We start from the raw sequence: 144,179 nt of genomic DNA, 5'->3' as shown, positions 1-144,179 counted from the left end.
CACTACACAGTAACCATCACACCCCGACATACCTCCCACTGCACAGTAACCGTCACATCCCGACATACCACCCACTGTACAGTAACCATCACGGCTCGACATCCCTCCCATTGTACAGTTACCATCACGGCCCGACATCCCTCCCACACTACAGTAACCATCACTGCCCGACATCCCTCCCACTGTACAGTAACCATCACGGCTCGACATCCCTCCCACTGTACAGTAACCATCACGGCCCGACAAGCGTCCCACTGTACAGTAACCATCAAGGCCCAACATCCCTCCCACTGTACAGTAACCATCACGGCGCGACATACCACCCACTGTACAGTAACCATCACGGCCCGACATACCTCCCACTGTACAGTAATCATCACGGCCCGACATACCACCCACTGTACAGTAACCATCACAGCCAGACATACCTCTCACTGTACAGTAACCATCACACCCCGACATACCTCCCACTGTACAGTAACCATCACAGCCAGACATACCTCTCACTGTACTGTAACCATCACACCCCGACATACCTCCCACTGTACAGTAACCATCACAGCCAGACATACCTCTCACTGTACAGTAACCATCACACCCCGACATACCTCCCACTGGAAAGTAACCATCACGGCTCGACATCCCTCCCACTGTACAGTAACCGTCGCAGCCCGACATACCTCCCACTGTTCAGTAACCATCACGGCTCGACATCCCTCCCACTGTACAGTAACCGTCACAGCCCGACATACCTCCCACTGTATAGTAACCATCACGGCTCGACATCCCTCCCACTGTACAGTAACCATCACACCCCGACATACCTCCCACTGTACAGTAACCATCACGGCCCGACATACCTCCCACTGTACAGTAAACATCACGGCCCGACATCCCTCTCACTGTACAGTAACCATCACGGCCCGACATACCTCCCACTGTACAGTAACCATCACAGCCAGACATACCTCTCACTGTACAGTAACCATCACACCCCGACATACCTCCCACTGTACTGTAACCACCACACCCCGACATACCTCCCACTGTACAGTAACCATCACACCCCGACATACCTCCCACTGTACAGTAACCATCACGGCCCGACATACCTCCCACTGTACAGTAAACATCACGGCCCGACATCCCTCTCACTGTACAGTAACCATCACGGCCCGACATACCTCCCACTGTACAGTAACCATCACACCCCGACATACCTCCCACTGTACAGTAAACATCACGGCCCGACATCCCTCTCACTGTACAGTAACCATCACACCCCGACATCCCTCTCACTGTACAGTAACCATCAAGGCCCGACATACCTCCCACTGTACAGTAACCATCACACCCCGACATACCTCCCACTGTACAGTAACCATCACACCCCGACATACCTCCCACTGTACAGTATCCATCACACCCCGACATACCTCCCACTGTACAGTAACCATCACACCCCGACATACCTCCCACTGTACAGTAACCATCACACCCCGACATACCTCCCACTGTACAGTAACCATCACACCCCGACATACCTCCCACTGTACAGTAACCATCACACCCCGACATACCCCCCACTGTACAGTAACCACCACACCCCGACATACCTCCCACTGTACAGTAACCATCAGGGCCCGACATACCTCCCACTGTACAGTAACCATCAGGGCCCGACATACCTCTCACTGTACAGTAACCATCACGGCCCGACATACCTCCCACTGTACAGTAACCATCACACCCCGACATACCTCCCACTGTACAGTAACCATCACACCCCGACATACCTCCCACTGTACAGTAACCATCAGGGCCCGACACACCTCCCACTGTACAGTAACCATCACACCCCGACATACCTCCCACTGTACAGTAACCATCAGGGCCCGACATACCTCCCACTGTACAGTAACCATCACACCCCGACATACCTCCCACTGTACAGTAACCATCACACCCCGACATACCTCCCACTGTACAGTAACCATCAGGGCCCGACATACCTCCCACTGTACAGTAACCATCAGGGCCCGACATACCTCTCACTGTACAGTAACCATCACGGCCCGACATACCTCCCACTGTACAGTAACCATCATGGCCCGATATACCTCCCACTGGACAGTAACCATCACGGCCCGACATCCCTCCCACTGTACAGTAACCATCACGGCCCGACATACCTCCCAGTGTACAGTAACCATCACGGCCCGACATACCTCCCACTGTACAGAAACCATCACACCCCGACATACCTCCCACTGCACAGTAACCATCACGGCCCGACATACCTCCCACTGTACAGTAACCATCACACCCTGACATACCTCCCACTGCACAGTAACCATCACGGCCCGACATACCTCCCACTGTACAGGAACCATCAGGGCCCGAAATACCTCCCACTGCACAGTAACCATCACACCCCGACATACCTCCCACTGTACAGTAACCATCACGGCCCGACATTCCTCCCACTGTACAGTAACCATCACGGCCCGACATTCCTCCCACTGTACAGTAACCATCACACCCCGACATTCCTCCCACTGTACAGTAACCATCACACCCCGATATACCTCCCACTGTACAGTAACCATCACGGCCCGACATACTTCCCACTGCACAGTAACCATCACACCCCCACATACCTCCCACTGTACAGTAACAACCACACCCCGACATACCTCCCACTGTACAGTAACCATCACACCCCGACATACCTCCCACTGTACAGTAACCACCACACCCCGACATACCTCCCACTGTACAGTAACCATCACACCCCGACATGCCTCCCACTGTACAGTAACCACCACACCCCGACATACCTCCCACTGTACAGTAACCATCACACCCCGACATACCTCCCACTGTACAGTAACCATCACGGCCTGACATACCTCCCACTGTACAGTAACCACCACACCCCGACATACCTCCCACTGTACAGTAACCATCACACCCCGACATACCTCCCACTGTACAGTAACCATCACGGCCCGACATCCCTCCCACTGTACAGTAACCGTCACAGCCCAACATACCTCCCACTATACAGTAACCATCACACCCCGACATACCTCCCACTGTACAGTAACCATCACACCCCGACATACCTCCCACTGTACAGTAACCATCACGGCCCGACATACCTCCCACTGTACAGTAACCATCACGGCCCGACATACCTCCCACTGCACAGTAACCATCACGGCCCGACATACCTCCCACTGTACAGTAACCATCACACCCCGACATACCTCCCACTGTACAGTAACCATCACGGCCCGACATACCCCCCACTGTACAGTAACCGCCACACCCCGACATACCTCCCACTGTACAGTAACCATCACGGCCCGACATACCTCCCACTGTACAGTAACCATCACGGCCCGACATACCCCCCACTGTACAGTAACCACCACACCCCGACATACCTCCCACTGTACAGTAACCACCACACCCCGACATACCTCCCACTGTACAGTAACCATCACACCCCGACATACCACCCACTGTACAGTAACCATCACAGCCAGACATACCTCTCACTGTACAGTAACCATCACACCCCGACATACCTCCCACTGTACAGTAACCATCACAGCCAGACATACCTCTCACTGTACTGTAACCATCACACCCCGACATACCTCCCACTGTACAGTAACCATCACAGCCAGACATACCTCTCACTGTACAGTAACCATCACACCCCGACATACCTCCCACTGTTCAGTAACCATCACGGCTCGACATCCCTCCCACTGTTCAGTAACCGTCACAGCCCGACATACCTCCCACTGTACAGTAAACATCACACCCCGACATACCTCTCACTGTACAGTAACCATCACGCCCCGACATCCCTCCCACTGTACACTAACCATCACGGCCCGACATCCCTCTCACTGTACAGTAACCATCACACCTCGACATCCCTCCCACTGTACAGTAACAATCACAGCCCGACATACCTCCCACTATACAGTAACCATCACACCCCGACATACCTCCCACTGTACAGTAACCATCACGGCTCGACATCCCTCCCACTGTACAGTAACCGTCACACCCCGACATACCTCCCACTGTACAGTAACCATCACGGCTCGACATCCCTCCCACTGTACAGTAACCGTCACAGCCCGACATCCCTCCCACTGTACAGTAACCATCACGGCCCGACATCCCTCTCACTGTACAGTAACCATCACGGCTCGACATCCCTCCCACTGTACAGTAACCATCACGGCCCGACATACCTCCCACTGCACAGTAACCATCACACCCCCACATACCTCCCACTGTACAGTAACCATCACACCCCGACATACCTCCCACTGTACAGTAACCATCACACCCCGACATACCTCCCACTGTACAGTAACCACCACACCCCGACATACCTCCCACTGTACAGTAACCATCACACCCCGACATACCTCCCACTGTACAGTAACCATCACGGCCTGACATACCTCCCACTGTACAGTAACCACCACACCCCGACATACCTCCCACTGTACAGTAACCATCACACCCCGACATACCTCCCACTGTACAGTAACCATCACGGCCCGACATCCCTCCCACTGTACAGTAACCGTCACAGCCCAACATACCTCCCACTATACAGGAACCATCACGGCTCGACATCCCTCCCACTGTACAGTAACCGTCACACCCCGACATACCTCCCACTGTACAGTAGCCATCACGGCTCGACATCCCTCCCACTGTACAGTAACCGTCACAGCCCGACATCCCTCCCACTGTACAGTAACCATCACGGCCCGACATACCTCCCACTGTACAGTAACCATCACACCCCGACATACCTCCCACTGTACAGTAACCATCACGGCCCGACATACCCCCCACTGTACAGTAACCACCACACCCCGACATACCTCCCACTGTACAGTAACCACCACACCCCGACATACCTCCCACTGTACAGTAACCATCACACCCCGACATACCACCCACTGTACAGTAACCATCACAGCCAGACATACCTCTCACTGTACAGTAACCATCACACCCCGACATACCTCCCACTGTACAGTAACCATCACAGCCAGACATACCTCCCACTGTTCAGTAACCATCACGGCCCGACATACCTCCCACTGTTCAGTAACCATCACGGCTCGACATCCCTCCCACTGTACACTAACCATCACAGCCCGACATACCTCCCACTGTACAGTAACCATCACGGCTCGACATCCCTCCCACTGTATAGTAACCATCACGTCTCGACATACCTCCCACTGTACAGTAACCATCACGGCTCGACATCCCTCCCACTGTACAGTAACCGTCACAGCCCGACATGAGTCCCATGTACAGTAATCCTCACAGCCCGACAATACTCCCACGGTACAGTAACCATCACGGCCCGACATTCCTCACGCTCTACGGGAGCCTTCCCGAGCGGCATGGTGGCTCAGTGTTTCACTGCAACTTCACAGCGCCAATGTCCTGGGTTCGATTTTGGCCTTATGTGACTAACTGTGAGGAGTTTGCTCATTCACCCCGTGTCTGCATGGGTTTCCTCCTGCAGGCCAGGTGAATTGGCCACACTAAATTTTTAAGGGTTTTGCCAGAGGTGTTATGTCTTGCAGACTATCTTGCAGACTATACACATCTATTACCTCTTCCATATGTCACTCCTGATTGTCTGTGTAATGTCTTTCAGACAATACACATCTATCACTACTTCCAGATGTCACTCTTGATTGTCTGTGTAGTGTCTTGCAGACCATACACATCTATTACATCTTTGAGATGTCACTCCTGATTATCTGTGTAATGTCTTGCAGACTAAACACATCTATTACCTCTTACAGATGTCACTCCTGATTATCTGTGTTATGTCTTGCAGACTATACACATCTTTTACCTCTTCCAGATGTCACTCCTGATTGTCTGTGTAATGTCTTTCAGACTATACACATCTATCACTACTTCCAGATGTCACTCCTGATTGTCTGTGTAGTGTCTTGCAGACCATACACATCTATTACCTCTTCAAGATGTCACCTTTGATTATCTGTGTAATGTCTTGCAGACTATGCACACCTATTACCTATTCCAGATGTGACTCCTGATTGTCTGTGTAATGTCTTGCAAACTATACACATTTTTACCTCTTCCAGATGTCACTCCTGTTTATCTGTATAATGTCTTGCATACTATACACATCTATTACCTCTTCAAAATGTCAGTCCTGATTATGTGTGTAATGTCTTGATGACAATACACATCTATTACCTCTTCTAGATTTCACTCCTGATTGTCTGTGTAATGTCTTGCATGCTATACACATCTATTACCTCTTCCTGATGTCACTCCTGATTAACTGTGTACTGTCTTGCAAACTATACACATCTATTACCTCTTCCAGATGTCACTCCTGATTGTCTGTGTAATATCTTGCAGACTATACACATCTATTACCTCTTCCAGATGTCACTCCAGATTATCTGTGTAATGTCTTGCAGACGATACACATCTATTACATCTTCCAGATGTCACTCCTGATGGTCTGTGTAATGTCTTGCAGACTATACACATCTATTACTTCTTCCAGATGTCACTCCTGATTATCTGTGTTATGTCTTGCAGACTATACACATCTATTACCTCTTCCAGTTGTCACTCCTGATTATCTGTTTAATATCTTGCAGACTATACACATCTATTACCTCTTCCAGATGTCACTCCTGATTGTCTGTGTAATGTCTTTTAGACTATACACATCTATCACTACTTCCATATGTCACTCCTGATTGTCTGTGCAGTGTCTTGCAGACCATACACATCTATTACCTCTTCGAGATGTCACTCCTGATTATCTGTGTAATGTCTTTCAGACGATACACACCTATTGCCTATTCCAGATGTCACTCCTGATTGTCTGTGTAATGTCTTGCAGACTATACACATGTATTACCTCTTCCAGATGTCACTCCTGATTATCTGTGTAATATCTTGCAGACTGTACACATCTATTACATCTTCCAGATGTCACTCCTGATTGTCTGTGTAATGTCTTGAGACTATACACATCTATCACTACTTCCAGATGTCACTCCTGATTGTCTGTGCAGTGTCTTGCAGACCATACACATCTATTACCTCTTCGAGATGTCACTCCTGATTATCTGTGTAATGTCTTTCAGACTATACACACCTATTGCCTATTCCAGATGTCACTCCTGATTGTCTGTGTAATGTCTTGCAGACTATACACATCTATTACCTCTTCCAGATGTCACTCCTGATTATCTGTGTAATATCTTGCAGACTGTACACATCTATTACCTCTTCGAGATGTCACTCCTGATTATCTGTGTAATGTCTTTCAGACTATACACACCTATTGCCTATTCCAGATGTCACTCCTGATTGTCTGTGTAATGTCTTGCAGACTATACATATCTATTACCTCTTCCAGATGTCACTCCTGATTATCTGTGTAATGTCTTTCAGACTATACACACCTATTGCCTATTCCAGATGTCACTCCTGATTGTCTGTGTAATGTCTTGCAGACTATACATATCTATTACCTCTTCCAGATGTCACTCCTGATTATCCGTGTAATGTCTTGCAGACCAGACACATCTATTACCTCTTCCAGATGTCACTCCTGATTATCTGTGTAATGTCTTGCAGATTTTACACGTCTATTACCTCTTCCAGATGTCACTCCTGATGGTCTGTGTAATGTCTTGCAGACTATACACATCTATTACTTCTTCCAGATGTCACTCCTGATTATCTGTGTTATGTCTTGCAGACTATACACATCTATTACCTCTTCCAGTTGTCACTCCTGATTATCTGTTTAATATCTTGCAGACTATACACATCTATTACCTCTTCCAGATGTCACTCCTGATTGTCTGTGTAATGTCTTTCAGACTATACACATGTATCACTACTTCCATATGTCACTCCTGATTGTCTGTGCAGTGTCTTGCAGTCCATACACATCTATTACCTCTTCGAGATGTCACTCCTGATTATCTGTGTAATGTCTTTCAGACTATACACACCTATTGCCTATTCCAGATGTCACTCCTGATTGTCTGTGTAATGTCTTGCAGACTATACACATGTATTGCCTATTCCAGATGTCACTCCTGATTATCTGTGTAATATCTTGCAGACTGTACACATCTATTACCTCTTCCAGATGTCACTCCTGATTGTCTGTGTAATGTCTTTCAGACTATACACATGTATCACTACTTCCATATGTCACTCCTGATTGTCTGTGCAGTGTCTTGCAGACCATACACATCTATTACCTCTTCGAGATGTCACTCCTGATTATCTGTGTAATGTCTTTCAGACTATACACACCGATTGCCTCTTCCAGATGTCACTCCTGATTATCTGTGTAATATCTTGCAGACTGTACACATCTATTACCTCTTCGAGATGTCACTCCTGATTATCTGTGTAATGTCTTGCAGACTACACACATCTATTACCTCTTCCAGATGTCACTCCTGATTATCCGTGTAATGTCTTGCAGACTATACACATCTATTACCTCTTCCAGATGTCACTCCTGATTATCTGTGTAATGTCTTGCAGATTTTACACGTCTATTACCTCTTCCAGATGTCACTCCTGATTATCTGTGTAATGTCTTGCAGACGATACACATCTATTACCTCTTCCAGATGTCACTCCTGTTTGTCTGACTAATGTCTTGCAGACTATACTCATCTATTACCTCTTCCAGATGTCACTCCTGATTATCTGTATAATATCTTACAGACTATACACATCTATTACCTCTTCCAGGTGTCACTCCTGATTATCTGTGTAATATCTTGCAGACTATACACATATATTACCTCTTCCAGATTTCACTCCTGATTGTCTGTGTAATGTCTTGCAGACTATACACATCTATTGCCTCTTCCAGATGTCACTCCTGATTGTCTGTGTAATGTCTTACAGACTATACACATCTATTACCTTTTCCAGATGTCACTCCTGATTATCTGTGTAATATCTTGCAGACTATACACATCTATTACCTCTTCCAGATGTCACTCCCGATTGTCTGTGAAATGTCTTGCAGTGTATACACGTCTATTACCTCTTCCAGATGTCACTCCTGATTATCTGTGTAATGTCTTAGAACATAGAAGAATACAGCGCAGTACAGGCCCTTTGGCCCTCGATGTTGCGCCGATCCAAGCCCACCTAACCTATACTAACCCACTATCCTCCATATACCTATCCAATGCCCGCTTAAATGCCCATAAAGAGGGAGAGTCCACCACTGTTACTGGCAGGGCATTCCATGAACTTACGACTCGCTGAGTGAAGAACCTACCCCTAACTTCAGTCCTATATCTACCCCCCCTTAATTTAAAGCTATGCCCTCTTGTAATACCCGACTCCATACGCGGGAAAAGGTTCACACTGTCAACCCTATCTAACCCCCTAATCATCTTGTACACCTCAATCAAGTCACCCCTAAACCGTCTTTTCTCTAATGAAAACAGCCCCAAGTGTCTCAGTCTTTCCTCATACGATCTTCCTTCCATACCAGGCAACATCCTGGTAAACCTCCTCTGCACCCGTTCCAGTGCCTCCACGTCCTTCCTATAGTATGGCGACCAAAACTGCACACAATATTCCAGATGCGGCCGCACCAGAGTCTTATATAACTGCATCATGACCTCAGGACTCCGGAACTCAATTCCTCTACCAATAAAAGCCAGTACGCCATATGCCTTCCTCACCGCACTATTTACCTGGGTGGCAACTTTCAGAGATCTGTGTACATGGACACCAAGATCCCTCTGCTCATCCACACTACCAAGTATCCGACCATTAGCCCAGTACCCCATCTTTTTGTTTTTCTTCCCAAAGTGAATCACCTCACACTTAGCTACATTGAATTCCATTTGCCACCTTTCTGCCCAGCTCTGCAGCTTCTCTATATCCTGCTGTAACCTGCCACATCCTTCCTCACTGTCTACAACTCCTCCGACTTTCGTATCATCCGCAAACTTGCTCACCCAACCTTCTAACCCCTCTTCCAGGTCATTTATAAAAATGACAAACAGCAATGGTCCCAAAACAGATCCTTGCGGAACACCGCTAGTGACGGCACTCCATGAAGAAACTTTGCCATCAACTACTACCCTCTGTCTTCTTCCATCCAGCCAATTCCTAATCCAAACCTCCAACTCACCCTCAATGCCATATCTCCGTATTTTCTGCATTAGCCTACCATGGGGAACCTTATCAAACGCCTTACTAAAATCCATATATACCACATCTACCGCTTTCCCCTCATCAACCTCCTTCGTCACCTTTTCAAAGAATTCAATAAGGTTTGTGAGGCACGACCTGCCCTTCACAAAACCATGCTGACTATCCTTGATCACATTATTCCTATCCAGATGTGCATAAATCCTATCCCTTACAATTCTCTCTAAGACTTTGCCCACAACAGAAGTGAGACTCACCGGCCTATAGTTACTAGGGTTATCCCTACTCCCCTTTTTGAACAAGGGAACCACATTTGCTATCCTCCAGTCTTCTGGCACTACTCCTGTAGACAAAGAGGACATAAAAATCAAGGCCAATGGCTCTGCAATCTCCTCCCTTGCTTCCCAGAGAATCCTAGGATAAATGCCATCAGGCCCAGGGGACTTATCTATTTTCACCTTTTCCAGGATTTCCAACACCTCTTCTCTACATACCTCAAAGCCATCCATTCTACTTATTTGTGACTCAGTATTCGCATCGACGACAATGCCCTGTTCCTGAGTAAATACTGAAGAAAAGTATTCATTCAGTGTCTCCCCAATCTCTTCCGCCTCCACACGCAACTTCCCACTACTATCCTTGACTGGACCTATTCCTACCCTAGTCATTCTTTTATTCCTAACATACCTATAGAAAGCCTTAGGGTTTTCCCTAATCCTACCGACTAAGGACCTTTCATGTCCCCTCCTTGCTGCTCTTAGCTCTCTCTTCAGGTCCTTCCTGGCTACCCTATAACTCTCAATCGCCCCAATTGAATCTTCACGTCTCATCTTGAGATAGGCCGCCCTCTTCCATTTAACAAGGGATTCCAATTCCTTATTAAACCACGGCTCCCTCGCACGACCCTTTCCTCCCTGCCTGACAGGTACATAATTATCAAGGACACTCAATAGTTGCTCCTTGAACAAGCTCCACATATCATTTACACTCTTGCCTTGGAGTCTACTTTTCCAAGCCACACATCCTAAGTCATGCCTCACCGCATCATAATTTCCCTGACCCCAGCTATAACTCTTGCCCTGTAGTACACACTTATCCCTCTCCATCACGAGAGTAAAAATCACCGAATTATGGTCACTATCCCCAAAGTGCTCACCTACCTCTAATTCTAACACCTGGCCTGGTTCGTTACCCAGAACCAAATCCAGTATGGCCTCACCTCTTGTTGGCCTGTCTACATATTGTGTCAGGAAACTCTCCTGCACACATTGAACAAACACTGACCCATCTAACGAACTTGAGCTATAGCTTTCCCAATCAATATCAGGAAAGTTAAAGTCCCCCATAACAACCACCCTATTACTATCACTCATCTCCTGAATCACCTTCCCTATCCTTTCTTCAATGATTCTAGGACTATTAGGAGGCCTGTAAAAGACTCCTAACAGGGTGACCTCACCTTTCCTATTCCTAACCTCAGCCCAAACTACCTCAGATGGCAAGTCCTCATCCATCGTCCTTTCCACCACTGTAATACTATCTTTGACAAGCAATGCCACACCTCCCCCTCTTTTACCCCCACCTCTGACCCTACTAAAACATTTAAATCCTGGAACCTGCAACAGCCAATCCTGTCCCTGTTCTAGCCATGTCTCCGTAATAGCCACAACATCGAAGTCCCAGGTACCAACCCACGCTGCAAGTTCACCTACCTTATTTTGTATACTTCTTGCATTGAAGTATACACACTTCAAGCCACTTTCCTGTTTACAGGCACCCTCCTTGGAAATTGATGCCATGTTCCTAACCTCCCTACACTCCAGGCCCTGCACCCTGAAGCTACAATCTGGGTTCCCATGCCCCTGCAGAGTTAGTTTAAACCCCCCCCAAGAGCACTAGCAAACCTCCCCCCAAGGATACTGGTGCCCCTCAGGTTCAGGTGTAGACCATCCTGTTTATAGAGGTCCCACCGTCCCCAGAAAGAACCCCAGTTATCCAAAAACCGGAATCCCTCCCTCCTGCACCATCCCTGTAGCCACGCATTTCAGTGTTCTCTTTCCCTATTCCTCGAATCTCTATCACGTGGCACGGGTAACAAACCAGAGACAACAACTCTGTTCGTTCTAACTCTGAGCTTCCAACCTAGCTCCCTGAAAGCCTGTCTAACATCCTCGGCACTCCTCCTACCTATGTCGTTGGTGCCAATATGGACCACGACTTCGGGCTGCTCCCCCTCCCCCTCCAGGACCCGGAAAACACGATCAGAGACATCACGTACCCTTGCACCTGGGAGGCAACATACCAAACGTGAGTCTCTCTCGTTCCCACAAAACCGCCTATCTGTGCCCCGAACTATCGAGTCCCCAATTACTACTGCTCTGCTCTTCTTCACCCTCCCTTCTGAGTAACGGGGACAGGTTCAGTGCCAGAGACCTTGTCTTGCAGACTATACACATCTATTACCTCTTCCAAATGTCACTCCTGATTATCTGTGTAATGTCTTGCAGACAATACACATCTATTATCTCTTTCAGATATCACCCCTGATTATCTGTGTAATATCTTGCAGACTATACACACCTATTACCTCTTCGAGATGTCACTCCTGATTATCTGTATAATATCTTACAGACTATACACATCTATTACCTCTTCCAGGTGTCACTCCTGATTATCTGTGTAATATCTTGCAGACTATACACATCTATTACCTCATCCAGATGTCACTCCTGATGGTCTGTGTAATGTCTTGCAGACTACACACATCTATTACCTCATCCAGATGTCAATGCTGATTGTCTGTGTAATGTCTTGCAGACTATGCATATCCATGACTTCTTCCAGATGTCACTCCTGATTATCAATGTAATGTCTTGCAGACTATAGACAGTTATCACTACTTCCAGATGTCACTCCTGATTATCTGTTTAATGTCTTGCAGACTATACACATCTATTACCTCTTCCAGATGACACTCCTGATTGTCTGTGTAATGTCTTACAGACTATACACATCTATTACCTCTTCCAGATGTCACTCCTGATTGTCTGTGTAATGTCTTGCAGACTGTGCACATCTATTACCTCTTCCAGATGTCACTCCTGATTGTCTGTGAAATGTCTTGCAGACTATACACATCTATTACCTCTTCCAGATGTCACTCCTGATTGTCTGTGTAATGTCTTACAGACTATACACATGTATTACCTCTTCCAGATGTCACTCCTGATTGTCTGTGTAATGTCTTGCAGACTATACACATCTATTACGTCTTCCAGATGTCACTCCTGATTGTCTGTGTAATGTCTTGCAGACTATACACATGTATTACCTCTTCCAGATGTCACTCCTGATTATCTGTGTAATATCTTGCAGACTGTACACATCTATTACATCTTCCAGATGTCACTCCTGATTGTCTGTGTAATGTCTTGAGACTATACACATCTGTCACTACTTCCATATGTCACTCCAGATTGTCTGTGCAGTGTCTTGCAGACTATACACATCTATTACCTCTTCGAGATGTCACTCCTGATTATCTGTGTAATGTCTTTCAGACTATACACACCGATTGCCTCTTCCAGATGTCACTCCTGATTATCTGTGTAATATCTTGCAGACTGTACACATCTATTACCTCTTCGAGATGTCACTCCTGATTATCTGTGTAATGTCTTGCAGACTACACACATCTATTACCTCTTCCAGATGTCACTCCTGATTATCCGTGTAATGTCTTGCAGACTATACACATCTATTACCTCTTCCAGATGTCACTCCTGATTATCTGTGTAATGTCTTGCAGATTTTACACGTCTATTACCTCTTCCAGATGTCACTCCTGATTATCTGTGTAATGTCTTGCAGACGATACACATCTATTACCTCTTCCAGATGTCACTCCTGTTTGTCTGACTAATGTCTTGCAGACTATACTCATCTATTACCTCTTCCAGATGTCACTCCTGATTATCTGTATAATATCTTACAGACTATACACATCTATTACCTCTTCCAGGTGTCACTCCTGATTATCTGTGTAATATCTTGCAGACTATACACATATATTACCTCTTCCAGATTTCACTCCTGATTGTCTGTGTAATGTCTTGCAGACTATACACATCTATTGCCTCTTCCAGATGTCACTCCTGATTGTCTGTGTAATGTCTTACAGACTATACACATCTATTACCTTTTCCAGATGTCACTCCTGATTATCTGTGTAATATCTTGCAGACTATACACATCTATTACCTCTTCCAGATGTCACTCCCGATTGTCTGTGAAATGTCTTGCAGTGTATACACGTCTATTACCTCTTCCAGATGTCACTCCTGATTATCTGTGTAATGTCTTAGAACATAGAAGAATACAGCGCAGTACAGGCCCTTTGGCCCTCGATGTTGCGCCGATCCAAGCCCACCTAACCTATACTAACCCACTATCCTCCATATACCTATCCAATGCCCGCTTAAATGCCCATAAAGAGGGAGAGTCCACCACTGCTACTGGCAGGGCATTCCATGAACTTACGACTCGCTGAGTGAAGAACCTACCCCTAACTTCAGTCCTATATCTACCCCCCCTTAATTTAAAGCTATGCCCTCTTGTAATACCCGACTCCATACGCGGGAAAAGGTTCACACTGTCAACCCTATCTAACCCCCTAATCATCTTGTACACCTCAATCAAGTCACCCCTAAACCGTCTTTTCTCTAATGAAAACAGCCCCAAGTGTCTCAGTCTTTCCTCATACGATCTTCCTTCCATACCAGGCAACATCCTGGTAAACCTCCTCTGCACCCGTTCCAGTGCCTCCACGTCCTTCCTATAGTATGGCGACCAAAACTGCACACAATATTCCAGATGCGGCCGCACCAGAGTCTTATATAACTGCATCATGACCTCAGGACTCCGGAACTCAATTCCTCTACCAATAAAAGCCAGTACGCCATATGCCTTCCTCACCGCACTATTTACCTGGGTGGCAACTTTCAGAGATCTGTGTACATGGACACCAAGATCCCTCTGCTCATCCACACTACCAAGTATCCGACCATTAGCCCAGTACCCCATCTTTTTGTTTTTCTTCCCAAAGTGAATCACCTCACACTTAGCTACATTGAATTCCATTTGCCACCTTTCTGCCCAGCTCTGCAGCTTCTCTATATCCTGCTGTAACCTGCCACATCCTTCCTCACTGTCTACAACTCCTCCGACTTTCGTATCATCCGCAAACTTGCTCACCCAACCTTCTAACCCCTCTTCCAGGTCATTTATAAAAATGACAAACAGCAATGGTCCCAAAACAGATCCTTGCGGAACACCGCTAGTGACGGCACTCCATGAAGAAACTTTGCCATCAACTACTACCCTCTGTCTTCTTCCATCCAGCCAATTCCTAATCCAAACCTCCAACTCACCCTCAATGCCATATCTCCGTATTTTCTGCATTAGCCTACCATGGGGAACCTTATCAAACGCCTTACTAAAATCCATATATACCACATCTACCGCTTTCCCCTCATCAACCTCCTTCGTCACCTTTTCAAAGAATTCAATAAGGTTTGTGAGGCACGACCTGCCCTTCACAAAACCATGCTGACTATCCTTGATCACATTATTCCTATCCAGATGTGCATAAATCCTATCCCTTACAATTCTCTCTAAGACTTTGCCCACAACAGAAGTGAGACTCACCGGCCTATAGTTACTAGGGTTATCCCTACTCCCCTTTTTGAACAAGGGAACCACATTTGCTATCCTCCAGTCTTCTGGCACTACTCCTGTAGACAAAGAGGACATAAAAATCAAGGCCAATGGCTCTGCAATCTCCTCCCTTGCTTCCCAGAGAATCCTAGGATAAATGCCATCAGGCCCAGGGGACTTATCTATTTTCACCTTTTCCAGGATTTCCAACACCTCTTCTCTACATACCTCAAAGCCATCCATTCTACTTATTTGTGACTCAGTATTCGCATCGACGACAATGCCCTGTTCCTGAGTAAATACTGAAGAAAAGTATTCATTCAGTGTCTCCCCAATCTCTTCCGCCTCCACACGCAACTTCCCACTACTATCCTTGACTGGACCTATTCCTACCCTAGTCATTCTTTTATTCCTAACATACCTATAGAAAGCCTTAGGGTTTTCCCTAATCCTACCGACTAAGGACCTTTCATGTCCCCTCCTTGCTGCTCTTAGCTCTCTCTTCAGGTCCTTCCTGGCTACCCTATAACTCTCAATCGCCCCAATTGAATCTTCACGTCTCATCTTGAGATAGGCCGCCCTCTTCCATTTAACAAGGGATTCCAATTCCTTATTAAACCACGGCTCCCTCGCACGACCCTTTCCTCCCTGCCTGACAGGTACATAATTATCAAGGACACTCAATAGTTGCTCCTTGAACAAGCTCCACATATCATTTACACTCTTGCCTTGGAGTCTACTTTTCCAAGCCACACATCCTAAGTCATGCCTCACCGCATCATAATTTCCCTGACCCCAGCTATAACTCTTGCCCTGTAGTACACACTTATCCCTCTCCATCACGAGAGTAAAAATCACCGAATTATGGTCACTATCCCCAAAGTGCTCACCTACCTCTAATTCTAACACCTGGCCTGGTTCGTTACCCAGAACCAAATCCAGTATGGCCTCACCTCTTGTTGGCCTGTCTACATATTGTGTCAGGAAACTCTCCTGCACACATTGAACAAACACTGACCCATCTAACGAACTTGAGCTATAGCTTTCCCAATCAATATCAGGAAAGTTAAAGTCCCCCATAACAACCACCCTATTACTGTCACTCATCTCCTGAATCACCTTCCCTATCCTTTCTTCAATGATTCTAGGACTATTAGGAGGCCTGTAAAAGACTCCTAACAGGGTGACCTCACCTTTCCTATTCCTAACCTCAGCCCAAACTACCTCAGATGGCAAGTCCTCATCCATCGTCCTTTCCACCACTGTAATACTATCTTTGACAAGCAATGCCACACCTCCCCCTCTTTTACCCCCACCTCTGACCCTACTAAAACATTTAAATCCTGGAACCTGCAACAGCCAATCCTGTCCCTGTTCTAGCCATGTCTCCGTAATAGCCACAACATCGAAGTCCCAGGTACCAACCCACGCTGCAAGTTCACCTACCTTATTTTGTATACTTCTTGCATTGAAGTATACACACTTCAAGCCACTTTCCTGTTTACAGGCACCCTCCTTGGAAATTGATGCCATGTTCCTAACCTCCCTACACTCCAGGCCCTGCACCCTGAAGCTACAATCTGGGTTCCCATGCCCCTGCAGAGTTAGTTTAAACCCCCCCCAAGAGCACTAGCAAACCTCCCCCCAAGGATACTGGTGCCCCTCAGGTTCAGGTGTAGACCATCCTGTTTATAGAGGTCCCACCGTCCCCAGAAAGAACCCCAGTTATCCAAAAACCGGAATCCCTCCCTCCTGCACCATCCCTGTAGCCACGCATTTCAGTGTTCTCTTTCCCTATTCCTCGAATCTCTATCACGTGGCACGGGTAACAAACCAGAGACAACAACTCTGTTCGTTCTAACTCTGAGCTTCCAACCTAGCTCCCTGAAAGCCTGTCTAACATCCTCGGCACTCCTCCTACCTATGTCGTTGGTGCCAATATGGACCACGACTTCGGGCTGCTCCCCCTCCCCCTCCAGGACCCGGAAAACACGATCAGAGACATCACGTACCCTTGCACCTGGGAGGCAACATACCAAACGTGAGTCTCTCTCGTTCCCACAAAACCGCCTATCTGTGCCCCGAACTATCGAGTCCCCAATTACTACTGCTCTACTCTTCTTCACCCTCCCTTCTGAGTAACGGGGACAGGTTCAGTGCCAGAGACCTTGTCTTGCAGACTATACACATCTATTACCTCTTCCAAATGTCACTCCTGATTATCTGTGTAATGTCTTGCAGACAATACACATCTATTATCTCTTTCAGATATCACCCCTGATTATCTGTGTAATATCTTGCAGACTATACACACCTATTACCTCTTCGAGATGTCACTCCTGATTATCTGTATAATATCTTACAGACTATACACATCTATTACCTCTTCCAGGTGTCACTCCTGATTATCTGTGTAATATCTTGCAGACTATACACATCTATTACCTCATCCAGATGTCACTCCTGATGGTCTGTGTAATGTCTTGCAGACTACACACATCTATTACCTCATCCAGATGTCAATGCTGATTGTCTGTGTAATGTCTTGCAGACTATGCATATCCATGACTTCTTCCAGATGTCACTCCTGATTATCAATGTAATGTCTTGCAGACTATAGACAGTTATCACTACTTCCAGATGTCACTCCTGATTATCTGTTTAATGTCTTGCAGACTATACACATCTATTACCTCTTCCAGATGACACTCCTGATTGTCTGTGTAATGTCTTACAGACTATACACATCTATTACCTCTTCCAGATGTCACTCCTGATTGTCTGTGTAATGTCTTGCAGACTGTGCACATCTATTACCTCTTCCAGATGTCACTCCTGATTGTCTGTGAAATGTCTTGCAGACTATACACATCTATTACCTCTTCCAGATGTCACTCCTGATTGTCTGTGTAATGTCTTACAGACTATACACATGTATTACCTCTTCCAGATGTCACTCCTGATTGTCTGTGTAATGTCTTGCAGACGATACACATCTATTACGTCTTCCAGATGTCACTCCTGATTGTCTGTGTAATGTCTTGCAGACGATACACATCTATTACGTCTTCCAGATGTCACTCCTGATTATCTGTGTAATGTCTTGCAGACGATACACATCTATTACGTCTTCCAGATGTCACTCCTGATTATCTGTGTAATGTCTTGCAGACTATACACATCTATTACCTCTTCCAGATGTCACTCCTGACTGTCTGTGTAATGTCTTACAGACTATACACATCTATTACCTCTTCCAGATGTCACTCCTGATTGTCTGTGTAATGTCTTGCAGACTGTGCACATCTATTACCTCTTCCAGATGTCACTCCTGATTGTCTGTGAAATGTCTTGCAGACTATACACATCTATTACCACTTCCAGATGTCACTCCTGATTGTCTGTGTAATGTCTTACAGACTATACACATGTATTACCTCTTCCAGATGTCACTCCTGATTGTCTGTGTAATGTCTTGCAGGCTGTGCACATCTATTACCTCTTCCAGATGTCACTCCTGATTATCTGTGTAATGTCTTGCAGACGATACACATCTATTACGTCTTCCAGATGTCACTCCTGATTATCTGTGTAATGTCTTGCAGACTATACACATCTATTACCTCTTCCAGATGTCACTCCTGATTATCTGTGTTATGTCTTGCAGACTATACACATCTATTACCTCTTCCAGATGTCACTCCTGATTATCTGTTTAATATCTTGCAGACTATACACATCTATTACCTCTTCCAGATGTCACTCCTGATTGTCTGTGTAATGTATTTCAGACTGTACACATCTATCACTACTTCCAGATGTCACTCCTGATTGTCTGTGCAGTGTCTTGCAGACCATACACATCTATTACCTCTTCGAGATGTCACTCCTGATTATCTGTGTAATGTCTTTCAGACTATACACACCTATTGCCTATTCCAGATGTCACTCCTGATTGTCTGTGTAATGTCTTGCAGACTATACACACCTATTACCTCTTCCAGATGTCACTCCTGATTATCTGTGTAATATCTTGCAGACTGTACACATCTATTACATCTTCCAGATGACACTCCTGATTGTCTGTGTAATGTCTTGCAGACTATACTCATCTATTACCACTTCCAGATGTCACTCCTGATTATCTGTATAATATCTTACAGACTATACACATCTATTACCTCTTCCAGATGTCACTCCTGATTATCTGTGTAATATCTTGCAGACTATACACATCTATTACCTCATCCAGATGTCACTCCTGATGGTCTGTGTAATGTCTTGCAGACGACACACACCTATTACCTCATCCAGATGTCAATCCTGATTGTCTGTGTAATGTCTTGCAGACTATGCACATCTATTACTTCTTCCAGATGTCACTCCTGATTATCAATGTAATGTCTTGCAGACTATAGACATCTATCACTACTTCCAGATGTCACTCCTGATTATCTGTGTAATGTCTTGCAGACTATACACATCTATTACCTCTTCCAGATGTCACTCATGATTGTCTGTGTAATGTCATGCAGACTATACACATCTATCACCTTTTCCAGATGTCACTCCTGATTATCTGTGTAATGTCTTGCAGACTATACACATCTATTACCTCTTCCAGATGTCACTCATGATTGTCTGTGTAATGTCATGCAGACTATACACATCTATTACCTTTTCCAGATGTCACTCATGATTATCTGTGTAATATCTTGCAGACTATACACATCTATTACCTCTTCCAGATGTCACTCCTGATTGTCTGTGTAATGTCTTATAGACTATACACATGTATTACCTCTTCCAGATTTCACTCCTGATTGTCTGTGAAATGTCTTGCAGACTATACTCATTTATTACCTCTTCCAGATTTCACTCCTGATTGTCTGTGTAATGTCTTGCAGACTATACACATCTATTACCTCTATCAGATTTCACTCCTGATCGTCTGTCTACTGTCTTGCAGACTATACACATTTATGACATCTTTCAGGTGTCACTCCTCATTGTCTGTGTAATTTCTTGCAGATTATACACATCTATTACCTCTTCCAGATGTCACTCCTGATTGTCTGTGTAATGTCTTGCAGACTATACACATCTATTACCTTTTTTTAGATTAGATTACTTACAGTGTGGAAACAGGCCCTTCGGCCCAACAAGTCCACACCGACCCACCGAAGCGCAACCCACCCATACCCCTACATTTACCCCTTTAACCTAACACTACGGGCAATTTAGCATGGCCAATTCACCTGACCCGCACATCTTTGTGACTGTGGGAGGAAACCGGAGCACGCGGAGGAAACCCACACAGACACGGGGAGAATGTGCAAACTCCACACAGTCAGTCGCCTGAGTCGGGAATTGAACCCGGGTCTCTGGCGCTGTGAGGCAGCAGTGCTAACCACTGTGCCACCGTGCCGCCCACTATTACATCTATTACCTCTTCCAGATGTCACTCTTGATTACCTCTGTACTGTCTTGCAGACTATACATATCTATTACCTCTTCCAGATGTCACTCCTGATGGACCGTGTAATGTCTTGCAGACTATACACATCTATTACCTCTTCCAGATGTCAGTCCTGATTATCTGTATAATATCTTGCAGACTATGCACATCTATTACCCCTTCCAGATGTCACTCCTGATTGTCTGTGTAATATCTTGCAGACTATACACATCTATTACCTCTTCCAGATGTCACTCCTGATTGTCTGTGTAATGTCTTGCAGACTATACACATCCATTACCTCTTCCAGATGTCACTCCTGATTGCCTGTGTAATATCTTGCAGACTATACACGTCTATTGCCTCTTCCTGATGTCACGCCTGATTGTCTGTGTAATGTCTTGCAGATTACTCATGTCTATTACCTCTTCCAGATGTCACTCCTGATTGTCTGTGTAATGTCTTGCAGAAGATACACATCTATTACCTCTTCCAGATGTCACTCCTGATTACCTCTGTACTGTCTTGCAGACTATACACATCTATTACCTCTTCCAGATGTCACTCCTGAATGTCTGTGTAATGTCTTGCAGACTGCACACATCTATTACCTCTTCCAGATGTCACTCCTGATTATTTATGTCATGTCTTACAGACTATACACATCTATTACCTCTTCCAGATGTCACTCCTGATTATCTGTGTAATATCTTGCAGTCGAGACACTTCTATTACTTCTTCGAGATGTCACTCCTGATTATCTGTGTAATGCCTTCCAGACTCTACACATCTATTACCTCTTCCAGATATCACTCCTCATTGTCTGTGTAATGTCTTGCAGACTATACACCTCGATTACCTATTCCAGATGTCACTCCTGATTATCTGTGTAATATCTTGCAGTCTATACACATCTATTACCCTTTCCAGATGTCAGTCCTGATTATCTGTGTAATGTCTTGCAGACTATACATATCTAGTACCTCTTCCAGATGTCACTCCTGATTGTCTGTGTAATATCTTGCAGTCTACAAACATCTATTACCTCTTCCAGATGTCACTCCTGATTATCTGTGTAATGTCTTGCAGACTATACACATCTATTACCTCTTCCAGATGTCACTCCTGATTATCTGTTTAATGTCATGCAGACTATACACATCTATTACCTTTTCCAGATGACACTCCTGTTTGTCTGTGTAATGACTTGCAGACTATGCACATCTATTACCTCTTCCAGTTGTCACTCCTGATTAACTGTGTAATGTCTTGCAGACTATACACATCTATTACCTCTTCCAGATGTCACTCCTGATTATCTGTGTAATGTCTTGCAGACTATACACATCTATTACCTCTTCCAGATGTCACTCCTGATTATCTGTTTAATGTCATGCAGACTATACACATCTATTACCTTTTCCAGATGACACTCCTGTTTGTCTGTGTAATGACTTGCAGACTATGCACATCTATTACCTCTTCCAGTTGTCACTCCTGATTAACTGTGTAATGTCTTGCAGACTATACACATCTATTACCTCTTCCAGATGGCACTCCTGATTATCTGTGTAATGTCATGCAGACAATACACATCTATTACGTCTTCCTGATGACACACCTGTTTGTCTGTGTAATGTCTTGCAGACTATACATATCTATTACCTCTTCCAGAGGTCACTCCTGATTAACTGTGTAATGGCTTGCAGACTATACACATCTGTTACCTCTTCCAGATGTCACTCCTGATTATCTGTGTAATATCTTGCAGACTATACACATCTAATACGTCTTCCAGATGTCACTCCTGATTGTCTGTGTAATGTCTTGCAGACGATACACATCTATTACTTCTTCCAGATGTCACTCCTGATTGTCTGTGTAATGTCTTGCAGACTATACACATCTAATACTACTTCCAGATGTCACTCCAGATTGTCTGTGTAATGTCTTGTAGACTATGCACATCCAATACCTCTTCCAGATGTCACCCCTGATTCACTGTGTAATGTCTTGCAGACTATACACATGTATTACCTCTTCCAGATGTCACTCCTGATTATCTGTGTAATATCTTGCAGACAATACACATCTATTACGTCTTCCAGATGACACACCTGTTTGTCTGTGTAATGTCTTGCAGACTATGCACATCTATTACCTCTTCCAGATGTCACTCCTGATTATCTGTGTAATGTCTTGCTGACGATACTCATCTATTACCTCTTCCAGATGTCACTCCTGATTGTCTGTGTAATGTCTTGCAGACTATATACATCTATAACATCTTCCAGATATCACACCTGTTTGTCTGTGTAATGTCTTGCAGTCTATACACATCTATAACCTCTTCCAGATGTCACTCCTGATTGTCTGTGTAATATCTTGCAGTCTATACACATCTATTACCTCTTCCAGATGTCACTCCTGATTACCTGCGTAATATCTTGCGGACTATACACATCTATTACCTCTTCCAGATGTCACTCCTGATTATCTGCGTAATATCTTGCAGTCTATAAACATCTATTACCTCTTCCAGATGCCACTCCTGATTATCTATGTAATGTCTTGCGGACTATACACATCTATTACCTCTTCCAGATGTCACTCCTGATTGTCTGTGTAATGTCTTGCAGACGATACTCATCTATAACCTCTTCCATATGTCACTCCTGATTGTCTGTGTAATATCTTGCAGTCTATACACATCTATTACCTCTTCCAGATGTCACTCCTGATTATCTGCGTAACATCTTGCAGTCTATACACATCTTTTACCTCTTCCAGATGTCACTCCTGATTGTCTGTGTAATGTCTTGCCGACTATACACATCTATTACCTCTTCTTGATGTCACTCCTGATTGTCTGTGTAATGTCTTCCAGACTATACACATATATTACCACTTCCAGATGTCACTCCTGATTGTCTGTGTAATGTCTTGCAGACGAAATACATCTAATACCTCTTCCAGATGTGACTCCTGATTGACTGTGTAATGTCTTGCAGACTATACACACCTTTTACCTCTTCCAGATGGCACTCCTGCTTATCTGTGCAATATCTTGCAGACTATACTCATCTATTACCTCTTCCAGATGTGACTCCTGATTGTCTGTGTAATGTCTTGCAGACTATACACATCTATTACCTCTTCCAGATGTCACTCCTGATTATCTATTTAATATCTTGCAGTCTATACACATCTGTTACCTCTTCGAGATGTCACTCCTTATTATCTGTGTAATGCCTTGAAGACTATACACATCAATTACCTCTTCCAGGTATCACTCCTGACTGTCTGTGTAATGTCTTGCAGACTATACACATCTATTACTACTTCCAGATGTCACTCCTGATTGTCTGTGTAATGTCTTGCAGAGTATACACACCAAAACATCTTCCAGATATCACACCTGTTTCTCTGTGGAATGTCTTGCAGACGATACACCTCGATAACCTCTTCCAGATGTCACTCCTGACTGTCTGTGTAATGTCTTGCAGACTATACACATCTATAACCTCTTCCATACATCAGTCCAGTTTGTCTGTGTTATGTCTTGCAGACTATACACGTCTATTACCCTTTCCAGATGTCACTCCTGATTATCTGTGTAATGTCTTGCAGACGATACTCATCTATTACCTCTTCCAGATGTCACTCCTGATATCTGTTTAATATCTTGCAGACTATACACATCTATAACCTCTTCCATACATCAGTCCAGTTTGTCTGTGTAATGTCTTGCAGACTATACACGTCTATTACCTCTTCCAGATGTCACTCCTGATTGTCTGTGTCATGTCTTGCAGACTATACACATCTATTACCTCTCCCAGATTTCACTCCTGATAGTCTATGTAATGTCTTGCCGACTATACACATCTCTTACCTCTTCCAGATATCACTCCTGATTGTCTGTGTAATGTCTTGCAGACTATACACATTTATTACCACTTCCAGATGTCACTCCTGATTGTCTGTGTAATCTCTTGCAGACTGTACAGATCTAATACCTCTTCCAGATGTGACTCCTGATTGACTGTGTAATGTCTTGCAGACTATACACATCTATTACCTCTTCCAGATGGCACTCCTGCTTTTCTGTGAAATATCTTGCAGACTATACTCATCTATTACCTCTTCCAGATGGCACTCCTGATTATCTGTGTAATGTCTTGCAGACTATATACATCTATAACATCTTCCAGATATCACACCTGTTTGTCTGTGGAATGTCTTGCAGTCTATACACATCTATTACCTCTTCGAGATGTCACTCCTGATTATCTGTGTAATGTCTTGCAGACTATACACATCTATTACCTCTTCAAAATGTCAGTCCTGATTGTCTATGTAATGTCTTGCGGACTATACACATCTATAACCTCTTCCAGATGTCACTCGTGATTATCTGTAATATCTTGCAGTCCATACACATCTATTACCTCTTCCAGATGTCACTCCTGATTATCTGTGTACTGTCTTGCAGACTATACACTTCTGTTACCTCTTCCAGATGTCACTCCTGATTGTCAGTGTAATGTCTTGCAGACTATACACATCTATTACCACTTCCAGATGTCACTCCTGATTGTCTGTGTAATGTCTTGCAGACTATACACATCTAATACCTCTACCAGATGTGACTCCTGATTGACTGTGTAATGTCTTGCAGACTATACACACCTGTTACCTCTTCCAGATGGCACTCCTGCTTATCTGTGCAATATCTTGCAGACTATACTCATCTATTACCTCTTCCAGATGGCACTCCTGATTGTCTGTGTAATGTCTTGCAGACTATACACATCTATTACCCTTTCCAGATGTCACTCCTGATTATCTATTTAATATCTTGCAGTCTATACACATCTATTACCTCTTCGAGATGTCACTCCTGATTATCTGTGTAATGCCTTGCAGACGATACACATCTATTACCTCTTCCAGATATCACTCTTGATGGTCTGTGTAATGTCTTGCAGACAATACACATCTATTACTACTTCCAGATGTCACTCCTGATTGTCTGTGTAATGTCTTGCAGAGTACACACATCTATAACATCTTCCAGATATCACACCTGTTTCTCTGTGGAATGTCTTGCAGACGATACACCTCAATAACCTCTTCCAGATGTCACTCCTGAATGTCTGTGTAATATCTTGCAGTCTATACACATCTATTACCCTTTCCAGATGTCACTCCTGATTATCTGTGTAATGTCTTGCAGACGATACTCATCTATTACCTCTTCCAGATGTCACTCCTGATATCTGTTTAATATCTTGCAGACTATACACATCTATAACCTCTTCCATATATCAGTCCAGTTTGTCTGTGTAATGTCTTGCTGAATATACACGTCTATTACCTCTTCCAGATGCCACTCCTGATTATCTGTGTAATGTCTTGCAGACTATACACATCTATTACCTCATCCAGATGTCACTCCTGATTGTCTGTGTAATGTCATGCAGACTATACACATCTATTACCTTTTCCAGATGTCACTCATGATTATCTGTGTAATATCTTGGAGACTACACACATCTATTACATCCTCCAGATTTCACTCCTGATTGTCTGTGTTATGTCTTGCAGACTATACACATCTATTACCTTTTCCAGATGTCACTCGTGATTATCTGTAATATCTTGCAGTCCATACACATCTATTACCTCTTCCAGATGTCACTCCTGATTATCTGTGTACTGTCTTGCAGACTATACACTTCTGTTACCTCTTCCAGATGTCACTCCTGATTGTCAGTGTAATGTCTTGCAGACTATACACATCTATTACCACTTCCAGATGTCACTCCTGATTGTCTGTGTAATGTCTTGCAGACTATACACATCTAATACCTCTACCAGATGTGACTCCTGATTGACTGTGTAATGTCTTGCAGACTATACACACCTGTTACCTCTTCCAGATGGCACTCCTGCTTATCTGTGCAATATCTTGCAGACTATACTCATCTATTACCTCTTCCAGATGGCACTCCTGATTGTCTGTGTAATGTCTTGCAGACTATACACATCTATTACCCTTTCCAGATGTCACTCCTGATTATCTATTTAATATCTTGCAGTCTATACACATCTATTACCTCTTCGAGATGTCACTCCTGATTATCTGTGTAATGCCTTGCAGACGATACACATCTATTACCTCTTCCAGATATCACTCTTGATGGTCTGTGTAATGTCTTGCAGACAATACACATCTATTACTACTTCCAGATGTCACTCCTGATTGTCTGTGTAATGTCTTGCAGAGTACACACATCTATAACATCTTCCAGATATCACACCTGTTTCTCTGTGGAATGTCTTGCAGACGATACACCTCAATAACCTCTTCCAGATGTCACTCCTGAATGTCTGTGTAATATCTTGCAGTCTATACACATCTATTACCCTTTCCAGATGTCACTCCTGATTATCTGTGTAATGTCTTGCAGATGATACTCATCTATTACCTCTTCCAGATGTCACTCCTGATATCTGTTTAATATCTTGCAGACTATACACATCTATAACCTCTTCCATATATCTGTCCAGTTTGTCTGTGTAATGTCTTGCTGAATATACACGTCTATTACCTCTTCCAGATGTCACTCCTGATTATCTGTGTAATGTCTTGCAGACTATACACATCTATTACCTCTTCCAGATGTCACTCCTGATTGTCTGTGTAATGTCATGCAGACTATACACATCTATTACCTTTTCCAGATGTCACTCATGATTATCTGTGTAATATCTTGGAGACTACACACATCTATTACATCCTCCAGATTTCACTCCTGATTGTCTGTGTTATGTCTTGCAGACTATACACATCTATTACCTTTTCCAGATGTCACTCGTGATTATCTGTAATATCTTGCAGTCTATACACATCTACTACCTCTTCCAGATGTCACTCCTGATTGTCTGTGTAATGTCTTGCAGACGATACACATCTATTACCTCTTCTAGATGTCACTCCTGATTGTCAGTGTAATGTCTTGCAGACTATACACATATATTACCACTTCCAGATGTCACTCCTGATTGTCTGTGTAATGTCTTGCAGACTATACTCATCTATTACCTCTCCCAGATGGCACTCCTGATTGTCTGTGTAATGTTTTGCAGACTATACACATGTATTACCTCTTCCAGATGTCACTCCTGATTATCTATTAAATATCTTGCAGTCTATACACATCTATTACCTCTTCGAGATGTCACTCCTGATTATCTGTGTAATGCCTTGCAGACTATACACATCTATTACCTCTTCCAGATATCACGACTGATTGTCTGTGTAATGTCTTGCAGACTATACACATCTATTACTACTTCCAGATGTCACTCCTGATTGTCTGTGTAATGTCTTGCAGATTATACACACCAAAACATCTTCCAGATATCACACCTGTTTCTCTGTGGAAGTCTTGCAGACGATACACCTCGATAACCTCTTCCAGATGTCACTCCTGATTGTCTGTGTAATATCTTGCAGTCTATACACATCTATTACCCTTTCCAGATGTCACTCCTGATTATCTGTGTAATATCTTGCAGTCTATACACATCTATTACCCTTTCCAGATGTCACTCCTGATTATCTGTGTAATGTCTTGCAGACGATACTCATCTATTACCTCTTCCAGATATCACGACTGATTGTCTGTGTAATGTCTTGCAGACTATACACATCTATTACTACTTCCAGATGTCACTCCTGATTGTCTGTGTAATGTCTTGCAGATTATACACACCAAAACATCTTCCAGATATCACACCTGTTTCTCTGTGGAATGTCTTGCAGACGATACACCTCGATAACCTCTTCCAGATGTCACTCCTGATTGTCTGTGTAATATCTTGCAGTCTATACACATCTATTACCCTTTCCAGATGTCACTCCTGATTATCTGTGTAATATCTTGCAGTCTCTGCACATCTATTACCCTTTCCAGATGTCACTCCTGATTATCTGTGTAATATCTTGCAGACGATACTCATCTATTACCTCTTCCAGATGTCACTCCTGATATCTGTTTAATATCTTGCAGACGATACACATCTAAAACCTCTTCCATATATCAGTCCAGTTTGTCTGTGTAATGTCTTGCAGACTATACACGTCTATTACCCTTTCCAGATGTCACTCCTGATGATCTGTGTAATGTCTTGCAGACGATACTCATCTATTGCCTCTTCCAGATGTCACTCCTGATATCTGTTTAATATCTTGCAGACTATACACATCTATAACCTCTTCCGTATATCAGTCCAGTTTTTCTGTGTAATGTCTTGCAGACTATACACGTCTATTACCTCTTCCAGATGTTACTCCTGATTGTCTGTGTAATATCTTGCAGTCTATACACATCTATTACCCTTTCCAGATGTCACTCCTGATTATCTGTGTAATATCTTGCAGTCTCTGCACATCTATTACCCTTTCCAGATGTCACTCCTGATTATCTGTGTAATGTCTTGCAGACGATACTCATCTATTGCCTCTTCCAGATGTCACTCCTGATATCTGTTTAATATCTTGCAGACTATACACATCTATAACCTCTTCCGTATATCAGTCCAGTTTTTCTGTGTAATGTCTTGCAGACTATACACGTCTATTACCTCTTCCAGATGTCACTCCTGATTGTCTGTGTAATATCTTGCAGTCTATACACATCTATTACCCTTTCCAGATGTCACTCCTGATTATCTGTGTAATATCTTGCAGTCTCTGCACATCTATTACCCTTTCCAGATGTCACTCCTGATTATCTGTGTAATGTCTTGCAGACGATACTCATCTATTGCCTCTTCCAGATGTCACTCCTGATATCTGTTTAATATCTTGCAGACTATACACATTTATTACCACTTCCAGATGTCACTCCTGATTGTCTGTGTAATCTCTTGCAGACTGTACAGATCTAATACCTCTTCCAGATGTGACTCCTGATTGACTGTGTAATGTCTTGCAGACTATACACATCTGTTACCTCTTCCAGATATCACTCCTGATTGTCTGTGTAATCTCTTGCAGACTGTACAGATCTAATACCTCTTCCAGATGTGACTCCTGATTGACTGTGTAATGTCTTGCAGACTATACACATCTGTTACCTCTTCCAGATGGCACTCCTGCTTATCTGTGCAATATCTTGCAGACTATACTCATCTATTACGTCTTCCAGATGGCACTCCTGATTGTCTGTGTAATGTCTTGCAGACTATACACATCTATTACCTCTTCCAGATGTCACTCCTGATTATCTATTTAATATCTTGCAGTCTATACACATCTATTACCTCTTCGAGATGTCACTCCTGATTATCTGTGTAATGCCTTGCAGACTATACACATCTATTACCTCTTCCAGATGTCACTCCTGATTGTCTGTGTAATGTCTTGCAGACTATACACATCTACTACTACTTCCAGATGTCACTCCTGATTGTCTGTGTAATGTCTTGCAGAGTATACACATCTATAACATCTTCCAGATATCACACCTGTTTCTCTGTGGAATGTCTTGCAGACGATACACCTCGATAACCTCTTCCAGATGTCACTCCTGATTGTCTGTGTAATATCTTGCAGTCTATACACATCTATTACCCTTTCCAGATGTCACTCCTGATTATCTGAGTAATATCTTGCAGTCTATACACATCAATTACCCTTTCCAGATGTCACTCCAGATTATCTGTGTAATGTCTTGCAGACGATACTCATCTATTACCTCTTCCAGATGTGACTCCTGATATCTGTTTAATATCTTGCAGACTATACACATCTATAACCTCTTCCATATATCAGTCCAGTTTGTCTGTGTCATGTCTTGCAGACTATACACATCTATTACCACTTCCAGATGTCACTCCTGATTGTCTGTGTAATGTCTTGCAGACTATACAGATCTAATACCTCTTCCAGATGTGACTCCTGATTGACTGTCTAATGTCTTGCAGACTATACACATCTGTTACCTCTTCCAGATGTCACTCTTGATTGTCTGTGTAATGTCATGCAGACTATACACATCTATTACCTTTTCCAGGTGTCACTCATGATTATCTGTGTAATATCTTGGAGACTATACACATCTATTACCTCCTCCAGATTTCACTCCTGATTGTCTGTGTTATGTCTTGCAGACTATACACATCTATTACCTCTTCCAGATGTCACTCCTGATTGTCTGTGTAATGTCTTGCAGACTATACACATCTGTTACGTCTTCCAGATGGCACTCCTGCTTTTCTGTGAAATATCTTGCAGACTATACACATCTATTACCTCTTCCAGATGTCACTCCTGATTGTCTGTGTAATATCTTGCAGACTATACACATCTATTACCTCTTCCAGATGTCACTCGTGATTATCTGTAATATCTTGCAGTCTATACACATCTATTACCTCTTCCAGATGTCACTCCTGATTATCTGTGTAATGTCTTGCAGACTATACACATCTATTACCTCTTCCAGATGTCACTCCTGATTGTCAGTGTAATGTCTTGCAGACGATACACATCTATTACTTCTTCCAGATGTCACTCCTGATTGTCTGTGTAATGTCTTGCAGACTATACATATCTATTACCTCTTCCAGATGTGAATCCTGATTGACTGTGTAATGTCTTGCAGACTATACACACCTGTTACCTCTTCCAGATGGCACTCCTGCTTATCTGTGCAATATCTTGCAGACTATACTCATCTATTACCTCTTCCAGATGGCACTCCTGATTGTCTGTGTAATGTCTTGCAGACTATACACATCGATTACCTCTTCCAGATGTCACTCCTGATTATCTATTTAATATCGTGCAGTCTATACACATGTATTACCTCTTCGAGATGTCACTCCTGATTATCTGTGTAATGCCTTGCATACTATACACATCTATTACCTCTTCCAGATATCACGACTGATTGTCTGTGTAATGTCTTGCAGACTATACACATCTATTACTACTTCCAGATGTCACTCCTGATTGTCTGTGTAATGTCTTGCAGATTACACACATCTATAACATCTTCCAGATATCGCACCTGTTTCTCTGTGGAATGTCTTGCAGACGATACACCTCGATAACCTCTTCCAGATGTCACTCCTGATTGTCTGTGTAATATCTTGCAGTCTATACACATCTCTGACCCTTTCCAGATGTCACTCCTGATTATCTGTGTAATATCTTGCAGTCTAAACACATCTATTACCTCTTCGAGATGTCACTCCTGATTATCTGTGTAATGTCTTGCAGACTATACACATTTATTACCTCTTCCAGATGTCACTCCTGATTGTCTGTGTAATGTCTTGCGGACTATACACATCTATTACCTCTTCCAGATGTCACTCCTGATTATCTGTGTAATATCTTGCAGTCTATACACATCTATTACCTCTTCCAGATGTCACTCCTGATTATCTGTGTAATGTCATGCAGACTATACACCTCTATTACCTCTTCCAGATGTCACTCCTGATTATCTGTGTCATGTCATGCAGACTATACACATCTATTACCTCTTCCAGATGACACTGTTTGTCTGTGTAATGTCTTGCAGACTATGCACATGTATTACCTCTTCCAGATGTCACTCCTGATTAACTGTGTAATGTCTTGCAGACTATACACATCTATTACCTCTTCCAGATGTCACTCCTGATTATCTGTGTAATATCTTTCAGACTATACACATCTAATACGTCTTCCAGATGTCACTCCTGATTGTCTGTGTAATGTCTTGCAGATGATACACATCTATTACTTCTTCCAGATGTCACTCCTGATTGTCTGTGTAATGTCTTGCAGACGATACACATCTATTACGTCTTCCAGATGTCACTCCTGATTGTCTGTGTAATGTCTTGCAGACGATACTCATCTATTACCTCTTCCAGATGTCTCTCCTGATATCTGTTTAATATCTTGCAGACTATACACATCTATAACCTCTTCCATATATCAGTCCAGTTTGTCTGTGTCATGTCTTGCAGTCTATACACATCTATTACCTCTACCAGATGTCACTCCTGATTATCTGCGTAATTTCTTGCAGTCTATACACATCTATTACCTTTTCCAGGTGTCACTCATGATTATCTGTGTAATATCTTGGAGACTATACACATCTATTACCTCCTCCAGATTTCACTCCTGATTGTCTGTGTTATGTCTTGCAGACTATACACATCTATTACCTCTTCCAGATGTCACTCCTGATTGTCTGTGTAATGTCTTGCAGACTATACACATCTATTACCACTTCCAGATGTCACTCCTGATTGTCTGTGTAAAGTCTTGCAGACTATACAGATCTAATACCTCTTCCAGATGTGACTCCTGATTGACTGTCTAATGTCTTGCAGACTATACACATCTGTTACCTCTTCCAGATGGCACTGCTGCTTTTCTGTGAAATATCTTGCAGACTATACACATCTATTACCTCTTCCAGATGTCACTCCTGATTGTCTGTGTAATATCTTGCAGACTATATACATCTATTACCTCTTCCAGATGTCACTCCTGATTATGTGTAATAACCTGCAGTCTATACACATCTATTACCTCTTCCAGATGTCACTCCTGATTATCTGTGTAATGTCTTGCCGACTATACACATCTATTACCTCTTCCAGACGTCACTCCTGATTGTCAGTGTAATGTCTTGCAGACGATACACATCTATTACTTCTTCTAGATGTCACTCCTGATTGTCTGTGTAATGTCTTGCAGACTATACACATCTATTACCTCTTCCAGATGTGAATCCTGATTGACTGTGTAATGTCTTGCAGACTATACACACCTGTTACCTCTTCCAGGTGGCACTCCTGCTTATCTGTGCAATATCTTGCAGACTATACTCATCTATTACCTCTTCCAGATGGCACTCCTGATTGTCTGTGTAATGTCTTGCAGACTATACACATCTATTACCTCTTCCAGATGTCACTCCTGATTATCTATTTAATATAGTGCAGTCTATACACATGTATTACCTCTTCGAGATGTCACTCCTGATTATCTGTGTAATGCCTTGCAGACTATACACATCTATTACCTCTTCCAGATATCACGACTGATTGTCTGTGTAATGTCTTGCAGACTATACACATCTATTACTACTTCCAGATGTCACTCCTGATTGTCTGTGTAATGTCTTGCAGAGTATACACATCTATAACATCTTCCAGATATCACACCTGTTTCTCTGTGGAATGTCTTGCAGACGATACACCTCGATAACCTCTTCCAGATGTCACTCCTGATTGTCTGTGTAATATCTTGCAGTCTATACACATCTATTACCCTTTCCAGATGTCACTCCTGATTATCTGTGTAATATCTTGCAGTCTATACACATCTATTACCCTTTCCAGATGTCACTCCAGATTATCTGTGTAATGTCTTGCAGTCTATACACATCTATTACCCTTTCCAGATGTCACTCCTGATTATCTGTGTAATGTCTTGCAGACGATACTCATCTATTACCTCTTCCAGATGGCACTCCTGATATCTGTTTAATATCTTGCAGACTATACACATCTATAACCTCTTCCATATATCAGTCCAGTTTGTCTGTGTAATGTCTTGCAGACGATACACATCTATTACTTCTTCCAGATGTCACTCCTGATTGTCTGTGTAATGTCTTGCAGACTATACACATCTAATACTACTTCCAGATGTCACTCCAGATTGTCTGTGTAATGACTTGTAGACTATACAGATCTAATACCTCTTCCAGCTGTCACTCCTGATTATCTGTGTAATGTCTTGCAGACGATACTCATCTATTTCCTCTTCCAGATGTCACTCCTGATTGTCTGTGTAATGCCTTGCAGACTATACACACCTGTTACCTCTTCCAGATGGCACTCCTGCTTATCTGTGCAATATCTTGCAGAATATACACATCTATTACCTCTTCCAGATGTCACTACTGATTGTCTGTGTAATGTCTTGCAGTCTATACACATCTATTACCTCTTCGAGATGTCACTCCTGATTATCTGTGTAATGTTTTGCAGACTATACACATCTATTACCTCTTCCAGATGTCACTCCTGATTGTATGTGTAATGTTTAGCAGACTATTCACATCTCATACTACTTCCAGATGTCACTCCTGATTGTCTGTGTAATGTCTTGCAGACTACACACATCTATTACCTCTAACAGATGTCACTCCTGATTGTCTGTGTAATGTCTTGCAGACTATACACATCTATTACCACTTCCTGATGTCACTCCTGATTATCTATTTAATATCTTGCAGTCTATATACATCTATTACCTCTTCGAGATGTCACTCCTGATTATCTGTGTAATGTCTTGCAGACTATACACATCTATTACCTCTTCGAGATGTCACTTCTGATTATCTGTGTAATGCCTTGCAGACTATACACATCTATTACCTCTTCCAGATATCACTCCTGACTGTCTGTGTAATGTCTTGCAGACTATACACATCTACTACCACTTCCAGATGTCACTCCTGATTATCTATTTAATATCTTGCAGTCTATACACATCTATTACCTCTTCGAGATGTCACTCCTGATTATCTGTGTAATGTCTTGCAAACTATACACATCTATTACCTCTTCGAGATGTCACTCCTGATTATCTGTCTAATGCCTTGCAGACTATACACATCTATTACCTCTTCCAGATGTCACTCCTGATTATCTGTGTAATATCTTGCAGTCTATACACATCTATTACCTCTTCCAGATGTCACTCCTGATTATCTGTGTAATGTCATGCAGACTATACACCTCTATTACCTCTTCCAGATGTCACTCCTGATTATCTGTGTCATGTCATGCAGACTATACACATCTATTACCTCTTCCAGATGACACTGTTTGTCAGTGTAATGTCTTGCAGACTATGCACATGTATTACCTCTTCCAGATGTCACTCCTGATTAACTGTGTAATGTCTTGCAGACTATACACATCTATTACCTCTTCCAGATGTCACTCCTGATTATCTGTGTAATATCTTTCAGACAATACACATCTAATACGTCTTCCAGATGTCACTCCTGATTGTCTGTGTAATGTCTTGCAGATGATACACATCTATTACTTCTTCCAGATGTCACTCCTGATTGTCTGTGTAATGTCTTGCAGAGTATACACATCTCATACTACTTCCAAATGTCACTCCAGATTGTCTGTGTAATGTCTTGCAGACGATACTCATCTATTACCTCTTCCAGATGTCTCTCCTGATATCTGTTTAATATCTTGCAGACTATACACATCTATAACCTCTTCCATATATCAGTCCAGTTTGTCTGTGTCATGTCTTGCAGACTATACACGTCTATTACGTCTTCCAGATGTCACTCCTGATTATCTGTGTTATGTCTTGCAGACTATACACATCTATTACCTCTTCCAGATGTCACTCTTGATTGCCTGTGTAATGTCATGCAGACTATACACAACTATTACCTTTTCCAGGTGTCACTCATGATTATCTGTGTAATATCTTGGAGACTATACACATCTATTACCTCCTCCAGATTTCACTCCTGATTGTCTGTGTTATGTCTTGCAGACTATACACATCTATTACCTCTTCCAGATGTCACTCCTGATTGTCTGTGTAATGTCTTGCAGACTATACACATCTATTACCACTTCCAGATGTCACTCCTGATTGTCTGTGTAAAGTCTTGCAGAGTATACAGATCTAATACCTCTTCCAGATGTGACTCCTGATTGACTGTCTAATGTCTTGTAGACTATACACATCTGTTACCTCTTCCAGATGGCACTGCTGCTTTTCTGTGAAATATCTTGCAGACTATACACATCTATTACCTCTTCCAGATGTCACTCCTGATTGTCTGTGTAATAACTTGCAGTCTATACACATCTATTACCTCTTCCAGATGTCACTCCTGATTATCTGTGTAATGTCTTGCCTACTATACACATCTATTACCTCTTCCAGATGTCACTCCTGATTGTCAGTGTAATGTCTTGCAGACGATACACATCTATTACTTCTTCTAGATGTCACTCCTGATTGTCTGTGTAATGTCTTGCAGACTATACACATCTATTACCTCTTCCAGATGTGAATCCTGATTGACTGTGTAATGTCTTGCAGACTATACACACCTGTTACCTCTTCCAGATGGCACTCCTGCTTATCTGTGCAATATCTTGCAGACTATACTCATCTATTACCACTTCCAGATGGCACTCCTGATTGTCTGTGTAATGTCTTGCAGACTATACACATCTATTACCTCTTCCAGATGTCACTCCTGATTATCTATTTAATATAGTGCAGTCTATACACATGTATTACCTCTTCGAGATGTCACTCCTGATTATCTGTGTAATGCCTTGCAGACTATACACATCTATTACCTCTTCCAGATATCACGACTGATTGTCTGTGTAATGTCTTGCAGACTATACACATCTATTACTACTTCCAGATGTCACTCCTGATTGTCTGTGTAATGTCTTGCAGAGTATACACATCTATAACATCTTCCAGATATCACATCTGTTTCTCTGTGGAATGTCTTGCAGACGATACACCTCGATAACCTCTTCCAGATGTCACTCCTGATTGTCTGTGTAATATCTTGCAGTCTATACACATCTATTACCCTTTCCAGATGTCACTCCTGATTATCTGTGTAATATCTTGCAGTCTATACACATCTATTACCCTTTCCAGATGTCACTCCAGATTATCTGTGTAATGTCTTGCAGTCTATGCACATCTATTACCCTTTCCAGATGTCACTCCTGATTATCTGTGTAATGTCTTGCAGACGATACTCATCTATTACCTCTTCCAGATGTCACTCCTGATATCTGTTTAATATCTTGCAGACTATACACATCTATAACCTCTTCCATATATCAGTCCAGTTTGTCTGTGTAATGTCTTGCAGACTATACACGTCTATTACCTCTTCCAGATGTCACTCCTGATTATCTGTGTAATATCTTGCAGACTATGCACATCTAATACGTCTTCCAGATGTACCTCCTGATTGTCTGTGTAATGTCTTGCAGACGATACACATCTATTACTTCTTCCAGATGTCACTCCTGATTGTCTGTGTAATGTCTTGCAGACTATACACATCTAATACTACTTCCAGATGTCACTCCAGATTGTCTGTGTAATGACTTGTAGACTATACAGATCTAATACCTCTTCCAGCTGTCACTCCTGATTATCTGTGTAATGTCTTGCAGACGATACTCATCTATTTCCTCTTCCAGATGTCACTCCTGATTATCTGTGTAATGCCTTGCAGACTATACACACCTGTTACCTCTTCCAGATGGCACTCCTGCTTATCTGTGCAATATCTTGCAGAATATACACATCTATTACCTCTTCCAGATGTCACTACTGATTGTCTGTGTAATGTCTTGCAGTCTTTTCACATCTATTACCTCTTCGAGATGTCACTCCTGATTATCTGTGTAATGTTTTGCAGACGATACACATCTATTACCTCTTCCAGATGTCACTCCTGATTGTATGTGTAATGTTTAGCAGACTATTCACATCTCATACTACTTCCAGATGTCACTCCTGATTGTCTGTGTAATGTCTTGCAGACTACACACATCTATTACCTCTAACAGATGTCACTCCTGATTGTCTGTGTAATGTCTTGCAGACTATACACATCTATTACCACTTCCTGATGTCACTCCTGATTATCTATTTAATATCTTGCAGTCTATATACATCTATTACCTCTTCGAGATGTCACTCCTGATTATCTGTGTAATGTCTTGCAGACTATACACATCTATTACCTCTTCGAGATGTCACTTCTGATTATCTGTGTAATGCCTTGCAGACTATACACATCTATTACCTCTTCCAGATATCACTCCTGACTGTCTGTGTAATGTCTTGCAGACTATACACATCTACTACCACTTCCAGATGTCACTCCTGATTATCTATTTAATATCTTGCAGTCTATACACATCTATTACCTCTTCGAGATGTCACTCCTGATTATCTGTGTAATGTCTTGCAAACTATACACATCTATTACCTCTTCGAGATGTCACTCCTGATTATCTGTGTAATGCCTTGCAGACTATACACATCTATTACTACTTCCAGATGTCACTCCTGATTATCTGTGTAATATCTTGCAGTCTATACACATCTATTACCTCTTCCAGATGTCACTCCTGATTATCTGTGTAATGTCATGCAGACTATACACCTCTATTACCTCTTCCAGATGTCACTCCTGATTATCTGTGTCATGTCATGCAGACTATACACATCTATTACCTCTTCCAGATGACACTGTTTGTCTGTGTAATGTCTTGCAGACTATGCACATGTATTACCTCTTCCAGATGTCACTCCTGATTAACTGTGTAATGTCTTGCAGACTATACACATCTATTACCTCTTCCAGATGTCACTCCTGATTATCTGTGTAATATCTTTCAGACTATACACATCTAATACGTCTTCCAGATGTCACTCCTGATTGTCTGTGTAATGTCTTGCAGATGATACACATCTATTACTTCTTCCAGATGTCATTCCTGATTGTCTGTGTAATGTCTTGCAGAGTATACACATCTCATACTACTTCCAAATGTCACTCCAGATTGTCTGTGTAATGTCTTCCAGACGATACTCATCTATTTCCTCTTCCAGATGTCTCTCCTGATATCTGTTTAATATCTTGCAGACTATACACATCTATAACCTCTTCCATATATCAGTCCAGTTTGTCTGTGTCATGTCTTGCAGACTATACACGTCTATTACGTCTTCCAGATGTCACTCCTGATTATCTGTGTTATGTCTTGCAGACGAGACACATCTATTACCTCTTCCAGATGTCACTCTTGATTGCCTGTGTAATGTCATGCAGACTATACACATCTATTACCTTTTCCAGGTGTCACTCATGATTATCTGTGTAATATCTTGGAGACTATACACATCTATTACCTCCTCCAGATTTCACTCCTGATTGTCTGTGTTATGTCTTGCAGACTATACACAGCTATTACCTCTTCCAGATGTCACTCCTGATTGTCTGTGTAATGTCTTGCAGACTATACACATCTATTACCACTTCCAGATGTCACTCCTGATTGTCTGTGTAAAGTCTTGGAGACTATACAGATCTAATACCTCTTCCAGATGTGACTCCTGATTGACTGTCTAATGTCTTGCAGACTATACACATCTGTTACCTCTTCCAGATGGCACTGCTGCTTTTCTGTGAAATATCTTGAAGACTATACACATCTATTACCTCTTCCAGATGTCACTCCTGATTGTCTGTGTAATATCTCGCAGACTATATACATCTATTACCTCTTCCAGATGTCACTCGTGATTATGTGTAATAACTTGCAGTCTATACACATCTATTACCTCTTCCAGATGTCACTCCTGATTATCTGTGTAATGTCTTGCCGACTATACACATCTATTACCTCTTCCAGATGTCACTCCTGATTGTCAGTGTAATGTCTTGCAGACGATACACATCTATTACTTCTTCTAGATGTCACTCCTGATTATCTGTGTAATGTCTTGCAGACTATACACATCTATTACCTCTTCCAGATGTGAATCCTGATTGACTGTGTAATGTCTTGCAGACTATACACACCTGTTACCTCTTCCAGATGGCACTCCTGCTTATCTGTGCAATATCTTGCAGACGATACTCATCTATTACCTCTTCCAGATGGCACTCCTGATTGTCTGTGTAATGTCTTGCAGACTATACACATCTATTACCTCTTCCAGATGTCACTCCTGATTATCTATTTAATAACGTGCAGTCTATACACATGTATTACCTCTTCGAGATGTCACTCCTGATTATCTGTGTAATGCCTTGCAGACTATACACATCTATTACCTCTTCCAGATATCACGACTGATTGTCTGTGTAATGTCTTGCAGACTATACACATCTATTACTACTTCCAGATGTCACTCCTGATTGTCTGTGTAATGTCTTGCAGAGTATACACATCTATAACATCTTCCAGATATCACACCTGTTTCTCTGTGGAATGTCTTGCAGACGATACACCTCGATAACCTCTTCCAGATGTCACTCCTGATTGTCTGTGTAATATCTTGCAGTCTATACACATCTATTACCCTTTCCAGATGTCACTCCTGATTATCTGTGTAATATCTTGCAGTCTATACACATCTATTACCCTTTCCAGATGTCACTCCAGATTATCTGTGTAATGTCTTGCAGTCTATACACATCTATTACCCTTTCCAGATGTCACTCCTGATTATCTGTGTAATGTCTTGCAGACGATACTCATCTATTACCTCTTCCAGATGTCACTCCTGATATCTGTTTAATATCTTGCAGACTATACACATCTATAACCTCTTCCATATATCAGTCCAGTTTGTCTGTGTAATGTCTTGCAGACTATACACGTCTATTACCTCTTCCAGATGTCACTCCTGATTATCTGTGCAATATCTTGCAGACTATGCACATCTAATACGTCTTCCAGATGTACCTCCTGATTGTCTGTGTAATGTCTTGCAGACGATACACATCTCTTACTTCTTCCAGCTGTCACTCCTGATTATCTGTGTAATGTCTTGCAGACTATACACACCTGTTACCTGTTCCAGATGGCACTCCTGCTTATCTGTGCAATATCTTGCAGAATATACACATCTATTACCTCTTCCAGATGTCACTACTGATTGTCTGTGTAATGTCTTGCAGTCTATACACATCTATTACGTCTTCGAGATGTCACTCCTGATTATCTGTGTAATGTTTTGCAGACTATACACATCTATTACCTCTTCCAGATGTCACTCCTGATTGTATGTGTAATGTTTAGCAGACTATTCACATCTCATACTACTTCCAGATGTCACTCCTGATTGTCTGTGTAATGTCTTGCAGACTACACACATCTATTACCTCTAACAGATGTCACTCCTGATTGTCTGTGTAATGTCTTGCAGACTATACACATCTATTACCACTTCCTGATGTCACTCCTGATTATCTATTTAATATCTTGCAGTCTATATACATCTATTACCTCTTCGAGATGTCACTCCTGATTATCTGTGTAATGTCTTGCAGACTATACACATCTATGACCTCTTCGAGATGTCACTTCTGATTATCTGTGTAATGCCTTGCAGACTATACACATCTATTACCTCTTCGAGATGTCACTTCTGATTATCTGTGTAATGCCTTGCAGACTATACACATCTATTACCTCTTCCAGATATCACTCCTGATTATCTATTTAATATCTTGCAGTCTATACACATCTATTACCTCTTCGAGATGTCACTCCTGATTATCTGTGTAATGCCTTGCAGACTATACACATCTATTACCTCTTCCAGATATCACTCCTGACTGTCTGTGTAATGTCTTGCAGACTACACACATCTATTACTACTTCCAGATGTCACTCCTGATTGTCTGTGTAATGTCTTGCAGATTATACACATCTATAACATCTTCCAGATATCGCACCTGTTTCTCTGTGGAATGTCTTGCAGACGATACACCTCGATAACCTCTTCCAGATGTCACTCCTGATTGTCTGTGTAATATCTTGCAGTCTATACACATCTATTACCCTTTCCAGATGTCACTCCTGATTATCTGTGTAATATCTTGCAGTCTAAACACATCTATTACCTCTTCGAGATGTCACTCCTGATTATCTGTGTAATGTCTTGCAGACTATACACATTTATTACCTCTTCCAGATGTCACTCCTGATTGTCTGTGTAATGTCTTGCGGACTATACACATCTATTACCTCTTCCAGATGTCACTCCTGATTATCTGTGTAATATCTTGCAGTCTATACACATCTATTACCTCTTCCAGATGTCACTCCTGATTATCTGTGTCATGTCATGCAGACTATACACATCTATTACCTCTTCCAGATGACACTGTTTGTCTGTGTAATGTCTTGCAGACAATGCACATGTATTACCTCTTCCAGATGTCACTCCTGATTAACTGTGTAATGTCTTGCAGACTATACACATCTATTACCTCTTCCAGATGTCACTCCTGATTATCTGTGTAATATCTTTCAGACTATACACATCTAATACGTCTTCCAGATGTCACTCCTGATTATCTGTGTAATATCTTGCAGTCTAAACACATCTATTACCTCTTCGAGATGTCACTCCTGATTATCTGCGTAATGTCTTGCAGACTATACACATTTATTACCTCTTCCAGATGTCACTCCTGATTGACTGTGTAATGTCTTGCAGACTATACACACCTGTTACCTCTTCCAGATGGCACTCCTGCTTATCTGTGCAATATCTTGCAGACGATACTCATCTATTACCTCTTCCAGATGGCACTCCTGATTGTCTGTGTAATGTCTTGCAGACTATACACATCTATTACCTCTTCCAGATGTCACTCGTGATTATCTATTTAATAACGTGCAGTCTATACACATGTATTACCTCTTCGAGATGTCACTCCTGATTATCTGTGTAATGCCTTGCAGACTATACACATCTATTACTACTTCCAGATGTCACTCCTGATTGTCTGTGTAATGTCTTGCAGAGTATACACATCTATAACATCTTCCAGATATCACACCTGTTTCTCTGTGGAATGTCTTGCAGACGATACACCTCGATAACCTCTTCCAGATGTCACTCCTGATTGTCTGTGTAATATCTTGCAGTCTATACACATCTATTACCCTTTCCAGATGTCACTCCTGATTATCTGTGTAATATCTTGCAGTCTATACACATCTATTACCCTTTCCAGATGTCACTCCAGATTATCTGTGTAATGTCTTGCAGTCTATACACATCTATTACCCTTTCCAGATGTCACTCCTGATTATCTGTGTAATGTCTTGCAGACGATACTCATCTATTACCTCTTCCAGATGTCACTCCTGATATCTGTTTAATATCTTGCAGACTATACACATCTATAACCTCTTCCATATATCAGTCCAGTTTGTCTGTGTAATGTCTTGCAGACTATACACGTCTATTACCTCTTCCAGATGTCACTCCTGATTATCTGTGTAATATCTTGCAGACTATGCACATCTAATACGTCTTCCAGATGTACCTCCTGATTGTCTGTGTAATGTCTTGCAGACGATACACATCTCTTACTTCTTCCAGATGTCACTCCAGATTGTCTGTGTAATGCCTTGCAGACTATACACACCTGTTACCTGTTCCAGATGGCACTCCTGCTTATCTGTGCAATATCTTGCAGAATATACACATCTATTACCTCTTCCAGATGTCACTACTGATTGTCTGTGTAATGTCTTGCAGACTATACACATCTATTACCTCTTCCAGATGTCACTCCTGATTGTATGTGTAATGTTTAGCAGACTATTCACATCTCATACTACTTCCAGATGTCACTCCTGATTGTCTGTGTAATGTCTTGCAGACTACACACATCTATTACCTCTAACAGATGTCACTCCTGATTGTCTGTGTAATGTCTTGCAGACTATACACATCTATTACCACTTCCTGATGTCACTCCTGATTATCTATTTAATATCTTGCAGTCTATATACATCTATTACCTCTTCGAGATGTCACTCCTGATTATCTGTGTAATGTCTTGCAGACTATACACATCTATTACCTCTTCGAGATGTCACTTCTGATTATCTGTGTAATGCCTTGCAGACTATACACATCTATTACCTCTTCGAGATGTCACTTCTGATTATCTGTGTAATGCCTTGCAGACTATACACATCTATTACCTCTTCCAGATATCACTCCTGATTATCTATTTAATATCTTGCAGTCTATACACATCTATTACCTCTTCCAGATATCACGACTGATTGTCTGTGTAATGTCTTGCAGACTATACACATCTATTACTACTTCCAGATGTCACTCCTGATTGTCTGTGTAATGTCTTGCAGATTATACACATCTATAACATCTTCCAGATATCGCACCTGTTTCTCTGTGGAATGTCTTGCAGACGATACACCTCGATAACCTCTTCCAGATGTCACTCCTGATTGTCTGTGTAATATCTTGCAGTCTATACACATCTATTACCCTTTCCAGATGTCACTCCTGATTATCTGTGTAATATCTTGCAGTCTAAACACATCTATTACCTCTTCGAGATGTCACTCCTGATTATCTGTGTAATGTCTTGCAGACTATAAACATTTATTACCTCTTCCAGATGTCACTCCTGATTGTCTGTGTAATGTCTTGCGGACTATACACATCTATTACCTCTTCCAGATGTCACTCCTGATTATCTGTGTAATATCTTGCAGTCTATACACATCTATTACCTCTTCCAGATGTCACTCCTGATTATCTGTGTCATGTCATGCAGACTATACACATCTATTACCTCTTCCAGATGACACTGTTTGTCTGTGTAATGTCTTGCAGACAATGCACATGTATTACCTCTTCCAGATGTCACTCCTGATTAACTGTGTAATGTCTTGCAGACTATACACATCTATTACCTCTTCCAGATGTCACTCCTGATTATCTGTGTAATATCTTTCAGACTATACACATCTAATACGTCTTCCAGATGTCACTCCTGATTGTCTGTGTAATGTCCTGCAGATGATACACATCTATTACTTCTTCCAGATGTCACTCCTGATTGTCTGTGTAATGTCTTGCAGAGTATACACATCTCATACTACTTCCAAATGTCACTCCAGATTGTCTGTGTAATGTCTTGCAGACAATACTCCTTATTACCTCTTCCAGATGTCTCTCCTGATATCTGTTTCATATCTTGCAGACTATACACATCTATAACCTCTTCCATATATCAGTCCAGTTTGTCTGTGTCATGTCTTGCAGACTATACACGTCTATTACGTCTTCCAGATGTCACTCCTGATTATCTGTGTTATGTCTTGCAGACTATACACATCTATTACCTCTTCCAGATGTCACTCTTGATTGTCTGTGTAATGTCATGCAGACTATACACATCTATTACCTTTTCCAGGTGTCACTCATGATTATCTGTGTAATATCTTGGAGACTATACACATCTATTACCTCCTCCAGATTTCACTCCTGATTGTCTGTGTAATGTCTTGCAGACTATACACATCTATTACCACTTCCAGATGTCACTCCTGATTGTCTGTGTAAAGTCTTGCAGACTATACAGATCTAATACCTCTTCCAGATGTCACTCCTGATTATCTGTGTAATATCTTGCAGACTATACACATCTATTACCTCTTCCAGATGTCACTCGTGATTATCTGTAATATCTTGCAGTCTATACACATCTATTACCTCTTCCAGATGTCACTCCTGATTATCTGTGTAATGTCTTGCCGACTATACACATCTATTACCTCTTCCAGATGTCACTCCTGATTGTCAGTGTAATGTCTTGCAGACGATACACATCTATTACTTCTTCTAGATGTCACTCCTGATTGTCTGTGTAATGTCTTGCAGACTATACACATCTATTACCTCTTCCAGATGTGAATCCTGATTGACTGTGTAATGTCTTGCAGACTATACACACCTGTTACCTCTTCCAGATGGCACTCCTGCTTATCTGTGCAATATCTTGCAGACTATACTCATCTATTACCTCTTCCAGATGGCACTCCTGATTGTCTGTGTAATGTCTTGCAGACTATACACATCTATTACCTCTTCCAGATGTCACTCCTGATTATCTATTTAATATCGTGCAGTCTATACACATGTATTACCTCTTCGAGATGTCACTGCTGATTATCTGTGTAATGCCTTGCATACTATACACATCTATTACTTCTTCCAGATATCACGACTGATTGTCTGTGTAATGTCTTGCAGACTATACACATCTATTACTACTTCCAGATGTCACTCCTGATTGTCTGTGTAATGTCTTGCAGATTATACACATCTATAACATCTTCCAGATATCGCACCTGTTTCTCTGTGGAATGTCTTGCAGACGATACACCTCGATAACCTCTTCCTGCTGTCACTCCTGATTATCTGTGTAATGTCTTGCAGACTATACACATCTGTTACCTCTTCCAGATCGCACTCCTGCTTTTCTGTGAAATATCTTGCAGACTACACACATTTATTACCTCTTCGTGATGTCACTCCTGATTATCTGTGTAATGCCTTGCAGACTATACACATCTATTACTTCTTCCAGATATCACTCCTGACTGTCTGTGTAATGTCTTGCAGACTATACACATCTATTACTACTTCCAGATGTCACTCCTGATTGTCTGTGTAATGTCTTGCAGAGTATACACATCTATAACATCTTCCAGATATCACACCTGTTTCTCTGTGGAATGTCTTGCAGACGATACACCTCGATAACCTCTTCCAGATGTCACTCCTGATTGTCTGTGTAATATCTTGCAGTCTATACACATCTATTACCCTTTCCAGATGTCACTCCTGATCATCTGTGTAATACCTTGCAGTCTATACACATCCATTACCCTTTCCAGATGTCACTCCAGATTATCTGTGTAATGTCTTGCAGACGATACTCATCTATTACCTCTTCCAGATGTCACTCCTGATATCTGTTTAATATCTTGCAGACTATACAGATCTATAACCTCTTCCAGATGTCACTCCTGATTGTCTGTGTAATATCTTGCAGACTATACACGTCTATTACCTCTTCCAGATGTCACTCCTGATTATCTGTGTAATATCTTGCAGACGATGCACATCTAATACGTCTTCCAGATGTATCTCCTGATTGTCTGTGTAATGTCTTGCAGACGATACACATCTATTACTTCTTCCAGATGTCACTCCTGATTGTCTGTGTAATGTCTTGCAGACTATGCACATCTAATACTACTTCCAGATGTCACTCCAGATTGTCTGTGTAATGTCTTGTAGACTATACAGATCTAATACCTCTTCCAGCTGTCACTCCTGATTATCTGTGTAATGTCTTGCAGACGATACTCATCTATTACCTCTTCCAGATGTCACTCCTGATTATCTGTGTAATGCCTTGCAGACTATACACACCTGTTACCTCTTCCAGTTGGCACTCCTGCTTATCTGTGCAATATCTTGCAGAATATACACATCTATTACCGCTTCCAGATGTCACTACTGATTGTCTGTGTAATGTCTTGCAGTCTATACACATCTATTACCTCTTCGAGATGTCACTCCTGATTATCTGTGTAATGTCTTGCAGACTATACACATCTATTACCTCTTCCAAATGTATCTCCTGATTGTCTGTGTCATGTCTTGCAGACTATACACATCTAATCCTACTTCCAGCTGTCACTCCTGATTATCTGTGTAAGGTCTTGCACACTATACACATTTTTACCTCTTCCAGATGTCACTCCTGATTATCTGTGTAATGCCTTGCAGACTTAACACGCCTGTTACCTCTTCCAGCTGTCACACCTGATTATCTGTGTAATGTCTTGCAGACTATACACATCTATTACCTCTTCCAGATGTCACTCCTGATTATCTGTGCAATGCCTTGCAGACTATACACACCTGTTACCTCTTCCAGATGGCACTCCTGCTTATATGTGCAATATCTTGCAGAATATACACATCTATTACCTCTTCCAGATGTCACTACTGATTGTCTATGTAATGTCTTGCAGTCTATACACATCTATTACCTCTTCGAGATGTCACTCCTGATTATCTGTGTAATGTCTTGCAGACTATACACATCTATTACCTCTTCCAGATGTATCTCCTGATTGTCTGTGTAATGACTTGCAGACTATACACATCTATTACTACTTCCAGATGTCACTCCTGGTTATCTGTGTAACATCTTGCAGACTATACACATCTATTTACTCTTCCAGATGTCACTCCTGATTGTCTGGGTAATATCTTGCAGACTATACACGTCTATTACCTCTTCCTGATGTCACTCCTGATTGTCTGTGTAATGTCTTGCAGACTATACACATCTATTACACCTCGCAGATTTCACTCCTGATTGTCTATGTTCTGTCTTGCAGACTATACACATCTATTACCTCTTCCAGATATCACTCCTGATTATCTGTGTAATATCTTGGAGACTATACACATATATTACCTCTTCCAGATTTCACTCCTGATTGTCTGTGTAATGTCTTGAGGACTATACACATCTATTACCCCTCGCAGATTTCACTCCTCATTGTCTATATAATGTCTTGCAGACTATACACATTTATTACCTCTTCCATTTGTCACTCCTGATTGTCTGTGTAAGGTCTTGCAGACTATACACATCCTTTACCACTTCCCGATGTCACTCCTGATTTTCTGTGTAATGTCTTGCAGACTATACACATCTATTACCTCTCCCAGATTTCACCACTGATTGTCTGTGTAGTCTTTCAGACTATACATATCTTTTACCTCTTCCAGATGTCACTCCTGATTGTCGGTGCAATGTCTTGCAAACGGTACACATCTGTTAGCTCTTCCAGATGTCACTCCTGATTATCTGTGCAATACCTTGGAGACTATACAATCTATTACCTCTTCCAGATGTCACTCATGATTGTCTGTGTAATGTCATGCAGACTATACACATCTATTACCTTTTCCAGATGTCACTCATGATTATCTGTGTAATATCTTGGAGACTATACACATCTATTACCTCCTCCAGATTTCACTCCTGATTGTCTATGTTATGTCTTGCAGACTATACACATCTATTACCTCTCCCAGATTTCACTCCTGATTGTCTATGTAATGTCTTGCCGACTATACACATCTATTACCTCTTCCAGATTTCACTCCTGATTGTCTGCGTAATGTCTTGCCGACTATACACATCTATTACCTCTTCCAGATGTCTCTCCTGATTGTCTGTGTAATGTCTTGCAGACTATACAGATCTAATACCTCTTCCAGATGTGACTCCTAATTGACTGTCTAATGTCTTGCAGACTATACACATCTGTTCCCTCTTCCAGATCGCACTCCTGCTTTTCTGTGAAATATCTTGCAGACTATACACATTTATTACCTCTTCGAGATGTCACTCCTGATTATCTGTGTAATGCCTTGCAGACTATACACATCTATTACCTCTTCCAGATATCACTCCTGACTGTCTGTGTAATGTCTTGCAGACTATACACATCTATTACTACTTCCAGATGTCACTCCTGATTGTCTGTGTAATGTCTTGCAGAGTATACACATCTATAACATCTTCCAGATATCACACCTGTTTCTCTGTGGAATGTCTTGCAGACGATACACCTCGATAACCTCTTCCAGATGTCACTCCTGATTGTCTGTGTAATATCTTGCAGTCTATACACATCTATTACCCTTTCCAGATGTCACTCCTGATTATCTGTGTAATACCTTGCAGTCTATACACATCCATTACCCTTTCCAGATGTCACTCCAGATTATCTGTGTAATGTCTTGCAGACGATACTCATCTATTACCTCTTCCAGATGTCACTCCTGATATCTGTTTAATATCTTGCAGACTATACAGATCTATAACCTCTTCCAAATGTCACTCCTGATTGTCTGTGTAATATCTTGCAGACTATACACGTCTATTACCTCTTCCAGATGTCACTCCTGATTGTCTGTGTAATATCTTGCAGTCTATACACATCTATTACCCTTTCCAGATGTCACTCCTGATTATCTGTGTAATATCTTGCAGTCTAAACACATCTATTACCTCTTCGAGATGTCACTCCTGATTATCTGTGTAATGTCTTGCAGACTATACACATTTATTACCTCTTCCAGATGTCACTCCTGATTGTCTGTGTAATGTCTTGCGGACTATACACATCTATTACCTCTTCCAGATGTCACTCCTGATTATCTGTGTAATATCTTGCAGTCTATACACATCTATTACCTCTTCCAGATGTCACTCCTGATTATCTGTGTCATGTCATGCAGACTATACACATCTATTACCTCTTCCAGATGACACTGTTTGTCTGTGTAATGTCTTGCAGACAATGCACATGTATTACCTCTTCCAGATGTCACTCCTGATTATCTGTGTCATGTCATGCAGACTATACACATCTATTACCTCTTCCAGATGACACTGTTTGTCTGTGTAATGTCTTGCAGACAATGCACATGTATTACCTCTTCCAGATGTCACTCCTGATTATCTGTGTAATGCCTTGCAGACTTAACACGCCTGTTACCTCTTCCAGCTGTCACACCTGATTATCTGTGTAATGTCTTGCAGACTATACACATCTATTACCTCTTCCAGATGTCACTCCTGATTATCTGTGCAATGCCTTGCAGACTATACACACCTGTTACCTCTTCCAGATGGCACTCCTGCTTATATGTGCAATATCTTGCAGAATATACACATCTATTACCTCTTCCAGATGTCACTACTGATTGTCTATGTAATGTCTTGCAGTCTATACACATCTATTACCTCTTCGAGATGTCACTCCTGATTATCTGTGTAATGTCTTGCAGACTATACACATCTATTACCTCTTCCAGATGTATCTCCTGATTGTCTGTGTAATGACTTGCAGACTATACACATCTATTACTACTTCCAGATGTCACTCCTGGTTATCTGTGTAACATCTTGCAGACTATACACATCTATTTACTCTTCCAGATGTCACTCCTGATTGTCTGGGTAATATCTTGCAGACTATACACGTCTATTACCTCTTCCTGATGTCACTCCTGATTGTCTGTGTAATGTCTTGCAGACTATACACATCTATTACACCTCGCAGATTTCACTCCTGATTGTCTATGTTCTGTCTTGCAGACTATACACATCTATTACCTCTTCCAGATATCACTCCTGATTATCTGTGTAATATCTTGGAGACTATACACATATATTACCTCTTCCAGATTTCACTCCTGATTGTCTGTGTAATGTCTTGAGGACTATACACATCTATTACCCCTCGCAGATTTCACTCCTCATTGTCTATATAATGTCTTGCAGACTATACACATTTATTACCTCTTCCATTTGTCACTCCTGATTGTCTGTGTAAGGTCTTGCAGACTATACACATCCTTTACCACTTCCCGATGTCACTCCTGATTTTCTGTGTAATGTCTTGCAGACTATACACATCTATTACCTCTCCCAGATTTCACCACTGATTGTCTGTGTAGTCTTTCAGACTATACATATCTTTTACCTCTTCCAGATGTCACTCCTGATTGTCGGTGCAATGTCTTGCAAACGGTACACATCTGTTAGCTCTTCCAGATGTCACTCCTGATTATCTGTGCAATACCTTGGAGACTATACAATCTATTACCTCTTCCAGATGTCACTCATGATTGTCTGTGTAATGTCATGCAGACTATACACATCTATTACCTTTTCCAGATGTCACTCATGATTATCTGTGTAATATCTTGGAGACTATACACATCTATTACCTCCTCCAGATTTCACTCCTGATTGTCTATGTTATGTCTTGCAGACTATACACATCTATTACCTCTCCCAGATTTCACTCCTGATTGTCTATGTAATGTCTTGCCGACTATACACATCTATTACCTCTTCCAGATTTCACTCCTGATTGTCTGCGTAATGTCTTGCCGACTATACACATCTATTACCTCTTCCAGATGTCTCTCCTGATTGTCTGTGTAATGTCTTGCAGACTATACAGATCTAATACCTCTTCCAGATGTGACTCCTAATTGACTGTCTAATGTCTTGCAGACTATACACATCTGTTCCCTCTTCCAGATCGCACTCCTGCTTTTCTGTGAAATATCTTGCAGACTATACACATTTATTACCTCTTCGAGATGTCACTCCTGATTATCTGTGTAATGCCTTGCAGACTATACACATCTATTACCTCTTCCAGATATCACTCCTGACTGTCTGTGTAATGTCTTGCAGACTATACACATCTATTACTACTTCCAGATGTCACTCCTGATTGTCTGTGTAATGTCTTGCAGAGTATACACATCTATAACATCTTCCAGATATCACACCTGTTTCTCTGTGGAATGTCTTGCAGACGATACACCTCGATAACCTCTTCCAGATGTCACTCCTGATTGTCTGTGTAATATCTTGCAGTCTATACACATCTATTACCCTTTCCAGATGTCACTCCTGATTATCTGTGTAATACCTTGCAGTCTATACACATCCATTACCCTTTCCAGATGTCACTCCAGATTATCTGTGTAATGTCTTGCAGACGATACTCATCTATTACCTCTTCCAGATGTCACTCCTGATATCTGTTTAATATCTTGCAGACTATACAGATCTATAACCTCTTCCAAATGTCACTCCTGATTGTCTGTGTAATATCTTGCAGACTATACACGTCTATTACCTCTTCCAGATGTCACTCCTGATTGTCTGTGTAATATCTTGCAGTCTATACACATCTATTACCCTTTCCAGATGTCACTCCTGATTATCTGTGTAATATCTTGCAGTCTAAACACATCTATTACCTCTTCGAGATGTCACTCCTGATTATCTGTGTAATGTCTTGCAGACTATACACATTTATTACCTCTTCCAGATGTCACTCCTGATTGTCTGTGTAATGTCTTGCGGACTATACACATCTATTACCTCTTCCAGATGTCACTCCTGATTATCTGTGTAATATCTTGCAGTCTATACACATCTATTACCTCTTCCAGATGTCACTCCTGATTATCTGTGTCATGTCATGCAGACTATACACATCTATTACCTCTTCCAGATGACACTGTTTGTCTGTGTAATGTCTTGCAGACAATGCACATGTATTACCTCTTCCAGATGTCACTCCTGATTAACTGTGTAATGTCTTGCAGACTTTACACATCTATTACCTCTTCCAGATGTCACTCCTGATTATCTGTGTAATATCTTTCAGACTATACACATCTAATACGTCTTCCAGATGTCACTCCTGATTGTCTGTGTAATGTCCTGCAGATGATACACATCTATTACTTCTTCCAGATGTCACTCCTGATTGTCTGTGTAATGTCTTGCAGAGTATACACATCTCATACTACTTCCAAATGTCACTCCAGATTGTCTGTGTAATGTCTTGCAGACAATACTCATCTATTACCTCTTCCAGATGTCTCTCCTGATATCTGTTTCATATCTTGCAGACTATACACATCTATAACCTCTTCCATATATCAGTCCAGTTTGTCTGTGTCATGTCTTGCAGTCTATACACGTCTATTACGTCTTCCAGATGTCACTCCTGATTATCTGTGTTATGTCTTGCAGACTATACACATCTATTACCTCTTCCAGATGTCACTCTTGATTGTCTGTGTAATGTCATGCAGACTATACACATCTATTACCTTTTCCAGGTGTCACTCATGATTATCTGTGTAATATCTTGGAGACTATACACATCTATTACCTCCTCCAGATTTCACTCCTGATTGTCTGTGTTATGTCTTGCAGACTATACACATCTATTACCTCTTCCAGATGTCACTCCTGATTGTCTGTGTAATGTCTTGCAGACTATACACATCTATTACCACTTCCAGATGTCACTCCTGATTGTCTGTGTAAAGTCTTGCAGACTATACAGATCTAATACCTCTTCCAGATGTCACTCCTGATTATCTGTGTAATATCTTGCAGACTATACACATCTATTACCTCTTCCAGATGTCACTCGTGATTATCTGTAATATCTTGCAGTCTATACACATCTATTACCTCTTCCAGATGTCACTCCTGATTATCTGTGTAATGTCTTGCCGACTATACACATCTATTACCTCTTCCAGATGTCACTCCTGATTGTCAGTGTAATGTCTTGCAGACGATACACATCTATTACTTCTTCTAGATGTCACTCCTGATTGACTGTGTAATGTCTTGCAGACTATACACATCTATTACCTCTTCCAGATGTGAATCCTGATTGACTGTGTAATGTCTTGCAGACTATACACACCTGTTACCTCTTCCAGATGGCACTCCTGCTTATCTGTGCAATATCTTGCAGACTGTACTCATCTATTACCTCTTCCAGATGGCACTCCTGATTGTCTGTGTAATGTCTTGCAGACTATACACATCTATTACCTCTTCCAGATGTCACTCCTGATTATCTATTTAATATCGTGCAGTCTATACACATGTATTACCTCTTCGAGATGTCACTGCTGATTATCTGTGTAATGCCTTGCATACTATACACATCTATTACTTCTTCCAGATATCACGACTGATTGTCTGTGTAATGTCTTGCAGACTATACACATCTATTACTACTTCCAGATGTCACTCCTGATTGTCTGTGTAATGTCTTGCAGATTATACACATCTATAACATCTTCCAGATATCGCACCTGTTTCTCTGTGGAATGTCTTGCAGACGATACACCTCGATAACCTCTTCCTGCTGTCACTCCTGATTATCTGTGTAATGTCTTGCAGACTATACACATCTGTTACCTCTTCCAGATCGCACTCCTGCTTTTCTGTGAAATATCTTGCAGACTACACACATTTATTACCTCTTCGTGATGTCACTCCTGATTATCTGTGTAATGCCTTGCAGACTATACACATCTATTACTTCTTCCAGATATCACTCCTGACTGTCTGTGTAATGTCTTGCAGACTATACACATCTATTACTACTTCCAGATGTCACTCCTGATTGTCTGTGTAATGTCTTGCAGAGTATACACATCTATAACATCTTCCAGATATCACACCTGTTTCTCTGTGGAATGTCTTGCAGACGATACACCTCGATAACCTCTTCCAGATGTCACTCCTGATTGTCTGTGTAATATCTTGCAGTCTATACACATCTATTACCCTTTCCAGATGTCACTCCTGATCATCTGTGTAATACCTTGCAGTCTATACACATCCATTACCCTTTCCAGATGTCACTCCAGATTATCTGTGTAATGTCTTGCAGACGATACTCATCTATTACCTCTTCCAGATGTCACTCCTGATATCTGTTTAATATCTTGCAGACTATACAGATCTATAACCTCTTCCAGATGTCACTCCTGATTGTCTGTGTAATATCTTGCAGACTATACACGTCTATTACCTCTTCCAGATGTCACTCCTGATTATCTGTGTAATATCTTGCAGACGATGCACATCTAATACGTCTTCCAGATGTATCTCCTGATTGTCTGTGTAATGTCTTGCAGACGATACACATCTATTACTTCTTCCAGATGTCACTCCTGATTGTCTGTGTAATGTCTTGCAGACTATGCACATCTAATACTACTTCCAGATGTCACTCCAGATTGTCTGTGTAATGTCTTGTAGACTATACAGATCTAATACCTCTTCCAGCTGTCACTCCTGATTATCTGTGTAATGTCTTGCAGACGATACTCATCTATTACCTCTTCCAGATGTCACTCCTGATTATCTGTGTAATGCCTTGCAGACTATACACACCTGTTACCTCTTCCAGTTGGCACTCCTGCTTATCTGTGCAATATCTTGCAGAATATACACATCTATTACCGCTTCCAGATGTCACTACTGATTGTCTGTGTAATGTCTTGCAGTCTATACACATCTATTACCTCTTCGAGATGTCACTCCTGATTATCTGTGTAATGTCTTGCAGACTATACACATCTATTACCTCTTCCAGATGTATCTCCTGATTGTCTGTGTCATGTCTTGCAGACTATACACATCTAATACTACTTCCAGCTGTCACTCCTGATTATCTGTGTAAGGTCTTGCACACTATCCACATTTTTACCTCTTCCAGATGTCACTCCTGATTATCTGTGTAATGCCTTGCAGACTTAACACGCCTGTTACCTCTTCCAGCTGTCACACCTGATTTTCTGTGTAATGTCTTGCAGACTATACACATCTATTACCTCTTCCAGATGTCACTCCTGATTATCTGTGTAATGCCTTGCAGACTATACACACCTGTTACCTCTTCCAGATGGCACTCCTGCTTATATGTGCAATATCTTGCAGAATATACACATCTATTACCTCTTCCAGATGTCACTACTGATTGTCTATGTAATGTCTTGCAGTCTATACACATCTATTACCTCTTCGAGATGTCACTCCTGATTATCTGTGTAATGTCTTGCAGACTATACACATCTATTACCTCTTCCAGATGTATCTCCTGATTGTCTGTGTAATGACTTGCAGACTATACACATCTATTACTACTTCCAGATGTCACTCCTGGTTATCTGTGTAACATCTTGCAGACTATACACATCTATTTACTCTTCCAGATGTCACTCCTGATTGTCTGGGTAATATCTTGCAGACTATACACGTCTATTACCTCTTCCTGATGTCACTCCTGATTGTCTGTGTAATGTCTTGCAGACTATACACATCTATTACACCTCGCAGATTTCACTCCTGATTGTCTATGTTCTGTCTTGCAGACTATACACATCTATTACCTCTTCCAGATATCACTCCTGATTATCTGTGTAATATCTTGGAGACTATACACATATATTACCTCTTCCAGATTTCACTCCTGATTGTCTGTGTAATGTCTTGAGGACTATACACATCTATTACCCCTCGCAGATTTCACTCCTCATTGTCTATATAATGTCTGGCAGACTATACACATTTATTACCTCTTCCATTTGTCACTCCTGATTGTCTGTGTAAGGTCTTGCAGACTATACACATCCTTTACCACTTCCCGATGTCACTCCTGATTTTCTGTGTAATGTCTTGCAGACTATACACATCTATTACCTCTCCCAGATTTCACCACTGATTGTCTGTGTAGTCTTTCAGACTATACATATCTTTTACCTCTTCCAGATGTCACTCCTGATTGTCGGTGCAATGTCTTGCAGACTATACACATCTATTACTACTTCCAGATGGCACTCCTGATTGTCTGTGTAATGTCTTGCAAACGGTACACATCTGTTAGCTCTTCCAGATGTCACTCCTGATTATCTGTGCAATACCTTGGAGACTATACAATCTATTACCTCTTCCAGATGTCACTCATGATTGTCTGTGTAATGTCATGCAGACTATACACATCTATTACCTTTTCCAGATGTCACTCATGATTATCTGTGTAATATCTTGGAGACTATACACATCTATTACCTCCTCCAGATTTCACTCCTGATTGTCTATGTTATGTCTTGCAGACTATACACATCTATTACCTCTCCCAGATTTCACTCCTGATTGTCTATGTAATGTCTTGCCGACTATACACATCTATTACCTCTTCCAGATTTCACTCCTGATTGTCTGTGTAATGTCTTGCCGACTATACACATCTATTACCTCTTCCAGATGTCTCTCCTGATTGTCTGTGTAATGTCTTGCAGACTATACAGATCTAATACCTCTTCCAGATATGACTCCTAAGTGACTGTCTAATGTCTTGCAGACTATACACATCTGTTCCCTCTTCCAGATCGCACTCCTGCTTTTCTGTGAAATATCTTGCAGACTATACACATTTATTACCTCTTCGAGATGTCACTCCTGATTATCTGTGTAATGCCTTGCAGACTATACACATCTATTACCTCTTCCAGATATCACTCCTGACTGTCTGTGTAATGTCTTGCAGACTATACACATCTATTACTACTTCCAGATGTCACTCCTGATTGTCTGTGTAATGTCTTGCAGAGTATACACATCTATAACATCTTCCAGATATCACACCTGTTTCTCTGTGTAATGTCTTGCAGACGATACACCTCGATAACCTCTTCCAGATGTCACTCCTGATTGTCTGTGTAATATCTTGCAGTCTATACACATCTATTACCCTTTCCAGATGTCACTCCTGATAATCTGTGTAATATCTTGCAGTCTATACACATCTATTACCCTTTCCAGATGTCACTCCAGATTATCTGTGTAATGTCTTGCAGACGATACTCATCTATTACCTCTTCCAGATGTCACTCCTGATATCTGTTTAATATCTTGCAGACTATACACATCTATAACCTCTTCCATATATCCGTCCAGTTTGTCTGTGTAATGTCTTGCAGACTATACACGTCTATTACCTCTTCCAGATGTCACTCATGATTCTCTTTGTAATGTCATGCAGACTATACACATCTATTACCTTTTCCAGATGTCACTCATGATTATCTGTGTAATATCTTGGAGACTATACACTTCTATTACACCCTCCAGATTTCACTCCTGATTGTCTGTGTAATGTCTTGCAGACTATACACATCTATTACCACTTCCAGATGTCACTCCTGATTGTCTGTGTAATGTCTTGCAGACTATACAGATCTAATACCTCTTCCAGATGTCACTCCTGATTGACTGTCTAATGTCTTGCAGACTATACACATCTGTTACCTCTTCCAGATGGCACTCCTGCTTTTCTGTGAAATATCTTGCAGACTATACTCATCTATCACCTCTTCCAGATGGCACTCCTGATTGTGTAATGTCTTGCAGACTATATACATCTATAACATCTTCCAGATATCACACCTGTTTGTCTGTGGAATGTCTTGCAGACGATACACCTCTATAACCTCTTCCAGATGTCTCTCCTGATTGTCTGTGTAATATCTTGCAGTCTATACACATCTATTACCTCTTCCAGATGTCATTCCTGATTATCTGTGTAATATCTTGCAGTCTATACTCATCTATTACCACTTCCAGATGTCACTCCTGATTGTCAGTGTAATGTCTTGCAGTCTATACACATCTATTACCACTTCCAGATGTCACTCCTGATTGTCTGTGTAATGTCTTGCAGACTATACACATCTAATACCTCTTCCAGATGGCACTCCTGATTGTCTGTGTAATGTCTTGCAGACTATACACATCTATTACATCATCCAGATGCCACTCCTGATTATCTATTTAATATCTTGCAGTCTATACACATGTATTACCTCTTCGAGATGTCACTCCTGATTATCTGTGTAATGCCTTGCAGACTATACACATCTATTACCTCTTCCAGATATCACTACTGATTGTCTGTGTAATGTCTGCAGACTGTACACATCTATTACTACTTCCAGATGTCACTCCTGATTGTCTGTGTAATGTCTTGCAGAGTATACACATCTATAACATCTTCCAGATATCACACCTGTTTCTCTGTGGAATGTCTTGCAGACGATACATCTCGATAAACTCTTCCAGATGTCACACCTGATTGTCTGTGTAATATCTTGCAGTCTATACACATCTATTACCCTTTCCAGAAGTCACTCCTGATTATCTGTGTAATATTTTGCAGTCTATACACATCTATTACCTCTTCGAGATGTCACTCCTGATTATCTGTGTAATGTCTTGCAGACTATACACATCTATTACCTCTTCCAGATGTCACTCCTGATTGTGTAATGTCTTGCGGACTATACACATCTATTACCTCTTCCAGATGTCACTCCTGATTATCTGTGAAAGATCTTGCAGTCTATACACATCTATTACCTCTTCCAGATGTCACTCCTGATTCTCTGTGTAATGTCATGCAGACTATACACCTCTATTACCTCTTCCAGATGTCACTCCTGATTATCTGTGTAATGTCATGCAGACAATACACATCTATTACCTCTTCCAGATGACACTCCTGTTTGTCTGTGTAATGTCTTGCAGACTATGCACATCTATTACCTCTTCCAGATGTCACTCCTGATTATCTGTGTAATGTCTTGCAGACTATACACATCTATTACCTCTTCCAGATGTCACTCCTGATTATCTGTGTAATATCTTTCAGACTATACACATCTAATACGTCTTCCAGATGTCACTCCTGATTGTCTGTGTAATGTCTTGCAGATGATACACATCTATTACGTCTTCCAGATGTCACTCCTGATTGTCTGGGTAATGTCTTGCAGACTATAGACATCTAATACTACTTCCAGATGTCACTCCAGATTGTCTGTGTAATGTCTTGTCGACTATACAGATCTAATACCTCTTCCAGCTGTCACTCCTGATTAGCTGTGTCATGTCTTGCAGACGATACTCATCTATTACCTCTTCCAGATGTCACTCCTGATATCTGTTTAATATCTTGAAGACTATACACATCTATAACCTCTTCCATATATCAGTCCAGTTTGTCTGTGTAATGTCTTGCAGACTATACATGTCTATTAACTCTTCCAGATGTCATTCCTGATTATCTGTGTAATGTCATGCAGACTATACACATCTATTACCTTTTCCAGATGTCACTCATGATTATCTGTGTAATATCTTGGAGACTGTACACATCTATTACCTCCTCCAGATTTCACTCCTGATTGTCTGTGTTATGTCTTGCAAACCATACACATCTATTACCTCTCCCAGATTTCACTCCTAATTATCTGTGTGATATCTTGCAGACTATACACATCAATTACCTCTTCCAGATGTCACTCCTGATTATCTGTGTAATGTCTTGCAGTCTATACACATCTATTATATCTTCCAGATTTCACTCCTGATTTTCTGTTTAATATCTTGCAGACTATACACATCTAATACCTCTTCCAGATGTCACTCCTGATTGTCTGACTAATGTCTTGCAGACTATACTCATCTATTCCCTCTTCCAGATTTCACCCCTGATTGTCTGTGTAATGTCTTTCATACTATACACATCTATTACCTCTTCCAGATGTCACTCCTGATTGTATGTGCGATGTCTTGCAGACTATACACATCTATTAACACTTCCAGATTTCATTCTTGATTGTCTGTGTAAAGTGTTGCAGAGTGTACAAATCTATTACCACTTCCAGATGCCCCTCCTGATTGAATGTGTAAAGTCTTGCAGACTATACACATCTATTACCTCTTCCAGATGTCACTCCTGATTATCTGTGTAATATCTTGCAGACTATACACATCTATTACCTCTTCCAGTTGTCACTCCTGATTGCCTGTGTAATTTTTTGCAGACTATACACATCTATTACCTCTTCCAGATGCCACTCCTGATTGTTTAATGTCTTGCAGAAAATGCATATGTATTACCTCTTCCAGATGTCACTCCTGATTAACCGTGTCATGTCTTGCAGACTATACACATTTATTAACTCTTCCAGATGTCAGTCCTGATTATCTGTGTTATATCTTGCAGACTAAACACATCTATTACCTCCTCCAGGTGTCACTCCTGATTGTCTGTGTAATGTCTTGCAACTATACACATCTATTACGTCCTCCAGATGTGACTCCTGATTGACTGTTTAATGTCTTGCAAACGGTACACATCTGTTACCTCTTCCAAATGTCACTCCTGATTATCTGTGCAATATCTTGCTGACTATATACATCTATTACCTCTTCCAGATGTCACTCCTGATTGTCTGTGTAATGTCTTGCAGATTATACACATCTGTTAGCTGTCACAGATTTCACCCCTGATTGTCTGTGTAATGTCTTTCAGACTATACATATCTTTTACTTCTTCCAGATGTCACTCCTGATTGTCTGTGTGATGTCTTGCAGAGTATACACATCTATTACCTCTTCCAGATTTGACTCCTGATTGACTGTGTAATGTCTTGCAAACGGTACACATCTAGAACCTCTTCCAGATATCACTCCAGTTTGTCTGTGTAATGCCTTGCAGACTATAAATGTCTATTACCTCTTCCAGATGTCACTCCTGATTGTCTGTATAATGTCTTGCAGACGGTACACATCTATTACCTCTTTCAGATGTCACTCCCAATTATCTGTGTAATGTCTTGCAGATTATACACATGTATTAACTTTTCCAGATGTCACTCCTGATTATCTGTGTAATATCTTGCAGACTATACACATCAATTACCTCTTCCAGATGTCACTCCTGATTGTCTATGTAATGTCTTGCAGACTGTACACATCTATTACCTCTTTCAGATGTCACTCCTGATTGTCTGTGTACTGTCTTGCAGACTATACACATCTATTACCTCTTCCAGATCCCACTCCTGATTATCTGTGCAATATCTTGCGGAATATACACATCTATTACCTATTTGAGATGTCACTCCTGATTATCTGTGTAATGTCTTGCAGACTATACTCATCTATTACTACTTCCAGATGTCACTCCTGATTGTCTGTGTAATTTCTTGCAGACTATACACATCTAGAACCTCTTCCAGATATCAATCCAGTTTGTCTGTGTAATGCCTTGCAGACCATACACATCTATTACCTCTTCCAGATGTCTCTCCTGATTGTCTGTGTAATGTCTTGCAGACTATACACATCTATTACCTCTTTCAGATGTCACTCATGATTGTCTGTGCAATGTCTTGCAGACTATACACATCTATTTCCTCTTCCAGATGTCACTCCTGATTATCTGTGTAATATCTTGCAGATTATACACATCTATTACCTCTTCGAGATGTCACTACTGATTATGTGTGTAATGTCTTGCAGACTATACACATCTATTACCTCTTCCAGATGTCACTCCTGATTATCTGTTTAATATCTTGCAGACTATACACATCTATTACCTCTTCCAGATGTCATTCCTGATTGTCTGTGTAATGTCTTGCAGACTGGACACATCTATTACCTCTTCCAGATGTCACTCCTGATTGTGTAATGTCTTGCTGAAAATACATATGTATTACCTCTTCCAGATGTCACTCCTGATTAACCGTGTAATGCCTTGCAGACTATACACATTTATTACCTCTTCCAGATGTCACTCCTGATTATCTGTGTAATATCTTGCAGACTAAACACATCTATTACCTCCTCCAGATGACACTCCTGATTGTCTGTGTAATGTCTTGCAGACTATACACATCTATTACTTCTTCCAGATGTCACTCCTGATTGTCTGTGTAATGTCTTGCAGAATTCACACATCTATTACCTCTTCCAGATGTCACTCCTGATTATCTGTGTAATGTCTTGCAGTCTATACACATCTATTATATCTTCCAGATTTCACTCCTGATTATCTGTTTAATATCTTGCAGACTATACACATCTATTAGCTCTTCCAGATGTCACTCCTGATTGTCTGACTAATGTCTTTCAGACTATACTCATCTATTACCTCTCCCAGATTACAGCCCTGACTGTCTGTGTAATGTCTTTCAGACTATACACATGTATTACCACTTCCAGATGTCACTCCTGATTATCTGTGTAATATCTTGCAGACTATACACATCTATTACCTCTTCCAGATGTCACTCCTGATTGTATGTGCGATGTCTTGCGGACTATACACATCTATTAACACTTCCAGATTTCACTCCTGATTGTCTGTGTTAAGTCTTGCAGACTATACACATCTATTACCACTTCCAGATGTCACTCCTGATTGAATGTGTAATGTCTTGCAGAGTATACACATCTATTACCTCTTCCAGACTTCACTCCTGATTGTCTGTGTAATGTCTTGCAGACTATACACATCTATTACCTCTTCCCGATTTCACTCCTGATTGTCTGTGTAATGTCTTGCAGACTGTACACATCTATTACCTCTTCCAGATGTCACTCCTGAATATCTGTGTAATATCTTGCAGTCTATACACATCTATTACCCTTTCCAGATGTCACTCCTGATTATCTGTGTAATGTCTTGCAGACGATACTCGTCTATTACCTCTTCCAGATGTCACTCCTGATTATCTGTGTAATGTCTTGCAGACGACACACATCTATTACCTCTTCCAGATGTCACTCCTGATTATCTGTGTAATGTCTTGCAGACTATACACATCTATTACCTCTTCCAGATGTCACTCCTGATTGACTGTGTAATGTCTTGCTGACTACACAAATCCATTACCTCTTCCAGATGTCACTCCTGATTATCTGTGTAATGTCTTGCAGACGATACACATCTATTACCACTTCCAGATGTCACTCCTGATTGACTGTGTAATGTCTTGCAGACTATATACATCCGTTACCTCTTCCAGATGGCACTCCTGCTTTTCTGTGAAAAATGTTGCAGACTATACTCATCTATTACCTCTTCCAGATGGCACTCCTGATTGTCTGTGTAATGTCTTGCAGACTATATACATCTATAAAATCTTCCAGATATCACACCTGTTTGTCTGTGGAATGTCTTGCAGACGATACTCCTCTATAACCTCTTCCAGATGTCACTCCTGATTGTCTGTGTAATATCTTGCAGTCTATACACATCTATTACCTCTTCCAGATGTCACTCCTGATTATCTGTGTAAAGCTTGCAGTCTATACACATCTATTACCTCTTCGAGATGTCACTCCTGATTATCTGTGTAATGTCTTGCAGACTATACACATCTATTACCTCTTCCAGATGTCACTCCTGATTGTCTGTGTAATGTCTTGCGGACGATACACATCTATTACCTCTTCCAGATGTCACTCGTGATTATCTGTAATATCTTGCAGTCTATACAAATCTATTACCTCTTCCAGATGTCACTCCTAATTATCTGTGTAATGTCTTGCAGACTATACACATCTATTACCTCTTCCAGATGTCACTCCTGATTGACTGTGTAATGTCTTGCTGACTATACAAATCTATTACCTCTTCCAGATGTCACTCCTGATTATCTGTGTAATATCTAGTAGACTATACACATCTATTACCTCTTCCAGATGTCACTCCTGATTGTCTGTGTAATGTTTTGCAGACTTCACACATGTATTACCTCTTCCAGATGTCACTCCTGATTAACCGTGTAATGTCTTGCAGACGATGCACATTTATTAACTCTTCCAGATGTCACTCCTGATTATCTGTGTAATATCTTGCAGTCTAAACACATCTATTACCTCCTCCAGATGTCACTCCTGATTGTCTGTGTAATGTCTTGCAGACTATACACATCAGTTACCTCTTCCAGATGTCATTCCTGATTATCTGTGTAATGTCTTGCAGTCTATACACATCTATTATATCTTCCAGATTTCACTCCTGATTATCTGTTTAATATCTTGCAGACTATACACATCTATTACCACTTCCAGATGTCACTCCTGATTATCTATGTAATGACTTGCAGACTATACACATCTATTACCTCTTCCAGATGTCACTCCTGATTATCTGTGTAATGGCTTGCAGTCTGTACACATCTATTATATCTTCCAGATTTCACTCCTGATTATCTGTTTAATATCTTGCAGACTATACACATCTATTACCTCTTCCAGATGTCACTCCTGATTATCTGTGTAATGTCTTGCAGACTATACACATCTATTACCTCTTCCAGATGTCACTCCTGATTATCTGTGTAATGTCTTGCCGTCTATACACATCTATTATATCTTCCAGATTTCACTCCTGATTATCTGTTTAATATTTTGCAGACTATACACATCTATTACCTCTTCCAGATGCCACTCCTGATTGTTTAATGTCTTGCAGAAAATGCATATGTATTACCTCTTCCAGATGTCACTCCTGATTAACCGTGTAATGTCTTGCAGACTATACACATTTATTAACTCTTCCAGATGTCAGTCCTGATTATCTGTGTTATATCTTGCAGACTAAACACATCTATTACCTCCTCCAGGTGTCACTCCTGATTGTCTGTGTAATGTCTTGCAGACTATACACATCTATTACGTCCTCCAGATGTGACTCCTGATTGACTGTTTAATGTCTTGCAAACGGTACACATCTGTTACCTCTTCCAAATGTCACTCCTGATTATCTGTGCAATACCTTGCTGACTATATACATCTATTACCTCTTCCAGATGTCACTCCTGATTGTCTGTGTAATGTCTTGCAGATTATACACATCTGTTAGCTGTCACAGATTTCACCCCTGATTGTCTGTGTAATGTCTTTCAGACTATACATATCTTTTACTTCTTCCAGATGTCACTCCAGATTGTCTGTGTGATGTCTTGCAGAGTATACACATCTATTACCTCTTCCAGATTTGACTCCTGATTGACTGTGTAATGTCTTGCAAACGGTACACATCTAGAACCTCTTCCAGATATCACTCCAGTTTGTCTGTGTAATGCCTTGCAGACTATAAATGTCTATTACCTCTTCCAGATGTCACTCCTGATTGTCTGTATAATGTCTTGCAGACGGTACACATCTATTACCTCTTTCAGATGTCACTCCCGATTATCTGTGTAATGTCTTGCAGATTATACACATGTATTAACTTTTCCAGATGTCACTCCTGATTATCTGTGTAATATCTTGCAGACTATACACATCAATTACCTCTTCCAGATGTCACTCCTGATTGTCTATGTAATGTCTTGCAGACTGTACACATCTATTACCTCTTTCAGATGTCACTCCTGATTGTCTGTGTACTGTCTTGCAGACTATACACATCTATTACCTCTTCCAGATCCCACTCCTGATTATCTGTGCAATATCTTGCGGAATATACACATCTATTACCTATTTGAGATGTCACTCCTGATTATCTGTGTAATGTCTTGCAGACTATACTCATCTATTACTACTTCCAGATGTCACTCCTGATTGTCTGTGTAATTTCTTGCAGACTATACACATCTAGAACCTCTTCCAGATATCAATCCAGTTTGTCTGTGTAATGCCTTGCAGACCATACACATCTATTACCTCTTCCAGATGTCTCTCCTGATTGTCTGTGTGATGTCTTGCAGACTATACACATCTATTACCTCTTTCAGATGTCACTCATGATTGTCTGTGCAATGTCTTGCAGACTATACACATCTATTTCCTCTTCCAGATGTCACTCCTGATTATCTGTGTAATATCTTGCAGATTATACACATCTATTACCTCTTCGAGATGTCACTACTGATTATGTGTGTAATGTCTTGCAGACTATACACATCTATTACCTCTTCCAGATGTCACTCCTGATTATCTGTTTAATATCTTGCAGACTATACACATCTATTACCTCTTCCAGATGTCATTACTGATTGTCTGTGTAATGTCTTGCAGACTGGACACATCTATTACCTCTTCCAGATTTCACCCCTGATTGTCTGTGTAATGTCTTGCAGAATATGCACATCTATTACCTCTTCCAGGAGTCACTCCTGATGGACTGTGTAATGTCTTGCTGACGATACACATCTATTACCTCTTCCAGATGTCACTTCTGAATGTCTGTGTAATGTCTTGCAGACTATACACATCTATTACCTCTTCCAGATGTCACTCCTGATTGTGTAATGTCTTGCTGAAAATACATATGTATTCCCTCTTCCAGATGTCACTCCTGATTAACCGTGTAATGCCTTGCAGACTATACACATTTATTACCTCTTCCAGATGTCACTCCTGATTATCTGTGTAATATCTTGCAGACTAAACACATCTATTACCTCCTCCAGATGACACTCCTGATTGTCTGTGTAATGTCTTGCAGACTATACACATCTATTACTTCTTCCAGATGTCACTCCTGATTGTCTGTGTAATGTCTTGCAGAATTCACACATCTATTACCTCTTCCAGATGTCACTCCTGATTATCTGTGTAATGTCTTGCAGTCTATACACATCTATTATATCTTCCAGATTTCACTCCTGATTATCTGTTTAATATCTTGCAGACTATACACATCTATTAGCTCTTCCAGATGTCACTCCTGATTGTCTGACTAATGTCTTTCAGACTATACTCATCTATTACCTCTCCCAGATTACAGCCCTGACTGTCTGTGTAATGTCTTTCAGACTATACACATGTATTACCACTTCCAGATGTCACTCCTGATTATCTGTGTAATATCTTGCAGACTATACACATCTATTACCTCTTCCAGATGTCACTCCTGATCGTATGTGCGATGTCTTGCAGACTATACACATCTATTAACACTTCCAGATTTCACTCCTGATTGTCTGTGTTAAGTCTTGCAGACTATACACATCTATTACCACTTCCAGATGTCACTCCTGATTGAATGTGTAATGTCTTGCAGAGTATACACATCTATTACCTCTTCCAGACTTCACTCCTGATTGTCTGTGTAATGTCTTGCAGACTATACACATCTATTACCTCTTCCCGATTTCACTCCTGATTGTCTGTGTAATGTCTTGCAGACTGTACACATCTATTACCTCTTCCAGATGTCACTCCTGAATATCTGTGTAATATCTTGCAGTCTATACACATCTATTACCCTTTCCAGATGTCACTCCTGATTATCTGTGTAATGTCTTGCAGACGATACTCATCTATTACCTCTTCCCGATGTCACTCCTGATTATCTGTGTAATGTCTTGCAGACTATACACATCTATTACCTCTTCCAGATGTCACTCCTGATTATCTGTGTAATGTCTTGCAGACTATACACATCTATTACCTCTTCCAGATGTCACTCCTGATTGACTGTGTAATGTCTTGCTGACTATACAAATCCATTACCTCTTCCAGATGTCACTCCTGATTATCTGTGTAATGTCTTGCAGACGATACACATCTATTACCACTTCCAGATGTCACTCCTGATTATCTGTGTAATGTCTTGCAGACTATACACCTCTATAACCTCTTCCAGATGTCACTCCTGATTGTCTGTGTAATATCTTGCAGTCTATACACATCTATTACCTCTTCCAGATGTCACTCCTGATTATCTGTGTAAAGCTTGCAGTCTATACACATCTATTACCTCTTCGAGATGTCACTCCTGATTATCTGTGTAATGTCTTGCAGACTATACACATCTATTACCTCTTCCAGATGTCACTCCTGATTGTCTGTGTAATGTCTTGCGGACGATACACATCTATTACCTCTTCCAGATGTCACTCGTGATTATCTGTAATATCTTGCAGTCTATACACATCTATTACCTCTTCCAGATGTCACTCCTGATTATCTGTGTAATGTCTTGCAGACTATACACATCTATTACCTCTTCCAGATGTCACTCCTGATTGACTGTGTAATGTCTTGCTGACTATACAAATCTATTACCTCTTCCAGATGTCACTCCTGATTATCTGTGTAATATCTAGTAGACTATACACATCTATTACCTCTTCCAGATGTCACTCCTGATTGTCTGTGTAATGTTTTGCAGACTTCACACATCTATTACCTCTTCCAGATGTCACTCCTGATTAACCGTGTAATGTCTTGCAGACGATGCACATTTATTAACTCTTCCAGATGTCACTCCTGATTATCTGTGTAATATCTTGCAGTCTAAACACATCTATTACCTCCTCCAGATGTCACTCCTGATTGTCTGTGTAATGTCTTGCAGACTATACACATCAATTACCTCTTCCAGATGTCATTCCTGATTATCTGTGTGATGTCTTGCAGTCTATACACATCTATTATATCTTCCAGATTTCACTCCTGATTATCTGTTTAATATCTTGCAGACTGTACACATCTATTACCACTTCCAGATGTCACTCCTGATTATCTATGTAATGACTTGCAGACTATACACATCTATTACCTCTTCCAGATGTCGCTCCTGATTATCTGTGTAATGGCTTGCAGTCTATACACATCTATTATATCTTCCAGATTTCACTCCTGATTATCTGTTTAATATCTTGCAGACTATACACATCTATTACCTCTTCCAGATGTCACTCCTGATTATCTGTGTAATGTCTTGCAGACTATACACATCTATTACCTCTTCCAGATGTCACTCCTGATTATCTGTGTAATGTCTTGCCGTCTATACACATCTATTATATCTTCCAGATTTCACTCCTGATTATCTGTTTAATATTTTGCAGACTATACACATCTATTACCTCTTCCAGATGCCACTCCTGATTGTTTAATGTCTTGCAGAAAATGCATATGTATTACCTCTTCCAGATGTCACTCCTGATTAACCGTGTAATGTCTTGCAGACTATACACATTTATTAACTCTTCCAGATGTCAGTCCTGATTATCTGTGTTATATCTTGCAGACTAAACACATCTATTACCTCCTCCAGGTGTCACTCCTGATTGTCTGTGTAATGTCTTGCAGACTATACACATCTATTACGTCCTCCAGATGTGACTCCTGATTGACTGTTTAATTTCTTGCAAACGGTACACATCTGTTACCTCTTCCAAATGTCACTCCTGATTATCTGTGCAATACCTTGCTGACTATATACATCTATTACCTCTTCCAGATGTCACTCCTGATTGTCTGTGTAATGTCTTGCAGATTATACACATCTGTTAGCTGTCACAGATTTCACCCCTGATTGTCTGTGTAATGTCTTTCAGACTATACATATCTTTTACTTCTTCCAGATGTCACTCCAGATTGTCTGTGTGATGTCTTGCAGAGTATACACATCTATTACCTCTTCCAGATTTGACTCCTGATTGACTGTGTAATGTCTTGCAAACGGTACACATCTAGAACCTCTTCCAGATATCACTCCAGTTTGTCTGTGTAATGCCTTGCAGACTATAAATGTCTATTACCTCTTCCAGATGTCACTCCTGATTGTCTGTATAATGTCTTGCAGACGGTACACATCTATTACCTCTTTCAGATGTCACTCCCGATTATCTGTGTAATGTCTTGCAGATTATACACATGTATTAACTTTTCCAGATGTCACTCCTGATTATCTGTGTAATATCTTGCAGACTATACACATCAATTACCTCTTCCAGATGTCACTCCTGATTGTCTATGTAATGTCTTGCAGACTGTACACATCTATTACCTCTTTCAGATGTCACTCCTGATTGTCTGTGTACTGTCTTGCAGACTATACACATCTATTACCTCTTCCAGATCCCACTCCTGATTATCTGTGCAATATCTTGCGGAATATACACATCTATTACCTATTTGAGATGTCACTCCTGATTATCTGTGTAATGTCTTGCAGACTATACTCATCTATTACTACTTCCAGATGTCACTCCTGATTGTCTGTGTAATTTCTTGCAGACTATACACATCTAGAACCTCTTCCAGATATCAATCCAGTTTGTCTGTGTAATGCCTTGCAGACCATACACATCTATTACCTCTTCCAGATGTCTCTCCTGATTGTCTGTGTAATGTCTTGCAGACTATACACATCTATTACCTCTTTCAGATGTCACTCATGATTGTCTGTGCAATGTCTTGCAGACTATACACATCTATTTCCTCTTCCAGATGTCACTCCTGATTATCTGTGTAATATCTTGCAGATTATACACATCTATTACCTCTTCGAGATGTCACTACTGATTATGTGTGTAATGTCTTGCAGACTATACACATCTATTACCTCTTCCAGATGTCACTCCTGATTATCTGTTTAATATCTTGCAGACTATACACATCTATTACCTCTTCCAGATGTCATTCCTGATTGTCTGTGTAATGTCTTGCAGACTGGACACATCTATTACCTCTTCCAGATTTCACCCCTGATTGTCTGTGTAATGTCTTGCAGAATATGCACATCTATTACCTCTTCCAGGAGTCACTCCTGATGGACTGTGTAATGTCTTGCTGACGATACATATCTATTACCTCTTCCAGATGTCACTCCTGATTATCTGTGTAATATCTTGCAGACTATACACATCTATTACCTCTTCCAGATGTCACTTCTGAATGTCTGTGTAATGTCTTGCAGACTATACACATCTATTACCTCTTCCAGATGTCACTCCTGATTGTGTAATGTCTTGCTGAAAATACATATGTATTACCTCTTCCAGATGTCACTCCTGATTAACCGTGTAATCCTTGCAGACTATACACATTTATTACCTCTTCCAGATGTCACTCCTGATTATCTGTGTAATATCTTGCAGACTAAACACATCTATTACCTCCTCCAGATGACTCTCCTGATTGTCTGTGTAATGTCTTGCAGACTATACACATCTATTACTTCTTCCAGATGTCACTCCTGATTGTCTGTGTAATGTCTTGCAGAATTCACACATCTATTACCTCTTCCAGATGTCACTCCTGATTATCTGTGTAATGTCTTGCAGTCTATACACATCTATTATATCTTCCAGATTTCACTCCTGATTATCTGTTTAATATCTTGCAGACTATACACATCTATTAGCTCTTCCAGATGTCACTCCTGATTGTCTGACTAATGTCTTTCAGACTATACTCATCTATTACCTCTCCCAGATTACAGCCCTGACTGTCTGTGTAATGTCTTTCAGACTATACACATGTCACTCCTGATTATCTGTGTAATATCTTGCAGACTATGCACATCTATTACCTCTTCCAGATGTCACTCCTGATTGTATGTGCGATGTCTTGCAGACTATACACATCTATTAACACTTCCAGATTTCACTCCTGATTGTCTGTGTTAAGTCTTGCAGACTATACACATCTATTACCACTTCCAGATGTCACTCCTGATTGAATGTGTAATGTCTTGCAGAGTATACACATCTATTACCTCTTCCAGACTTCACTCCTGATTGTCTGTGTAATGTCTTGCAGACTATACACATCTATTACCTCTTCCAGATGTCACTCCTGATTATCTGTGTAATGTCTTGCAGACTATACACATCTATTACCTCTTCCAGATGTCACTCCTGATTGACTGTGTAATGTCTTGCTGACTATATAAATCCATTACCTCTTCCAGATGTCACTCCTGATTATCTGTGTAATGTCTTGCAGACGATACACATCTATTACCACTTCCAGATGTCACTCCTGATTGACTGTGTAATGTCTTGCAGACTATTCACATCCGTTACCTCTTCCAGATGGCACTCCTGCTTTTCTGTGAAAAATGTTGCAGACTATACTCATCTATTACCTCTTCCAGATGGCACTCCTGATTGTCTGTGTAATGTCTTGCAGACTATATACATCTATAAAATCTTCCAGATATCACACCTGTTTGTCTGTGGAATGTCTTGCAGACGATACTCCTCTATAACCTCTTCCAGATGTCACTCCTGATTGTCTGTGTAATGTCTTGCAGACTATACACATCTATTACCTCTTCCAGATGTCACTCCTGATTGTCTGTGTAATGTTTTGCAGACTTCACACATCTATTACCTCTTCCAGATGTCACTCCTGATTAACCGTGTAATGTCTTGCAGACGATGCACATTTATTAACTCTTCCAGATGTCACTCCTGATTATCTGTGTAATATCTTGCAGTCTAAACACATCTATTACCTCCTCCAGATGTCACTCCTGATTGTCTTTGTAATGTCTTGCAGACTATACACATCAATTACCTCTTCCAGATGTCATTCCTGATTATCTGTGTAATGTCTTGCAGTCTATACACATCTATTATATCTTCCAGATTTCACTCCTGATTATCTGTTTAATATCTTGCAGACTATACACATCTATTACCTCTTCCAGATGTCACTCCTGATTATCTGTGTAATGTCTTGCAGACTATACACATCTATTACCTCTTCCAGATGTCACTCCTGATTATCTGTGTAATGGCTTGCAGTCTATACACATCTATTATATCTTCCAGATTTCACTCCTGATTATCTGTTTAATATCTTGTAGACTATACACATCTATTACCTCTTCCAGATGTCACTCCTGATTATCTGTGTAATGTCTTGCAGACTATACACATCTATTACCTCTTCCAGATGTCACTCCTGATTATCTGTGTAATGTCTTGCCGTCTATACACATCTATTATATCTTCCAGATTTCACTCCTGATTATCTGTTTAATATTTTGCAGACTATACACATCTATTACCTCTTCCAGATGCCACTCCTGATTGTTTAATGTCTTGCAGAAAATGCATATGTATTACCTCTTCCAGATGTCACTCCTGATTAACCGTGTAATGTCTTGCAGACTATACACATTTATTAACTCTTCCAGATGTCAGTCCTGATTATCTGTGTTATATCTTGCAGACTAAACACATCTATTACCTCCTCCAGGTGTCACTCCTGATTGTCTGTGTAATGTCTTGCAGACTATACACATCTATTACGTCCTCCAGATGTGACTCCTGATTGACTGTTTAATGTCTTGCAAACGGGACACATCTGTTACCTCTTCCAAATGTCACTCCTGATTATCTGTGCAATACCTTGCTGACTATATACATCTATTACCTCTTCCAGATGTCACTCCTGATTGTCTGTGTAATGTCTTGCAGATTATACACATCTGTTAGCTGTCACAGATTTCACCCCTGATTGTCTGTGTAATGTCTTTCAGACTATACATATATTTTACTTCTTCCAGATGTCACTCCAGATTGTCTGTGTGATGTCTTGCAGAGTATACACATCTATTACCTCTTCCAGATTTGACTCCTGATTGACTGTGTAATGTCTTGCAAACGGTACACATCTAGAACCTCTTCCAGATATCACTCCAGTTTGTCTGTGTAATGCCTTGCAGACTATAAATGTCTATTACCTCTTCCAGATGTCACTCCTGATTGTCTGTATAATGTCTTGCAGACGGTACACATCTATTACCTCTTTCAGATGTCACTCCCGATTATCTGTGTCATGTCTTGCAGATTATACACATGTATTTACTTTTCCAGATGTCACTCCTGATTATCTGTGTAATATCTTGCAGACTATACACATCAATTACCTCTTCCAGATGTCACTCCTGATTGTCTGTGTAATGTCTTGCAGACTGTACACATCTATTACCTCTGTCAGATGTCACTCCTGATTGTCTGTGTAATGTCTTGCAGACTATACACATCTATTACCTCTTCCAGATCCCACTCCTGATTATCTGTGCAATATCTTGCGGACTATACACATCTATTATCTATTTGAGATGTCACTCCTGATTATCTGTGCAATGTCTTGCAGACTGTACTCATCTATTACTACTTCCAGATGTCACTCCTGATTGTCTGTGTAATTTCTTGCAGACTATACACATCTAGAACCTCTTCCAGATATCAATCCAGTTTGTCTGTGTAATGCCTTACAGACCATACACATCTATTACCTCTTCCAGATGTCTCTCCTGATTGTCTGTGTAATGTCTTGCAGACTATACACATCTATTACCTCTTTCAGATGTCACTCATGATTGTCTGTGTAATGTCTTGCAGACTATACACATCTATTTCCTCTTCCAGATGTCACTCCTGATTATCTGTGTAATATCTTGCAGATTATACACATCTATTACCTCTTCGAGATGTCACGACTGATTATGTGTGTAATGTCTTGCAGACTATACACATCTATTCCCTCTTCCAGATGTCACTCCTGATTATCTGTTTAATATCTTGCAGACTATACACTTCTATTACCTCTTCCAGATGTCATTCCTGATTGTCTGTGTAATGTCTTGCAGACTGGACACATCTATTACCTCTTCCAGATTTCACCCCTGATTGTCTGTGCAATGTCTTGCAGAATATGCACATCTATTTCCTCTTCCAGGAGTCACTCCTGATGGACTGTATAATGTCTTGCTGACGATACACATCTATTACCTCTTCCAGATGTCACTTCTGATTGTCTGTGTAATGTCTTGCAGACTATACACATCTATTACCTCTTCCAGATGTCACTCCTGATTGTGTAATGTCTTGCTGAAAATACATATGTATTACCTCTTCCAGATGTCACTCCTGATTAACCGTGTAATGCCTTGCAGACTATACACATTTATTACCTCTTCCAGATGTCACTCCTGATTATCTGTGTAATATCTTGCAGACTAAACACATCTATTACCTCTTCCAGATGTCACTCCTGATTAACCGTGTAATGTCTTGCAGACTATACACATCTATTACTTCTTCCAGATGTCACTCCTGATTGTCTGTGTAATGTCTTGCAGAATTCACACATCTATTACCTCTTCCAGATGTCACTCCTGATTATCTGTGTAATGTCATGCAGTCTATACACATCTATCATATCTTCCAGATTTCACTCCTGATTATCTGTTTAATATCTTGCAGACTATACACATCTATTAGCTCTTCCAGATGTCACTCCTGATTGTCTGACTAATGTCTTTCAGACTATACTCATCTATTACCTCTCCCAGATTACAGCCCTGACTGTCTGTGTAATGTCTTTCAGACTATACACATCTATTACCACTTCCAGATGACACTCCTGATTATCTGTGTATATCTTGCAGACTATACACATCTATTACCTCTTCCAGATGTCACTCCTGATTGTATGTGCGATATCTTGCAGACTATACACATCTATTAACACTTCCAGATTTCACTCCTGATTGTCTGTGTAAAGTCTTGCAGACTATACACATCTATTACCACTTCCAGATGTCACTCCTGATTGTCTGTGTAATGTCTTGCAGACTATACACATCTATTACCTCTTCCCGATTTCACTCCTGATTGTCTGTGTAATGTCTTGCAGACTGTACACATCTATTACCTCTTCCAGATGTCACTCCTGATTACCTGTGTAATATCTTGCAGTCTATACACATCTATTACCCTTTCCAGATGTCACTCCTGATTGTCTGTGTAATGTCTTGCAAATGGTACACATCTATTACCTCTTCCAGATGTCACTCCTGATTATCTGTGTAAGTCTTGCAGTCTATACACATCTATTATATCTTCCAGATTTCACTCCTGATTATCTGTTTAATATCTTGCAGACTATACACATCTATTAGCTCTTCCAGATGTCACTTCTGATTGTCTGACTAATGTCTTTCAATCTATACTCATCTATTACCTCTCCCAGATTAGAGCCCTGACTGTCTGTGTAATGTCTTTCAGACTATACACATCTGTTACCTCTTCCAGATGTCACTCCTGATTATCTGTGTAATGTCTTGCAGACTATACACATCTATTACCTCTTCCAGATGTCACTCCTGATTATCTGTGTAATGTCTTGCCGTCTATACACATCTATTATATCTTCCAGATTTCACTCCTGATTATCTGTTTAATATCTTGCAGACTATACACATCTATTACCTCTTCCAGATGCCACTCCTGATTGTTTAATGTCTTGCAGAAAATGCATATGTATTACCTCTTCCAGATGTCACTCCTGATTAACCGTGTAATATCTTGCAGACTATACACATTTATTAACTCTTCCAGATGTCACTCCTGATTGTCTGTGTTATATCTTGCAGACTAAACACATCTATTACCTCCTCCAGGTGTCACTCCTGATTGTCTGTGTAATGTCTTGCAGACTATACACATCTATTACGTCCTCCAGATGTGACTCCTGATTGACTGTTTAATGTCTTGCAAACGGTACACATCTGTTACCTCTTCCAAATGTCACTCCTGATTATCTGTGCAATACCTTGCTGACTATATACATCTATTACCTCTTCCAGATGTCACTCCTGATTGTCTGTGTCATGTCTTGCAGATTATACACATCTGTTAGCTGTCACAGATTTCACCCCTGATTGTCTGTGTAATGTCTTTCAGACTATCCATATCTTTTACTTCTTCCAGATGTCACTCCAGATTGTCTGTGTGATGTCTTGCAGAGTATACACATCTATTACCTCTTCCAGATTTGACTCCTGATTGACTGTGTAATGTCTTGCAAACGGTACACATCTAGAACCTCTTCCAGATATCACTCCAGTTTGTCTGTGTAATGCCTTGCAGACTATAAATGTCTATTACCTCTTCCAGATGTCACTCCTGATTGTCTGTATAATGTCTTGCAGACGGTACACATCTATTACCTCTTTCAGATGTCACTCCCGATTATCTGTGTCATGTCTTGCAGATTATACACATGTATTTACTTTTCCAGATGTCACTCCTGATTATCTGTGTAATATCTTGCAGACTATACACATCAATTACCTCTTCCAGATGTCACTCCTGATTGTCTGTGTAATGTCTTGCAGACTGTACACATCTATTACCTCTGTCAGATGTCACTCCTGATTGTCTGTGTAATGTCTTGCAGACTATACACATCTATTACCTCTTCCAGATGCCACTCCTGATTGTTTAATGTCTTGCAGAAAATGCATATGTATTACCTCTTCCAGATGTCACTCCTGATTAACCGTGTAATGTCTTGCAGACTATACACATCTATTACCACTTCCAGATGTCACTCCTGATTGTCTGTGTAATGTCTTGCAGACTATACACATCTATTACCTCTTCCCGATTTCACTCCTGATTGTCTGTGTAATGTCTTGCAGACTGTACACATCTATTACCTCTTCCAGATGTCACTCCTGATTACCTGTGTAATATCTTGCAGTCTATACACATCTATTACCCTTTCCAGATGTCACTCCTGATTGTCTGTGTAATGTCTTGCAAACGGTACACATCTATTACCTCTTCCAGATGTCACTCCTGATTATCTGTGTAAGTCTTGCAGTCTATACACATCTATTATATCTTCCAGATTTCACTCCTGATTATCTGTTTAATATCTTGCAGACTATACACATCTATTAGCTCTTCCAGATGTCACTCCTGATTGTCTGACTAATGTCTTTCAGACTATACTCATCTATTACCTATCCCAGATTACAGCCCTGACTGTCTGTGTAATGTCTTTCAGACTATACACATCTGTTACCTCTTCCAGATGTCACTCCTGATTATCTGAGTAATGTCTTGCAGACTATACACATCTATTACCTCTTCCAGATGTCACTCCTGATTATCTGTGTAATGTCTTGCCGTCTATACACATCTATTATATCTTCCAGATTTCACTCCTGATTATCTGTTTAATATTTTGCAGACTATACACATCTATTACCTCTTCCAGATGCCACTCCTGATTGTTTAATGTCTTGCAGAAAATGCATATGTATTACCTCTTCCAGATGTCACTCCTGATTAACCGTGTCATGTCTTGCAGACTATACACATTTATTAACTCTTCCAGATGTCAGTCCTGATTATCTGTGTTATATCTTGCAGACTAAACACATCTATTACCTCCTCCAGGTGTCACTCCTGATTGTCTGTGTAATGTCTTGCAGACTATACACATCTATTACGTCCTCCAGATGTGACTCCTGATTGACTGTTTAATGTCTTGCAAACGGTACACATCTGTTACCTCTTCCAAATGTCACTCCTGATTATCTGTGCAATACCTTGCTGACTATATACATCTATTACCTCTTCCAGATGTCACTCCTGATTGTCTGTGTAATGTCTTGCAGATTATACACATCTGTTAGCTGTCACAGATTTCACTCCTGATTATCTGTGCAATACCTTGCTGACTATATACATCTATTACCTCTTTCAGATGTCACTCCCGATTATCTGTGTCATGTCTTGCAGATTATACACATGTATTTACTTTTCCAGATGTCACTCCTGATTATCTGTGTAATATCTTGCAGACTATACACATCAATTACCTCTTCCAGATGTCACTCCTGATTGTCTGTGTACTGTCTTGCAGACTGTACACATCTATTACCTCTGTCAGATGTCACTCCTGATTGTCTGTGTAATGTCTTGCAGACTATATACATCTATTACCTCTTCCAGATCCCACTCCTGATTATCTGTGCAATATCTTGCGGACTATACACATCTCTTATCTATTTGAGATGTCACTCCTGATTATCTGTGCAATGTCTTGCAGACTATACTCATCTATTACTACTTCCAGATGTCACTCCTGATTGTCTGTGTAATTTCTTGCAGACTATACACATCTAGAACCTCTTCCAGATATCAATCCAGTTTGTCTGTGTAATGCCTTACAGACCATACACATCTATTACCTCTTCCAGATGTCTCTCCTGATTGTCTGTGTAATGTCTTGCAGACTATACACATCTATTACCTCTTTCAGATGTCACTCATGATTGTCTGTGCAATGTCTTGCCGACTATACACATCTATTTCCTCTTCCAGATGTCACTCCTGATTATCTGTGTAATATCTTGCAGATTATACGCATCTATTACCTCTTCCAGATGTCACTCCTGATTGTCTGTGTAATGTCTTGCAGACTATACGCATCTATTACCCCTCACAGATTTCACTCCTGATTGTCTATGTTCTGTCTTGCAGACTATACACAACTATTACCTCCTGCAGATGTCACTCCTGATTGTCTTTGTAATGTCATGCAGACTATACACATCTATTACCTTTTCCAGATGTCACTCCTGATTATCTGTGTAATATATAAGAGACTATACACATCTATTACCTCTTCCAGATGTCACTCCTCATTGTCTGTGTAATGTCTTGCAGACTATACACATCTATTACCCCGCGCAGATTTCACTCCTGATTGTCTATGTAATGTCTTGCAGACTATACATATTTATCACCTCTTCCAGATGTCACTCCTTATTGTCTGTGTTATGTCTTGCAGACGATACACATCTATTACCACTTCCAGATGTCACTCCTGATTGTCTGTGTCATGTCTTGAAGATTATACACATCTATTACCTCTCCCAGATTTGATCCCTGATTGTCTGTGTAATGTCTTTCAGACTATACATATCTTTTAACTCTTTCAGATGTCACTCCTGATTGTCTGTGTAATGTCTTGTAGACTATACACATCTATTACCTCTTCCAGATGTGACTCCTGATTGACTGTGTAATGTCTTGCAAACGCTACACATCTGTTACCTCTTCCAGATGTCACTCCTGATTATCTGTGCAATACCTTGCAGACTATACACATCTCTTAACTCTTCCAGATGTCAATCGTGATTGTCTGTGCAATGTCTTGCAGACTATACACATCTTTTACCTCTTTCAGATGTCACTGCCGATTATCTGTGTAATGTCTTGCAGACTATACACATCAATTACCTCTTCCAGATGTCACTCCTGATTGTCTGTTTAATGTCTTGCAGACTATACACATCTATTACCTCTTTCAGATGTCACACCTGATTGTCTGTGTAATGTCTTGCAGACTATACACATCTATTAACTCTTCCAAATCTCACTCCTGATTATCTGTGCAATATCTTGCGGACCATACACATCTATTACTTCTTCCAGATGTCATTCCTGATTGTCTGTGTGATGTCTTGCAGACTATACACATCTATTACCTCTTCCAGATTTGACCCCTGATTGACTGTGTAATGTCTTGCAAACGGAACACATCTGTTACCTCTTCCAGATGTCACTTCTGATTATCTGCGCAATACCTTGCAGACTAAACAATCTATTACCTCTTCCAGATGTCAATCGTGATTTTCTGTGTAATATCTTGCAGACTATACACATCTATTACCTCTTCCAGATGTCACACCTGATTGTCTGTGTAATGTCTTGCAGACTATACACATCTATTACCTCTCCCAGATTTCACTCCTGATTGTCTATGTAATGTCTTGCAGACTACACACATCTATTACCTCTAACAGATGTCACTCCTGATTGTCTGTGTAATGTCTTGCAGACTATACACATCTATTACCACTTCCAGATGTCACTCGTGATGGTCTGTGTAATGTCTTGCAGACTATACACATCTATTAACTCTCCCAGATTTCACCCCTGATTGTCTGTGTTATGTCCTTCAGACTATACTCATCTATTACCTCTTCCAGATGTCACTCCTGATTATCTGTGTAATATCTTGCAGACTATACACATCTATTACCTCTTCCAGATATCACTCCTGATTGTCTGTGTAATGTCTTAAAACTATAAACATCTATTACCTTTTCCAGATGTCACTCCTGATTATCTGTGTAATATCTTGGAGACTATTCACATCTATAACCTCTTCCAGATGTCACTCCTGATTATCTGTGTAATATCTTGCAGACTATACACAACTATTACCTCCTCCAGATGTCACTCCTGATTGCCTGTGTAATGTCATGCAGACTCTACACATCTATTACCTTTTCCAGATGTCACTCCTGATTATCTGTGTAATATCTTGGAGACTATACACATCTATTACCTCTTCCAGATGCCACTCCTGATTGTCTGTGTAATGTCTTGCAGACTATACACATCTATTACCTCTCGCAGATTTCAATCCTGATTGTCTATCTAATGTCTTGCAGACTATACACATCTATTACCTCTTCCAGATGTCACTCCTGATTGTCTGTGTAATGTCTTTCAGACTATACATATCTTTTGCCTCCTCCAGATGTCACTCCTGATTGTCTGTGTAATGTCTTGCAGACTATACCCATCAGTTACCTCTTCCAGATGTCACTACTGATTATCTGTCCAATATCTTGCAGACTATATACATCTATTACCTCTTTCAGATGTCAGTCGTGATTGTCTGTGTCATGTTTTGCAGACTATACACATCTATTACCTCTTTCATATGTCACTCCCGATTATCTGTTTAATGTCTTGCAGATTATACACATCTATTACCTCTTCCAGATGTCACTCCTGATTATCTGTGTGATATCTTGCAGACTACACACATTTATTACATCTCCCAGTTGTCACTCCTGATTATCTGCGTAATGTCTTGCAGACTTTACACATCGATTACCTCTTCCAGATGTCACTGCTGATTGTCTGTGTAATGTCAAGCTGACTATACACATCTATTACCTTTTCCAGATCTCACTCCTGATTATCTGTGTAATATCTTGTAGACTATACACATTTTTACCTCTTCCAGATGTCACTCCTGATTGTCTGTTTAATGTCTTGCAGACGATACACATGTATTACCACTTACAGATGTCACTCCTGATTATCTGTGTAATATCTTGCAGACTATACACATTTATTACCTCTTCCAGATGTCACTCCTGATTGTCTGTGTAATGTCTTGCAGACTATACCCATCAGTTACCTCATCCAGATGTCACTCCTGTTTATCTGTGTTATATCTTGCAGACTATACACATGTATTACCTCTTTCAGATGTCACTCCTGATTATCTGTGTCATGTCTTGCAGACTATACACATCTATTACCTCTTCCAGATTTCACTCCTGATGGCGTGTGTAATGTCTTGCAGACTATGCACATCTATTACCTCTTCCAGATGTCACTCCTGATTATCTGTGTAATATCTTGCAGACTATACACATCTATTACCTCTTCCAGATGTCACTCCTGATTGTCTGTGTAATGTCTTGCAGACTATTCACATCTATTACCTCTTTCAGATGTCACTCCTGATTGTCTGTGTAATATCTTACAGACTATACACGTCTATTACCTCTTCTAGATGTCACTCCTGATTGAATGTGTAATGTCTTGCAGAGTATACACATCTATTACCTTTTCCAGATGTCACTCCTGATTATCTGTGTAATGTCTTGCAGACTATACACATCTATTACCTCTTCCAGATGTCTCTCTTGATTATCTGTGTCATGTCTTGTCGACTATACACAACTATTACATCCTCCAGATGTCACTCCTGATTGTCTTTGTAATGTCATGCAGACTATACACATCTATTACCTTTTCCAGATGTCACTCCTGATTATCTGTGTAATATCTAAGAGACTATACACATCTATTACCTCTTCCAGATGTCACTCCTCATTGTCTGTGTAATGTCTTGCAGACTATACACATCTATTACCCCGCGCAGATTTCACTCCTGATTGTCTATGTAATGTCTTGCAGACTATACACATTTATTACCTCTTCCAAATGTCACTCCTGATTGTCTGTGTTATGTCTTTCAGACTATACACATCTATTACCACTTCCAGATGTCACTCCTGATTGTCTGTGTCATGTCTTGAAGATTATACACATCTATTACCTCTCCCAGATTTGATCCCTGATTCTCTGTGTAATGTCTTTCAGACTATACATATCTTTTACCTCTTCCAGATGTCACTCCTGATTGTCTGTGTATTGTCTTGTAGACTATACACATCTATTACCTCTTCCAGATGTGACTCCTGATTGACTGTGTAATGTCTTGCAAATGCTACACATCTGTTACCTCTTCCAGATGTCACTCCTGATTATCTGTGCAATACCTTGCAGACTATACACATCTATTAAATCTTCCAGATGTCAATCGTGATTGTCTGTGTTACGTCTTGCAGACTATACACATCTTTTACCTCTTTCAGATGTCACTGCCGATTATCTCTGTAATGTCTTGCAGACTATACACATCTATTACCTTTTCCAGATGTCACTCCTGATCATCTGTGTAATATCTTGCAGACTATACACATCATTTACCTCTTCCAGATGTCACTCCTGATTGTCTGTTTAATGTCTTGCAGACTATACACATCTATTACCTCTTTCAGATGTCACACCTGATTGTCTGTGTAATGTCTTGCAGACTATACACATCTATTAACTCTTCCAAATCTCACTCCTGATTATCTGTGCAATATCTTGCGGACCATACACATCTATTACTTCTTCCAGATGTCACTCCTGATTGTCTGTGTGATGTCTTGCAGACTATACACATCTATTATCTCTTCCAGATTTGACCCCTGATTGACTGTGTAATGTCTTGCAAACGGAACACATCTGTTACCTCTTCCAGATGTCACTCCTGATTATCTGCGCAATACCTTGCAGACTAAACAATCTATTACCTCTTCCAGATGTCAATCGTGATTTTCTGTGTAATATCTTGCAGACTATACACATCTATTACCTCTTCCAGATGTCACACCTGATTGTCTGTGTAATGTCTTGCAGACTATACACATCTATTACCTCTCCCAGATTTCACTCCTGATTGTCTATGTAATGTCTTGCAGACTACACACATCTATTACCTCTAACAGATGTCACTCCTGATTGTCTGTGTAATGTCTTGCAGACTATACACATCTATTACCACTTCCAGATGTCACTCCTGATGGTCTGTGTAATGTCTTGCAGACTATACACATTATTAACTCTCCCAGATTTCACCCCTGATTGTCTGTGTTATGTCCTTCAGACTATACTCATCTATTACCTCTTCCAGATGTCACTCCTGATTATCTGTGTAATATCTTGCAGACTATACACATCTATTACCTCTTCCAGATATCACTCCTGATTGTCTGTGTAATGTCTTAAAACTATAAACATCTATTACCTTTTCCAGATGTCACTCCTGATTATCTGTGTAATGTCTTGCAGACTATTCACATCTGTAACCTCTTCCAGATGTCACTCCTGATTATCTGTGTAATATCTTGCAGACTATACACAACTATTACCTCCTCCAGATGTCACTCCTGCTTGCCTGTGTAATGTCATGCACACTCTACACATCTATTACCTTTTCCAGATGTCACTCCTGATTATCTGTGTAATATCTTGGAGACTATACACATCTATTACCTCTTCCAGATGTCACTCCTGAGTGTCTGTGTAATGTCTTGCAGACTATACACATCTATTACCCCGCGCAGATTTCACTCCTGATTGTCTATGTAATGTCTTGCAGACTATACACATTTATTACCTCTTCCAAATGTCACTCCTGATTGTCTGTGTTATGTCTTTCAGACTATACACATCTATTACCACTTCCAGATGTCACTCCTGATTGTCTGTGTCATGTCTTGAAGATTATACACATCTATTACCTCTCCCAGATTTGATCCCTGATTCTCTGTGTAATGTCTTTCAGACTATACATATCTTTTACCTCTTCCAGATGTCACTCCTGATTGTCTGTGTATTGTCTTGTAGACTATACACATCTATTACCTCTTCCAGATGTGACTCCTGATTGACTGTGTAATGTCTTGCAAATGCTACACATCTGTTACCTCTTCCAGATGTCACTCCTGATTATCTGTGCAATACCTTGCAGACTATACACATCTATTAACTCTTCCAGATGTCAATCGTGATTGTCTGTGTTACGTATTGCAGACTATACACATCTTTTACCTCTTTCAGATGTCACTGCCGATTATCTCTGTAATGTCTTGCAGACTATACACATCTATTACCTTTTCCAGATGTCACTCCTGATCATCTGTGTAATATCTTGCAGACTATACACATCATTTACCTCTTCCAGATGTCACTCCTGATTGTCTGTTTAATGTCTTGCAGACTATACACATCTATTACCTCTTCCAGATGTGACTCCTGATTGACTGTGTAATGTCTTGCAAATGCTACACATCTGTTACCTCTTCCAGATGTCACTCCTGATTATCTGTGCAATACCTTGCAGACTATACACATCTATTAACTCTTCCAGATGTCAATCGTGATTGTCTGTGTTACGTATTGCAGACTATACACATCTTTTACCTCTTTCAGATGTCACTGCCGATTATCTCTGTAATGTCTTGCAGACTATACACATCTATTACCTTTTCCAGATGTCACTCCTGATCATCTGTGTAATATCTTGCAGACTATACACATCATTTACCTCTTCCAGATGTCACTCCTGATTGTCTGTTTAATGTCTTGCAGACTATACACATCTATTACCTCTTTCAGATGTCACACCTGATTGTCTGTGTAATGTCTTGCAGACTATACACATCTATTAACTCTTCCAAATCTCACTCCTGATTATCTGTGCAATATCTTGCGGACCATACACATCTATTACTTCTTCCAGATGTCACTCCTGATTGTCTGTGTGATGTCTTGCAGACTATACACATCTATTATCTCTTCCAGATTTGACCCCTGATTGACTGTGTAATGTCTTGCAAACGGAACACATCTGTTACCTCTTCCAGATGTCACTCCTGATTATCTGCGCAATACCTTGCAGACTAAACAATCTATTACCTCTTCCAGATGTCAATCGTGATTTTCTGTGTAATATCTTGCAGACTATACACATCTATTACCTCTTCCAGATGTCACACCTGATTGTCTGTGTAATGTCTTGCAGACTATACACATCTATTACCTCTCCCAGATTTCACTCCTGATTGTCTATGTAATGTCTTGCAGACTACACACATCTATTACCTCTAACAGATGTCACTCCTGATTGTCTGTGTAATGTCTTGCAGACTATACACATCTATTACCACTTCCAGATGTCACTCCTGATGGTCTGTGTAATGTCTTGCAGACTATACACATTATTAACTCTCCCAGATTTCACCCCTGATTGTCTGTGTTATGTCCTTCAGACTATACTCATCTATTACCTCTTCCAGATGTCACTCCTGATTATCTGTGTAATATCTTGCAGACTATACACATCTATTACCTCTTCCAGATATCACTCCTGATTGTCTGTGTAATGTCTTAAAACTATAAACATCTATTACCTTTTCCAGATGTCACTCCTGATTATCTGTGTAATGTCTTGCAGACTATTCACATCTGTAACCTCTTCCAGATGTCACTCCTGATTATCTGTGTAATATCTTGCAGACTATACACAACTATTACCTCCTCCAGATGTCACTCCTGCTTGCCTGTGTAATGTCATGCACACTCTACACATCTATTACCTTTTCCAGATGTCACTCCTGATTATCTGTGTAATATCTTGGAGACTATACACATCTATTACCTCTTCCAGATGTCACTCCTGAGTGTCTGTGTAATGTCTTGCAGACTATACACATCTATTACCCCGCGCAGATTTCACTCCTGATTGTCTATGTAATGTCTTGCAGACTATACACATTTATTACCTCTTCCAAATGTCACTCCTGATTGTCTGTGTTATGTCTTTCAGACTATACACATCTATTACCACTTCCAGATGTCACTCCTGATTGTCTGTGTCATGTCTTGAAGATTATACACATCTATTACCTCTCCCAGATTTGATCCCTGATTCTCTGTGTAATGTCTTTCAGACTATACATATCTTTTACCTCTTCCAGATGTCACTCCTGATTGTCTGTGTATTGTCTTGTAGACTATACACATCTATTACCTCTTCCAGATGTGACTCCTGATTGACTGTGTAATGTCTTGCAAATGCTACACATCTGTTACCTCTTCCAGATGTCACTCCTGATTATCTGTGCAATACCTTGCAGACTATACACATCTATTAACTCTTCCAGATGTCAATCGTGATTGTCTGTGTTACGTATTGCAGACTATACACATCTTTTACCTCTTTCAGATGTCACTGCCGATTATCTCTGTAATGTCTTGCAGACTATACACATCTATTACCTTTTCCAGATGTCACTCCTGATCATCTGTGTAATATCTTGCAGACTATACACATCATTTACCTCTTCCAGATGTCACTCCTGATTGTCTGTTTAATGTCTTGCAGACTATACACATCTATTACCTCTTTCAGATGTCACACCTGATTGTCTGTGTAATGTCTTGCAGACTATACACATCTATTAACTCTTCCAAATCTCACTCCTGATTATCTGTGCAATATCTTGCGGACCATACACATCTATTACTTCTTCCAGATGTCACTCCTGATTGTCTGTGTGATGTCTTGCAGACTATACACATCTATTACCTCTTCCAGATTTGACCCCTGATTGACTGTGTCATGTCTTGCAAACGGAACACATCTGTTACCTCTTCCAGATGTCACTCCTGATTATCTGCGCAATACCTTGCAGACTAAACAATCTATTACCTCTTCCAGATGTCAATCGTGATTTTCTGTGTAATATCTTGCAGACTATACACATCTATTACCTCTTCCAGATGTCACACCTGATTGTCTGTGTAATGTCTTGCAGACTATACACATCTATTACCTCTCCCAGATTTCACTCCTGATTGTCTATGTAATGTCTTGCAGACTACACACATCTATTACCTCTAACAGATGTCACTCCTGATTGTCTGTGTAATGTCTTGCAGACTATACACATCTATTACCACTTCCAGATGTCACTCGTGATGGTCTGTGTAATGTCTTGCAGACTATACACATCTATTAACTCTCCCAGATTTCACCCCTGATTGTCTGTGTTATGTCCTTCAGACTATACTCATCTATTACCTCTTCCAGATGTCACTCCTGATTATCTGTGTAATATCTTGCAGACTATACACATCTATTACCTCTTCCAGATATCACTCCTGATTGTCTGTGTAATGTCTTAAAACTATAAACATCTATTACCTTTCCCAGATGTCACTCTTAATTTTTGTGTAATATCTTGGAGACTATTCACATCTATAACCTCTTCCAGATGTCACTCCTGATTATCTGTGTAAGATCTTGCAGACTATACACAACTATTACCTCCTCCAGATGTCACTCCTGATTGCCTGTGTAATGTCATGCACACTCTACACATCTATTACCTTTTCCAGATGTCACTCCTGATTATCTGTGTAATATCTTGGAGACTATACACATCTATTACCTCTTCCAGATGTCACTCCTCATTGTCTGTGTAATGTCTTGCAGACTATACACATCTATTACCCCGCGCAGATTTCACTCCTGATTGTCTATGTAATGTCTTGCAGACTATACACATTTATTACCTCTTCCAAATGTCACTCCTGATTGTCTGTGTTATGTCTTTCAGACTATACACATCTATTACCACTTCCAGATGTCACTCCTGATTGTCTGTGTCATGTCTTGAAGATTATACACATCTATTACCTCTCCCAGATTTGATCCCTGATTCTCTGTGTAATGTCTTTCAGACTATACATATCTTTTACCTCTTCCAGATGTCACTCCTGATTGTCTGTGTATTGTCTTGTAGACTATACACATCTATTACCTCTTCCAGATGTGACTCCTGATTGACTGTGTAATGTCTTGCAAATGCTACACATCTGTTACCTCTTCCAGATGTCACTCCTGATTATCTGTGCAATACCTTGCAGACTATACACATCTATTAAATCTTCCAGATGTCAATCGTGATTGTCTGTGTTACGTCTTGCAGACTATACACATCTTTTACCTCTTTCAGATGTCACTGCCGATTATCTCTGTAATGTCTTGCAGACTATACACATCTATTACCTTTTCCAGATGTCACTCCTGATCATCTGTGTAATATCTTGCAGACTATACACATCATTTACCTCTTCCAGATGTCACTCTTGATTGTCTGTTTAATGTCTTGCAGACTATACACATCTATTACCTCTTTCAGATGTCACACCTGATTGTCTGTGTAATGTCTTGCAGACTATACACATCTATTAACTCTTCCAAATCTCACTCCTGATTATCTGTGCAATATCTTGCGGACCATACACATCTATTACTTCTTCCAGATGTCACTCCTGATTGTCTGTGTGATGTCTTGCAGACTATACACATCTATTACCTCTTCCAGATTTGACCCCTGATTGACTGTGGAATGTCTTGCAAACGGAACACATCTGTTACCTCTTCCAGATGTCACTCCTGATTATCTGCGCAATACCTTGCAGACTAAACAATCTATTACCTCTTCCAGATGTCAATCGTGATTTTCTGTGTAATATCTTGCAGACTATACACATCTATTACCTCTTCCAGATGTCACACCTGATTGTCTGTGTAATGTCTTGCAGACTATACACATCTATTACCTCTCCCAGATTTCACTCCTGATTGTCTATGTAATGTCTTGCAGACTACACACATCTATTACCTCTAATAGATGTCACTCCTGATTGTCTGTGTAATGTCTTGCAGACTATACACATCTATTACCACTTCCAGATGTCACTCGTGATGGTCTGTGTAATGTCTTGCAGACTATACACATCTATTAACTCTCCCAGATTTCACCCCTGATTGTCTGTGTTATGTCCTTCAGACTATACTCATCTATTACCTCTTCCAGATGTCACTCCTGATTATCTGTGTAATATCTTGCAGACTATACACATCTATTAACTCTTCCAAATCTCACTCCTGATTATCTGTGCAATATCTTGCGGACCATACACATCTATTACTTCTTCCAGATGTCACTCCTGATTGTCTGTGTGATGTCTTGCAGACTATACACATCTATTACCTCTTCCAGATTTGACCCCTGATTGACTGTGTCATGTCTTGCAAACGGAACACATCTGTTACCTCTTCCAGATGTCACTCCTGATTATCTGCGCAATACCTTGCAGACTAAACAATCTATTACCTCTTCCAGATGTCAATCGTGATTTTCTGTGTAATATCTTGCAGACTATACACATCTATTACCTCTTCCAGATGTCACACCTGATTGTCTGTGTAATGTCTTGCAGACTATACACATCTATTACCTCTCCCAGATTTCACTCCTGATTGTCTATGTAATGTCTTGCAGACTACACACATCTATTACCTCTAACAGATGTCACTCCTGATTGTCTGTGTAATGTCTTGCAGACTATACACATCTATTACCACTTCCAGATGTCACTCGTGATGGTCTGTGTAATGTCTTGCAGACTATACACATCTATTAACTCTCACAGATTTCACACCTGATTGTCTGTGTTATGTCCTTCAGACTATACTCATCTATTACCTCTTCCAGATGTCACTCCTGATTATCTGTGTAATATCTTGCAGACTATACACATCTATTACCTCTTCCAGATATCACTCCTGATTGTCTGTGTAATGTCTTAAAACTATAAACATCTATTACCTTTCCCAGATGTCACTCTTAATTTTTGTGTAATATCTTGGAGACTATTCACATCTATAACCTCTTCCAGATGTCACTCCTGATTATCTGTGTAAGATCTTGCAGACTATACACAACTATTACCTCCTCCAGATGTCACTCCTGATTGCCTGTGTAATGTCATGCACACTCTACACATCTATTACCTTTTCCAGATGTCACTCCTGATTATCTGTGTAATATCTTGGAGACTATACACATCTATTACCTCTTCCAGATGTCACTCCTCATTGTCTGTGTAATGTCTTGCAGACTATACACATCTATTACCCCGCGCAGATTTCACTCCTGATTGTCTATGTAATGTCTTGCAGACTATACACATTTATTACCTCTTCCAAATGTCACTCCTGATTGTCTGTGTTATGTCTTTCAGACTATACACATCTATTACCACTTCCAGATGTCACTCCTGATTGTCTGTGTCTTGTCTTGAAGATTATACACATCTATTACCTCTCCCAGATTTGATCCCTGATTCTCTGTGTAATGTCTTTCAGACTATACATATCTTTTACCTCTTCCAGATGTCACTCCTGATTGTCTGTGTATTGTCTTGTAGACTATACACATCTATTACCTCTTCCAGATGTGACTCCTGATTGACTGTGTAATGTCTTGCAAATGCTACACATCTGTTACCTCTTCCAGATGTCACTCCTGATTATCTGTGCAATACCTTGCAGACTATACACATCTATTAAATCTTCCAGATGTCAATCGTGATTGTCTGTGTTACGTCTTGCAGACTATACACATCTTTTACCTCTTTCAGATGTCACTGACGATTATCTCTGTAATGTCTTGCAGACTATACACATCTATTACCTTTTCCAGATGTCACTCCTGATCATCTGTGTAATATCTTGCAGACTATACACATCATTTACCTCTTCCAGATGTCACTCCTGATTGTCTGTTTAATGTCTTGCAGACTATACACATCTATTACCTCTTTCAGATGTCACACCTGATTGTCTGTGTAATGTCTTGCAGACTATACACATCTATTACCTCTTTCAGATGTCACACCTGATTGTCTGTGTAATGTCTTGCAGACTATACACATCTATTAACTCTTCCAAATCTCACTCCTGATTATCTGTGCAATATCTTGCGGACCATACACATCTATTACTTCTTCCAGATGTCACTCCTGATTGTCTGTGTGATGTCTTGCAGACTATACACATCTATTACCTCTTCCAGATTTGACCCCTGATTGACTGTGGAATGTCTTGCAAACGGAACACATCTGTTACCTCTTCCAGATGTCACTCCTGATTATCTGCGCAATACCTTGCAGACTAAACAATCTATTACCTCTTCCAGATGTCAATCGTGATTTTCTGTGTAATATCTTGCAGACTATACACATCTATTACCTCTCCCAGATTTCACTCCTGATTGTCTATGTAATGTCTTGCAGACTACACACATCTATTACCTCTAATAGATGTCACTCCTGATTGTCTGTGTAATGTCTTGCAGACTATACACATCTATTACCACTTCCAGATGTCACTCCTGATTGTCTGTGTAATGTCTTGCAGACTATACACATCTATTAACTCTCCCAGATTTCACCCCTGATTGTCTGTGTTATGTCCTTCAGACTATACTCATCTATTACCTCTTCCAGATGTCACTCCTGATTATCTGTGTAATATCTTGCAGACTATACACATCTATTACCTCTTCCAGATATCACTCCTGATTGTCTGTGTAATGTCTTAAAACTATAAACATCTATTACCTTTTCCAGATGTCACTCCTGATTATCTGTGTAATATCTTGGAGACTATTCACATCTATAACCTCTTCCAGATGTCACTCCTGATTATCTGTGTAATATCTTGCAGACTATACACAACTATTACCTCCTCCAGATGTCACTCCTGATTGCCTGTGTAATGTCATGCAGACTCTACACATCTATTACCTTTTCCAGATGTCACTCCTGATTATCTGTGTAATATCTTGGAGACTATACACATCTATTACCTCTTCCAGATGTCACTCCTGATTGTCTGTGTAATGTCTTGCAGACTATACACATCTATTACCTCTCGCAGATTTCAAACCTGATTGTCTATCTAATGTCTTGCCGACTATACACATCTATTACCTCTTCCAGATGTCACTCCTGATTGTCTGTGTAATGTCTTTCAGACTATACATATCTTTTACCTCCTCCAGATGTCACTCCTGATTGTCTGTGTAATGTCTTGCAGACTATACCCATCAGTTACCTCTTCCAGATGTCACTCCTGATTATCTGTCCAATATCTTGCAGATAATATACATCTATTACCTCTTTCAGATGTCAGTCGTGATTGTCTGTGTCATGTTTTGCAGACTATACACATCTATTCCCTCTTTCATATGTCACTCCCGATTATCTGTTTAATGTCTTGCAGATTATACACATCTATTACCTCTTCCAGATGTCACTCCTGATTATCTGTGTGATATCTTGCAGACTACACACATCTATTACATCTCCCAGTTGTCACTCCTGATTATCTGCGTAATGTCTTGCAGACTTTACACATCGATTACCTCTTCCAGATGTCACTGCTGATTGTCTGTGTAATGTCATGCTGTCTATACACATCTATTACCTTTTCCAGATCTCACTCCTGATTATCTGTGCAATATCTTGTAGACTATGCACATTTTTACCTCTTCCAGATGTCACTCCTGATTGTCTGTGTAATGTCTTGCAGACGATACACATGTATTACCACTTCCAGATGTCACTCCTGATTATCTGTGTAATATCTTGCAGACTATACACATCTATTACCTCTTCCAGATTTCACTCCTGATGGCGTGTGTAATGTCTTGCAGACTATGCACATCTATTACCTCTTCCAGATGTCACTCCTGATTATCTGTGTAATATCTTGCAGACCATACACATCTATTACCTCTTCCAGATGTCACTCCTGATTGTCTGTGTAATGTCTTGCAGACTATACACATCTATTACCTCTTTCAGATGTCACTCCTGATTGTCTGTGTAATATCTTACAGACTATACACGTCTATTACCTCTTCTAGATGTCACTCCTGATTGAATGTGTAATGTCTTGCAGAGTATACGCATCTATTACCTTTTCCAGATATCACTCCTGATTATCTGTGTAATGTCTTGCAGACTATACACATCTATTACCTCTTCCAGATGTCTCTCTTGCTTATCTGTGTAATGTCTTGCAGACTATACACTTCTATTACCCCGCGCAGATTTCACTCCTGATTGTCTATGTAATGTCTTGCAGACTATACACATTTATTACCTCTTCCAAATGTCACTCCTGATTGTCTGTGTTATGTCTTTCAGACTATACACATCTATTACCACTTCCAGATGTCACTCCTGATTGTCTGTGTCATGTCTTGAAGATTATACACATCTATTACCTCTCCCAGATTTGATCCCTGATTCTCTGTGTAATGTCTTTCAGACTATACATATCTTTTACCTCTTCCAGATGTCACTCCTGATTGTCTGTGTAATGTCTTGTAGACGATACACATCTATTACCTCTTCCAGATGTGACTCCTGATTGACTGTGTAATGTCTTGCAAACGCTACACATCTGTTATCTCTTCCAGATGTCACTCCTGATTATCTGTGCAATACCTTGCAGACTATACACATCTATTAACTCTTCCAGATGTCACTCCTGATTGTCTGTGTAATGTCTTAAAACTATAAACATCTATTACCTTTTCCAGATGTCACTCCTGATTATCTGTGTAATATCTTGGAGACTATTCACATCTATAACCTCTTCCAGATGTCACTCCTGATTATCTGTGTAATATCTTGCAGACTATACACAACTATTACCTCCTCCAGATGTCACTCCTGATTGCCTGTGTAATGTCATGCAGACTCTACACATCTATTACCTTTTCCAGATGTCACTCCTGATTATCTGTATAATATCTTGGAGACTATACACATCTATTACCTCTCCCAGATTTCACCCCTGATTGTCTGTGTTATGTCTTTCAGACTATACACATCTATTACCTCTTCTAGATGTCACTCCTCATTATCTGTGTAATATCTTGCAGACTATACACATCTATTACCACTTCCAGATATCACACCTGATTGTCTGTGTAATGTCTTGCAGACTATAAACATCTTCTACCTCTTCGAGATGCCACTCCTGATTGTCTGTGTAATGTCATGCTGACTATACACATCTATTACCTCTTCCAGATGTCACTCCTGATTGTCTGTGTAATGTCTTGCTGACTATACACATCTTTTATATCTTCCAGATATCACTCCTGACTGTCTGTGTAATGTCTTAAAACTATAAACATCTATTACCTTTTCCAGATGTCACTCCTGATTATCTGTGTAATACCTTGGAGACTATACACATCTATTACCTCTTCCAGATGTCACTCCTGATTGTCTGTGTAATGTCATGCAGACTATACACATCTATTACCTTTTCCAGATGTCACTCCTAATTATCTTTGTAATATCTTGGAGACTATACACATCTATTACCTCTTCCAGATGTCACTCCTGATTGTCTGTGTAATGTCTTACAGACTATACACATCTATTACCTCTCGCAGATTTCAATCCTGATTGTCTATCTAATGTCTTGCAGACAATACACATCTATTACCTCTTCCAGATGTCACTCCTGATTGTCTGTGTAATGACTTTCAGACTATACATATCTTTTACCTCTTCCAGATGTCACTCCTGATTGTCTGTGTAATGTCTTTCAGACTATACACATCAGTTACCTCTTCCAGATGTCACTCCTGATTATCTGTGTAATGTCTTGCAGACTATACACATCAGTTACCTCTTCCAGATGTCACTCCTGATTATCTGTCCAATATCTTGCAGACTATATACATCTATTACCTCTTTCAGATGTCAGTCGTGATTGTCTGTGTCATGTTTTGCAGACTATAGACATCTATTACCTCTTTCATATGTCACTCCCGATTATCTGTGTAATGTCTTGCAGATTATACACATCTATTACCTCTTCCAGATGTCACTCCTGATTATCTGTGTGATATCTTGCAGACTACACACATCTATTACCTCTCCCAGATGTCACTCCTGATTATCTGCGTAATGTCTTACAGACTTCACACATCGATTACCTCTTCCAGATGTCACTCCTGATTGTCTGTGTAATGTCATGCAGACGAGACACAGATATTACCTTTTGCAGATGTCACTCCTGATTATCTGTGTAATATCTTGTAGACATGACACATCATTTACCTCTTCCAGATGTCACTCCTGATTGTCTGTGTAATGTCTTGCGAACGGTACACATCTGTTACCTCTTCCAGATGTCACCCCTGATTGTCTGTGTAATGTCTTTCAGACTATACACATCTATTACCTCTTCCAGATGTGACTCCTGATTGACTGTGTTTTGTCTTGCAGACTATACACATCTGTTACCTCTTCCAGATGTCACTTCTGATTATCTGTGTAATATCTTGCAGACTATACACATCCACTAACTCTTCCAGATGTCACTGCCGATTATCTGTGTAATGTCTTGCAGACTATACACATCTATTACCTTTTCCAGATGTCACTCCTGATCATCTGTGTAATATCTTGCAGACTATACACATCAATTACCTATTCCAGATGTCACTCCTGAATGTCGGTTTAATGTCTTGCAGACTATACACATCTATTACCTCTTTCAAATGTCACTCCTGATTGTCTGTGTAATGTCTTGCAGACTATACACATCTATTACCTCTTCAAAAACTCACTTCTGATTATCTGTGCAATATCTTGCGGACCATACACATCTATTACCTCTTCGAGATGTCACTCCTGATTACCTGTGTAATGTCTTGCAGACTATACACATCTGTTACTACTTCCAGGTGTCACTCCTGATTGTCTGTGTAATTTCTTGCAGACTATACACATCTGGAACCTCTTCCAGATATCACTCCAGTTTGTCTGTGTAATGCCTTGCAGACTATACACATCTATTACCTCTTTCATATGTCACTCCCGATTATCTGTGTCATGTCTTGCAGACTTGACACATCGATTACCTCTTCCAGATGTCACTCCTGATTATCTGTGTGATATCTTGCAGACTACACACATCTATTACCTTTTCCAGCTGTCACTCCTGATTATCTGTGTAATATCTTGTAGACATGACACATCATTTACCTCTTCCAGATGTCACTCCTGATTGTCTGGGTAATGTCTTGCAGACTATACACATCTATTACCTCTCCCAGATTTCACTCCTGATTGTCTATGTAATGTCTTGCAGATTACACACATCTATTACCTCTTCCAGATGTCACTCCTGATTATCTGTGTAATGTCTTGCAGACTATACACGTCGATTACCTCTTCCAGTTGTCACTCCTGATTGTCTGCGTAAAGTCATGCAGACTATACACATCTATGACCTCTCCCAGATTTCACCCCTGATTGTCTGTGTTATGTCTTTCAGACTATACACATCTATTACCTCTTCCAGATGTCACTCCTGATTATCTGTGTAATATCTTGCAGACTATACACATCTATTACCTCTTCCAGATATCACTCATGATTGTCTGTGTAATGTCTTGCAGACTATAAACATCTACTACCTCTTCGAGATGTCACTCCTGATTATCTGTGTAATGTCATGCAGACGAAACACGTCTATTACCTCTTCCAGATGTCACTCCTGATTATCTGTGTAATGTCTTGTAGACTATACACAACTATTTACTCCTCCAGGTGTCCCTCCTGATTGTCTGTGTAATGTCATGCAGACTATACACATCTATTACCTCTTCCAGATGTCACTCCTGATTGTCTGTGTAATGTCTTGCAGACTATACGCATCTATTACCTCTCGCAGATTTCAATCCTGATTGTCTATCTAATGTCTTGCAGACTATACACATCTCTTACCTCTTTCATATGTCACTCCCGATTATCTGTGTAATGTCTTGCAGATTATATACATCTATTACCTCTTCCAGATGTCACTCCTGATTATCTGTGTGATATCTTGCAGACTACACACATCTATTACCTCTCCCAGATGTCACTCCTGATTATCTGCGAAATGTCTTGCAGACTTTACACATCGATTACCTCTTCCAGATGTCACTCCTGATTGTCTGTGTAATGTCATGCAGACGAGACACAGATATTACCTTTTGCAGATGTCACTCCTGATTATCTGTGTAATATCTTGTCGACATGACACATCATTTACCTCTTCCAGATGTCACTCCTGATTGTCTGTGTAATGTCTTGCAGACTATACACATCTATTACCTCTTCCAGATATCACTCCTGATTATCTGTGTAATGTCATGCAGACTATACACATCTATTACCTCTTCCAGATGTCACTCCTAATTATCTGTGTAATATCTTGGAGACTATACACATCTATTACCTCTTTCAGATGTCACTCCTGATTGTCTGTGCAATGTCTTGCAGACTATACAAATCTACTACCTCTTCCAGATGTCACTCCTGATTGAATGTGTAATGTCGTGCGACCATACACATCTATTACCTTTTCCAGATGTCACTCCTGATTATCTGTGTAATATCTTGCAGACTATACACATCTATTACCTCTTCCAGATGTCACTCCTGATTATCTGTGTAATATCTTGCAGACTATACACATCTATTACCTCTTCCAGATGTCACTCCTGAATTTCTGTGTCATGACTTGCAGACTATACACATCTATTACCTCTTCCAGATGTCACTCCTGATTCTCTGTGTAATGTCTTGCAGACTATACACATCTATTACCTCTTCCAGATGTCACTCCTGATTATCTTTGTAATATCTTGCAGACTATACACATCTATTACCTCTTCGAGATGTCACTCCTTATTATCTGTGTAATGTCTTGCAGACTATACACATCTATTATCTCTTACAGATGTCACTCCTGATTATCTGTGTAATGTCTTGCAGACTATATACATCTATTACTACTTCCAGGCATCACTCCTGATTGTCTGTGTAATGTCTTGCTGATTATACACATGTATTACTACTTCCAGATGTCACTCCTGATTATCTGTGTAATATCTTGCGGACGATACACGTCTATTAGCTCTTCCAGATGTCTCTCTTGATTATCTGTGTAATGTCTTGTAGACTATACACAACTATTACCTCCTCCAGATGTCACTCCTGATTGTCTTTGTAATGTCATGCAGACTATACACATCTATTACCTTTTCCAGATGTCACTCCTGATTATCTGTGTAATGTCTTGCAGACTATACACATCGATTACCTCTTCCAGTTGTCACTCCTGATTGTCTGCGTAATGTCTTGCAGACTATACACATCTATTACCTCTCCCAGATTTCATTCCTGATTGTCTATGTAATGTCTTGCAGATTACACACATCTATTACCTCTTCCAGATGTCACTCATGATTGTCTGCGTAATGTCATGCAGACTATACACATCTATTACCTCTCCCAGATTTCACTCCTGATTGTCTGTGTCATGTCGTGAAGATTATACACATCTATTACCTCTCCCAGATTTGACCCCTGGTTGTCTGTGTAATGTCTTTCAGACTATACATATCTTTTACCTCTTCTAGATGTCACTCTTGATTGTCTGTGTAATGTCTTGCAGACTATACACATCTATTACCTCTTCCAGATGTGACTCCTGATTGACTGTGTAATGTCTTGCAGACTATACACATCTATTACCTCTTCCAGATGTCACTCCTGATTGTCTGTGTAATGTCTTGCAGACTATACGCATCTATTACCTCTCGCAGATTTCAATCCTGATTGTCTATCTAATGTCTTGCAGACTATACACATCTCTTACCTCTTTCATATGTCACTCCCGATTATCTGTGTAATGTCTTGCAGATTATACACATCTATTACCTCTTCCAGATGTCACTCCTGATTATCTGTGTGATATCTTGCAGACTACACACATCTATTACCTCTCCCAGATGTCACTCCTGATTATCTGCGAAATGTCTTGCAGACTTTACACATCGATTACCTCTTCCAGATGTCACTCCTGATTGTCTGTGTAATGTCATGCAGACGAGACACAGATATTACCTTTTGCAGATGTCACTCCTGATTATCTGTGTAATATCTTGTCGACATGACACATCATTTACCTCTTCCAGATGTCACTCCTGATTGTCTGTGTAATGTCTTGCAGACTATACACATCTATTACCTCTTCCAGATATCACTCCTGATTGTCTGTGTAATGTCTTGCAGACTATACACATCTATTACCTCTTCGAGATGTCACTCCTGATTATCTGTGTAATGTCATGCAGACTATACACATCTATTACCTCTTCCAGATGTCACTCCTAATTATCTGTGTAATATCTTGGAGACTATACACATCTATTACCTCTTTCAGATGTCACTCCTGATTGTCTGTGCAATGTCTTGCAGACTATACAAATCTACTACCTCTTCCAGATGTCACTCCTGATTGAATGTGTAATGTCGTGCGACCATACACATCTATTACCTTTTCCAGATGTCACTCCTGATTATCTGTGTAATATCTTGCAGACTATACACATCTATTACCTCTTCCAGATGTCACTCCTGATTATCTGTGTAATATCTTGCAGACTATACACATCTATTACCTCTTCCAGATGTCACTCCTGAATTTCTGTGTCATGACTTGCAGACTATACACATCTATTACCTCTTCCAGATGTCACTCCTGATTCTCTGTGAAATGTCTTGCAGACTATACACATCTATTACCTCTTCCAGATGTCACTCCTGATTATCTTTGTAATATCTTGCAGACTATACACATCTATTACCTCTTCGAGATGTCACTCCCTATTATCTGTGTAATGTCTTGCAGACTATATACATCTATTACTACTTCCAGATGTCACTCCTGATTATCTGTGTAATATCTTGCGGACGATACACGACTATTAGCTCTTCCAGATGTCTCTCTTGATTATCTGTGTAATGTCTTGTAGACTATACACAACTATTACCTCCTCCAGATGTCACTCCTGATTGTCTTTGTAATGTCATGCAGACTATACACATCTATTACCTTTTCCAGATGTCACTCCTGATTATCTGTGTAATGTCTTGCAGACTATACACATCGATTACCTCTTCCAGTTGTCACTCCTGATTGTCTGCGTAATGTCTTGCAGACTATACACATCTATTACCTCTCCCAGATTTCATTCCTGATTGTCTATGTAATGTCTTGCAGATTACACACATCTATTACCTCTTCCAGATGTCACTCATGATTGTCTGCGTAATGTCATGCAGACTATACACATCTATTACCTCTCCCAGATTTCACTCCTGATTGTCTGTGTCATGTCGTGAAGATTATACACATCTATTACCTCTCCCAGATTTGACCCCTGGTTGTCTGTGTAATGTCTTTCAGACTATACATATCTTTTACCTCTTCTAGATGTCACTCTTGATTGTCTGTGTAATGTCTTGCAGACTATACACATCTATTACCTCTTCCAGATGTGACTCCTGATTGACTGTGTAATGTCTTGCAGACTATACACATCGATTACCTCTTCCAGTTGTCACTCCTGATTGTCTGCGTAATGACATGCAGACTATACACATCTATTACCTCTCCCAGATTTCACCCCTGATTGTCTGTGTTATGTCTTTCAGACTATACACATCTATTACCTCTTCCAGATGTCACTCCTGATTATCTGTGTAATATCTTGCAGACTATACACATGTATTACCTCTTCCAGATATCACTCCTGATTGTCTGTGTAATGTCTTGCAGACTATAAACATCTATTACCTCTTCCAGATGTCACTCCTGATTACCTGTGTAATGTCTTGTAGACTACACACAACTATTTCCTCCTCCAGATGTCCCTCCTGATTGTCTGTGTAATGTCTTGCAGACTATACACATCTATTACCTCTCGCAGATTTCAATCCTGATTGTCTATCTAATGTCTTGCAGACTATATACATCTATTATCTCTTCCAGATGTCACTCCTGATTATCTGTCCAATATCTTGCAGACATCTATTACCTCTTTCAGATGTCAGTCGTGATTGTCTGTGTCATGTTTTGCAGACTATACACATCTATTACCTCTTTCATATGTCACTCCCGATTATCTGTGTAATGTCTTGCAGATTATACACATCTATTACCTCTTCCAGATGTCACTCCTGATTATCTGTGTGATATCTAGCAGACTACACACATCTATTACCTCTCCCAGATGTCACTCCTGATTATCTGCGTAATGTCTTGCAGACTTTACACATCGATTACCTCTTCCAGATGTCACTCCTGATTGTCTGTGGAATGTCATGCAGACGAGACACAGATATTACCTTTTGCAGATGTCACTCCTGATTATCTGTGTAATATCTTGTAGACATGACACATCATTTACCTCTTCCAGATGTCAGTCCTGATTGTCTGTGTAATGTCTTGCAGACTATACACATCTATTACCTCTTCCAGATGTCACTCCTGATTGTCTGTGTAATGTCTTGCAGACTATACACATCTATTACCTCTCGCAGATTTCAATCCTGATTGTCTATCTAATGTCTTGCAGACTATATACATCTATTATCTCTTCCAGATGTCACTCCTGATTATCTGTCCAATATCTTGCAGACTATATACATCTATTACCTCTTTCAGATGTCAGTCGTGATTGTCTGTGTCATGTTTTGCAGACTATACACATCTATTACCTCTTTCATATGTCACTCCCGATTATCTGTGTAATGTCTTGCAGATTATACACATCTATTACCTCTTCCAGATGTCACTCCTGATTATCTGTGTGATATCTAGCAGACTACACACATCTATTACCTCTCCCAGATGTCACTCCTGATTATCTGCGTAATGTCTTGCAGACTTTACACATCGATTACCTCTTCCAGATGTCACTCCTGATTGTCTGTGGAATGTCATGCAGACGAGACACAGATATTACCTTTTGCAGATGTCACTCCTGATTATCTGTGTAATATCTTGTAGACATGACACATCATTTACCTCTTCCAGATGTCAGTCCTGATTGTCTGTGTAATGTCTTGCAGACTATACACATCTATTACCTCTTCCAGATGTCACTCCTGATTGTCTGTGTAATGTCTTGCAGACTATACACATCTATTACCTCTTCCAGATGTCACTCCTGATTGTCTGTGTAATGTCTTGCAGACTATACACATCTATTACCTCTTCGAGATGTCACTCCTGATTATCTGTGTAATGTCATGCAGACTTTCCACATCTATTACCTCTCCCAGATGTCACTCCTAATTATCTGTGTAATATCTTGGAGACTATACACATCTATTACCTCTTCCAGATGTCACTCCTGATTGTCTGTGCAATGTATTGCAGACTATACAAATCTACTACCTCTTCCAGATGTCACTCCTGATTGAATGTGTAATGTCGTGCGACCATACACATCTATTACCTTTTCCAGATGTCACTCCTGATTACCTGTGTGATATCTTGCAGAATATACACATCTATTACCTCTTCCAGATGTCACTCCTGATTGTCTGTGTAATGTCTTGCAGACTATACACATCTATTACCACTTCCAGATGTCACTCCTGATTGTCTGTGTAATGTCTTGCAGACTATACACATCTATTCACTCTCCCAGATTTCACCCCTGATTGTCTGTGTTATGTCTTTCAGACGATACACATCTATTACCTCTTCCAGATGTCACTCCTGATTATCTGTGTAATATCTTGCAGACTATACACATCTTTTACATCTTCCAGATATCACTCATGACTGTCTGTGTAATGTCTTAAAACTATAAACATCTATTACCTTTTCCAGATGTCACTCCTGATTATCTGTGTAATACCTTGGAGACTATACACATCTATTAGCTCTTCCAGATGTCACTCCTGATTATCTGTGTAATATCTTGCAGACTATACACAACTATTACCTCCTCCAGATGTCACTCCTGATTGTCTGTGTCATGTCATGCAGACTATACACATCTATTACCTTTTCCAGATGTCACTCCTGATTATCTGTGTAATATCTTGGAGACTATACACATCTATTACCTCTTCCAGATGTCACTCCTGATTATCTGTGTAATATCTTTAAGACATGACACATCATTTACCTCTTCCAGATGTCACTCCTGATTGTCTGTGTAATGTCTTTCAGACTATACACATCTATTACCTCTTCCAGATGTCACTCCTGATTGTCTGTGTAATGACTTTCAGACTATACATATCTTTTACCTCTTCCAGATGTCACTCCTGATTGTCTGTGTAATGTCTTTCAGACTATACACATCAGTTACCTCTTCCAGATGTCACTCCTGATTATCTGTGCAATGTCTTGCAGACTATACACATCAGTTACCTCTTCCAGATGTCACTCCTGATTATCTGTCCAATATCTTGCAGACTATATACATCTATTACCTCTTTCAGATGTCAGTCGTGATTGTCTGTGTCATGTTTTGCAGACTATACAGATCTATTACCTCTTTCATATGTCACACCCGATTATCTGTGTAATGTCTTGCAGATTATACACATCTATTACCTCTTCCAGATGTCACTCCTGATTATCTGTGTGATATCTTGCAGACTACACACATCTATTACCTCTCCCAGATGTCACTCCTGATTATCTGCGTAATGTCTTGCAGACTTTACACATCGATTACCTCTTCCAGATGTCACTCCTGATTGTCTATGTAATGTCATGCAGACGAGACACAGATATTACCTTTTGCAGATGTCACTCCTGATTATCTGTGTAATATCTTGTAGACATGACACATCATTTACCTCTTCCAGATGTCACTCCTGATTGTCTGTGTAATGTCTTGCAAACGGTACACATCTGTTACCTCTTCCAGATGTCACCCCTGATTGCCTGTGTCATGTCTTTCAGACTATACACATCTATTACCTCTTCCAGATGTGACTCCTGATTGACTGTGTTTTGTCTTGCAGACTATACACATCTGTTACCTCTTCCAGATGTCACTCCTGATTATCTGTGTAATATCTTGCAGACTATACACATCCACTAACTCTTCCAGATGTCACTGCCGATTATCTGTGTAATGTCTTGCAGACTATACACATCTATTACCTTTTCCAGATATCACTCCTGATCATCTGTGTAATATCTTGCAGACAATACACATCAATTACCTCTTCCAGATGTCACTCCTGAATGTCGGTTTAATGTCTTGCAGACTATACACATCTATTACCTCTTTCAAATGTCACTCCTGATTGTCTGTGTCATGTCTTGCAGACTATACACATCTATTACATCTTCAAGAACTCACTTCTGATTATCTGTGCAATATCTTGCGGACCATACACATCTATTACCTCTTCGAGATGTCACTCCTGATTACCTGTGTAATGTCTTGCAGACTCTACACATCTGTTACTACTTCCAGGTGTCACTCCTGATTGTCTGTGTAATTTCTTGCAGACTATACACATCTAGAACCTCTTCCAGATATCACTCCAGTTTGTCTGTGTAATGCCTTGCAGACTTTCCACGTCTATTACCTCGTCCAGATGTCACTCCTGATTGTCTGTGTAATGTCTTGCAGACGATACACATCGATTACCTCTTCCAGATGTCACTCCTGATTGTCTGGGTAACGTCTTGCAGACTATACACATCTATTACCTCTCCCAGAGTTCACTCCTGATTGTCTATGTAATGTCTTGCAGATTACACACATCTATTACCTCTTCCAGATGTCACTCCTGATTATCTGTGTAATGTCTTGCAGACTATACACGTCGATTACCTCTTCCAGTTGTCACTCCTGATTGTCTGCGTAAAGTCATGCAGACTATACACATCTATGACCTCTCCCAGATTTCACCCCTGATTGTCTGTGTTATGTCTTTCAGACTATACACATCTATTACCTCTTCCAGATGTCACTCCTGATTATCTTTGTAATATCTTGCAGACTATACACAACTATTACCTCCTCCAGATGTCACTCCTGATTGTCTTTGTAATGTCATGCAGACTATACACATCTATTACCTTTTCCAGATGTCACTCCTGATTATCTGTGTAATATCTAAGAGACTGTACACATCTATTACCTCTTCCAGATGTCACTCCTCATTGTCTGTGTAATGTCTTGCAGACTATACACATCTGTTACCTCTTCCAGATGTCACCCCTGATTGTCTGTGTAATGTCTTTCAGACTATACACATCCATTACCTCTTCCAGATGTGACTCCTGATTGACTGTGTTTTGTCTTGCAGACTATACACATCTATTACCTCTTCAAGAACTCACTTCTGATTATCTTTGCAATATCTTGCGGACCATACACATCTATTACCTTTTCGAGATGTCACTCCTGATTACCTGTGTAATGTCTTCCAGACTATACACATCTGTGACTACTTCCAGATGTCACTCCTGATTGTCTGTGTAATTTCTTGCAGACTATACACATCTAGAACCTCTTCCAGATATCACTCCAGTTTGTCTGTGTAATGCCTTGCAGACTTTCCACGTCTCTTACCTCTCCCAGATGTCACTCCTGATTATCTGTGTAATGTCTTGTAGACTGTACACATCGATTACCTCTTCCAGATGTTACTCCTGATTGTCTGGGTAATGTCTTGCAGACAATACACATCTATTACCTCTCCCAGATTTCACTCCTGATTGTCTATGTAATGTCTTGCAGATTACACACATCTATGACCTCTTCCAGATGTCACTCCTGATTATCTGTGTAATGTCTTGCAGACTATACACATCGATTACCTCTTCCAGTTGTCACTCCTGATTGTCTGCGTAATGACATGCAGACTATACACATCTATTACCTCTCCCAGATTTCACCCCTGATTGTCTGTGTTATGTCTTTCAGACTATACACATCTATTACCTCTTCCAGATGTCACTCCTGATTATCTGTGTAATATCTTGCAGACTATACACATCTATTACCTCTTCCAGATATCACTCCTGATTGTCTGTGTAATGTCTTGCAGACTATAAACATCTACTACCTCTTCGAGATGTCACTCCTGATTATCTGTGTAATGTCATGCAGACTATACACATCTATCACCTCTTCCAGATGTCACTCCTGATGACCTGTGTCATGTCTTGTAGACTATACACAACTATTTCCTCCTCCAGATGTCCCTCCTGATTGTCTGTGTAATGTCATGCAGACTATACACATCTATTACCTCTTCCAGATGTCACTCCTGATTGTCTGTGTAATGTCTTGCAGACTATACACATCTATTACCTCTCGCAGATTTCAATCCTGATTGTCTATCTAATGTTTTGCAGACTATATACATCTATTATCTCTTCCAGATGTCCCTCCTGATTATCTGTGTAATATCTTGCAGACTATACACATCTATTACCTCTTCCAGATGTCACTCCTCATTGTCTGCGTAATGTCTTGCAGACTTTTCACATCTATTAGCCCGCGCAGATTTCACTCCTGATTGTCTATGTAATGTCTTGCAGACTATACACATTTATTACCTCTTCCAGATGTCACTCCTGATTGTCTGTGTTATGTCTTGCAGACTATACACATCTATTACCACTTCCAGATGTCACTCCTGATTGTCTGTGTCATGTCTTGAAGATTATACACATCTATTGCCTCTCCCAGATTTGACCCCTGATTGTCTGTGTAATGTCTTTCAGACTATACATATCTTTTACCTCTTCTAGATGTCACTCCTGATTGTCTGTGTAATGTCTTGCAGACTATACACATCTATTACCTCTTCCAGATGTGACTCCTGATTGACTGTGTAATGTCTTGCAAACGGTACACATCTGTTACCTCTTCGAGATGTCACTCCTGATTATCTGTGCAATACCTTGCAGACTATACACATCTATTAACTCTTCGAGATGTTAATCGTGATTGTCTGTGTAATGTCTTGCAGACTATATACATCATTTACCTCTTTCAGATGTCACTGCCCATTATCTGTGAAATGTCTTGCAGACTATACACATCTATTACCACTTCCAGATGTCACTCCTGATTGTCTGTGTTATGTCTTTCAGACGATACACATCTATTACCTCTTCCAGATGTCACTCCTGATTATGTGTGTAATATCTTGCAGACGATACACATCTATTACCTCTTCCAGATATCACTCCTGATTGTCTGTGTAATGTCTTAAAACTATAAACATCTATTACCTTTTCCAGATGTCACTCCTGATCATCTGTGTAATATCTTGCAGGCTATACACATCAAATACCTCTTCCAGATGTCACTCCTGATTGTCTGTTGAATGTCTTGGAGACTATACACATCTATTACCCCTTTCAAATGTCACTCCTGATTGTCTGTGTAATGTCTTGCAGACTATACACATCTATTACCTCTTCAAGATCTCACTTCTGATTATCTGTGCAATATCTTGCAGACCATACACATCTATGACCTCTTCGAGATGTCACTCCTGATTGCCTGTGTAATGTCTTGCAGATTACAAACATCTATTACCTCTTACAGATGTCACTCCTGATTGTCTGTGTAATGTATTGCAGACTATACACATCTATTACCACTTCCAGATGTCACTCCTGATTGTCTGTGGAATGTCTTGCAGACTATACACATCTATTAACTCTCCCAGATTTCACCCCTGATTGTCTGTGTTATGTCTTTCAGACGATACACATCTATTACCTCTTCCAGATGTCACTCCTGATTATGTGTGTAATATCTTGCAGACGATACACATCTATTACCTCTTCCAGATATCACTCCTGATTGTCTGTGTAATGTCTTAAAACTATAAACATCTATTATCTTTTCCAGATGTCACTCCTGATTATCTGTGTAATACCTTGGAGACTATACACATCTATTAGCTCTTCCAGATGTCACCCCTGATTATCTGTGTAATATCTTGCAGACTATACACAACTATTACCTCCTCCAGATGTCACTCCTGATTGTCTGTGTAATGTCATGCAGACTATACACATCTATTACCTTTTCCAGATGTCACGCCTGATTATCTGAGTAATATCTTGTAGACATGACACATCATTTAGCTCTTCCAGATGTCACTCCTGATTGTCTGTGTAATGTCTTGCAAACGGTACACATCTGTTACCTCTTCCAGATGTCACCCCTGCTTGTCTGTGTAGTGTCTTTCAGACTATTACCTCTTCCAGATGTGACTCCTGATTGACTGTGTAATGTCATGCAGACTATACACATCTATTACCTTTTCCAGATGTCCCTCCTGATTATCTGTGTAATATCTTGGAGACTATACACATCTATTACCTCTTCCAGATGTCACTCCTGATTATCTGTGTAATATCTTGCAGACGATACACATCTATTACCTCTTCCAGATATCACTCCTGATTGTCTGTGTAATGTCTTAAAACTATAAACATCTATTACCTTTTCCAGATGTCACTCCTGATTATCTGTGTAATACCTTGGAGACTATACCCATCTATTAGCTCTTCCAGATGTCACTCCTGATTATCTGTGTAATATCTTGCAGACTATACACAACTATTACCTCCACCAGATGTCACTCCTGATTGTTTGTGTAATGTCATGCAGACTATACACATCTATTACCTTTTCCAGATGACACTCCTGATTATCTGTGTAATATCTTGGAGACTATACACATCTATTACCTCTTCCAGATGTCACTCCTGATTGTCTGTGTAATGTCTTGCAGACTATACACATCTATTACCTCTCGCAGATTTCAATCCTGATTGTCTATCTAATGTCTTGCAGACTATACACATCTATTACCTCTCCAGATGTCACTCCTGATTGTCTGTGTAATGTCTTTCAGACTATACATATCTTTTACCTCTTCCAGATGTCACTCCTGATTGTCTGTGTAATGTCTTGCAGACTATACACATCAGTTACCTCTTCCAGATGTCACTCCTGATTATCTGTCCAATATCTTGCAGATAATATACATCTATGACCACTTTCAGATGTCAGTCGTGATCGTCTGTGTCATGTTTTGCATACTATACACATCTATTACCTCTTTCATATGTCACTCCCGATTATCTGTGTAATGTCTTGCAGATTATACACATCTATTACCTCTTCCAGATGTCACTCCTGACTATCTGTGTGATATCTTGCAGACTACACACATCTATTACCTCTCCCCGATGTCACTCCTGATTATCTGCGTAATGTCTTGCAGACTATACACATTGATTACCTCTTCCAGATGTCACTCCTGATTGTCTGTGTAATGTCATGCAGACTATACACATCTATTACCTTTTCCAGATGTCACTCCTGATTATCTGTGTAATATCTTGTAGACATAACACATCTTTTACCTCTTCCAGATGTCACTCCTGATTGTCTGTGTAATGTCTTGCAGACGATACACATGTATTACCACTTTCAGATGTCACTCCTGATTGTCTGTGTGATGTCTTTCAGACTATACACATATATTACCCCTTCCAGATGTGACTCCTGATTGACTGTTTTTTGTCTTGCAGACGAGACACATCTGTTACCTCTTCCAGATGTCACTCCTGATTGTCTGTGTAATGTCTTGCAGACTATACACATCTATTACCTTTTCCAGATGTCACTCCTGATTATCTGTGTAATATCTCACAGACTATACACATCTATTACCTCTTCCAGATGTCACTCCTGATTGTCTGTGTAATGTCTTGCAAACTATACACATCTATTACCTCTTTCAGATGTCACTCCTGATTGTCTGTGTAATATCTTACAGACTATATACGTCTATTACCTCTTCCAGATGTCACTCCTGATTGAATGTGTAATGTCTTGCAGAGTATACACATCTATTACCTTTTCCAGATGTCACTCCTGATTATCTGTGTAATATCTTGCAGACAAAACACATCTATTACCTCTTCCAGATGTCACTCCTGATTGTCTGTGTAATGTCTTGCAGACTATACACATCTGTTATCTCTTTCAGGTGTCACTCCTGATTGTCTGTGTAATGTCTTGCAGACTATACACATGTATTACTACTTCCAGATGTCACTCCTGATTATCTGTGCAATATCTTGCGGACGATACACGTCTATTAGCTCTTCCAGATGTCTCTCTTGATTATCTGTGTAATGTCTTGCAGACTATACACAACGATTACCTCCTCCAGATGTCACTCCTGATTGTCTTTGTAATGTCATGCAGACTATACACATCTATTACCTTTTCCAGATGTCACTCCTGATTATCTGTGTAAAATCTAAGAGACTGTACACATCTATTACCTCTTCCAGATGTCACTCCTCATTGTCTGTGTAATGTCTTTCACACTATACACATCTATTACCTCTTCCAGATGTGACTCCTGATTGACTGTGTTTTGTCTTGCAGACTATACACATCTATTACCTCTTCAAGAACTCACTTCTGATTATCTGTGCAATATCTTGCGGACCATACACATCTATTACCTTTTCGAGATGTCACTCCGGATTACCTGTGTAATGTCTTCCAGACTATACACATCTGTTACTACTTCCAGATGTCACTCCTGATTGTCTGTGTAATTTCTTGCAGACTATACACATCTAGAACCTCTTCCAGATATCACTCCAGTTTGTCTGTGTAATGCCTTGCAGACTTTCCACGTCTATTACCTCTCCCAGATGTCACTCCTGATTATCTGTGTAATGTCTTGCAGACTGTACACATCGATTACCTCTTCCAGATGTTACTCCTGATTGTCTGGGTAATGTCTTGCAGACTATACACATCTATTACCTCTCCCAGATTTCACTCCTGATTGTCTATGTAATGTCTTGCAGATGACACACATCTATGACCTCTTCCAGATGTCACTCCTGATTATCTGTGTAATGTCTTGCAGACGATACACATCGATTACCTCTTCCAGTTGTCACTCCTGATTGTCTGCGTAATGACATGCAGACTATTCACATCTATTACCTCTCCCAGATTTCACCCCTGATTGTCTGTGTTATGTCTTTCAGACTATACACATCTATTACCTCTTCCAGATGTCACTCCTGATTATCTGTGTAATATCTTGCAGACTATACACATCTATTACCTCTTCCAGATATCACTCCTGATTGTCTGTGTAATGTCTTGCAGACTATAAACATCTACTACCTCTTCGAGATGTCACTCCTGATTATCTGTGTAATGTCATGCAGACTATACACATCTATCACCTCTTCCAGATGTCACTCCTGATGACCTGTGTCATGTCTTGTAGACTATACACAACTATTTCCTCCTCCAGATGTCCCTCCTGATTGTCTGTGTAATGTCATGCAGACTATACACATCTATTACCTCTTCCAGATGTCACTCCTGATTGTCTGTGTAATGTCTTGCAGACTATACACATCTATTACCTCTCACAGATTTCAATCCTGATTGTCTGTCTAATGTCTTGCAGACTATATACATCTATTATCTCTTCCAGATGTCCCTCCTGCTTATCTGTGTAATATCTTGCAGACTATACACATCTATTACCTCTTCCAGATGTCACTCCTCATTGTCTGCGTAATGTCTTGCAGACTATACACATCTATTAGCCCGCGCAGATTTCACTCCTGATTGTCTATGTAATGTCTTGCAGACTATACACATTTATTACCTCTTCCAGATGTCACTCCTGATTGTCTGTGTTATGTCTTGCAGACTATACACATCTATTACCACTTCCAGATGTCACTCCTGATTGTCTGTGTCATGTCTTGAAGATTATACACATCTATTGCCTCTCCCAGATTTGACCCCTGATTGTCTGTGTAATGTCTTTCAGACTATACATATCTTTTACCTCTTCTAGATGTCACTCCTGATTGTCTGTGTAATGTCTTGCAGACTATACACATCTATTACCTCTTTCGGATGTGACTCCTGATTGACTGTCTAATGTCTTGCAAACGGTACACATCTGTTACCTCTTCGAGATGTCACTCCTGATTATCTGTGCAATACCTTGCAGACTATACACATCTATTAACTCTTCCAGATGTCAATCGTGATTGTCTGTGTAATGTCTTGCAGACTAAATACATCTTTTACCTCTTTCAGATGTCACTGCCGATTATCTGTGTAATGTCTTGCAGACTATACACATCTATTACCTTTTCCAGATGTCACTCCTGATCATCTGTGTAATATCTTGCAGGCTATACACATCAAATACCTCTTCCAGATGTCACTCCTGATTGTCTGTTGAATGTCTTGGAGACTATACACATCTATTACCTCTTTCAAATGTCACTCCTGATTGTCTGTGTAATGTCTTGCAGACTATACACATCTCTTCCCTCTTCAAGATCTCACTTCTGATTATCTGTGCAATATCTTGCAGACCATACACATCTATTACCTCTTCGAGATGTCACTCCTGATTGCCTGTGTAATGTCTTGCAGACTACAAACATCTATTACCTCTTACAGATGTCACTCCTGATTGTCTGTGTAATGTATTGCAGACTATACACATCTATTACCACTTCCAGATGTCACTCCTGATTGTCTGTGTAATGTCTTGCAGACTATACACATCTATTAACTCTCCCAGATTTCACCCCTGATTGTCTGTGTTATGTCTTTCAGACGATACACATCTCTTACCTCTTCCAGATGTCACTCCTGATTGTCTGTGTAATGTCTTAAAACTATAAACATCTATTACCTTTTCCAGATGTCACTCCTGATTATCTGTGTTATACCTTGGAGACTATACACATCTATTAGCTCTTCCAGATGTCACTCCTGATTATCTGTGTAATATCTTGCAGACTATACACAACTATTACCTCCTCCAGATGTCACTCCTGATTGTCTGTGTAATGTCTTGCAGACTATACACATCTATTACCTCTCGCAGATTTCAATCCTGATTGTCTATCTAATGTCTTGCAGACTATACACATTTATTACCTCTTCCAGATGTCACTCCTGATTGTCTGTGTAATGTCTTTCAGACTATACATATCTTTTACCTCTTCCAGATGTCACTCCTGATTGTCTGTGTAATGTCTTGCAGACTACACACATCAGTTACCTCTTCCAGATGTCACTCCTGATTATCTGTGTAATGTCTTGCAGACTATACACATCAGTTACCTCTTCCAGATGTCACTCCTGATTATCTGTCCAATATCTTGCAGACTATATACATCTATTACCTCTTTCAGATGTCAGTCGTGATTGTCTGTGTCATGTTTTGCAGACTATACACATCTATTACCTCTTTCATATGTCACTCCCGATTATCTGTGTAATGTCTTGCAGATTATACACATCTATTACCTCTTCCAGATGTCACTCCTGATTATCTGTGTGATATCTTGTAGACTACACACATCTATTACCTCTCCCAGATGTCACTCCTGATTATCTGCGTAATGTCTTGCAGACTTTACACATCGATTACCTCTTCCAGATGTCACTCCTGATTGTCTGTGTAATGTCATGCAGACGAGACACAGATATTACCTTTTGCAGATGTCATTCCTGATTATCTGTGTAATATCTTGTAGACATGACACATCATTTACCTCTTCCAGATGTCATTCCTGATTGTCTGTGTAATGTCTTGCAAACGGTACACATCTGTTACCTCTTCCAGATGTCACCCCTGATTGTCTGTGTAGTGTCTTTCAGACTATTACCTCTTCCAGATGTGACTCCTGATTGACTGTGTAATGTCATGCAGACTATACACATCTATTACCTTTTCCAGATGTCCCTCCTGATTATCTGTGTAATATCTTGGAGACTATACACATCTATTACCTCTTCCAGATGTCACTCCTGATTATCTGTGTAATATCTTGCAGACGATACACATCTATTACCTCTTCCAGATATCACTCCTGATTGTCTGTGTAATGTCTTAAAACTATAAACATCTATTACCTTTTCCAGATGTCACTCCTGATTATCTGTGTAATACCTTGGAGACTATACCCATCTATTAGCTCTTCCAGATGTCACTCCTGATTATCTGTGTAATATCTTGCAGACTATACACAACTATTACGTCCTCCAGATGTCACTCCTGATTGTTTGTGTAATGTCATGCAGACTATACACATCTATTACCTTTTCCAGATGACACTCCTGATTATCTGTGTAATATCTTGGAGACTATACACATCTATTACCTCTTCCAGATGTCACTCCTGATTGTCTGTGTAATGTCTTGCAGACTATACACATCTATTACCTCTCGCAGATTTCAATCCTGATTGTCTATCTAATGTCTTGCAGACTTTCCACATCTATTACCTCTTCCAGATGTCACTCCTGATTGTCTGTGTAATGTCTTTCAGACTATACATATCTTTTACCACTTCCAGATGTCACTCCTGATTGTCTGTGTAATGTCTTGCAGACTATACACATCAGTTACCTCTTTCAGATGTCACTCCTGATTATCTGTCCAATATCTTGCAGATAATATACATCTATGACCACTTTCAGATGTCAGTCGTGATTGTCTGTGTCATGTTTTGCATACTATACACATCTATTACCTCTTTCATATGTCACTCCCGATTATCTGTGTAATGTATGCAGATTATACACATCTATTACCTCTTCCAGATGTCACTCCTGACTATCTGTGTGATATTTTGCAGACTACACACATCTATTACCTCTCCCAGATGTCACTCCTGATTATCTGGGTAATGTCTTGCAGACTCTGCACATTGATTACCTCTTCCAGATGTCACTCCTGATTGTCTGTGTAATGTCATGCAGACTGTACACATCTATTACCTTTTCCAGATGTCACTCCTGATTATCTGTGTAATATCTTGTAGACATGACACATCTTTTACCTCTTCCAGATGTCACTCCTGATTGTCTGTGTAATGTCTTGCAGACGATACACATGTACTACCACTTCCAGATGTCACTCCTGATTGTCTGTGGAATGTCTTTCAGACTATACACATATATTACCCCTTCCAGATGTGACTCCTGATTGACTGTTTTTTGTCTTGCAGACTATACACATCTGTTACCTCTTCCAGATGTCACTCCTGATTGTCTGTGTAATGTCTTGCAGACTATACACATCGATTACCTTTTCCAGATGTCACTCCTGATTATCTGTGTAATATCTCACAGACTATACACATCTATTACCTCTTCCAGATGTCACTCATGATTGTCTGTGTAATGTCTTGCAAACTTTACACATCTATTACCTCTTTCAGATGTCACTCCTGATTGTCTGTGTAATATCTTACAGACTATATACGTCTATTACCTCTTCCAGATGTCACTCCTGATTGAATGTGTAATGTCTTGCAGAGTATACACATCTATTACCTTTTCCAGATGTCACTCCTGATTATCTGTGTAATATCTTGCAGACAAAACACATCTATTACCTCTTCCAGATGTCACTCCTGATTGTCTGTGTAATGTCTTGCAGACTATACACATCTGTTATCTCTTTCAGGTGTCACTCCTGATTGTCTGTGTAATGTCTTGCAGACTATACACATCTATTACCTCTTTCAGATGTCACTCTTGATTGTCTGTGTCATGTCTTACAGACTACACACATCTATTACCTCTTCCAGATGTCACTCCTGATTGAATACGTAATGTCTTGCAGAGTATCCACATCTATTGCCTTTTCCAGATGTTACTTTGATTATCTGTGTAATATCTTGCGGACTGTACACATCCATTACCGCTTCCAGATGTCACTCCTGATTGTCTGTGTTATGTCTTGCAGACTATACACATCTATTACCACTTCCAGATGTCACTCCTGATTGTCTGTGTCATGTCTTGCAGATTATACACATCTATTACCTCTCCCAGATTTAACCCCTGATTGTCTGTGTAATGTCTTTCAGACTATACATATCTTTTACCTCTTCCATATGTCACTCCTGATTGACTGTGTAATGTCTTGCAAACGTTACACATCTGTTACCTCTTCCAGATGTCACTCCTGATTATCTGTGCAATACCTTGCAGACTATACACATCTATTACCTCTTCTAGATGTCACTGCCGATTATCTGTGTAATGTCTTGCAGACTATACACATCTGTTACCTCTTCCAGATGTCACTCCTGATTGTCGGTTTAATGTCTTGCAGACTATACACATCTGTTACCTTTTTCAAATGTGACTCCTGATTGACTGTGTTTTTTTTTGCAGACTATACACATCTGTTACCTCTTCCAGATGTCACTCCTGATTATCTGTGTAATATCTTGCAGACTATACACATCTATTACCACTTCCAGATGTCACTCCTGATTGTATGTGCAATGTCTTGCAGACTATCCCCATCAATTACCTCTTCCAGATGTCACTCCTATTTTTCTGTGTAATATCTTGCAGACTATACACATCTATTACCTCTTTCAGTTGTCACTCCTGATTGTCTGTGTAATGTCTTGCAGACTATACACATCTATTACCTCTTCCAGATTTCACTCCTGATGGCTTGTGTAATGTCTTGCAGACTATACACATCTATTACCTCTTTCAAATGTGACTCATGATTGACTGTGTTTTGTCTTGCAGACTATACACATCTGTTACCTCTTCCAGATGTCACTCCTGATTATCTGTGTAATATCTTGCAGACTATACACATCTATTACCACTTCCAGATGTCACTCCTGATTGTATGTGCAATGTCTTGCAGACCATACCCATCAATTACCTCTTCCAGATGTCACTCCTGTTTTTCTGTGTAATATCTTGCAGATTATACACATCTATTACCTCTTTCAGTTGTCACTCCTGATTGTCTGTGTAATGTCTTGCAGACTATACACATCTGTTATCTCTTTCAGGTGTCAGTCCTGATTGTCTGTGTAATGTCTTGCAGTCTATACACATCTATTACCTCTTCCAGATGTCACTCCTGATTTTCTGCGTAATGTCTTGCAGACTATACACATCTATTATCTCTTCCAGATGTCACTCCTCATTGTCTATATAATATCTTTCAGACTATACACATCTATTACATCTTCCAGATGTCACTCCTGATTGTCTGTGTAATGTCTTGCAGACTATACACATCTATTACCTCTTTCAGATGTCACTCTAGATTGTCTGTGTCATGTCTTACAGACTATACACATCTATTACCTCTTCCAGATGTCACTCCTGATTGAATATGTAATGTCTTGCAGAGTATCCACATCTATTACCTTTTCCAGATGATACTCCTGATTATCTGTGTAATATCTTGCAGACTATACACATCTATTACCGCTTCCAGGTGTCACTCCTGATTGTCTGTGTTATGTCTTGCAGACTATACACATCTATTACCACTTCCAGATGTCACTCCTGATTTTCTGTGCCATGTCTTGCAGATTATACACATCTATTACCTCTCCCAGATTTAACCCCTGATTGTCTGTGTAATGTCTTTCAGACTGTACATATCTTTTACCTCTTCCAGATGTCACTCCTGATTGACTGTGTAATGTCTTGCAGACTATACACATCTATTACCTCTTCCAGATGTGACTCCTGATTGACTGTGTAATGTCTTGCAAACGGTACACATCTGTTACCTCTTCCAGATGTCACTCCAGATTATCTGTGCAATACCTTGCAGACTATACACATCTACAAACTCTTCCAGATGTCACTGCCGATTATCTGTGTAATGTCTTGCAGACTATACACATCTATTACCTTTTCCAGATGTCACTCCTGATCATCTGTGTAATATCTTGCAGACTATACACATCAATTACCTCTTCCAGATGTCACTACTGAATGTCGGTTTAATGTCTTGCAGACTATACACATCTATTACCTCTTTCAAATGTCACTCCTGATTGTCTGTGTAATGTCTTGCAGACTATACACATCTATTACCTCTTCAAGAACTCACTTCTGATTATCTGTGCAATATCTTGCGGACCATACACATCTATTACCTCTTCGAGATGTCACTCCTGATTACCTGTGTAATGTCTTCCAGACTATACACATCTGTTACGACTTCCAGATGTCACTCCTCATTGTCTGTGTAATTTCTTGCAGACTATACACATCTAGAACCTCTTCCAGATATCACTCCAGTTTGTCTGTGTAATGCCTTGCAGACTTTCCACGTCTATTACCTCTCCCAGATGTCACTCCTGATTGTCTGGGTAATGTCTTGCAGACTATACACATCTATTACCTCTCCCAGATTTCACTCCTGATTGTCTATGTAATGTCTTGCAGATTACATACATCTATTACCTCTTCCAGATGTCACTCCTGATTATCTGTGTAATGTCTTGCAGACTATACACATCGATTACCTCTTCCAGTTGTCACTCCTGATTGTCTGCGTAATGTCATGCAGACTATACACATCTATTACCTCTTCCAGATATCACTCCTGATTGTCTGTGTTATGTCTTTCAGACTATAAACATCTAGTACCTCTTCGAGATGTCACTCCTGATTATCTGTGTAATGTCATGCAGACTATACACGTCTATTACCTCATCCAGATGTCACTCCTGATTATCTGTGTTTTGTCTTGTAGACTATACACAACTATTTCCTACTCCAGATGTCCCTCCTGATTGTCTGTGTATTGTCATGCAGACTATACACATCTATTACCTCTTCCAGATGTCACTCCTGATTGTCTGTGTAATGTCTTGCAGACTATACACATCTATTACCTCTTCCAGATGTCACTCCTGATTGTCTGTGTAATGTCTTTCAGACTATACATATCTTTTACCTCTTCCAGATGTCACTCCTGATTGTCTGTGTAATGTCTTGCAGACTATATACATCTATTACCTCTTTCAGATGTCAGTCGTGATTGTCTGTGTCATGTTTTGCATACTATACACATCTATTACCTCTTCCAGATATCACTCCTGATTGTCTGTGTAATGTCTTGCAGACTATAAACATCTACTACCTCTTCGAGATGTCACTCCTGATTATCTGTGTGATATCTTGCAGACTACACACATCTATTACCTATCCCAGATGTCACTCCTGATTATCTGCGTCATGTCTTGCAGACTTTACACATCGATTACCTCTTCCAGATGTCACTCCTGATTGTCTGTGTAATGTCATGCAGAAGAGGCACATATATTACCTTTTGCAGATGTCACTCCTGATTATCTGTGTAATATCTTGTAGACATGACACATCATTTACCTCTTCCAGATGTCACTCCTGATTGTCTGTGTAATGTCTTTCAGACTATACACATCTATTACCTCTTCCAGATGTGACTCCTGATTGACTGTGTTTTGTCTTGCAGACTATACACATCTGTTAACTCTTCCAGATGACACTCCTGATTATCTGTGTAACATGTTGCAGACGAAACACATCTATTACCTCTTCCAGATGTCACTCCTGATTGTATGTGCAATGTCTTGCAGATTATACCCATCAATTACCTCTTCCAGATGTCACTCCTGTTTATCCGTGAAATATCTTGCAGACTATACACATCTATTACGTCTTTCAGATGTCACTCCTGATTGTCTGTGTAATGTCTTGCAGACTATACACATCTATTACCTATTCCAGATTTCACTCCTGATGGCGTGTGTAATGTCTTGCAGACTATACACATCTATTACCTCTTCCAGATGTGACTCCTTATTGACAGTGTAATGTCTTGCAAACGGTACACATCTGTTACCTCTTCCAGATGTCACCACTGATTGTCTGTGTAATGTCTTTCAGACTATACATATCTTTCACCTCTTTCAGATGTCACTCCTCATTGTCTGTGTAATGTCTTGCAGACTATACACACTTATTACCTCTTCCAGATGTCACTCCTGATTGTCTGTGTAATGTCTTCCAGACTATACACATCTGTGACTACTTCCAGATGTCACTCCTGATTGTCTGTGTAATTTCTTGCAGACTATACACATCTAGAACCTCTTCCAGATATCACTCCAGTTTGTCTGTGTAATGCCTTGCAGACTTTCCACGTCTATTACCTCTCCCAGATGTCACTCCTGATTATCTGTGTAATATCTTGGAGACTATACACATCTATTACCTCCTCCAGATTTCACTCCTGATTGTCTGTGTCATGTCTTGCAGACTATACACATCTATTACCTCTCGCAGATTTCACTCCTGATTGTCTATGTAATGTCTTGCAGACTATACACATCTTTTCCCTCTTCCAGATGTTACTCCTGATTGTCTGTGTAATGTCTTGCAAACTATACACATCTATTACCACTTCCAGATGTCACTCCTGATTGTCTGTGTCATGTCTTGCAGATTATACACATCAATTACCTCTCCCAGATTTCACCCCTGATTGTCTGCGTAATGTCTTTCAGACTATACATATCGTTTACCTCTTCCAGATGTGACTCCTGATTGACTGTCTAATGTCTTGCAGACTATACACATCTGTTACCTCTTCCAGATGTCACTCCTGATTATCTGTCCAATATCTTGCAGACTATACACATCTATTACCTCTTCCAGATGTCACTCGTGATTGTCTGTGTAATATTTTGCAGACTATACACATCTAGAACCTCTTCCAGATATCATTCCAGTTTGTCTGTGTCATGCCTTGCAGACTTTCCATGTCTATTACCTCTTCCAGATGTCACTCCTGATTATCTGTGTGATATCTTGCAGACTATACACATCTATTACCTCTTCCAAATGTCACTCCTGAATATCTGTGTAATGTCTTGCAGACAATACACATCTATTACCTCTTTCAGATGTCACTCCCGATTGTCTGTGTAATGTCTTGCAGACTATACACATCAATTACCTTTCCCAGATTTCACCCCTGATTGTCTGTGTTATGTCTTTCAGACTATACATGTGTATAACCTTTTCCAGATGTCACTCCTGATTATCTGTGTAATATCTTGTAGACTATACACATCTATAACCTCTTTCAGATGTCACTCGTGATTGTCTGTGTCATGTCTTGCAGAATATACACATCTATTACCACTTCCAGATGTCACTCCTGATTGTCTGTGTAATGTCATGCAGACTGAACACATCAATTACCACTCCCAGATTTCACCCCTGATTGTCTCCGTTATGTCTTTCAGACTATACACACCTATTACCTCTTCCAGATGTCACTCCTGATTATCTGTGTAATATCTTGCAGACTATACACATCTATTACCTCTTCCAGATGTCACTCCTGATTGTATGTGCAATGTCTTGCAGACTATACACATCTATTTCCCCTTTCAGATGTCACTCCTGATTGTCTGTGTAATGTCTTGCAGACTTTTCACATCTATTACCTCTTCCATACGTCACTCCTGATTGTCTGTGTAATGTGTTGCAGACTATACACATCTATTACCTCTTCCAGACGTCACTCCTGATTGTCTGTGTAATGTCTTGCAGACCGTAGGCATCTGTTACCTCTTCCAGATGTCACTCCTGATTATCTGTGCAATACCTTGCAGACTATACACATCTACTAACTCTTCCAGATGTCACTGCTGATTATCTGTGTAATGTCTTGCAGACTATACACATCTATTACCTTTTCCAGATGTCACTCCTGATCATCTGTGTAATATCTTGAAGACTATACACATCAATTACCTCTTCCAGATGTCACTTCTGAATGTCGGTTTAATGTCTTGCAGTCTATACACATCTATTACCTCTTTCAAATGTCACTCCTGATTGTCTGTGTAATGTCTTGCAGACTATACACATCTATTACCTCTTCAAGAACTCACTTCTGATTATCTGTGCAATATCTTGCGGACCATACACATCTATTACCTCTTCGAGATGTCACTCCTGATTATCTGTGTAATGTCTTCCAGACTATACACATCTGTTACCTCTTCCAGATGTCACTCCTGATTATCTGTGCAATACCTTGCAGACTATACACATCTACTAACTCTTCCAGATGTCACTGCCGATTATCTGTGTCATGTCTTGCAGACTATACACATCTATTACCTTTTCCAGATGTCACTCCTGATCATCTGTGTAATATCTTGCAGACTATACACATCAATTACCTCTTCCAGATGTCACTCCTGAATGTCGGTTTAATGTCTTGCAGTCTATACACATCTATTACCTCTTTCAAATGTCACTCCTGATTGTCTGTGTAATGTCTTGCAGACTATACACATCTATTACCTCTTCAAGAATTCACTTCTGATTATCTGTGCAATATCTTGCGGACCATACACATCTATTACCTCTTCGAGATGTCACTCCTGATTACCTGTGTAATGTCTTCCAGACGATACACATCTGTTACTACTTCCAGATGTCACTCCTGATTGTCTGTGTAATTTCTTGCAGACTATACACATCTAGAACCTCTTCCAGATATCACTCAAGTTTGTCTGTGTAATGCCTTGCAGACTTTCCACGTCTATTACCTCTCCCAGATGTCACTCCTGATTATCTGCGTAATGTCTTGCAGACTTTACACATCGATTACCTCTTCCAGATGTCACTCCTGATTGTCTGTGTAATGTCATGCAGACGAGGCACAGATATTACCTTTTGCAGATGTCACTCCTGATTATCTGTGTAATATCTTGTAGACATGACACATCATTTACCTCTTCCAGATGTCACTCCTGATTGTCTGTGTAATGTCTTTCAGACTATACACATCTATTACCTCTTCCAGATGTGACTTCTGATTGACTGTGTTTTGTCTTGCAGACTATACACATCTGTTAACTCTTCCAGATGACACTCCTGATTATCTGTGTAACATGTTGCAGACGAAACACATCTATTACCTCTTCCAGATGTCACTCCTGATTGTATGTGCAATGTCTTGCAGATTATACCCATCAATTACCTCTTCCAGATGTCACTCCTGTTTATCCGTGAAATATCTTGCAGACTATACACATCTATTACCTCTTCAAGAACTCACTTCTGATTATCTGTGCAATATCTTGCGGACCATACACATCTATTACCTCTTCGAGATGTCACTCCTGATTACCTGTGTAATGTCTTCCAGACGATACACATCTGTTACTACTTCCAGATGTCACTCCTGATTGTCTGTGTAATTTCTTGCAGACTATACACATCTAGAACCTCTTCCAGATAACACTGAAGTTTGTCTGTGTAATGCCTTGCAGACTTTCCACGTCTATTACCTCTCCCAGATGTCACTCCTGATTATCTGCGTAATGTCTTGCAGACTTTACACATCGATTACCTCTTCCAGATGTCACTCCTGATTGTCTGTGTAATGTCATGCAGACGAGGCACAGATATTACCTTTTGCAGAAGTCACTCCTGATTATCTGTGTAATATCTTGTAGACATGACACATCATTTACCTCTTCCAGATGTCACTCCTGATTGTCTGTGTAATGTCTTTCAGACTATACACATCTATTACCTCTTCCAGATGTGACTCCTGATTGACTGTGTATTGTCTTGCAGACTATACACATCTGTTAACTCTTCCAGATGACACTCCTGATTATCTGTGTAACATGTTGCAGACGAAACACATCTATTACCTCTTCCAGATGTCACTCCTGATTGTATGTGCAATGTCTTGCAGATTATACCCATCAATTACCTCTTCCAGATGTCACTCCTGTTTATCTGTGTAATATCTTGCAGACTATACACATTTATTACCTCTTCCAGATGTCACTCCTGATTGTATGTGCAATGTCTTGCACACTATACCCATCAGTTACCTCATCCAGATGTCACTCCTGTTTATCTGTGTTATATCTTGCAGACTATACACAAGTATTACCTCTTTCAGATGTCACTCCTGATTGTCTGTGTAATGTCTTGCAGACTATACACATCTATTACCTATTCCAGATTTCACTCCTGATGGCGTGTGTAATGTCTTGCAGACTATACACATCTATTACCTCTTCCAGATGTGACTCCTTATTGACAGTGTAATGTCTTGCAAACGGTACACATCTGTTACCTCTTCCAGATGTCACCACTGATTGTCTGTGTAATGTCTTTCAGACTATACATATCTTTCACCTCTTTCAGATGTCACTCCTGATTGTCTGTGTAATGTCTTGCAGACTATACACACTTATTACCTCTTCCAGATGTCACTCCTGATTGTCTGTGTAATGTCTTGCAGACTATACACATCTATTACCCCTTCCAGATATCACTCCTGATTGTCTGTGTAATGTCTTGCAGACTATACACATCTTTTACCTCTTCCAGATGTCACTCCTAATTATCTGTGTAATATCTTGGAGACTATACACATCTATTACCTCTTCCAGATGTCACTCCTGATTGTCTGTGTCATGTCTTGCAGACTATACACATCTATTACCTCTCGCAGATTTCACTCCTGATTGTCTATGTAATGTCTTGCAGACTATACACATCTATTACCTCTTCCAGATGTCACTCCTGATTGTCTGTGTAATGTCTTGCAAACTATACACATCTATTACTACTTCCAGATGTCACTCCTAATTGTCTGTGTCATGTCTTGCGGATTATACACATCAATTACCTCTCCCAGATTTCACCCCTGATTGTCTGCGTAATGTCTTTCAGACTATACATATCGTTTACCTCTTCCAGATGTGACTCCTGATTGACTGTCTAATGTCTTGCAGACTATACACATCTGTTACCTCTTCCAGATGTCACTCCTGATTATCTGTCCAATATCTTGCAGACTATACACATCTATTACCTCTTCCAGATGTCACTCGTGATTGTCTGTGTAATATTTTGCAGACTATACACATCTATTACCTCTTTCAGATGTCACTCCTGATTATCTGTGTAATGTCTTGCAGATTATACACATCTATTACCTCTTCCAGATGTCACTCCTGATTATCTGTGTGATATCTTGCAGACTATACACATCTATTACCTCTTCCAGATGTCACTCCTGATTGTCTGTGTAATGTCTTGCAGACAATACACATCTATTACCTCTTTCAGATGTCACTCCTGATTGTCTGTGTAATGTCTTGCAGACTATACACATCAATTACCTGTCCCAGATTTCACCCCTGATTGTCTGTGTTATGTCTTTCAGACTATACACATCTATTACCTCTTCCAGATGTCACTCCTGATTATCTGTGTAATATCTTGCAGACTATACACATCTATTACCTCTTCCCGATGTCACTCCTGATTGTATGTGCAATGTCTTGCAGACTATACACATCGATTACCTCTTCCAGATGTCACTCCTGATTGAATGTGTAATGTCTTGCAGACTATACATGTGTATTACCTTTTCCAGATGTCACTCCTGATTATCTTTCCAATATCTTGCAGACTATATACATCTATTACCTCTTTCAGATGTCAGTCGTGATTGTCTGTGTCATGTTTTGCAGACTATACACATCTATTACCTCTTCCAGATATCACTCCTGATTGTCTGTGTAATGTCTTGCAGACTATAAACATCTACTACCTCTTCGAGATGTCACTCCTGATTATCTGTGTGATATCTTGCAGACTACACACATCTATTACCTCTTCCAGATGTCACTCCTGATTATCTGTGTAATATCTTGTAGACATGACACATCATTTACCTCTTCCAGATGTCAGTCCTGATTGTCTGTGTAATGTCTTGCAGACTATACACATCTATTACCTCTTCCAGATATCACTCCTGATTGTCTTTGTAATGTCTTGCAGACTATACACATCTATTACCTCTTCCAGATATCACTCCTGATTGTCTGTGTAATGTCTTGCAGACTATACACATCTATTACCTCTTCGAGATGTCACTCCTGATTATCTGTGTAATGTCATGCAGACTATACACATCTATTACCTCTCCCAGATGTCACTCCTAATTATCTGTGTAATATCTTGGAGACTATACACATCTATTACCTCTTCCAGATGTCACTCCTGATTGTCTGTGCAATGTATTGCAGACTATACAAATCTACTACCTCTTCCAGATGTCACTCCTGATTGAATGTGTAATGTCGTGCGACCATACACATCTATTACCTTTTCCAGATGTCACTCCTGATTACCTGTGTGATATCTTGCAGACTATACACATCTATTACCTCTTCCAGATGTCACTCCTGATTGTCTGTGTAATGTCTTGCAGACTATACACATCTATTACCACTTCCAGATGTCACTCCTGATTGTCTGTGTAATGTCTTGCAGACTATACACATCTATTCACTCTCCCAGATTTCACCCCTGATTGTCTGTGTTATGTCTTTCAGACGATACACATCTATTACCTCTTCCAGATGTCACTCCTGATTATCTGTGTAATATCTTGCAGACTATACACATCTTTTACATCTTCCAGATATCACTCATGACTGTCTGTGTAATGTCTTAAAACTATAAACATCTATTACCTTTTCCAGATGTCACTCCTGATTATCTGTGTAATATCTTGGAGACTATACACATCTATTAGCTCTTCCAGATGTCACTCCTGATTATCTGTGTAATATCTTGCAGACTATACACAACTATTACCTCCTCCAGATGTCACTCCTGATTGTCTGTGTCATGTCATGCAGACTATACACATCTATTACCTTTTCCAGATGTCACTCCTGATTATCTGTGTAATATCTTGGAGACTATACACATCAATTACCTCTTCCAGATGTCACTCCTGATTATCTGTGTAATATCTTGTAGACATGACACATCATTTACCTCTTCCAGATGTCACTCCTGATTGTCTGTGTAATGTCTTTCAGACTATACACATCTATTACCTCTTCCAGATGTCACTCCTGATTGTCTGTGTAATGACTTTCAGACTGTACATATCTTTTACTTCTTCCAGATGTCACTCCTGATTGTCTGTGTAATGTCTTTCAGACTATACACATCAGTTACCTCTTCCAGATGTCACTCCTGATTATCTGTGCAATGTCTTGCAGACTATACACATCAGTTACCTCTTCCAGATGTCACTCCTGATTATCTGTCCAATATCTTGCAGACTATATACATCTATTACCTCTTTCAGATGTCAGTCGTGATTGTCTGTGTCATGTTTTGCAGACTATACAGATCTATTACCTCTTTCATATGTCACACCCGATTATCTGTGTAATGTCTTGCAGATTATACACATCTATTACCTCTTCCAGATGTCACTCCTGATTATCTGTGTGATATCTTGCAGACTACACACATCTATTACCTCTCCCAGATGTCACTCCTGATTATCTGCGTAATGTCTTGCAGACTTTACACATCGATTACCTCTTCCAGATGTCACTCCTGATTGTCTATGTAATGTCATGCAGACGAGACACAGATATTACCTTTTGCAGATGTCACTCCTGATTATCTGTGTAATATCTTGTAGACATGACACATCATTTACCTCTTCCAGATGTCACTCCTGATTGTCTGTGTAATGTCTTGCAAACGGTACACATCTGTTACCTCTTCCAGATGTCACCCCTGATTGCCTGTGTAATGTCTTTCAGACTATACACATCTATTACCTCTTCCAGATGTGACTCCTGATTGACTGTGTTTTGTCTTGCAGACTATACACATCTGTTACCTCTTCCAGATGTCACTCCTGATTATCTGTGTAATATCTTGCAGACTATACACATCCACTAACTCTTCCAGATGTCACTGCCGATTATCTGTGTAATGTCTTGCAGACTATACACATCTATTACCTTTTCCAGATATCACTCCTGATCATCTGTGTAATATCTTGCAGACAATACACATCAATTACCTCTTCCAGATGTCACTCCTGAATGTCGGTTTAATGTCTTGCAGATTATACACATCTATTACCTCTTTCAAATGTCACTCCTGATTGTCTGTGTAATGTCTTGCAGACTATACACATCTATTACATCTTCAAGAACTCACTTCTGATTATCTGTGCAATATCTTGCGGACCATACACATCTATTACCTCTTCGAGATGTCACTCCTGATTACCTGTGTAATGTCTTGCAGACTCTACACATCTGTTACTACTTCCAGGTGTCACTCCTGATTGTCTGTGTAATTTCTTGCAGACTATACACATCTAGAACCTCTTCCAGATATCACTCCAGTTTGTCTGTGTAATGCCTTGCAGACTTTCCACGTCTATTACCTCGTCCAGATGTCACTCCTGATTGTCTGTGTAATGTCTTGCAGACGATACACATCGATTACCTCTTCCAGATGTCACTCCTGATTGTCTGGGTAACGTCTTGCAGACTATACACATCTATTACCTCTCCCAGAGTTCACTCCTGATTGTCTATGTAATGTCTTGCAGATTACACACATCTATTACCTCTTCCAGATGTCACTCCTGATTATCTGTGTAATGTCTTGCAGACTATACACGTCGATTACCTCTTCCAGTTGTCACTCCTGATTGTCTGCGTAAAGTCATGCAGACTATACACATCTATGACCTCTCCCAGATTTCACCCCTGATTGTCTGTGTTATGTCTTTCAGACTATACACATCTATTACCTCTTCCAGATGTCACTCCTGATTATCTTTGTAATATCTTGCAGACTATACACAACTATTACCTCCTCCAGATGTCACTCCTGATTGTCTTTGTAATGTCATGCAGACTATACACATCTATTACCTTTTCCAGATGTCACTCCTGATTATCTGTGTAATATCTAAGAGACTGTACACATCTATTACCTCTTCCAGATGTCACTCCTCATTGTCTGTGTAATGTCTTGCAGACTATACACATCTGTTACCTCTTCCAGATGTCACCCCTGATTGTCTGTGTAATGTCTTTCAGACTATACACATCTATTACCTCTTCCAGATGTGACTCCTGATTGACTGTGTTTTGTCTTGCAGACTATACACATCTATTACCTCTTCAAGAACTCACTTCTGATTATCTTTGCAATATCTTGCGGACCATACACATCTATTACCTTTTCGAGATGTCACTCCTGATTACCTGAGTAATGTCTTCCAGACTATACACATCTGTGACTACTTCCAGATGTCACTCCTGATTGTCTGTGTAATTTCTTGCAGACTATACACATCTAGAACCTCTTCCAGATATCACTCCAGTTTGTCTGTGTAATGCCTTGCAGACTTTCCACGTCTCTTACCTCTCCCAGATGTCACTCCTGATTATCTGTGTAATGTCTTGTAGACTGTACACATCGATTACCTCTTCCAGATGTTACTCCTGATTGTCTGGGTAATGTCTTGCAGACAATACACATCTATTACCTCTCCCAGATTTCACTCCTGATTGTCTATGTAATGTCTTGCAGATTACACACATCTATGACCTCTTCCAGATGTCACTCCTGATTATCTGTGTAATGTCTTGCAGACGATACACATCGATTACCTCTTCCAGTTGTCACTCCTGATTGTCTGCGTAATGACATGCAGACTATTCACATCTATTACCTCTCCCAGATTTCACCCCTGATTGTCTGTGTTATGTCTTTCAGACTATACACATCTATTACCTCTTCCAGATGTCACTCCTGATTATCTGTGTAATATCTTGCAGACTATACACATCTATAACCTCTTCCAGATATCACTCCTGATTGTCTGTGTAATGTCTTGCAGACTATAAACATCTACTACCTCTTCGAGATGTCACTCCTGATTATCTGTGTAATGTCATGCAGACTATACACATCTATCACCTCTTCCAGATGTCACTCCTGATGACCTGTGTCATGTCTTGTAGACTATACACAACTATTTCCTCCTCCAGATGTCCCTCCTGATTGTCTGTGTAATGTCATGCAGACTATACACATCTATTACCTCTTCCAGATGTCACTCCTGATTGTCTGTGTAATGTCTTGCAGACTATACACATCTATTACCTCTCGCAGATTTCAATCCTGATTGTCTGTCTAATGTCTTGCAGACTATATACATCTATTATCTCTTCCAGATGTCCCTCCTGCTTATCTGTGTAATATCTTGCAGACTATACACATCTATTACCTCTTCCAGATGTCACTCCTCATTGTCTGCGTAATGTCTTGCAGACTATACACATCTATTAGCCCGCGCAGATTTCACTCCTGATTGTCTATGTAATGTCTTGCAGACTATACACATTTATTACCTCTTCCAGATGTCACTCCTGATTGTCTGTTATGTCTTGCAGACTATACACATCTATTACCACTTCCAGATGTCACTCCTGATTGTCTGTGTCATGTCTTGAAGATTATACACATCTATTGCCTCTCCCAGATTCGACCCCTGATTGTCTGTGTAATGTCTTTCAGACTATACATATCTTTTACCTCTTCTAGATGTCACTCCTGATTGTCTGTGTAATGTCTTGCAGACTATACACATCTATTACCTCTTTCGGATGTGACTCCTGATTGACTGTCTAATGTCTTGCAAACGGTACACATCTGTTACCTCTTCGAGATGTCACTCCTGATTATCTGTGCAATACCTTGCAGACTATACACATCTATTAACTCTTCCAGATGTCAATCGTGATTGTCTGTGTCATGTCTTGCAGACTAAATACATCTTTTACCTCTTTCAGATGTCACTGCCGATTATCTGTGTACTGTCTTGCAGACTATACACATCTATTACCTTTTCCAGATGTCACTCCTGATCATCTGTGTAATATCTTGCAGGCTATACACATCAAATACCTCTTCCAGATGTCACTCCTGATTGTCTGTTGAATGTCTTGGAGACTATACACATCTATTACCTCTTTCAAATGTCACTCCTGATTGTCTGTGTAATGTCTTGCAGACTATACACATCTCTTCCCTCTTCAAGATCTCACTTCTGATTATCTGTGCAATATCTTGCAGACCATACACATCTATTACCTCTTCGAGATGTCACTCCTGATTGCCTGTGTAATGTCTTGCAGACTACAAACATCTATTACCTCTTACAGATGTCACTCCTGATTGTCTGTGTAATGTATTGCAGACTATACACATCTATTACCACTTCCAGATGTCACTCCTGATTGTCTGTGTAATGTCTTGCAGACTATACACATCTATTAACTCTCCCAGATTTCACCCCTGACTGTCTGTGTTATGTCTTTCAGACGATTCACATCTCTTACCTCTTCCAGATGTCACTCCTGATTGTCTGTGTAATGTCTTAAAACTATAAACATCTATTACCTTTTCCAGATGTCACTCCTGATTATCTGTGTTATACCTTGGAGACTATACACATCTATTAGCTCTTCCAGATGTCACTCCTGATTATCTGTGTAATATCTTGCAGACTATACACAACTATTACCTCCTCCAGATGTCACTCCTGATTGTCTGTGTAATGTCTTGCAGACTATACACATCTATTACCTCTCGCAGATTTCAATCCTGATTGTCTATCTAATGTCTTGCAGACTATACACATTTATTACCTCTTCCAGATGTCACTCCTGATTGTCTGTGTAATGTCTTTCAGACTATACATATCTTTTACCTCTTCCAGATGTCACTCCTGATTGTCTGTGTAATGTCTTGCAGACTATACACATCAGTTACCTCTTCCAGATGTCACTCCTGATTATCTGTGTAATGTCTTGCAGACTATACACATCAGTTACCTCTTCCAGATGTCACTCCTGATTATCTGTCCAATATCTTGCAGACTATATACATCTATTACCTCTTTCAGATGTCAGTCGTGATTGTCTGTGTCATGTTTTGCAGACTATACACATCTATTACCTCTTTCATATGTCACTCCCGATTATCTGTGTAATGTCTTGCAGATTATACACATCTATTACCTCTTCCAGATGTCATTCCTGATTATCTATGTGATATCTTGTAGACTACACACATCTATTACCTCTCCCAGATGTCACTCCTGATTATCTGCGTAATGTCTTGCAGACTTTACACATCGATTACCTCTTCCAGATGTCACTCCTGATTGTCTGTGTAATGTCATGCAGACGAGACACAGATATTACCTTTTGCAGATGTCCTTCCTGATTATCTGTGTAATATCTTGTAGACATGACACATCATTTACCTCTTCCAGATGTCATTCCTGATTGTCTGTGTAATGTCTTGCAAACGGTACACATCTGTTACCTCTTCCAGATGTCACCCCTGATTGTCTGTGTAGTGTCTTTCAGACTATTACCTCTTCCAGATGTGACTCCTGATTGACTGTGTAATGTCATGCAGACTATACACATCTATTACCTTTTCCAGATGTCCCTCCTGATTATCTGTGTAATATCTTGGAGACTATACACATCTATTACCTCTTCCAGATGTCACTCCTGATTATCTGTGTAATATCTTGCAGACGATACACATCTATTACCTCTTCCAGATATCACTCCTGATTGTCTGTGTAATGTCTTAAAACTATAAACATCTATTACCTTTTCCAGATGTCACTCCTGATTATCTGTGTAATACCTTGGAGACTATACCCATCTATTAGCTCTTCCAGATGTCACTCCTGATTATCTGTGTAATATCTTGCAGACTATACACAACTATTACGTCCTCCAGATGTCACTCCTGATTGTTTGTGTAATGTCATGCAGACTATACACATCTATTACCTTTTCCAGATGACACTCCTGATTATCTGTGTAATATCTTGGAGACTATACACATCTATTACCTCTTCCAGATGTCACTCCTGATTGTCTGTGTAATGTCTTGCAGACTATACACATCTATTACCTCTCGCAGATTTCAATCCTGATTGTCTATCTAATGTCTTGCAGACTTTCCACATCTATTACCTCTTCCAGATGTCACTCCTGATTGTCTGTGTAATGTCTTTCAGACTATACATATCTTTTACCTCTTCCAGATGTCACTCCTGATTGTCTGTGTAATGTCTTGCAGACTATACACATCAGTTACCTCTTTCAGATGTCACTCCTGATTATCTGTCCAATATCTTGCAGATAATATACATCTATGACCACTTTCAGATGTCAGTCGTGATTGTCTGTGTCATGTTTTGCATACTATACACATCTATTACCTCTTTCATATGTCACTCCCGATTATCTGTGTAATGTATGCAGATTATACACATCTATTACCTCTTCCAGATGTCACTCCTGACTATCTGTGTGATATCTTGCAGACTACACACATCTATTACCTCTCCCAGATGTCACTCCTGATTATCTGCGTAATGTCTTGCAGACTCTGCACATTGATTACCTCTTCCAGATGTCACTCCTGATTGTCTGTGTAATGTCATGCAGACTATACACATCTATTACCTTTTCCAGATGTCACTCCTGATTATCTGTGTAATATCTTGTAGACATGACACATCTTTTACCTCTTCCAGATGTCACTCCTGATTGTCTGTGTAATGTCTTGCAGACGATACACATGTACTACCACTTCCAGATGTCACTCCTGATTGTCTGTGGAATGTCTTTCAGACTATACACATATATTACCCCTTCCAGATGTGACTCCTGATTGACTGTTTTTTGTCTTGCAGACTATACACATCTGTTACCTCTTCCAGATGTCACTCCTGATTGTCTGTGTAATGTCTTGCAGACTATACACATCGATTACCTTTTCCAGATGTCACTCCTGATTATCTGTGTAATATCTCACAGACTATACACATCTATTACCTCTTCCAGATGTCACTCATGATTGTCTGTGTAATGTCTTGCAAACTTTACACATCTATTACCTCTTTCAGATGTCACTCCTGATTGTCTGTGTAATATCTTACAGACTATATACGTCTATTACCTCTTCCAGATGTCACTCCTGATTGAATGTGTAATGTCTTGCAGAGTATACACATCTATTACCTTTTCCAGATGTCACTCCTGATTATCTGTGTAATATCTTGCAGACAAAACACATCTATTACCTCTTCCAGATGTCACTCCTGATTGTCTGTGTAATGTCTTGCAGACTATACACATCTGTTATCTCTTTCAGGTGTCACTCCTGATTGTCTGTGTAATGTCTTGCAGACTATACACATCTATTACCTCTTTCAGATGTCACTCTTGATTGTCTGTGTCATGTCTTACAGACTACACACATCTATTACCTCTTCCAGATGTCACTCCTGATTGAATACGTAATGTCTTGCAGAGTATCCACATCTATTGCCTTTTCCAGATGTTACTTTGATTATCTGTGTAATATCTTGCGGACTGTACACATCCATTACCGCTTCCAGATGTCACTCCTGATTGTCTGTGTTATGTCTTGCAGACTATACACATCTATTACCACTTCCAGATGTCACTCCTGATTGTCTGTGTCATGTCTTGCAGATTATACACATCTATTACCTCTCACAGATTTAACCCCTGATTGTCTGTGTAATGTCTTTCAGACTATACATATCTTTTACCTCTTCCATATGTCACTCCTGATTGACTGTGTAATGTCTTGCAAACGTTACACATCTGTTACCTCTTCCAGATGTCACTCCTGATTATCTGTGCAATACCTTGCAGACTATACACATCTATTACCTCTTCTAGATGTCACTGCCGATTATCTGTGTAATGTCTTGCAGACTATACACATCTACTACCTTTTCCAGATGTCACTCCTGATCATCTGTGTAATATCTTGCAGACAATACACATCTGTTACCTCTTCCAGATGTCACTCCTGATTGTCGGTTTAATGTCTTGCAGACTATACACATCTGTTACCTTTTTCAAATGTGACTCCTGATTGACTGTGTTTTTTTTTGCAGACTATACACATCTGTTACCTCTTCCAGATGTCACTCCTGATTATCTGTGTAATATCTTGCAGACTATACTCATCTATTACCTCTTTCAAATGTGACTCATGATTGACTGTGTTTTGTCTTGCAGACTATACACATCTGTTACCTCTTCCAGATGTCACTCCTGATTATCTGTGTAATATCTTGCAGACTATACACATCTATTACCACTTCCAGATGTCACTCCTGATTGTATGTGCAATGTCTTGCAGACCATACCCATCAATTACCTCTTCCAGATGTCACTCCTGTTTTTCTGTGTAATATCTTGCAGACTATACACATCTATTACCTCTTTCAGTTGTCACTCCTGATTGTCTGTGTAATGTCTTGCAGACTATACACATCTATTACCTCTTCCAGATTTCACTCCTGATGGCTTGTGTAATGTCTTGCAGACTATACACATCTATTACCTCTTTCAAATGTGACTCATGATTGACTGTGTTTTGTCTTGCAGACTATACACATCTGTTACCTCTTCCAGATGTCACTCCTGATTATCTGTGTAATATCTTGCAGACTATACACATCTATTACCACTTCCAGATGTCACTCCTGATTGTATGTGCAATGTCTTGCAGACCATACCCATCAATTACCTCTTCCAGATGTCACTCCTGTTTTTCTGTGTAATATCTTGCAGACTATACACATCTATTACCTCTTTCAGTTGTCACTCCTGATTGTCTGTGTAATGTCTTGCAGACTATACACATCTGTTATCTCTTTCAGGTGTCAGTCCTGATTGTCTGTGTAATGTCTTGCAGTCTATACACATCTATTACCTCTTCCAGATGTCACTCCTGATTTTCTGCGTAATGTCTTGCAGACTATACACATCTATTATCTCTTCCAGATGTCACTCCTCATTGTCTATATAATATCTTTCAGACTATACACATCTATTACATCTTCCAGATGTCACTCCTGATTGTCTGTGTAATGTCTTGCAGACTATACACATCTATTACCACTTCCAGATGTCACTCCTGATTTTCTGTGCCATGTCTTGCAGATTATACACATCTATTACCTCTCCCAGATTTCACCCCTGATTGTCTGTGTAATGTCTTTCAGACTGTACATATCTTTTACCTCTTCCAGATGTCACTCCTGATTGACTGTGTAATGTCTTGCAGACTATACACATCTATTACCTCTTCCAGATGTGACTCCTGATTGACTGTGTAATGTCTTGCAAACGGTACACATCTGTTACCTCTTCCAGATGTCACTCCAGATTATCTGTGCAATACCTTGCAGACTATACACATCTACAAACTCTTCCAGATGTCACTGCCGATTATCTGTGTAATGTCTTGCAGACTATACACATCTATTACCTTTTCCAGATGTCACTCCTGATCATCTGTGTAATATCTTGCAGACTATACACATCAATTACCTCTTCCAGATGTCACTCCTGAATGTCGGTTTAATGTCTTGCAGACTATACACATCTATTACCTCTTTCAAATGTCACTCCTGATTGTCTGTGTAATGTCTTGCAGACTATACACATCTATTACCTCTTCAAGAACTCACTTCTGATTATCTGTGCAATATCTTGCGGACCATACACATCTATTACCTCTTCGAGATGTCACTCCTGATTACCTGTGTAATGTCTTCCAGACTATACACATCTGTTACGACTTCCAGATGTCACTCCTCATTGTCTGTGTAATTTCTTGCAGACTATACACATCTAGAACCTCTTCCAGATATCACTCCAGTTTGTCTGTGTAATGCCTTGCAGACTTTCCACGTCTATTACCTCTCCCAGATGTCACTCCTGATTGTCTGGGTAATGTCTTGCAGACTATACACATCTATTACCTCTCCCAGATTTCACTCCTGATTGTCTATGTAATGTCTTGCAGATTACATACATCTATTACCTCTTCCAGATGTCACTCCTGATTATCTGTGTAATGTCTTGCAGACTATACACATCGATTACCTCTTCCAGTTGTCACTCCTGATTGTCTGCGTAATGTCATGCAGACTATACACATCTATTACCTCTTCCAGATATCACTCCTGATTGTCTGTGTTATGTCTTTCAGACTATAAACATCTAGTACCTCTTCGAGATGTCACTCCTGATTATCTGTGTAATGTCATGCAGACTATACACGTCTATTACCTCATCCAGATGTCACTCCTGATTATCTGTGTTTTGTCTTGTAGACTATACACAACTATTTCCTACTCCAGATGTCCCTCCTGATTGTCTGTGTATTGTCATGCAGACTATACACATCTATTACCTCTTCCAGATGTCACTCCTGATTGTCTGTGTCATGTCTTGCAGACTATACACATCTATTACCTCTTCCAGATGTCACTCCTGATTGTCTGTGTAATGTCTTTCAGACTATACATATCTTTTACCTCTTCCAGATGTCACTCCTGATTGTCTGTGTAATGTCTTGCAGACTATACACATCTATTACCTCTTCCAGATGTCACTCCTGATTTTCTGTCCAATATCTTGCAGACTATATACATCTATTACCTCTTTCAGATGTCAGTCGTGATTGTCTGTGTCATGTTTTGCAGACTATACACATCTATTACCTCTTCCAGATATCACTCCTGATTGTCTGTGTAATGTCTTGCAGACTATAAACATCTACTACCTCTTCGAGATGTCACTCCTGATTATCTGTGTGATATCTTGCAGACTACACACATCTATTACCTCTCCCAGATGTCACTCCTGATTATCTGCGTAATGTCTTGCAGACTTTACACATCGATTACCTCTTCCAGATGTCACTCCTGATTGTCTGTGTAATGTCATGCAGACGAGACACAGATATTACCTTTTGCAGATGTCACTCCTGATTATCTGTGTAATATCTTGTAGACATGACACATCATTTACCTCTTCCAGATGTCACTCCTGATTGTCTGTGTAATGTCTTTCAGACTATACACATCTATTACCTCTTCCAGATGTGACTCCTGACTGACTGTGTTTTGTCTTGCAGACTATACACATCTGTTAACTCTTCCAGATGACACTCCTGATTATCTGTGTAACATGTTGCAGACGAAACACATCTATTACCTCTTCCAGATGTCACTCCTGATTGTATGTGCAATGTCTTGCAGATTATACCCATCAATTACCTCTTCCAGATGTCACTCCTGTTTATCCGTGAAATATCTTGCAGACTATACACATCTATTACGTCTTTCAGATGTCACTCCTGATTGTCTGTGTAATGTCTTGCAGACTATACACATCTATTACCTATGCCAGATTTCACTCCTGATGGCGTGTGTAATGTCTTGCAGACTATACACATCTATTACCTCTTCCAGATGTGACTCCTTATTGACAGTGTAATGTCTTGCAAACGGTACACATCTGTTACCTCTTCCAGATGTCACCATTGATTGTCTGTGTAATGTCTTTCAGACTATACATATCTTTCACCTCTTTCAGATGTCACTCCTGATTGTCTGTGTAATGTCTTGCAGACTATACACACTTATTACCTCTTCCAGATGTCACTCCTGATTGTCTGTGTAATGTCTTGCAGACTATACACATCTATTACCCCTTCCAGATATCACTCCTGATTGTCTGTGTAATGTCTTGCAGACGATACACATCTTTTACCTCTTCCAGATATCACTCCTAATTATCTGTGTAATATCTTGGAGACTATACACATCTATTACCTCTTCCAGATGTCACCCCTGATTGTCTGTGTCATGTCTTGCAGACTATACACATCTATTACCTCTCGCAGATTTCACTCCTGATTGTCTATGTAATGTCTTGCAGACTATGCACATCTTTTCCCTCTTCCAGATGTTACTCCTGATTGTCTTTGTAATGTCTTGCAAACTATACACATCTATTACCACTTCCAGATGTCACTCCTGATTGTCTGTGTCATGTCTTGCAGATTATACACATCAATTACCTCTCCCAGATTTCACCCCTGATTGTCTGCGTAATGTCTTTCAGACTATACATATCGTTTACCTCTTCCAGATGTGACTCCTGATTGACTGTCTAATGTCTTGCAGACTATACACATCTGTTACCTCTTCCAGATGTCACTCCTGATTATCTGTCCAATATCTTGCAGACTATACACATCTATTACCTCTTCCAGATGTCACTCGTGATTGTCTGTGTAATATTTTGCAGACTATACACATCTAGAACCTCTTCCAGATATCATTCCAGTTTGTCTGTGTCATGCCTTGCAGACTTTCCATGTCTATTACCTCTTCCAGATGTCACTCCTGATTATCCGTGTGATATCTTGCAGACTATACACATCTATTACCTCTTCCAAATGTCACTCCTGAATATCTGTGTAATGTCTTACAGACAATACACATCTATTACCTCTTTCAGATGTCACTCCCGATTGTCTGTGTAATGTCTTGCAGACTATACACATCAATTACCTTTCCCAGATTTCACCCCTGATTGTCTGTGTTATGTCTTTCAGACTATACATATCTATTACCTCTTCCAGATGTCACTCCTGATTATCTGTGTAATATCTTGCAGACTATACACATCTATTACCTCTTCCAGATGTCACTCCTGATTGTATGTGCAATGTCTTGCAGACTATACACATCGATTACCTCTTCCAGATGTCACTCCTGATTGAATGTGTAATGTCTTGCAGACTATACATGTGTATTACCTTTTCCAGATGTCACTCCTGATTATCTGTGTAATATCTTGTAGACTATACACATCTATAACCTCTTTCAGATGTCACTCGTGATTGTCTGTGTCATGTCTTGCAGAATATACACATCTATTACCACTTCCAGATGTCACTCCTGATTGTGTGTGTAATGTCATGCAGACTGAACACATCAATTACCACTCCCAGATTTCACCCCTGATTGTCTCCGTTATGTCTTTCAGACTATACACACCTATTACCTCTTCCAGATGTCACTCCTGATTATCTGTGTAATATCTTGCAGACTATACACATCTATTACCTCTTCCAGATGTCACTCCTGATTGTATGTGCAATGTCTTGCAGACTATACACATCTATTTCCCCTTTCAGATGTCACTCCTGTTTGTCTGTGTAATGTCTTGCAGACTTTTCACATCTATTACCTCTTCCATACGTCACTCCTGATTGTCTGTGTAATGTGTTGCAGACTATACACATCTATTACCTCTTCCAGACGTCACTCCTGATTGTCTGTGTAATGTCTTGCAGACCGTAGGCATCTGTTACCTCTTCCAGATGTCACTCCTGATTATCTGTGCAATACCTTGCAGACTATACACATCTACTAACTCTTCCAGATGTCACTGCTGATTATCTGTGTAATGTCTTGCAGACTATACACATCTATTACCTTTTCCAGATGTCACTCCTGATCATCTGTGTAATATCTTGAAGACTATACACATCAATTACCTCTTCCAGATGTCACTTCTGAATGTCGGTTTAATGTCTTGCAGTCTATACACATCTATTACCTCTTTCAAATGTCACTCCTGATTGTCTGTGTAATGTCTTGCAGACTATACACATCTATTACCTCTTCAAGAACTCACTTCTGATTATCTGTGCAATATCTTGCGGACCATACACATCTATTACCTCTTCGAGATGTCACTCCTGATTATCTGTGTAATGTCTTCCAGACTATACACATCTGTTACCTCTTCCAGATGTCACTCCTGATTATCTGTGCAATACCTTGCAGACTATACACATCTACTAACTCTTCCAGATGTCACTGCCGATTATCTGTGTCATGTCTTGCAGACTATACACATCTATTACCTTTTCCAGATGTCACTCCTGATCATCTGTGTAATATCTTGCAGACTATACACATCAATTACCTCTTCCAGATGTCACTCCTGAATGTCGGTTTAATGTCTTGCAGTCTATACACATCTATTACCTCTTTCAAATGTCACTCCTGATTGTCTGTGTAATGTCTTGCAGACTATACACATCTATTACCTCTTCAAGAACTCACTTCTGATTATCTGTGCAATATCTTGCGGACCATACACATCTATTACCTCTTCGAGATGTCACTCCTGATTACCTGTGTAATGTCTTCCAGACGATACACATCTGTTACTACTTCCAGATGTCACTCCTGATTATCTGTCCAATATCTTGCAGACTATATACATCTATTACCTCTTTCAGATGTCAGTCGAGATTGTCTGTGTCATGTTTTGCAGACTATACACATCTATTACCTCTTCCAGATATCACTCCTGATTGTCTGTGTAATGTCTTGCAGACTATAAACATCTACTACCTCTTCGAGATGTCACTCCTGATTATCTGTGTG

This window comes from Chiloscyllium plagiosum, unplaced genomic scaffold, assembly GCF_037043375.1.
Source record: "Chiloscyllium plagiosum isolate Xiang-an unplaced genomic scaffold, Cpla_swu_hap1 HiC_scaffold_44, whole genome shotgun sequence".
In the NCBI taxonomy this organism is placed as follows: domain Eukaryota; kingdom Metazoa; phylum Chordata; class Chondrichthyes; order Orectolobiformes; family Hemiscylliidae; genus Chiloscyllium; species Chiloscyllium plagiosum.
Note: the sequence above shows the minus strand (reverse complement) of the source record.